The 144,179-nt window shown below is 41.9% G+C and overlaps 1 protein-coding gene and 1 non-coding gene across 7 annotated transcripts; both read left to right on the top strand.

Moving 5' to 3' along the window:
- Positions 1–78,849: 78,849 nt before the first annotated feature.
- TMTC4 (transmembrane O-mannosyltransferase targeting cadherins 4) lies at positions 78,850–143,850 on the top strand. 6 transcript variants are annotated; one of them, XM_055335932.1, is made up of 18 exons: positions 78,850–78,867; positions 85,189–85,404; positions 89,625–89,740; positions 90,862–91,078; positions 96,582–96,669; positions 114,895–114,995; positions 118,434–118,526; positions 118,755–118,919; positions 119,785–119,987; positions 121,361–121,532; positions 121,620–121,751; positions 129,275–129,354; positions 129,515–129,622; positions 129,734–129,875; positions 136,551–136,665; positions 137,766–137,878; positions 141,226–141,295; positions 142,499–143,850. In XM_055335932.1, exons 2-18 carry the CDS (start codon positions 85,243–85,245, stop codon positions 142,645–142,647), a joined length of 2,226 nt encoding a protein of 741 aa, XP_055191907.1. In that variant the 5' UTR covers positions 78,850–78,867; positions 85,189–85,242; the 3' UTR covers positions 142,648–143,850. The 6 variants fall into 6 exon arrangements, 5 of the variants coding, with proteins under 5 accessions (XP_055191907.1, XP_055191909.1, XP_055191905.1 ...); XR_008665765.1 differs by lacking the exons at positions 78,850–78,867; positions 142,499–143,850 and adding exons at positions 79,540–79,723; positions 140,682–140,893; XM_055335930.1 differs by lacking the exon at positions 78,850–78,867 and adding an exon at positions 79,541–79,723.
- On the top strand, positions 89,949–90,053 carry LOC129516718 (U6 spliceosomal RNA). Its single transcript, XR_008665849.1, has one exon. It is a non-coding gene; the product is annotated as a U6 spliceosomal RNA (small nuclear RNA).
- Positions 143,851–144,179: the final 329 nt, after the last annotated feature.

Raw genomic sequence — 144,179 nt, 5'->3', positions numbered from 1 at the left:
GTGGCACAGTGGTTGAGCATCTGGCTTCAGCTCAGGGCATGATTCCGGGGTCCTGGGATTGAGTTCTGCATCGGGCTCCCCATGAGGACCCTGCTTCTCCCTCTCCCTGTGTCTCTGCCTCTTCCTTCTCTGTGTCTTTCATGAATAAATAAATAAAATATTTAAAATGTAGCTTTAATTATTTCATATAACTGAGGCTAACAGATCAGGAGATGATTACCATTGAAGAGACAGTTTGTTATGCTCACGGAACCTGAGAGGAGGGGACACACCACACCATGCAAGACCACACAGGAAAGAAGTAAGGTGGATCAGGAGGTGAAGGATCAAGGGAAAAGGCAAGCAAGACCCTTATTGTGGTCTCTGGAGGAAGGAATGTATGAGGCAAGGTAAGCAGGTTTAGGATTGGCTAGTTTGAATAATTTCTGTGAGCTCTGGTGTGTAGACGCTGTCCCTAATTATCTGGTACTTGGCCCTGGGTGATGGGGGCAGGCAGACAGTGGCCTGTGGTGGAAAAGCTCAGTAGAAGAGGTGGTTTGGAGTCTGGACTTTGGATTGGTTGGTTTGCATGTGAAAGGCATATCCACAGGTGAATCATTTGCTTGCTGTCCCTAGGAATTAACCAACTCTGAAAGGGGCAATCCTTCTATGGTCAGCAAGTCCTCAAGACGTCAAAGCATCAAAAATACAGAAAATAAAAAGAAATGATTAATGCAAATATCTAATCCCATTTTCATGGGCCCTCAGGAATTTGGTTGGTTCAACTGAAAACAGAAGGGTAGGACCCTGAGTGGAAGGGTGAGAAGTCAGTTGGGGAAGGAGGAATGGTCCTGAATCTTAGGAAACCAGATCCATCAGCCTGATCCTAAGAACACTGTAGGGGTCAGAAAGAGCCAGAACCTGTGGATAAGGACTAGTGTGGGGGGCAGGGCAGGGAATCTTGTGGGTGACCAGAACCCATCCCAGCACCCTTACGAATGAAGAACAATGCCAAGACAATCAGGGTTGTTATCCTCCAAACTTTCAAATAACTCAGCACAATTGTAGAGGTGACCCGTTTACCCAGTCAACAATATGAATGCTATCAAGTCAAAAAGAGAGACTTGATTCACCACTCAATTCACCTAGACTCAATTCACTAGGTATAAGTAAAATTACACCTAGGTTACAAACATGATTTTTTCAGCATTGTAGACTTAGAAGGATGAGTCAGAGATATCACACATTGAAAAGTAAAGAATGGCCTATTTAATTAATTTTTAAGATTTTTTCCCCCTTCAATCTAAAATGTCCTTGTATTTAGAAATATTCTTTAGGGATCCCTGGGTGGCGCAGCGGTTTGGCGCTTGCCCTTGGCCCAGGGCGTGATCCTGGAGACCCGGGATCGAATCCCACGTCGGGCTCCCGGTGCATGGAACCTGCTTCTCCCTCTGCCTATGTCTCTGCCTCTCTCTATTACTCTGTGACTATCATAAATAAATAAAAATTTTTAAAAAAATTAAAAAAAAAGAAATATTCTTTACCTGTTGGATGCAAAGTCCTGGAGAATTGTCAGTGTCCTCAATGACATCAATGCTGTTACTCTCAAGATAATCAATCACTACAAAATAGTTATATACTCCAATAGGAGAGTTCACTCCATCCTTTCATCACTGGTCACTGCACTGTGAACTCCCACATGATATAAGGAACTTATGGAAAACACTGTGTTGACCAAACTTTAGCCCGGCTCCCACCTCTACTGTGCCACATCCAGGCAGTTTTTGCTCAAGAAAACACAGCGCTGCCAACCTGCAAAATGTCCATAGTCACCACCTACATTGCCAAACCATTTTCAGTAACTCTCTCCTTACTCTCCTTCTGTGATTTTCCATTTGCCCATGTCCTCCCTGGTCCCCTTTCTTGTTCCCCTTTCCTCAATTCCCCATGGCTTCCTTTCATTCCCTCTGTGTTCTCTCTTTAAAAACCTCAGTCATGGGGATCCCTCGATGGCCCAGCGGTTTAGCACCTGCCTTCGGCCCAGGGCGTGGTCCTGGAGTTCGAGGATCGAGTCCCAGATCGGGCTCCCTGCATGGAGCCTGCTTCCCCCTCTGCCTGTGTCTCTGCCTCTCTCTCTCTCTGTGTCTCTCATGAATAAATAAATAAATACATACATACATACAAACCGCAGTCATCATTGTTTTAGTTGGAGTTGAGCTCAGCTCATATATAAGTCTCTGGTACCTACTGCAGTCACCTGAAGAAAAGTTGTCTTGCTGCCGTTACCAAGAATCTGTGATGTCTTCTTTGACATCACTGTAATAAATTAACTAGAATTGTTCAGTAGTATTACAAAAAGTGGCTCCCTTTTTCCCTTATGCTAGAAGCTCCAGATCGGGAATTGAAGTTTCTGGAAGAAACACAAAAAGAATGAACAGGAGAGCACTGTTCCAGCTACTCATGACACCACCATAAAGTGACATCATGTCCTGTCAGACTGTCCCAAAGGACCAAGATAGAACTCCCTGGACTCCTATAGCTCAGAAGCAGGTGACTTTATGAAAGCTAGCTGCTGACTCAAGATCCAGAAGAACAGGAATCAACTGTGCAGGATTAAATGGAACTGAAAAGGGTAATTTAATTGTGGTAAATGTTCTTCTTTGGCTGTTGGGGGGAGAAATATCCTTTCTTTCATCTTGATCTATCTTTTCTTTCTAGAATTTAGCAGGCTAATCTGCAAGCAGCAAGAAAAAACACCTTGTTCCAAACCCCTCTTCAGAAGTCAGGGGAAATACTTTATGAGAAATCTAATATAAGTTATAAGCTAGGGATCCCTGGGTGGTGCAGCGGTTTAGCACCTGCCTTTGGCCCAGGGCGCAATCCTGGAGACCCGGGATCGAATCCCACGTCGGGCTCCCCGTGTATGGAGCCTGCTTCTCCCTCTGCCTATGTCTCTGCCTCTCTCTCTCTCTCTCTCTCTCTCTGTGTGACTATCATAAATAAATTTAAAAAAAAAAGAACTGTTGAAAAAAAAAGTTATAAGCTAGTGGGGGCACTTGGGTGGTTCAGCTAGAGAATTGACAAGGGAACTTTTTTTTTAAAAGATGTTATTTATTTATTCATAAGAGACACAGAGGAGAGGCGGAGACACAGGCAAAGGGAGAAGCAGACTCCCTGGAGGGAGTCCAAAGCAGGACTCCATGCCAAGATTCCAGGATTCCAGGATCCCAGGATCACACCCTGACCCAAAGGCAGATGCTCAACCACTGAGCCACTCAAGTATCCCTGACTAGGGAACTTAAGAACTATAGAAGACTGCAAAATTAATTCAAACCACCAAAGTGCCTTCACCAAAGGCCTTTATTTCTCCTGGCAATGTGACTATTTGCATCGGTTCAGTAGGAATCTGTAATGATATAATTGGATAAACCAAATTTGTTACCATTCCAGAAATGTCTTAATTAAATCCCACTTAATTGAGGATGATCAGCCCATTTATTAAGGAACAAGGACTGTACTTCCTAGGTGACAATAATGCCTACAAAATCTTCCAGGGAAACTGCCCTGATGCCTGATCCGTGGCTTATGAAGTCCCAGTCTTAAAGGAGGTCAAGGTTCACACTTCCTGGCAGGCTAAGACATGCAAACCTGCTGTTACAGACTACTGGTGTCTTCCTCAAATTCATATATTGAAATCCTAAACCCCAATGTGATCATATTAGTGGAGGGGAGTCTTTGTGAGAGCTTATAGGTCATGAGGGCTCCACCCTCATGAATGGGACTGGGACCCCGGAGAGCTCTCTTGTCCCTTCCACTGGGTGAGGACACTGCAAGACGATGGCAATATATGAACCATGAAGCAGGCTCTCACCAAACAATCTTCAGGCATTGTGAGCTTGAGTTTCTTAGCCTCTAGATTATAAGAAATTTCTGTTCTTTATAAGCTACCAAGGCCATCGTGTTTATTATGGCAGCCTGAATAGTCTATGACACATGGGGCATCACAGAGAAAGAAGAAAACCTTACAGATACAGGTACTCCAAGGAGAAATCTAGTAAGTATTCTTGGTTTCTGGAAAAAAGATAGGCAATATAGAATATATCTGGCATAATAAAAGTAATCCTGGGGCTTTGTAAGGGGGTCACAGACACGAACTCACTCTTTAACCCTAACATCTTATTACTAAGCTCAGAACAAGCAGGTCTTTACATAATATCATCACTTCTTCCTCTATGTTTGTTTGTTTGCTTGTTTTTTGTCAACAAAACCATCCAAATAGAACAGAACATCAAGTTAATTATGCTAAATCAGAAATTCTAGAATAGACATATTTGGTCCAAATCATGCCATCAGGGTAGAATTTGCTTACAAGAAGACTCAAAAAATAAAACCGACATTCTTATCCTTAGCTTAGCTCTGTCTCATATGGAAAGATGGCAACTATCACAGCTGAGAAAAGATTTACACTTTTAAAAGCCTTGTATTCCCGGAGATAAGCCTTGAATTACAGAGCCATTCTAAAGCCTTACAGCCAGAGATAAGCTGTGATCCTGTTTCCTATTATCAGAGACAGGCCTTTAAATCAAAACAGAACTGTCAACTGCTATATAATAATTTGAACTATAAATAGTCTTCTGTCTTTATTCTGAGAACCCAGTTGCTCTGAAACCTTGCTTTGGTCATGCATAACTCATCCAGGTGGTAAAAAATATATATATATATTTTTATGGGGAGAGAGAGGATAGATTTCTTTTGAAAAGAAACAATGAAAAATTGCATTGGGAGGAATAAAAAGATTTTTAAAAAGGTAACTTTCCAGCCATCATGAGCAACAACTAAAACATGACTTGCAGAGCCTTTATTGGGGTGGGTGAAGAAAACCAGGATGAGGGTAGTGGTAAAACAGTAAACAGATTTTAAGAACCATCAATAGGGGAAAAGAAACCTTAGTATAGAACTGGCTCAGTTCCTAAATAGAGCACAGAGGAACCAGGATTTATAGCCAAGGTAGAGGGTGGAGTCAGTGAAGGGACATGTGTTAGGGAGAAACATCAAGGATGGGGAGAGATCTGGTTAGATAGAGCTGGTGGGATTCTTGCTGAAGGCAGACCTGAGTGATCAGAGATCACCAGGGGATGGTGGAGGGTGAGGATATTTGATCAAATATCCAAGGGGACCAGATTTGGAGGGTGAGGTATTCTCACTAGACTGACTCAGCAAGATTCCTGCGACAACAGGGCTTTACATTACAGGTTCTAGGACAGTCTACTAGAAAAGGGGCTCAGAGTCTAAAGTTGGTCAAGAAGAGACTATCAGGGGATCCCTGGGTGGCTCAGCAGTTTAGCGCCTGCCTTCCGCCCAGGGCATGATCCTGGAGTCCCGGGATCGAGTCCCACATCGGACTCCCTGCATGGAGCCTGCTTTTCCCTCTACCTGTGTTTCTGCCTCTGTGTGTGTTTGTGTGTGTCTCATGAATAAATAAAAATAAATAAAATCTAAAAAAAAAAAAAAAAAGTAAGAGACGATCAGGGGCGCCTGGGTGGCTCAATCGGTTTAGTGTCTGCCTTCTGCTCAGGTCATGATCCCAGGGTCCTGGGATCGAACCCCATGTTGGGCTCCCTGCTCAGCTGGGAGTCTGCTTCTCCCTCTGCCTCTGCCCCTCCTCCTGCTAACCTCTTTCTCTCTCTTTCATTCTCTCTCTCTCAAATAAATAAATAATTTCAAAAAGAGAAGAGACTATCAGTTGTCAGGAACCTGGGCTGCCAATCGCCTCAAGGCTGTATAATCTACATACAAGTTATCCTGATAACAAAAATCTCCCCCCATTTGGGAATTTCTGCTGCCTTGAACATGAAAGGTCAGAAAGAAGTCTGTAATTCTTGGTGTCTCCCTTTGGTTCTGTAGTGTAGGCAGGTGTAGACAGGTATGCCACGTCAAGGGAAGCTGCTATTTGCTCAAGAGGGAGCCAGGACCAGGAGATGGAGAAAGGAAACAGTGAGGCACAGGGAGTTAAGCCATCAGGAGGGATGACGGGAGTCTGTGGATGCCCACTCACTCATTCACCTTCTCTCTATTAAAACAAACCCAGGGAATCCTTCAACTCCAAAGACCACCTTCTGCAGAGTAAGTTTCTTTCTTTTTTTTTTTTTTAAAGAATATATCGTTTATTTTATTTTTTTTATTTTTATTTATTTATGATAGTCACAGAGAGAGAGAGGCAGAGACACAGGCAGAGGGAGAAGCAGGCTCCATGCACCGGGAGCCCGATGTGGGATTCGATCCCGGGTCTCCAGGATCGCGCCCTGGGCCAAAGGCAGGCGCCAAACCGCTGTGCCACCCAAGGATCCCCAGAGTAAGTTTCTAAGCAGAATTCCCCTTCTTCTCCTTAATTCAGCAAAAACAATTCCAGGAAGAAGGAACACCCCAGGAAGCCAGACCACAGACTGCATCCTGACCCTGTTTCGATTTTGGGAGTCTGCTGGCCAGCACAAAAGCTTTGTCGCCTTGAACCTAGCAAGGTGTAGACTCACCGGTGGCTTGTACCCGCTTGACCCCTCAAAGTGGTGGCTTCCAACCTGCTGTGACTTACCATCAACACCCTGCAGAAATGGTGGATGGACCCATCCTGGACAGCACGTGCCACATGCACCCCTAAATCAGAACTAGAGGGAATCTCACGTTCTTCCCACACCAAGCAGACATCTGAATCCTCAGACACGAAAAAGTGAAACAATGAGAGTGTATCATTTCTTTTCTATTGCTTGGAAAACAAAATGCCACAGAGAAAGACGGGGCCTTTTGGAGAGGTACCCAGACATAAAGACTTAAACCATTAGCTATTTCTGAGTACGCCAGATACATCAGACAGAAGGCAGTCTGCCTGGGGCTGCCTGGCTTTCTCTCATTGAATCTTGATACTGGTTAAAACTGGTGAACTGATCAAAAAGACTATTCATCGTTACTAGCTAATGTTTATTAAGTGCTGTCAAAAGGAAAACTTTTGAGGACTCAGTGACAAGAGACTTCTGTTCAAAGGCTTATTGCGAGGAATGGAAAGGGACTATTGAGATGGGGGAGAAGGATTAGTGATCACAAGGTCTGTAACACCTCAAAACCAAACAGAAAAGGGGTTTTCTTTTATATGGTAAGAAGCAGGCAGAAATAAGCAGAATCTTTGAAGGGGAATCTGGGCAAGCAAAGAAAAATGACCAGTGGGGTCTGACTAGAAGAGGGTCTGGCTATAGCCAGTTGATTTCCAGGAGAAACTCATAAGAGGGACAGAGTTCACTGCTCCAAATTAGGCATAAGCAGTTTTCAGAGCCCGATAGAAAAGAGAGAGTTCTGGCCAAAATTTGGCAAAGACAAAGCAGAGGGTTAGAAATGAGCAATTGTGGGCACTTGGGTGACTCAGTGATTAAGCATCTGCCTTTGGCTTAGGGCATGATACCGGGATCCTGGGATCAAGTCACACATCGGGCTCCCTGCAAGGAACCTGCTTCTCCCTCTGCCTGTGTCTCTGCCTCTTTCTCTGTGTCTCTCATGAATAAATAAATAAAAATCTTTAAAAAAAAAAAAAAGAAATAGGCAATTGTGAGCACTATGCTAAAATCCCACATGAAGAAGTGCTTTGCTTTTTCCCTATTTTGTAGAGGCAAAATAGATTCTGAAAGTTCAAGCAATTTTCCCAGAGTCACACAGCTGGTAAAAATCCCTGGAACTCTTGTTACCCAAAGGGAAATAATCAGAAATATGATATGTAGATGGTGATATAGGGAAATTAGAACTTTTCTTTAACCTCACTCCCCAGATAATGTTCAACCCATGTTTGGGGGTGAATATAGTGACTATAGGAGGGGAGAGGGTATAGTTTATAAATCCACCCCACTTAATCTCATTGAGTCTTTTCATAACTGGTGCCATACAATTGATACTTTTGTTACCTTTTTAAATCTTAAACTAAGTAAGCTTTAGCTGAGCTTTTTCTTCCCAAGTTGTCTACTAAGCTGCATGGGGTCACCCCAGAACCATCATGGGCAGACAGGGCCAAGGGTATTGACCAACGTCTACACAGCTTTCTCAAGAGCTGTCCTGGGAAGTGGGGGAGGGGTAAAGAACTCCTCCTGACCAAGTCCACCCTCTAAAGGATTATGCACCCACAGAGAGGAGGCCTCGACTATGTAATCTCTGCCACAACAACTTCTACACTCTCCATGGGCATTTAAAAATTCACATGTGCCTGTCCTCATGCCCAGTCACCCACATCGCCGCCAATACCACAGGGAGCTCCTTAGACAGATAGCTCCTGGGGAACCTGGCATCTGCCAAGCAGATACCAGCAGTCTCTCAGCTGTCTAAAACCCCCTTAATTAATGACATTGAACTGAGTGCACTTCCACTCATCTAGGTGGAAAAGGTATAAACCTCTGTGCCTGGCTGGCCACAAAGAAATTCAATTAGAGGTCTATACAGATACAAAACCTCAACTCTCATCCTTGAAAGCCTCACACCCAGGGGGGTACAGTATCCTTAAGCCACTAAATCAGAATTATAAAGTCTTATTGCCGAGGCCCCCACCACCCTCTTCAAAAGTAATCCCACATTCTGAAAGGAGGGTTCTCCAATGACCTGCACACAGCTTCTAGCACTTTCTGAGCATCTCCTTGCATCAGTGCTCCATGGAGGCATCCTTGAGTTAAGGCTTGCTCCCCAGCCATCTCACCTCTATCAGAGGGGGGCAGTTGAATACGAATGAGGTCTCAGAGAGTCTGTGTTATAGACAGATACAAACGTACCTGAACTCTGGTAATAGGAATGTTAATTATACCTGTTCATACTGGACTATAAATTCCATGAGGTTGAGACCAGATCTACCTTATTCACTGTTGTATCAACAGTACTTTGTAATGTGCCTGGCACCCACTAGCAATTAATGTGATTTGTTGAATGAATAAAAGAATGAAGAAATGAAGGCATCCTGCCTCATTAGGTTTTTGTGAATATCAATTAAAATCACATATAATTTGTAAATGACACTTCTCTGCATATAAGAGCTAAAAATAAATTAGCTGTTATTGTTACTCTCAGAGGTCTCTACTGTAGGCATAGTTTATTACAAAAATTAAAATGAACCATATTTATTGTAGAGTTCATTCCCCAGATAGCACATTTTTCTCAAATTATAAAAATGGAAGAAATTCCTTATTTTGAAAGGCTCACTATTTAAGTCACTTGTATATGATAATAAATAAACACACTTTATATTAAAGACATAAATACCATGTGCAATGAATTACCATTGAAATTGAAGTATTTTCAATCCGTAGAATCAGTATGGAGAAATAAAAATAATCAAAGTCCTATAGAGAGGAGTCTGGCCATATTTCTTCTGTACTGAACAAACACATACACAAACACACCCACACACAAGTCAAAAAGAGAAATTCTGTAAGCCATTGTTAGAGGCTGCAAGCTGCAAAGCTAACTTGTTATTCTAGAATGGAGCAAGAAATTACTAGACGCAGGAAATGATGGCTAGAATTAGCCAACCAGTCAAACATTCCCAGAAACAAGCCATCCTAAGATGTGATGGGGAGAAAATTTACTGATGACTTGAAATGTCCAGAAGTAGGCATCATAACATGTAGCTAAGATAAATTAAGCTGTCCTCATAACCATGACACAGGGAGCAAGGGGCTCTAAAATGGTGAATTTCTCTAACTCATAAGAAATGTTATCATAAAAGGGAGTGTTGGGGCTCAGAATTTTTCAGCACTTATGCTGTGCAGTCCCAAGAAGGAAAACACCACCTAATGGTCATTAGGTATGTCACTCTATGAAAAGAGAGAGAGAGAGAGAGAATGGAGCGTCTGGGTGGCTCAGACAGTTAAGCACCCAACTCTTGATTTCAGCTCAGGTCATGATTTTGGGATCATGAGATCTGCTTAAGATTCTTTTTCCCTCTTCCCCTACCCCCTCCCTCACAAAAAAGAAAAAGAGAGAGAGACAGAAAGCCTCAAGCAACCAACAGAATTCTCCTTCTCAACTCATACTGATTCTGTGCTAAAAGCAAGCAACTCTGGAGAAGGATTTTCTTCACTAGGTGCCTCAGTACTGTGAGTGTTCCCTAGATTTTTTCTTCTTTCATGTTATCACGGGGCTTTTTCTAGGCCATATGCTTCACGTGTAAGAGAGGACATTATTGCATTTATGCTCTCCTCCCTGGACAGACCACATGGCCATGGCCTGGGAGCCAAAAAGCAGAGCCCGCCTACTGGCAGGCAGCCAGAGCCACTCAAGCTGCTCACTCCTCTTCCTTTACCTTCTGGAAGGAGACTGTCTCCTCTCCACAATTTGGCATGCCCCAGCTGGTCTAAGAAGTCAGATCCGGGGTTGTTCCCAGATTAAAGGGGTTGCTTGTTGTGGCCTTGGGATTGGGGGGACTTCTGCGATATTTGTTTTCCTCCATTCCTAGACATCTGCCAGGGTGCTGACAAATACAGCATTCAGCTGCCTTCTTCAGCAGATCATGGCCTGAGGAGAGCCTCTATTTAGAACAAAAGTAAATTGCTCTCTGCTAGATACTATGTGAGGGGTATTTTTCATTCATTACAATAATTTCTGATTTCCAGCATATATTTTTTTTAAACCACTGCAGTTGGCATTTTCAGCTTGTAGACAGATTGGGGTCTCAAAATCTGGGGGTCAGTTGTTTGATATTCCTCAGAGCAATTTAACATAAACCCGTAAATGGAAGGTACTTGGGGACAGAAACATCTTTATTAAAAAATATTTTCTTTATTGAGATGCCTGGGGGCTCAGTGGTTGAGCATCTGCTTTGGCTCAGGTCATGATCCTGGGGTCCTGGGATAGAGCCCCACATCAGGCTCCCCATGGGGAGCCTGCTTCTCCCTCTGCATATGTCTCCTCCTCCTCTCTTTGTCTCTCATGAATAAATAAGATCTTTTAAAAAAAATTATTTATTTATTTATTTGAGAGAAAGAGAGTGAATGAAAGGGAGAGAGAATCTGAAGCAGACTCCACACTGAGCACAGAGCCCAACATGGGGCTCTATCCCACAACCGCGAGATCATGACCTGAGCGGAAACCAAGAGTCAGATGCTTAACCAACTGAGCCACCCAGGCACCCCTTGCATCTTCTAACTTCAGAGTTGTTTCACCAGGGAATGCGCTGTTGTAAGAGATGATGGATTTCTTGTCAACAGAACAGGTCACTAGTCAGCAAGGTAAGCTCTCCAATTCCTTATAAAACGAATATATCACGAATACGTCTATGGATATTTTGTACACATATTTAGAATAAAAAATTAAAAGCTCATGTGGCAATTTTAGTCATCAAACAGACAAGTAAATGACCCCTAGTATTGAGAGGAAACAGTTCAGTTAAAGGCAGGAAGGTGAGCACAGCAACCTTTGTGGGACTTCCAGTGAGTCTTAGAGAACTATTCTGGGACTTTCCAGCACAAAAGCCTGGCCCTTTGTCACACGTTCCACTTCTGGCACAGTATAGATGTGTCCATATCCTGGTTTAGCATCATTACTGAGAGGTGCTGTAGCCCATAAGTGGAATAAAAAAGGAGACCAGTGTGGGTTTGTATTTACCAGAAGGATCTCTCTCTCTCTCTCTCTTTAAGATTCTATTTATTTATTCATGGAAGACACAGAGAGAGGGACAGAGACACAGGCAGAGGGAAAAGCAGACTCCATGCAGGGAGCCTGACATAGGACTCGATCCCAGGACTCCAGGATCACGCCCTGGGCCGAAGGCAGGTGCTAAACCTCTGAGCCACCCAGGAACTCCCTTACCAGAAGGATCTGAGCAAAGATGGAGAGGATGATCATTAAGAATAAGGATAAATAAAAAATAAAATAATAAATAAAAATAAAATAATAAATTTTAAAAAGAATAGGATATGGAGGTGTGCGCACATGAGAACTCTTGTCTGAGGTAGCATCAGGGGTACCGGAAGCAAGACAAGGCAGAGGCCACAAACCCATGGGGAAAGAAAATTTTCAGTCCATTTGTCCTGATTTCTAAAGAATTAGTATTTTTCCCCTCTCTCCTCTTTTAAGGAGGGTACCTACCTTCTTAAAACAAAAGGCAAACCTTTAAAGTTAGTACTCAGAAAAAAAAACTAAAGTCACCCTGATGAGGAGTAACTGACAGATGGGTTGGCCCTAATCCCTGAGTGCTCTTCCTCGATGGCTTTGACCCCCAGCAGGACATGCTGCTCCTCTGCAGGCTGCTCCCTGACTAAGGGTTCAGCTTGCTTTGGCTGCCTTCTACAAGCAGAGGCAGGCCGGGACAATCAAGGAGAATTCAGGAGGCATGGAACCCGCTACCAAGGGCAGGTTTCTTGTTCTCCCAGGTTTAGTCTCCCCCAGATCTCAGATCCTTTCCTATCCACCTGCTGAGTAAACTATCACCAACATAGCCCCGAAGAGGCAAAGAACACTCTAGCCTACTCCCCTCCCCTGCCAGGTGGCTATCAAGCCATGATCCTTGTATTAATCTCCTCCAGCTGCTGTAACAAAGCATTTTTTCCCACTAAATGGCCATGCCCTGGGGCACCTGGGTGGCTCAGGGGTTGAGCTTCTGCCTTTCACTCATGATTCCGGGATCCTGGGATCGAGTCCCACACCGGCTTCCCCTCAGGAAGCCTGCTTCCCCCTCTGCCTGTGTCTCTGTATCTCTCATGAATAAATAAAATCTTTTTTAAAAAATAAAATAATAAAATAAATGGCCATTCCCTATGCTCACGTCAGAGGACCTTACCCTGTATGGGCCAACAGCGCTGCCGCAGCCTTCCTAATACAAAGCCTGCATACAGAAGTCAGCAGGAAAATGAGGTCCTCTTTTCCCCCCAAATTACTGACTAACCACATAAGTCACATAAACACAAAACCCCTTCCAATTAAAAACAAGTAAGAACTAAGCATGTAATTCAATGATGCAAATCAAAAGCTGCGATGTGAATAGAATATTATCTTTAACACCCCACTTGTTGTGGAAAACCTTGGCTAGCCCAGTTATCGGGCTGGAAATTGTTGAGAGGAAGATATTGACCAAACAGACTGATCACAGGGTCACTGCCACAGAAAGCTCAGAAATCATCCTGCCCATGTCCCGCATTCATATCCCATCCCAATCAGTTGGTGCTTAATGCCACCTGTTGTTATTGTTATTGTGAGGTTGTTTTGAGGCTCATCTCTTCCCTGGAAAAAAAAAATCTTCATGTTCCTACTCCAGTTCAGCTTTCTCAGTCTGTCTGCTGTTTCTCTTGCTCCAAATCCCCAACTTGGGAAAGTTGAAATAATGGTTATATTCTGTTTTATTCCTTAGTGTTCAGATCATGGTTGATATCTGACCTATGGGTATCAAGTTACCTATTCCATGCAGCTTGATACAAAGCTAAATTATGACTATGTCACATCAGTCAGATGGAATTTGGCAAGAAATATTCACATAGATCCTATCACTTTGGCGATCCAGTAACAAGGGAGGAATAGAGTATCCGCATTCTGTCTTCTGAGAATTACATCATTGTAAATTAGGACTCAATGGCATAAAATATGCGTTGAAATCATGTCCTCCAAAGATCATTTTATTGAAATATTTCATTTAAATATGATCACCCAACCATAGTGAGAAGAGGTACCAGATAAAGTATAACCTAGAGGGCCATATCTTGCCAGTGGTCTGTTTCTGAACAGCCTGCAGGCTCAGAATGGTTTTTACATTTTTAACCAGTTATAAAATAGACAAGGAAAATGAAACATAGACCATATACAGACAGCAAAGCCTGAACTTTCTGGCCCTTGAGGGAAAAATTTTGCCAGCACCTTAACTACAGTATCATAGAATAAGGATGCGACCAAGAGTCCCTCTGCTATAAGTATTAGTCAATGCCATTCATATTTCCAAGTGAAAAACTGAAGCAACTCACCTAAACACATCAGTGAAGCAAGTAATAGGAGAGAGAGAAAGATAATCATTTATTGGCTATTGACCCTATTTGTTCTTGTCATATTGACAGTTGATAAGTTGCACATAAAAAAAGATGCTTTGGGGAGACGTGAGTGGCCCAGTGGTTGAGCGTCTGCCTTCAGCTCGGGTCATGATCCTGGGATCCTGGGATCAAGTCCCGCATCAGGCTTCCCGGAGGGAGCCTGCTTCTCCCTCTATCTGTGTCTCTGCCTCTCTCTCTCTCTCTCTCTCTCTGTGTGTGTCTCATGAATAAATAAATAAAATCGTTTTTTAAAAAAAGATGCTTTTCTGTTATAATAGAGGGAGGGGAGAATCTCCTCCACTGCATCCCACTAACAGCTGGCATATATTCCTCACTCATCCTGGAAGTAGCGGCACTGTGGTCACTACTACACTTTAGAGAAAGCACCCCCTGTCACCTGTCTGATGCCTTTACTACAAGTAAGCATCTCAGACAGAAGGAACAATGCCAGCTAGTGCTCCTGGGAAAGCCCCGGACTCCAGAGACTCTCCATGTACCATGAAAGGTAGATCTGTAGCCATTCGTCTACTTAATTACTCTGATCAGAAAAGCAAGGCACCTGGGTGGCTCAGTGGTTGAGCATCTGCCTTTGGCTCAGGTTGTGATCCTGGGGTCCTGGGATCAAGTCCTGCACTGGGCTCCCCACAGGGAGCCTGCTTCTCCCTCTGCCTATGTCTCTGCCTCTTTCTGTGTCTCTCACGAATAAACAGAATTTTTTAAAAAAGGAAAGTTAATAAATCTTTTACTTTCCCAAAGGCAAAATCATTACATCCTGGAATAGGTACCAAAGTTAGCTCCAAGGGTGTTGGGGAGACCGGAGCATCATCTTTCTGGACATAAAATGGAGTCACACAGGGCTACCTAGTTCCTGGGGGAATTTTATTTACGTACCAGAAGGATTATGAACAGCTGCCTCTTTTCCCCTTTACGAGCAAAGTTAAATCATTTATCCATCTCCCTCACCTATGGTATGTCCACTACTTAGATAGGAAAAAAACTCCCCTTTGGCTCTTATATGTCACCCAGAGGTAAGCAATGGTACAAGGGTTGACACATTGATATTTACTGAGCAATAATAAGAAATCTCTCTGAGCTTCCAGGTTAGTAAACTCATGGAGATTCAGAGAGAGTAGTGCCTGGAGAGGGCATGGAAACTCTGCACCCTTCCCCCACGCCTCACTCCATGCACCTCTTGCATCTGGCTCTTCCTGAGTTATGTATGTCCTTTCATAACAAACCACTGATCGGGAGTCACTAGTTCCTGAAAGTCAGGAGAAGGCATGAAGGCATGATGAGGAACGGAGTCAACCACACACACTACTGTGGCAGAGAAAAGCAACAAATTCTCGTTTTCTAGCCATGTTAAAGCTTTGACACTCAATGACAAGTGCAAGATAATGAGCACTTTAAAGGACACAGTTCTCAATGGAAATAAGCTTCACCTTGCATCATGGATTTAGTCAGGCAGATTCCTGGAGGGGCTGAACCTTGCCTTGGCATGGAGTGTAGAACTCCTTTGCCAATGGCCTTGAGTATGAGGCTCTGGGCGGAACACAAAGGGACACTGCTATTAAGCCTGTCTGGAGTGGCAGCATTCTGAAGGTGTGTGCCACAGCACTGAGGAAAGAGCAGAGGCCTAGGCTTGCTTTTGCCTGGATTTAGCACTGGACATTCAGGACTGCTGGTTGTGTGTGCTGCAGTGCAACCATTGCCCATGCATCAGATGAAGCAGTTCCTCTCCCACTTCGGAAGGAGTGGTGTCTTCTAGGAGGTAATCCTGGCCAGTCAACCCTACATTGGCTCCTGGTAGTCTCTCAAAGCTCTGTGCCTGTCCACGCAGTCTATTTTCTTTTTAATGGCTCCCAGTATTTGAGGGTATACCAAGACCTGTCGATGTCCCTAAGAGTCCATCTCAGCACCTAGCTTCTCGCTGGCCAGAACCCAGCCCCTCAAGCAGCAGCTTCTATGGTGTGCAAAAGATACAGTCCTATGGGTGGCATGGGTCAGTCCTGCCAGCATCCAGAGCCAGCCAGCCAGGAGCGGCCCTGGGCTCTAGTGGCAAAGTGTGCAGAGAGGAGCCCACCCTAAAACTGAGGCCCAGGTGTACACCGGATGCCACGTAAGACCTGGATCTGGATGTAACGGGGACCCAGACACAACTGAGGCCCAGATGTAAAACCAGACCCTCAGGAGCAAAACCCTAGCCCGGGTGCAAACCCGGCAGGCAGCAAGGGGCACAGGGCCCTGGAGAGGGGACAGCGCGAGGACCCCCGGGCGCCGGCCCAGCTGCCCAGCGCTGCAGGGGGAGTCTTCCCGGGGGCTGGAGGTGGGAGCTGGGGTTTGCAAGCTAAAGGGCTCGGGGCTTGTCCCTCAGGTCCCAGTCTTAAAAGCAGAGGTGCCAGGTGTGAGCTCAAAGCCCTGCCCCTCGGGCCCCAGTTCCCTCCCAGCGCAGCCGGAGGGCCTCATCCGAGGCACCTGGCAGTGCTCGCACCTGCGTCCCGACGCGGGGCTCAGCCAGGTGCGGGGCCCCAGAGCGCGCTGTTCCACGGTGAGGAGGCGTCTGTGTCCCCCCGCGTCGCCGTGTGCAGCCTCCCCGGCCCTCCGCCCGGCCCTCGAGTCACAGACTCAGGTCCGGGGGCCCTCACGCCCTGGGGGTGCCGATTGTCCCCGCTCTGTAGAGGAGTAAGGGGACCGAACAGGCGACTGAGGACAAGTGCTAAGACCGTGGCAGCCCTTGAGCTGCAGAAGCCAAGGGCTGCCTGGCTGGGCCCTTTTTACGGAGTCCTAAGGAAATAATCACCGAGAGAGGGCAAAGTCTCTGAAACGTTGATTGATGACATAATTATCACATCGTAGTTTTATGGAGCAAAACCTGTATCTTAAAATAGAAGATGATCTTATTATGAAAAAAAAAAAAAAAGAAAGGAAAAAAAATCACTGACCCGGAACACCTCATGTGTGCATTCGGAATAAAATTAACAAAGGTGAATATGAGAAACTCAACAGACACCATTTAATTGCGCCTATTTCAATCATTTTATTTCTGAGTTTTTAATAGAATGAGTCCAAAAATCAGCACGTTTCCACCCTTAGCACTAACTCAGATATTTATTTGGTAGGAGAACACAAAGCAAAGATGGTTATGCTGTGTTTTTCTATCCTGTTGTAAAGATGTTTTCCTACCCCACTGTAAACACTGCTTTTTTTTTTCCACCAGGTTTCCAAGGAGATTTTTAACATAATAATTAGTACAATATCAATAATCCTGACAGCAATAGGTATAAAAAATTGTTATGTCTTAAATATGCACACTATGGTATGTTCCAGGCCTTCACAGCCACCTGGGAAGGGTCAAAGCTATTGAGAGCTATAAAAACAGTGACATGGGAATCTGGAGGCTAAAGGTCCATTAGGAAAATATCCTCATCTATGGCTTTTTAAATGTCATTTGCTTTGTTTTATTTTTATATCAATGTTTTTCTTTCTTTAGGGAAATTAAAAATGAATAATAAATAAATAATTAATTACAGAAATATTGTCTAAATATGCTTTTTGTCCCTCCAAGGGAAAAAGAAAATCCTGTGAACACAAAGTGATGATTTTGGTTTTGGCAGGAGGGGTTCCTTTTTTTTTTTCTTCTTTCTTTTTTTGGGGGGTGGGGGTACTGTCGTGAAAGTAGCAGCAAAGGTTTTCATATGTTGTCTCAAACATGCTGTCTTTTGAGTCCCTGTTGGTTTTCTCAAGCCAAAGGCAGTCAGGAGCCAAAAAGTTCATAGTCCTTGGAGTGTGTTCAGACACCTCAAACCCCCCAAACAAAGCTGATAGATGAAAGCAGCTTCCTTGTTCCAAAGACAACTGAGGTCTTTCTGAAATGGAAATGAATTCTCAAATTCTCCCTTCCTACACCTTTCACAGTATTAGTAACTGCTATAACTTTTGGACAGCTAGCTCTGTGCCAGGCCTGGTTAACTATACTATTACTAATCTCCATAATTGGATGAGGTCATTATTATTATTCTTGTTTTATAGATGAGAAAGGCGGAGCATAAGTAATGTACACAAAGCCACCGATGAGTAAAATAATGAGCTAAGATTGGGACAAGTGGCATAATCCAAAGTCCAGGCTCCTTCTGTGTCTCTTGTTTGGAAGCCTCCCTGTCAAATACTATCTAGTGAAATCTGATGAGAGGAGGTTTATTGGTTTGGTTGGTATTGGTTTGTTTTTTAGGATGATTAATTGGTGAAGCATCAATAATACAGCCACTCAAAAGTTTTAGAGTTCTAACATATAAGGACTCTTACTTTATGACAAAGCAATGCAAAGCAATTTTAGTGTATAGATCAGTTAGATAGCCACATGGGGAAAAAAGGCATATCTAGTCCCTATACCTCATGCCCCATAGAAGAATCTTTCTAAAATAGATCTAAATGTGAGAAGTAAAATGGTAGTTTCAAAGATAAGATAGAAGAATATATCTATTGCCTTGATGTAGGAAAATTTTTCTTAAACAGAATACAGAATATATTAACCTTAACTTAAAAGCTGAATTGACAAAAACAAAAAAGTTGCAAAATACAAACTCTTCAAGAGTTGAATAGTTTTTTTACAAGAGAATATTCAAATGACCAATAAACATATTAAAAGGAGCTTAACTTCAGTAGTCACCAAAGAAAATGAAGTGTAATACCATTGTACCCCTGCCAGAAAAGCTGAAATTAAACAGAACTTAACAGAATTTTAATATAGTTGGCAAGAACATGGAGCCATTTAAACTCTCATATGCGCACGATGAGCTGAGCACTGGATGTTATATGTTGACAAATTGAATTTAAATAAAATAAAAAAATTAAAAGTAAACATATGTTGCTGGTAAGAGTGTAAATTGGTACAATCGCTTTGGAAAACTGTTAACGTTCATCAATGGTGAACCTTTGCCTATGACATAACAATTACACTCCTAAAATGTATCCCATGGAAATATATAAACAACGCTACAATAGACATGTACAAGAAGGTTCATAGTGGAGCTGTTCATAAGAACCCAAAACTCAAAACCATTCAAGTGTCCTCCAATAGTAGAATGGGGACATATATTTTGGTATTTTTATACAATGAAATATTGTATAGCAATGAAAATGAATGAACTACATACAACAATATGATTGAATTTCATAGATTTAATATTAAGCAAAAAACCCCATGGTTAATATTGTATAATGTCATTTATATAAAGTCTTAAAACAGGCAAAACTAATTTGTGGTATTACAGTTAAGATTTTGGTTACCTTTAGAGAAAAGGAAGGCAATAGATGAGAAGAGGTCTTCTAGAATACTAAGAATGTTGAATTTCTTGATTTGGGACAAGGGTATGGTCACTCTATGAAACTTCCCCAAGCTATAGACTTATAATATGTGCACTTTTCATAAGTATGTTACTCATCAAAAAAAATTTTAGGAACAAAAAGGGAGAAATGGCTAAGTATAAGTAGACACATTATAAATGGAAAGGGCTGGGCAGAGACCAACAAAGGCCAAGGGAGGAAAAAAAAAAAAAAGCATCGTGACCTTAGAGAAATTAGCCTTCTGAGGATGACAAAGTCAAGCGACAATGTCAGGAAGCCAAGAAAGGAGAAGAAAGTGAGGAAAGAGATGAGGTAGTGAAGACTGTTCAAGGAGAGAGTACAAAGCAGAAGGCTCAAGTAAAGATCATCTTTAAAAATGAAAACTGAGTGTGTCTGAAATCATAGAAGATAGAGGCTCAAAAACATCAGTGAGAGAAGTAAAGCAAAGAAACAAAGGGATGGATGAATAGAAGAATGAAATAATAGTTACTGAGGGCTTACCCTGTATCAGAAACTGCTAGCAGCAAATTTCAGATAAAAAACAAAAGGGAGGAAAAGTAGAAGAGAAGAAAAAAGAAGAGCAGTTTTGCTTTGCTAAAATCATCGTGCTATAAGCCAAAACTTCAAGTGTTCATACCATATAAACTTTACCTAGCATTTCAGGTAAAGTCACACATCAGGCAAAAACAATCTCATCTATAATAGAAGCACAAGACAGACCAGCTGCCTTAGAGGTAGCTTGGTGAAAACGACCTCTCAAGGTTTTGTATTAGTTAGTAGGGATTAGATAACAAAGTATCACAAAGTACATGATGTGAAAAAAACAGAAATATATTGTCATAGAGTTCTAGGGACTAGAAATCCAAAATCAAGGTGTCAGCAGGGCTGTGCTCCTTTTGATGGCTCTAGGGAAGAATCTTTCTTTGCCAGCAATCCTTGGCATTTCTTGGCTTGCCACTCCAACCACATGAACATCTCCTCCCTATGTGTCTTTACATCATCTTCTCTCCATTCATGTTTCATCACACGGCTGTCTCCTTATAAAGATGCTGGTCATAGTGGATTAGGGCCCCCCCCCATCTACTCCCATACCACCTCATCTTAATTAAATGTGCAACTACCCCATTTCCAAATAAGGTCATATTCTGAGGTACCTGGGATTAGGACTTCAACATCCCTTTTTTTTTGCAGACACAATTCAACCCCTAACGAGGGTACATTAGGATTGCCCCAAACCAATAATCATATCTTCTCTTAAGAGGAGTATAAATGGTAGGTCACCTGAGCACAATTATGTTCCTAAGCCATGCCACATTTCTCTTCTAGATCTCTTTAACCCAAACTACATTTCAGTATCTGAAGGGCTAGGACATCGCTTCTCGGCCTTTTGGCTAAGATCAAGTGAAGGGCTAGGACAGCAATGTGACCAAGAAGTCAATGAAGCAACCCATATGCTAATCCATATTGTGTATTTTTGTGTTCCAGTTGCTATGGCTATGTAACAGATGATCCGAAAACTTTGTACTGTCAAATAACCACCATTATGCTCACAGATTCTGTGGTCACAAATTCAGACAGGACACAGTGGGGACAGTTTATCACGGCTCACAATGTCTAGAGCTTCAGCTGGAAGAGCCAAAGGCTGAAGAATGGAATCACCTGAGGTCTTAATTTCCTTATAGGCCAAAATCTCAGCTGAGATTGTCAGCAGGAATAACAATTCATTGTTTCTCCATGTGTCCTAGGTTTCCTCTTAGAGAATGATGGCATATTTTAGAAATTAAGAAAAGTAGGTTAGCTGGAGAAATGGAGGCAGAAATAGTACTAGCTGATGCAAGCAGAGGCTGTGATCATCTGGGCTTCTGTAGACTATGCTAAGAATTTTGGACTTAGTTCTAAGGGCACCAGGACACTTTTGAAGTGTTTTAAGGAGGAGAGTAATACAATCAAGGTAACATTCTATAAAGATCACTTGAAGATGATGAATGCATTAGGCGGAAAGGGACGGGAGGGGATTCTGGAAGACGGATGGTTTCAGAGGATCAGATCAAGAAGGGAGACTGAGCACCTAATTTAGGAAAAATTTTAAAAGTAAATTCCTGAAAGATGAAATGCAAATAGAATACATTTCACAGGGAAAATCGGAGCCCACGAGAGATCAAGAGAAACTTCTGGCTCTGAGCCAAGGATCCGAACAGTGGGACGGGCCCTGGGTACCTTGCAGGGTGAAAGTAACAGAACTACAGCTACTCCTGCTGCCTCCGACCTTGGGTGGCTACAGCAGCAGTTTGATTCATTTTGTTCAATTGCTGGATCCTTCCAGCCTAGAAGAGCATCTGGCAAATAGTTGTTACTCCCTGTGTACTGATGAATGAATGAGCATGGCTCAGACTGGAAAGGCCGGGCAAGGTTCCTGCGTGGCTACAAGCTCTGAGGATGAACAGGGATCCCCAAAAGCAAAGAGCAAATTAATCAAATGATACCCCACCTCCACCACTACAGTCACCTGTGGTAAGCTAAGTTAAACAAAGCAGGTGGAAAAGTCTCAAAAAGAGTAACAGACAACCAGGAATCAAAGGACACGTTAGGGAAATCAAACCAGTGAAAAAGAGGACCCAAGCCTATGAAAAGGAAAAACATAATCATAAAGAGACAGAGTTAACAGAGCAAACAGAAGACTTTAATGTAAGTGTAATTTATAACCTCAAAGATTTTTGAGAGGAAATAATGGCCACCATCTGGGACAAGATGATGGAGGCCTGGTGTAAGGTGATGGCAATGATTAGCGAGGAAGACACTGGAAGATTTAAACAGTATCAGAGGCAGGTCTGATCAGACTTGAGAATTGATTGAAAGTGGAAGGTGACAAACAGGGAGAGGTAAAGACTAACTGGGTTCCTGCTGGAGGAATTTGGTAGAATTACTGATATGGGAAAATAAATGTTTCCCCCCCAAATTCATATGTTAACTAACTCCCAATGTGGTGATATTAGGAGGTGTGGCCTCTGGGAGGTGATTTGGTCATGACAGTGGAAACTTCATGTATGGGACAAGAGCCCTTATCAAAAGGACCCCAGAGAGCTCCCTCGCCCCTTCCACATGTGAGGACACAGTGAAAAGACAGTCATCCATGAACCAGGAAGCAGGCTCTCACCAGACACCCAATCTCCTGGTGTCTTGATGTTGGATTTCCAGCCTCCAGGACTGATAAATTTCTGTTGTTTACAAATCGCCTTGTCTGTGGTATTCTGTTATAGCGTCCCAAACAGACTAAGACAACTAGAAAAGCAGATTCTGGAAAGGGTCTCAGGAATTCAGTTTGGAGAGTGTTTGGCTGGTTGGCAATGCCCATTAGACATCTAATGGAGTAGTGAATGAGCTGTTGGCTATGTGTGTTTGGCACTTGGAACAGATGTATGAGCTAGCTATAGATTGGGGAATATCAATCTATATAAAGCATAACCAAAGCCATGAGCGTGAATGAAGTTGTCTGGGGTGTGAGCAAGGGTGAGACTAGCAGAAGTCATAGAACAAAAGTCCTGTTTCCAAGAAGACCATATGGGGAGAAAGAGTTTTGCAGAGAAAAAGCAGAAGCCTCCATGAAAAACCAAATTGCCTGTAAAACTTTTAGTTTTTCATTTTCAGTTGTTCTTTGTTGGGGGACGCTGCTTCATATAAAACAAACTGTAAAGTGGGGATCAGAGCATATTAGTCCCAGAGGCTTTGCTATGAAGATTAAATGAGATGATGTGCAGTGACCACTTAGCTCAGCAGTGGACATGGAGTAACTGGTCAGTTAATGAGTTACAGTATACTCAAACATAGTTGACGTAGCTAAAAAAAAAAAAAAAGTTCTCTCCCCAGGTTCTCCCAGAATGCATAATATACCTGAAAACTGCTTTCCTCAAAATTAGGTTCATTACTTTTAGGTTCATTAGGTTTTAAAAAATAAAAAAAGAACAATGCAGGGGGGTTTTGTTTGCTTAAATAGTGGAAATCTCGTATGTATATTTTGTATTGTGTAGCTTTTACTTTGAAAACACACAAAAAACTTTAAATTTATCTTGTATGAAAAATGAGAAACAGAATATCTGTCACAGTGAACATTCAATTACATGTCACAACAACAATAATTTGTACAAAGTGCATTTTACAATACCTCTCCTCACGAGCCTGTTTGATTCTAGATGCACACAGTCAACGCTTCTCTCACTAACTCAATCACAAAGCCTGTGTAATGAAACCAAAAGCAACTTGGATTTTTGTTAGTGTTCCCCAGAACTGTTTGGCAGAATTCTCTTGTATGTGTAGATGGTATGTTTTTATTTGCAACCAAGATATACAGAAAACTGAATCTGGAAGCAGACTGAGAACAAATCAGGATGATTTTTGCACCGCTATGAACAATCAGGCAATTTTTTTTCATGTCATTTCCATACCACATAGCCAACAGAACGCATTCAAAGGAAAATCAAGAATTAATTTCAAAGAATGCATGAACCTATACTGTTATTCTGTCTAACTCTGAATGAGAACCCTCATCTGCCAAAGCTTGTATCAGAATGAAAGTAAAGAGGAAATGGGAACCATTTCAGTGTCAGGGTCATCTTAGCTAAATTCAGAAGAACACAACCCAACTGAGAAAACCAAAAAGAAATAAGCAGCAAGAAGCAAATGATTTTCAAAAGAGAATTTCACTGGATTTTAACTTGTTTCAACAAGATATTTCTTCCCTTTTTTTTGCTGCTTTCTTTGGAGTGGCATAGCCCATCTTGGGCTTCCCTGCCTTCTGGTTTCTTCTCCTTTCTTCAGTTTGAAAACAGAACCGTATTCCTCATATTCCTCAAAGACTCCCTTCTTGTGGCTTTAATACTTCCCATTTGCTTTTTTAATAAAACTGAACTGTAAAATCAAGCCAAATTTCCCATTAATACATATGATGATGTTAATAAACCTAAAGCCTTGCCCGCTAAGCCACCAGCCCTTCACTGGCTGCCAGGGACTCTGGCAATTGCTGCTCTCTTCCGACTCTGGCAAAACAAACTCAGCCTATCAGTAGGACCACTTCTCTCACCCACCTCTGCCTCACCTCTATTTGATCATGTGTCCACCTTCCAAATGACTCATGTTATCCTCCCAGGACCTCACAGTACTGTTTTTGTTCAGTGAATAGCAAATCGAAGAGCATTATGTATACCATGATCCTGTTTATAATTTTTTTTAAATATGTAATCAGGGATGCATTAAAAAGTTGCAGGACTCTGCTCAACAGTATTGTAAGGGGTGATCATAGAGAAGACTTTCACTTTTACCTGTGATATATTTGTGATATTTAAACATTGTATATATTCATCCACCTGTCATCTTTAAACTAAAGACCAATTATTCCAAGACTACCTCTTCCTTGAAATTTTTTCAGATTACTCCTTAGCTCTACTTACTGCCCTCACTTCAGTAATGTTTTTGACAGCTGGATATTTTGTTCACTGTTTATATGTATATATTTGTGTTTGTGTGTGTGTGTATACATATATACACAACACAATATACATATATATTCCTTCTTTCTTTTCTTCTATGTGTTATTGTCCTGTGTTAAAAATCTCCTTAAGACTAAGGTAAGTTTTATATAAGAGAACAGACAAGACTGTGTACAATCAAAAGACACAGATGTCTATTTTAACATTGTCTAGCTCATGATAGACATTCTTGAATAACTAAGAGTGAGCATAGTAATGAATGAACCATATTAGCACATGGACCCGTATAAAACCTGCTTCAACATTCATTTGTTCTTCTTCAGCAATTGTATATTTTCTCTGAAATGTATATAAAAAGTATGAAATTATACTGGTCCTAATAATCCTGGAAAACCGCCTTTTCTTTGTTTGCAGCTGCCAACAAAGTTACAGAAGCCAGATTTTTTTTTACCAATAATTTCAGTCATTCCTGACAACTGGTTGAAAACCCAGGACCCATTTCAAAAGATCAAAAGATGTGGTGATTTAAGAATTGCCATGCTCAGTTGGGGTTAATAGTGACATCTCCCACTTAGCTTTCTCAGACTGGATGAAACAAGATTTTACAGCTCTTTATTAATGCCTGCTTTTCCAGCCTTGTATTTGTCTATCAACGGATAATTGTACTTCCAACGACTGGAGACAAACTATCTTTTCTTCTTTCCAAATGAGAATTTGTAGGGGTTTTCTGGTCCCATTTGCCACCAAGTGCACATCAGAAGATGAATATCCTAGCAGGAGGTCAATGATAGCTGAGGAAGAGAGAGGCCTGCTACCCGCCCAGTGACAGATCCAGCAGAAGGGCCTTCCCCAACTCAAGTTGCCATGACAAACTGTCTAATGAAAAATGCTTCCATCTGAATTCATCACTAGAGGGTGATTAGAATGTAAATAATGTTGAGATATGTAGGTGATAACATTTTTCTATTAAAAGAAACGTGATGAAAAGCACATCCTAGTTGGATAGCCACTTGCTATAGGTGTGGCTACTGTTTGTCACACACAAAAGCCCTGAAGCTTTTTACAAAACCTATTGTTTTCCATTGGATCTTTCTGTAAACTTTCAGTTTATTGCATAAAAACTAGGCACCAATTAAGGCTGTTTAAGATTTAAATGTATTTCGGGCGAGTAGAGGGAAGTCTGTCATTTTTCTTGCTGTATGGTGTGTGTAGTGGATGGGTTAGCATCTGCTCTCAGTAATTCCTCCAGTTCAGTTACAACACATTTGGAAATTGCAAATATATACAAGGCAGTATTTGAATCACAATTGTATTTATTTATTTGTCTATTTACTTAAGCTAAAATCAGGGTATAAATTCCTAACTCAACATAAGAATTTTATGTTTTTCATTCCCATCTATTAAATGCCCCCAGCATTGAAAACCATATGGAACCTTGCTGTAGCATAACTTTTGTTACAACTTTTGCCTCCTAGACTACCTGGACCCCTACCCCTACCGCAGGGACCTATATCTCCCATGTTGCGAAAAGTGATACTTGCATTCTTTTGAAATTAGGAGAGCAGAATGGATAAAGGCATCAGCACATTTAATATTCCAAAGAAAAAAAGATTGGTATCTTTTCATCACTCATTTATGTATTTGTGCATGTGTTCACTCAATTAGTATTGACTGAACTTCTGATATCAATGCCATCTCTACATAGACTATAACTGGGTATGTCAATGAAGCCTTATGTACGTGGCATAAAGATATGATGTTACTTTCTTAAAGTCTATCACCCTTGTCTTTGTTCAAGACCTCACAACAGATAATAAATCTCATGTAACTCTGCCTAAGCACCACAGTTGACACTGCAAAATAACTTTAGTTCTGTGATCTAATCATCCCAAGATTGCAGCAGTGAGTCATTGCTACTATTATGTCACATTTGTGAGAATTACAAAATGGCACCCTGTCAGTGAATAAATTACAAAAACAACCCCTCTCTTGGGATTTTAGCCCCTACCCACACCCTCTACCAGGCTCCTTTGAGCATGTGCTATCTGCATATCCAGTGCACCACAGGGAGATGCTTGTTCCCTCCCACTGCATCTCCCTGCACCACAGGGAGATGCTTGTTCCCTCCCACTGCCACCCACTAGTCCAGACCTGGTCCCATTTCACCCAGCAGGAGCCATTTCCTGCATATCCAGTATCTCGGTGGAATGATGCTGATTTGGACCAATCCAACTCCAGATGGCTCTCCCAAACAGGCTGAGTTAATCTCTAACTGCTTATGTCTGTCACACTCCCTTTTTGTTTCAAAAATGTACCTGGCTTCCCAGGTGTTTCCTGAAAGGTATCTTCATTGAGTCTTAAAACTTTTCTCAGTGGATTCCTCCTCCTTATTCAGAGACCCTCTAGACCCCAAAATGCCTTAAGATCTAATAATGCAAGTGACCTTAATTTATTACACAGATTTCAGGATGTCTGCCTCACCCCAATTCTATACTTCTAATTTTATTGATAGAAGGTAGAGCACTCCATCTCCACACCTGACAGAAGGTGTGATGCAAAACACATTCTCACAGAAATTATCCTATCAGAACACAATGCTTATTATGCTAAAAGGACACATCTGATAAAACTGGGGGAAGATCATGGTTTGATCTCCTCTCCACCTTAACACTCTGGAGCAAAAACACCAGCCAAGCTGGAAGAGTCTGGAGGGTGCATTAAGGCCATGATTTCTTCCAAGATCTCTAAAAGAGAGGGCAGTATGGATGTTCTTCTCACCAGTGTCCAGGGGGACATTGGCTAGGAAAGATTGTCACTGGCCTCCCTCTCAGGAAGACTTGGCAATGTTCCAGTTTACTCACTGTGGGCTGACCAGCTAGACACTGCTCAGGAGGTCTCAACATCCTGACCAGTATAAGGGCTGAAGGAACACCAAAGTGATCAGGTTAAAAATGTATAAACTTGCATTTAAGAGGACTCAGTAATCTGGGAAAGGGAGTGAAAGAAACAGGAAGGAAGGCCAGGCCATGAAATGTTTGGATAGGGGGCTCCCATTGGAGGAGAACTAAGACCCAGAAGGTAACATTTAACAGATGTCTAATAAGAACCCCCAAGAAGATTTAAATAAGATACCTAAAACATGTTCTGAAAGTTGAAGAAACGAAGAAAAAACTTTGATGCTATAGACTGAATTGCTTACCTCTCCCCAACCCCCAATTCATATGTTGAGGCCCTGATCCCTGAGTGATGGTATTTGGAGATGAGGTCTTTAGAAGGTAATTAGGTTAAGATAAGATCATAAGGATGGCACCCAGGCAATAGGATTAGTACTCTTATAATAGACACCAGAGAGCTTGTGCTTTCTCTCTCTCCTTCTCCTTCTGTCTCTCTCTCTGCCCCATCTGTGTGTGTGTGTGTGTGTGTGTGAGAGAGAGAGAGAGAGAGAGAGAGAGAGAGAGAGACTACCATGTGAAGACACAGAGAGAAGACAGATATCTACAAGCCAGGAAGAGAGCTCTCACCAGAAACTAACCATCCTGGCACCTTGATCTTGGACTTCTAGCATCCAGAAAAGTGAGAAAATAAATTCCTGTTGTTTAAGCTACCTAGTCTGTGGCATTTAGTTATGGCAGCCTGGACTAAGTCATTTGATATCTTTATTTAAATATGCAATGTGTGAACTGAGAAAGATGATGATCATAGCTGAGAACCAATTAAATGGTCCAAAAAATCAAGAGCTAGTAGCCCAAAGCAACAACACAATGAGATGAAAATCCCAAGGGAAAAGATAAGAGGTTTAGAAGAATCAGGCCAACATGTCCCTCAGCAATAAGGGCAGAAGGATTTCTTTTTTTTGTACTTGCAAGGATTCAGGACATAGACTATTAATGTTCCCTAGCTGAGGAAAATAGGAAGACTTAAGTAAATGTCCATTGACTGAGGTCCGACAACTCAAGAGAGAAAAAGATGAGGGGAGCAGGCACAATGATACTTTCAATCTATAGCTACACTAAATGGATAGGAGGGTGTCAGGGAATCTAGAATATGAATGATATAGAAGAATATTTCAAATAGAAGAGATTTACTTAATGAAAATACAGGGACAACGTTTTAAAAATGATAACGAGAAAAAAGATAACGAGATTATAATATACATCTTTCAGAATTTGACAGATCAAGTATAGAAAAATCAATAATGATATACAGGATTTAAATAATATAGTCCACAAGAACAATTTAAGAAGCACAGAGAACTATGTTTTCTATAAGCAGAGAATACAACTTTTCTTTTGTGTCCATGTGACAAAAAATGATTATGTGCTTAGCCATGAAGAAAACTTCCCTGAAGTAGAAATTGTGTAAGCCATATTCTTGGTTCATACTCTTACAAGGGAGAAAAGAGTGATGATAAAATGGTCCCAAAATGTGCATTATTAAAATTAAGGCACATTCCCTTAATTGAACCCTTTATCAAAAATATATCAAAATTTGTCTACAACCTACCTGAAATGCATCCTAAATCAAGCTGGATTGGTGAATAAACAGAGGAATGGGTAGTTCAATGTATATGTGATCTAATAAATACAGCAAAATGTTCATTGGAGAATTTGATGGTAATTGTTCTGTATGATTCTTTCACATTTGCTGTAAGTTTGAAATGTTTTATAATAAATATTGGAAGAAATATATCAAAATCAGAAACAATTATCAAAAAAGTATTGAACGGAAGGTTTCATACCAAAACTAATTATGTTTTCAAAAATAATATTATCCGGGGGTGTCTGGGTGGCTCAATTGGTTAGGTGTCCAACTCTTTTTTTTTTTTAGTTTTTTTAAAGATTTTTTATTTATTTATTCATAGAAATGCAGAGAGAGAGAGGCAGAGACACAGGCAGAGGGAGAAGCAGGCTCTATGCAGAGAGCCTGACATGGGACTCAATCCAGGGTCTCCAGGATCATGCCCCGGGCTGCAGGCAGCGCTAAACCGCTGCGCCACTGGGGCTTCCCAGGTGTCCAACTCTTGATTTCTGCCCAGATCATGACCTCAGGCCCATGTCGAGCTCCATGCTCAGTGCAGAGTCTACTTCAGATGCTCTCTTTCCCTCTCCCTTTGTCCATCCTTCCCCCACTCATACACTCTTGCTTTCTCTAAATAAATAAATAAAATACTTAAATAATAATAGTATTATCAGGACTTCCAGAGAAGATGGTGAAGTAGGAAGATCCCAAGCTCACCCCATTCCATGGATACAGCTAGGTAACAACCAATCAGTGTAAATAACCCAGAAAATGATCTGAAAACTGGCAGAACAGCCCCAACAGCTAAATGTGGAGAAGAGTCTACATTGAAGAGGATAGGAAGGGTTGAGACATGGTGGAGAGCTAGGGAGTCCCAAGGGACTGTCGGTGGGATGGAGGGATGCTGCAGGCATCACAACAAGCACCTCAAGCATGGGGAACCCACACAGGAAAGATGAATCCCCATGACATTTGGCTTTGAAAACCAGAAAGGCCTAGTTTTCTTATAATCAGCAGGGCTTAACACCTGGAACTTTAAAAATCAGCAGTTTGGCTTTGGGAAAACTGGGAGAGCAATAGGAAACTGAGTCCCCACCCTTAAAGAGCACAACAAAGAGCCACCTGGAGATACAGCATAGAAGCAGCAATTTGAAAAATACCTAAGGTATGTAGGGAAGAGATTTATTTACTAATCTCAGAGTATGTGCTAGAGGAGCAGGGACTTTTAGGAGACTTCTCCAGCAACAAAGGAGCTGGCAGGTGCCATTTTCCTCCCCAGCCCCCAGCCTAGACTCACAGACATCTATGGGAACCAGCAAAGCACCAACACTCTCCACCCAGCTTGCTAACAGCATGCCCTGCCACTGAGCTCTCCTGCAAACTTGTCCCCTCCAGCCTTTGGTGAGAATTTTCTGAAGTGGCTGCAGGTCTCTTCTCACAACAGATATGCACAAACCTTGCTAGCACCACATGCCCTGCCCTCATGTTCTGCAGACCTGCTCTGCCCAATAGGCCCTTGGCTGGAGCCCATTCAAAGCCACAAGCCCAGCAGAATGCAAACAGCCCAACAGGGCCAACACCACTCCAAATGACTCCTGCCCTGGGGACATAGGAAAATTACCACACGCACAAATCCATTTGCAGCCCCAGCAGTGGGCTGGGAGAAAACATCTGGCCTCACTGCAGGCCCTGCCCACCAACCAAAGCTTCTCAGGGGACAACACAGGGAAAGCACCCTGCAGTTCAGTGCAACCACAGCACTGACAAACACCTGATCTGACTCAACTCAAGCTCTAGGTGGCCATAATTGTCCCACTAACAACAGAGGCCAAACTTTGCCCGCAGTAAGCCAACTGCGGATGACTGGACTGAAAGCAAATCCAGCTCAGCCACAACAGTAGGGTGCCCACAACATACATAGGAGAAAACCCTGAAGTGCCAGGTCCTGGTGAACAGGGGGCATTGCCCTGCAGGGCACTACATGATCTCTTCTTCATAAGACTACTGCTTTCAGGATACATAGCTGTCATAGAAACAGACACAGAGAGTTAGAGAAAAATGAGAAGACAAAGGAATATGTCCCAGATGAAAGAACAGGACAAAATCACAGCAAGAAAGCTAAATGAAATGGAGATAAGTAATATGCATGATAGAGAATCTAAAGTAATGGTCATAAAGATACTCACTGGACTTGAGAAAAGAGTGGAGGACCTCAACAAAGAGATAGAAAATATTTCCTAAGAGCTTACATATATTAACTCATTTAATCTTCACAAGAATCCATTTTACAGGTAAGAAAACTTACCTGTAAGAGAGTTTAAGTAACTTATCCAACGTCAACCCAGGTACTAAGTGACAAAGTCAGGTCTTGAACCAAAGTAGCTAGTGTTCAGTTCATGAACTTAATCACTACCTTAGACTTCCCCCTAAGTTTTTCAGTTTAAGGAAACAATAAAATTTATCAAAAATAAAGGAAGAAAATTAATTTTAAAGATAAAAGCTGAAAATAATTAAATAGAAAAGATAAAAATTATGGAAAGAATGATAAAAACTAACACTTATTATTTGAAAAGATTCCTGAAATAGAAAATCCCTTGAAAGCATAATTCAAAAAAAAAAAAAAGAGAAAGCTAATACATAATTCATAGGAATGAATAAATAGATTTTACTATAGGTGTGAGATATATTAAATTTCAAAAAATAATAGGTGCACTTTATAATAATACATTTGAATACCTAAAAACAAATTAGTATTACAAAAAAGCAGTCCAAGGAGTTGAACACCTCAAAAGACCAATACCAAGAGATGAGATTGGAATATTAAAGGGCCAGTATTTAAAAAGACACATGGTCCATTTGGTTTTATTGCTGCTTTCAAACTTTTGGACAAGAGAAAATTCTTATTTCTTGGCCTTTCCTAGATCTTAGAAAAAAGTGGAAGACTTCCTTAGTATGACCTTCATATGAGTTATGGAGAACTATGCAAGTATGTTCCATTTGTATAGAAGTAAACAAAAATTTAAGCCTTAGATATGTGTATACAGGTTGTTCAAGCATAAAAGGAGTTGTGAAAGGTTATAAACTAGGTTGCTAGTGTTATTTATTTCAAGAGATTGAAAGTTGGAAGGGGTGGAGGCCTAAAAATGGGCTTCAGGTCAGACAAAGCCAAGTTCAGGTCCCAACTCTACTGTATCTTCCTTTTGTGACCTTGGGATTCTTAGGATACCTCTATCTTCATATGGGGTTATGATAACTAGCAGTGCATTTAAAATGCCTGGTGGTAAAGAAACACTGGCTATGACAACTAGGATTCCCTCTTCCTCCCAATGTGCTTTTTGTAGTTATAAGAAATGAGTCTCTGTGCATCCCACAGGCTCACTTCTCTAAATGTCAGCTGTATCCTGAAATTCCTATTCTGCATGTTTCAAGTGGGTATCATTAACTTGCAAATTTCCAAACTATGTCATAAAAAAAATCAGTTGGGGGAGGTGGGCTATTCAGCAAAGCAACTCCCCTTATAAAGGGGAGTTGTCTTTATACAGAATATACCAGTTTCCAGTTTTGCAAAAATTCAAGAATCCATCCCCCACAAATATGCAAAGATAAAATATCTAGTTAACTGCCACTTCCCACTGGTTTTAGAGATGTGGGCACAAGCCGTGGCCACCACAATCCCTGGCTCACTAACTCTAAGAGAGACCCAGTGCAGGGGTGGGAACACTGCAGGGAAAAGCAGGTATGTGGGTGTCTCGAGGGGAGAGTTGTTACTGGGTGTATCCTGTCTCCTAGCAATGATTATGCAAAATTAAACAAGAAGGTTGACCTCTCTGATGTCCCAGTCAATTGTGGCTCTCTCCAGGTGGACATGAAATTACCCAGAACTCACTCTTTACCTAAGAGTAGCAGGACTCAACCCAAATCCTCCCAGCCCAAGGATGAAAATGTTGTATGTAAAGGCTCCTGGAGCCCAGATATATTTTCTACACACTTGGTTCTGTTCAGCTCTTTTATCTCTTGTAGAAAAATTTCATCTACTCTATACAAAGCTAGCCTGATTGTTCTGTGTCACCTTTTTCTTTTCTAGGTTATCACAAATTGATTGTGCATTGACATATCCTAGTCACTTCCAAGTACAACAAGTAAAGGGAGCTGCTCTGTAATTACTGAACTTATCATTTGTCCTTTGAAAAGATGGACACAATTGCTGTCCTCCTCTGTATAGAGGACTTCCCACTCTTACCATGGATTACCATGATCAGTATCTTTTATAATTAAACCCATCACTTCCTTTAGATGAATTCCTTTGTCCTGGAAGAATAGATCCCTGATTATGTTGGCCAAAGATGACTAGAAACATGTGCAATGACAGATCAGGAAACCCCTTGAAAAATAAATGCACTGTGCATACCTAAGTGCCAATGGTGTGTGTTTGTGTTCAATGCAATCCAACACTTTTAGGGAGGTTTCACAATATTCCTGACATGTTACCATAGAGAAAACTGTCCTTCTGCCATAACATTCCCAGAATTGCTTAAACTCAAGCCAGCAAGAAAAGCATATTTCTGGTTCTAATAGTGGATATGAAACTCTGAAATTCACACACACACACACACACACACACACACACACACACACCACATGGATTGAGGACCTGTGTGGTGCAATTGGGACCACCATCCAGCTGTCAGTGGGCTGCCAAAAGGAAGAGAGAGAAAACTTTTTATTGTGGTTCCCATCCTCTGGGAAGGGGAAGAATGGGGGTTATGATTCTGACCCTCTTATTGTGTACATGACTGACTTCAAGCAACTCAGTTTCTAACCTAATAACTTGGTCATAAGCTCTATTTAGATATAATTCATCACCAACAACAGACTGAGTTTTGTTCACCCCCACCCAAAATTCACATGTTGAAAATCTGACCCTCAAGGTGATTGTATTATGACATGGAGCCTCCTGGAGGTGATTAGGTCATGAGAGCAGAGCCCCCGTGATGGGATTAGTGTCCTTTATAAAAGAGAATCCGGAGAGTCCTCTCATCTCTTCCAACATGTAAGGTTACAAAGAAAAGACAGTGTCTAGGAAGTAGACTCTCAGCAGACATCAAATATGCCAGTGCCTTGATCTCGGACTTCTTAGTGTCCAGAACTGTGAGAAATATGTTTGTTATTTATAAGCCACTGTCTACAGGTTTCTGTTACAGCATTCCCAGCAGACTGTGACACCTGCTAAAGATGATGCTTACATTGCCACCCCGATACCAAAAACTAACATCAAGGTTTTACAAACTGGACTTTCACAACTCTCACTGAGAAAAGCCAAATAGGAAGCACAGTATAATTTTTGGTAGAACACAAATGCCTTGTTTGAATCCGTATTTTTTTGTGCACAATATATCAGAACCAAGAAGTGTAAAAGAACTGGAGAGGGTAGGGAACAAGCTAAAGCCATATCTTTTGGGGGAAGTACCTCTAGAAATTGTTTTGTTCTGGAAATATGGGCCATATCTCCAAATGCCAAGTTAACTGAGGAGATTAGCTCTATAATTCAAGGTTCCCAATTACTTTCACTGGAAAGAAATATCCTGCTGATCATGCAAAACTGTTTTCTGTGAGTTGAATAATGTGGATAATTGCCTCAATTCTCAATTACATTTTGACTATATCACTGCCATCCAGTCAGCAATGTGTGAACTAACTAAAGCTTTAAGTATGTTGCCAATGTAAAGCTTGTCTTCTTCCCATATGAATCAACCCCACATTCTTCACAACTAGCTCATCTACTGCTGCCGGGCGCCCTGCAGTACTGAGAAACAGCCAGCCAGCTATCACAGATGCTCCAATAGGTCACAGTTCTCAGTGCAATGCATGTCCCACAAGCCCCTAACTTTGGGGACCTGCCATTCACCCCAGCACTGGCTGGCACATTGACAGTTCTGTCTAGGGAGGGGTCTTCACCAGCACTGTCTTCTTTGTCAGGGGTTCAGATGATGGGATTCTGCAGATACTCATCTTTTGATGAATACTTGAGGGCATATCATCTTGCCAAATGAGGAAGCCAGACAACCTTTGGGGTTCTCTCAGTGTCCAGTGCAGAAGAACACATGTACAGTCACCTTATGCAATTTCACCTGGCCTTCGGATAGCTGCTGTCGAGCAGCAGGAACAGCCTGAATGGCTGGCAAACTCCAGTACCAGTGGGTGCAGATCTCTTTATTTCTCATAGTTCTGAGGCTGGTAGGTGCCGGTAGAGGTGCCAGCCAGTTAGGGTCCTAGTGAGAGCCCTCCTCCTAGCTTGCAGATGGCCACCTTCTCACTGTATCCTCAGGAGAGGGAGAGAAAAAGAGTGAGGCAGGAGAAGGGGTAGGTACCTGAGATAAGAGCATGAGCCTTTTTACTTGGCGAACCTACCTCCCTCTGCAGTCTGTTTCTGGGACCATGTCTTCACGTCTTGGTTCTAAGACAAACATAGTCCCTTCTTTGATTTTCTTCTTATCACTAGCACCAGCAAAGAGCCTGGGCCAGCACTAACCAATGCTTGAATGGATGAATGAAGAGCCATAACTGAGTTTAAAGTTAAAGCTAAAGAACCTTGGGGAGAAGATACAGGTGGAAATAAGGAAAGGAGAAGGAATGAGGAGGGGGCACCAAGTCCAATCTAGCCACACAGACATCCTCGGGTGGTCAGGGCTCACTGAAACAGCTGAAATGGGGAGCTTCCTCCTGTTTTCCAGATGATATAGCAGGTGCCTCTTGTGTGCACCTCACCTTAGACTCCTGCTGCAGGTGTGGACAGCAGCCCCAAGGAGCTTTCGATCTATTGTCTGCCCAGGGACCTGCCCTTCACCCTGCACCTCTCAGAGAACAGGGAAGGAGCCTACTCCATCCACTTCCGTGCAGAGCTTGGGAGTGCTGGGAGCAGTCCCTATTCTCAGGGCAACCCGGGGTGGGAGCCACAGGACAGATGTTCCTCCAAGACCATCCCTGTCTATGGGATGAGTTTGAAAAATGAGTATGATTTTTTTTAAAGATTTTGTTTATTTATTAGAGATGAAGAGAGAGAGAGCGTGGCAGAGACACAGACAGAGAGAGAAGCAGGCTCCACACAGGGAGCCTGACGTGGGACTCTATCCTGGATCTTCAGGATCAGGCCTTGGGTGGAAAGCAACGCTAAACCACTAAGCCACCAGGCTGCCCAAAAAATGAGTATTATTAAGGAGGCAGAGAGAAGATAGTGCATTCTGAGCCGAAAGTAGAGTGGAAGCAAAAGGAAGGGAGGTTAGAAAGACAAAAGGAGGAGGGAGATCATCCTTTGCTGCAGTTACATCCATGATGGGCGTGATTCCGGGTGGAGCTTGTAGCCTGAGCAGGTGGACAGATCACGGATGAACACGCAAGTAACAGGCCCACCCTGGTTATCAAATGCTGTAAATGTGTCGGGAGGAGCTGGGCAGAGGGAGAGCGCAAAACAGCGGGTGTACATATGTGTGTGCAGCCACAGCCCTGGAGAGAAAGTCACCTACATGGGTGCCTCCTGTTTAATAACGTGAAGCGGCATTGCCAAAGCCATCCATCGAGAAGTCCTATCTCTCTAGCTTTCCAATCAGCTTAAATTGGCTTGATCAGTCCTAAACACGAGGACCGTTGTGCCACCTTCATGATGCATGAGCTAAGACATAAATATGTAACCAGTTCCATATTAGCGTTAATTAGCAGCAGTAGCCTGGAAAAGCTTAGCATAATGCTGGGAAGCACTAATGGAATTGTGTATCTTTCTCCTCCAGTATGAGCAGTCAAGAATCATGCATAATGTAAAAGCGTGGAGTGCAGCTGGTAGCAGCAGGCTGGATCACAGAAGATGATTTCAACTCGTTTTTATGATTGTGCAGAACTACCTTTCAATCAGGCCCCCAAAGCAAATACTATCTTACAGCCCCGGGGGTGTGGAGGGACGCAAAATCATACTACATAACAGTAAATAACAATCCCACTTCGAGACCCCAACGCTGGCTCTTTGTTGACATTCGATCCACATTTAGAGAGTCTAAGGGAGTGTGTGTGGCGGCAAAAGAAAGCAGATGCCACTCGACCTGCCACCTGACCATAGGCTGGTCGAAACTCAGGGCTTGAGCCCTTCTCTGCTGGGGCAGAGGGCTGGTCAGCCCTGGAAGCAGCCACTGGACATGCTGTCGTCTAATTTTGAAATTGTTCAGGCTCAAGACAGAAAGGCAGCAACAGAGGAAAGCCTGTTAGTCTCAGCTCCCCAGCGGGTCCTAACCCCCCCTCATTGGTGGGTTAGAGAGCAGAGGAAAATCAAGGAAAATCCCAGCAGACTCCTCAGTTTCACCTGTTCTCCCTGTCTTCCTTTTCTCAACCACTATGGGTTTTTGGAAGTTGTTTTTTTTTTTTTTTTTTTACAGCTTTTTTGGCATGTAATTTGCATACTGGATAACTCACTGATTTAAAGTGTTTAATTCAATGCATCTGGGTATATTATATTATTCATTTTTTGAAGTTGTGAAAATACATAACAAAGAAGCTTCCATTTAAACCGTTTCAGGTAGGATAATTTTTATTATGGTAAAATATACATAACATAAAACGTGCTGTTTTAACCATTTTTAAGTGCATGGGCCATTAAGTACATTCACACTGTACAACCATCACCAGGATCCATCTCTGGAACTCTTCATCACCCCAAATATAAACTGTCTGGTCATGAAGCAATAACTCTCCATTCTTTCCTCTTCTCTGCCAGGCCCAGGCTACCTCTAACCGATTTTCTGTCCCTCTGAATTTACTTATTCTAGATATTTCATGTGAGTGGAATATATAATATTTGTTCTTTTGCGTTTGGCTTATTCGACTCAGCATGATATCTTCAAGGTTCTTCCACGTGATAGCCTGTGTTAAGATTTAATTCCTTTTTATGGTTGAATAATATTCCATAATATGTATATACTGCATTTTGCTTATCCATTCATTTGTTGATGGATACTTCAGTTATTCTCACCTTTTAGCTATTGTGAATGATGCTGCTATGAACACTGGTCCCCAAGTATCTGTTTGAGTTTCTTTTCAGTTCTTTGGTATATACATCTAAAAGGGGGTCGTATGTTAATTTAACTTTTTGAGGAAGCACCAACCTGTTTTCCACAGTTGCACCATTTTACAGTCCCATCAGCAATGTATAAGAGTTCCGATACTCTTCTTATTTTCTGTTTAGGGTTGTTTGTTTTTAATCATAGCCACTAGAGTAGTAGTAGTATGATTAGTGAAGTGATATCTCATGATTTTGACTTGCAATTCCCTGCAGATTAGTAATATTCAGCGTCTGTGCATGTGCTTACTGGCTATTCGTATATCTTCTTTGGAGAAATGTAGTAGTTTGCTAAGGTTGCCATAACAAAGTACCATAGACTAGGTGACTTAAATCACAGAAATTTATTTTCTCACAGTTCTGGAAGCTGGAAGTCTGAGTTCAAGGTGTCAGCAGATTTAGTTTCTTTTGAGGCCTCTCTCTGTAGTTTGTACAGAGCTGTATTCTCTCTGGGCCTTCATGTGGTCTTTTTTCCATACCTATCTGTGTCCTAATCTCCTCTTTTTATAAGAACACCAGTCCTTCTGCATTAAGGCCCACACCAGTTACCTCATTTTACCTTAATTACCTCTTCAAAGACCCTATCTAATATTGTCACATTTTGAGATACTAGGGGTTAGCATGTCAACATATTAACTTGGGGGAGGGAGAGACACAATTCAGCCCATAACAAATGTCTATTTAAATCCTTTGCCTATTTTTTTTCAATTGGGTAGTAACTGCTGTCAGTTTTGATGTTGGCTATAAGGTTTTATTGTTTATAGAGGTAAAGGTAGGGATAGGAGAATAGGAGAGTGGAAGGTTATTACTAGGTTTTTCATCTTGAAATGTCTTATTTGATTAGACGTAAGCACCCTCACACTGTCCCAAAGGACGTCTTCCCATCCTTTTCCCTATAGAGTTCCAACCATACTATCTCTCATGAGAATAATGCGATAATATCCAACAGCAGCAAGCAAGAAATCACTACATCATGCCTGAATCATAGTAAATTACTTTTCAAGTGCCTACTAGACTATAACTTACTTGAAGGCAAGTGTCATTTCTTTCTCTTTTTTTTAAAATTTATTTATGATAGTCACACAGAGAGAGAGTGAGGCAGAGACATAGGCAGAGGGAGAAGCAGGCTCTATGCACCGGGAGCCCGACGTGGGATTCGATTCCGGGTCTCCAGGATCGCGCCCTGGGCCAAAGGCAGGCGCCAAACCACTGCGCCACCCAGGGATCCCGCAAGTGTCATTTCTTACTCAACTTTGAGTCTGCCTCAATATTTGAGTCCCAGGCCATGACAACATTTTCTCATGTGAGAAACATAATAATCTATGTAGTAGCTCTTACTATGCCCATGACACAGATGAGGAAACAGAGGCTCAGAAGGATCAAGGGGCTTGCTCAAAGTTACAGAATAAGCAGCAAAAGGACAGTATAGACCTGGACCTAGCCAACTCATCCTTCTATCCACTGTGATTCCTTTCCTGTAAGGGTGGAAATGGGGCATAAGTGCACTGTAAGCAAGCAGCATTGAATCCACTGAGATTTCTGAATGACCTGAGCTCATCTCCAAGTGGTAAATGCTTACCATTTAGAAGGTGGCACTGTCTGGGTTCATAATAGTTCCCCCCACTTCCTTACTTCTTAACTTCTTATTTTAAGTCTTGCTAAAATCAAGGGAGATTGCATCTCTAAGTTAGACTTTTCCTACCAAAAGATTTAACAAAATGATGGGTCCTGAATGAAGTTGTGCAATGTATTAAAGACTCTCCTGTCTTCAGCGGTACATAAAACAGCCTTGTAATCAGATCAATCTCTCAATAGCACTTCAATTTTACACATTCACTGATGAGAATCCTCTTGGTATTGTTAGCATAAGCTAAGCTTATTTTTTGAAGTGAGGTTTTCTAATATCAGTCATAAAGGAATAATATTTTAGTATCTCACAAATCAATTAAGTGGATATCATACTAACACAGGAAGTTCCGTCAATATGCTACATTCATGGTGACTGTAATAGAGACAAAGGATTTTTTTTTATTAAAAATGATGAGATGGGGCAAAAGGTTATTAGATGACAGTTTCAGTACACCAAAATATTGAAAGCTGTCAATGATAATTGTACTTTTTAAAAAGATTTTGTTTATTTATTTGGCAGAGAAAAGGAGCTAGAGAATACAAGCAGGGAGAGCAGCAGAGGGAGAGGGATAAGAAGGCTCCCGCTGAGCAGGGATCCTGACTCAGGGCTCCATTCCAGGACCCTGATATCATGACCTGAGCTAAAGGCAGATGCTTAACAGACTGAGCCACTCAGGTGCCCTGATTATTGTACTTTTAAAAAAATTCTCATAATAAGACAATGAAGGCAGCACGCACAAATTATCCACACTGGCTTTCAGCCCTCTGCTGGTAAGGTGAATTTTTCTTTCTGGCTTTTTTTTTTTTTTCCCCCCAAACAAATCTATCTGTTTTAAAGGATGTATATCACACAGTTTCCAAGTGGTAAAGTATACAATATTCTTCCTTGTAAATTTTAATTCTTTTTTTTAAATATTTTATTTATTTATTAATGAGAGGCACAGAGAGAGAAAGAGAGGCAGAGACACAGGCAGAGGGAGAAGCAGGCTCCTTACAGGGAGCCTGACATGGGACTCAATCCCAGGTCTCCAGGATCAGGCCCTGGGCTGAAGGCAGTGCTAAACTGCTGAGCCACCCAGGCTGCCCTCTTCCTTGTAAATTTTAGCCAATTTTTTTATAAATTTATTTTTTATTCGTGTTCAATTTACCAACATACAGAATAACACCCAGTGCTCATCCCGTCAAGTGCCCACCTCAGTGGCTGTCACCCAGTCACCCCCACCCCCTGCCACCTCCCCTTCTACCACCCCTAGTCATTTCCCAGAGTTAGGAGTCTTTCATGTTCTGTCTCCCTTTCTGATATTTCCCACTTATTTTTTCTCCTTTCCCCTTTATTCCCTTTCACTATTTTTTATATTCCCCAAATGAATGAGACCATATAATGTTTGTCCTTCTCCGATTGACTTATTTCACTCAGCATAATACCCTCCAGTTCCATCCATGTCGAAGCAAATGGTGGGTATTTGTCATTTCTAATGGCTGAGTAATATTCCATTGTGTACATAAACCACATCTTCTTTATCCATTCATCTTTCGATGGACACCGAGGCTCCTTCCACAGTTTGGCTATTGTGGACATTGCTGCTAGAAACATTGGGGTGCAGGTGTCCCGGCGTTTCACTGCATCTGTATCTTTGGGGTAAATTCCCAGCAGTGCAATTGCTGGGTCATGGGGCAGATCTATTTTTAACTCTTTGAGAACCTCCACACAGTTTTCCAGAGTGGCTGCACCAGTTCACATTCCCACCAACAGTGCAAGAGGGTTCCTCTTTCTCCGCATCCTCTCCAACATTTGTGGTTTCCTGCCTTGTTAATTTTCCCCATTCTCACTGGTGTGAGGTGGTATCTCATTGTGGGTTTGATTTGTATTTCCCTGATGGCCAGTGATGCAGAGCATTTTCTCATGTGCATGTTGGCCATGTCTATGTCTTCCTCTGTTAGATTTCTGTTCATATCTTTTGCCCATTTCATGATTGGATTGTTTGTTTCTTTGGTGTTGAGTTGAGTAAGTTCTTTATAGATCTTGGAAACTAGCCCTTTATCTGATATGTTATTTGCAAATATCTTCTCCCATTCTGTAGGTTGTCTTTTAGTTTTGTTGACTGTATCCTTTGCTGTGCAAAAGCTTCTTATCTTGATGAAGTCCCAATAGTTCATTTTTGCTTTTCTTTCTTTTGCTTTTGTGGATGTATCTTGCAAGAAGTTACTGTGGCTGAGTTCAAAAAGGGTGTTGCCTGTGTTCTCCTCTAGGATTTTGATGGAATCTTGTCTCACATTTAGATCTTTCATCCATTTTGAGTTTATCTTTGTGTATGGCGCAAGAGAGTGGTCTAGTTTCATTCTTCTGCATGTGGATGTCCAATTTTCCCAGCACCATTTATTGAAGAGACTGTCTTTCTTCCAGTGGATAGTCTTTCCTGCTTTGTCGAATATTAGTTCACCATAAAGTTGAGGGTCCACTTCTGGGTTCTCTATTCTGTTCCATTGATCTATGTGTCTGTTTTCGTGCCAGTACCACACTGTCTTGATGACCACAGCTTTGTAGTACAACCTGAAATCTGGCATTGTGATGCCCCCAGCTATGGTTTTCTTTTTTAAAATTCCCCTGGCTATTCGGGGTCTTTTCTGATTCCACACAAATCTTAAAATAATTTGTTCCAACCCTCTGAAGAAAGTCCATGGTGTTTTGATAGGGATTGCATTAAACGTGTAAATTGCCCTGGGTAACATATTTTAGCCAATTGATTTCAGCCAATTGATTTTAGCCAATTGATTCTCATAGAACACTTTCCTTGATCTTTTGCCAAACTCTTATGTTTACATAAACCCATGATTGCAACTGATAAGCAAATGTAGTTGTGACAAGAATGTCAGTTGATGTTTTTATTTACATTAACAAGTAGGATGAAACAATGAAGACATTCAAACTTTCACTTAATCATCATTGACATTATTGACTTCCTTGTTGAATCTGATAATTTTATAATGCAGGAAGAATACTTCCTCAAATTTTTGTGCCATTCACAATGTAATGACTACAGATGTGACCATCTTAAAGTTTAGTCTGTATTGTTAATATTTCCACTATCCCTTCTTATGTCTAGACAGTCATTAAACCAATAAATCAAGCCCAAACTTGTAGCAGTTGTCAACTCCCATGTCATTATTACTCCCACCATTGCAGACTTGAAGCTACCAAAGTAACATTGAGAGAGATGCACAGTAGCACACCATTATATACTATTGATACCATATAAATACTGTAGATATAAAAATCTCAAAAGATTAGACAGTAAACAGAAGGTGATGAATTTGTTTTTTAATATAACTGATTTAATTATAAGTGTATACAATCTAATTTTTAATAATGGCTGTGTTTAACAACTAGTTCTGAAAATTTCTGAATTTAACCATAAGTTCTTGAAAACAGGTAGGAGCCAAATTCAGCACACAACTGCATTGAACCCACAAAAGATTACATGACACTACCAATGTTAGGGAATGCTTTAAACTATAGGTAATTGTATCTGGCTAAGAAGGGCTAGAATTAGCTCTAGGATGTCAAGGATCTTTGTTCATTGAGATCTCTTAATGTACCTAAAACAGCTCCAAACACATTAGAGATGCTCCTTAAACATTGCTGAGTTTGTTGAAATAACAGAGGGATTTAGTTACTACACACAAAGAAGTCCAAGTGCAGGTAGTTTCCAGAGCCAATCCATCCAGGGCACTCCATCAACCACTCTGTAAGGTTCTGGCCTTCTTATGGCTGGCGAGGTAGCTACCACAGCCCCATTCATACCCTCACAGCACAACACTGAAAGGAGGAAGTACCACTAGCCATGCAATGAGGGACATGTCCTTAAGTGCTCTCCTGTTTTCTCAGGTAGGTCAAACACAATCAGTTGCAAGGAGGCTAAAAAAGCAGAAGCCCCCTTTTTGGACTCCGTGATGAGAAATAGGTAGAGAAAAGGAAGGTCGGGTATCAGTACACCATCTAACAATTTCCTTGGTTTCCTACTAGGCCAATTCAATGTTAGGAATCGAGTAGCATAAATATTTATTATGGTTCAAGTGTCATCTGAATATAATCATTGCTCTGGAATTCTCTTTGTATTGAGCTCCTTGAAGTATTGTTTTAATTTTTTTTATTTTTTTATTTATTTATGATAGTCACAGAGAGAGAGAGAGAGAGAGAGAGAGAGAGAGAGAGGCAGAGACACAGGCAGAGGGAGAAGCAGGCTCCATGCACCGGGAGCCCGACGTGGGATTCAATCCCGGGTCGCCAGGATCGCGCCCTGGGCAAAAAGGCAGGCGCTAAACCGCTGCACCACCCAGGGATCCCGAAGTATTGCTTTAAAATAAAATGTGTAATGGCTCTTCCTGATTACCAAATGATCAACCTTTTGAAGGAAATCTAGAAGGTCTAAGTACTTATGTACAATTTGATTAAAGGAGGTCTGTATCAGATTATCACAAATCAGATTTCTAATATAATAAACAGAACTACAAAGAAAAAATTCCTTGTAAAAATTCTCTAGCCCATAAAACATTCAAATAAAATAGAGCAAATACAGTAACATTCTGCAGAGAATTTGAACAGTTTTTACGAGTATATTTTCCTAGGCTTTTGATCTACGTTAGTATTACTAACAAAGAAAACAACTGAAAATTATTCACACACAAAATATTTACATTCAAGCAACCCTCAAATTATTTTGAGGAGCCTCCTTCCATGCAGTACTCAGAGAGCCCAAGGAAATAAATGCAGCTTACTTTGGGCTCCCAAGGCTGTGGGCAGAGATTCTGGTCACTGAAGAAGATTCTTTCCCATCTGTCACGATCCAGACACATCTGTGGCAGAAATAATCCCCGAGTTCAGGAAAAGGCAGAAAATAATTGTCAGAATTAGTACCATCTGGGGTTTACTCTTTTCAGACTCAGAAAACGATCATAGGACTTAGAACTACGATGGACTCTAGAGATCATCTTCTTCACTTACATTCAGAACTATGTTCTCCTTGCTCAGGTCATTCTAGAAAATGGTTTTATACAGAAGAAATTAGGGCTTTTTACTCTAGACTTCTTTCGTGTCCTGTAAATCTGAACAACTATAATACCTAGCTTTTCCAAACATGATGTAACCATGGAATGCCCACCCCCTTTCATTTTGAAATGGGGCACATATTTTTAATTTTTAAAAAATTATGGTAAAACATATAATAAGCCCCCTGGCTTCAATCAGATTACATGGTTATTTAGGGGCTTTTCTGGGGTTGCTAATAGCTTTGTCTTTTTTTCTAATGTCCCTAAGGCATTTCTGAAATTTCTAATATCTGCAGAGATGCTTACCCTTTTTACTTAGACAGCCTGTTTACTTTGGGCAGGTTTCAGGAGGAAGATGAGGACTTATGTAGTAGGCAAAGGCTCTTCTACTCAAGCCACCCCTTGATAATGCTGTGGAAGAGCTGATATGAGGATTCTTGAGCAAGGGGGGGAATATATATTATGTGTAGAAGGCATATGAATTGTTGTGCCAAAAGGTGTCCTCTGCCAGATTGTGTTTTCCAAACATTGCACCACAATAGGTCCTGTCCCACATGCTCTTCTTGTAATGTGACCTAGACACTCCTCCCATGGTAGGAGAGTCTCTACCTCCTTCTCATGAGTCTGAGTGCCACTTTGACTGCTTCACCAATATAGTAAGTGGAAGTGACTCTGTGACTTCCAAGGCTTAACAATGCCACACACACTTGCCTTGGGAAGCTGATGTTTGGAATTCAGCCAGGGTGCTATGAAGAAGCCCAAACTAGTTCGTGTGGAGAGATGCTGTGGGAAGGACACATATAGGTGTTTAAGCTAAGAATCTAGCTGAGAATCCAGTTGACAGCCAGCACCAAACACCAAACATGTAACTGAAGACTCTACCAAATGATTCTAGCTCCTAGCCTTGGGCTACTTTGTATCTTCCGGTCTTCCCAGCTGAGTATCTAGACATCATGGAACAAAGACAAGCCAGCCTTGTTTCTCCTGCCCAAATTCCTGATTCACAGAATCCATGAGCATAACAGAAGGGTTATTTTTTTAAGACTTATTTATCTATTCATGAGAGACAGAGAGAAAGAGACAGAGACATAGGCAGAGGGAGAAGCAGGCTCCCCACAAGGAGCCTGATGTGGGACTCGATCTGGATGCCGGGATCACACCCTGAGCCGAAGGCAGATGCTCAACTGCTGAGCCACCCAGGCGTCCCGGAAGGGTTATTTTATACTCCTGAATTCTGTGGTGGGTTATGAGACGATAGTAATGGAAATGAATAAGAACAAGAGCTATACATTTTATTTGCTGGATTTTTCTTTGCCCATTCCAGGAAAGCCTTTATGTTTCCTTTCCTTAAAAATAGACTTTTCTGGAACCCTATCTCTCTTTTGCAGGTTACATCCCAAAGATGGAAAGGAAGAAAATGATTGTGTGAGAGAGGGGGGAGGGGAATGGAAAGGCATGGAGAAGAAACGCAGCAAATAAAAAGAAATACAAATAAGGGAGGATCCCCTAAACTAGTATACTAGAGCAGGGTAGAGGCAGGAACTTACAGCTCACCACCAGGTCCCCCATGATGGCTACCAAAGGTAGCCTAACCACAGGAGAAAGGCTGATGTCATCCTAGAGAGACTGGATTCCAGGCACAGGGCACAGCACTGGCAAAGATTTCTGTATCAGTGGTGATACAGAAGTAGCAGGACAAGCAATTTGCTTTGGCAATGGGATTCTCAAGGGTAACCAGGGCAGACCACAGATCTGCTCCCAGGATAGCTACCTGCTAACTACCCCAGAGACTTATTATTTAATGAGGGTACCCCAAAGTGATTGAATGCATTTTTTTTTTTTGCCAAACAGATAAAATGGTGACTTGGACTTTAATTTGATATAAAAGAAATGAATGTCCCATGGCAGATAGTCAACCCCTTTTATATGAAACTCATAAAAATCATCACATAGAGACATTTTAAAAAGTACAAAAATGAATGAAAAGAAAGAAAACACTGGGACAACCAGAAACTGTAAAGACTCTCTTAAAATTACAAAGTAGGCAAGAATACATTAAAGAAGAAAAACTGCAGTCCAGGATGAAGATGGGAGAATTCTGCTAAAAGCTTCAAGGGCACACCAGACCAAGTGGGAGGGAATCCAGAAGGGGGCACCAGCTCAGAGCCACCAAGGCAAGAACAGCAAGCAGCCCCTGAGCATCCCGCCTCCTCCCCAGGCATGGCAGCAGGCAGCCACGGTACAGATTCCTACCTTTCACAAAGCAGTGGGCACAGGAACTCTGGAAGAAAGAGAGAGAGGGCAGGGACCTGGTGTCCCTTAAGGACATATCCTGACACATCACAGAAGCTCCTGCCATGCTCACTAAAAACATGAGTACAAGCCTGAATGGCAGTCCCCACACTCCCTCACCCAGTCTGCATAAATTGTAATAGCACATCTGTAACACAGAATCTTATCATTAAGGTACCTAAGCAAGAATCAAATATTTGAAGAGAGCCAAGACCATCAGATAGAAGGAAGGGCACTTGGGTGGCTCAGTGGTTGAGCATCTACCTTTGGCTCAGGGTTTGATCCCAGGGTCTTGTGATCGAGTCCCACATTGGGCTCCCTGTGAGGAGCCTCCTTCTCCCTCTGCCTATGTCTCTGCCTCTCTCTGTGTGTCTCTCATGAATAAATAAATAAAATCTTTAAAAAAAAAAAAAGAAGGGAGTGGGGAAATAAATGGAAAAAAGGAAATGTACAACTAAAGAAGCAGATTGAATAGTGCAATCATAGAAGGGGTTTTTTTTTTAAGACATGTAACTATAGCAAAGGTTTAAAGAAATAATGCAATCAAAAGAATAGATAGAACTAATAAAAGCTGTTGGGCATAAAATTATACTTGTTGAAAATGAAAGCTTAATATGATGTATAGAGAAGCAGAATGAGCACAGCTGAGGAGCAAATCAATTGGAAAATGAAGCTGTAAAATTTGCTCAAAAGACAGGAATTAAGATACTTCATAGAATAAATCTAATTCCGGCATCCGTTACAAAAAAAGAATTGCAAAAGAGTCTACAGAAAATGAAAACAAAATTTAAAGAAATAATTGATTAGAAAATTACAGAACTAAAGTAAAACATGAGGTCTCTGGAAGAACTCATCACTCAGTAGGATCATTTCTTAAATTATTCAGACACAATTGATATTAGAAAACAGTTGTGTCCACATGGCTTAGCTCTTGGGACCAAGAACCAAAACCACCTGTTTCAACATGACTTGTTTGTAGCAGGAAATCCTTGCCCAGAAAGATAAGGCTCTAAATCAATAAATACTTGCCTTTTTCCTCAGAAAACTCCTGAAAACCAATTTGTCTGGGCAAAGGGTGTATGCATCTGGGCAAACAGTTTTCTTCTCTCAACAATAGTGTTTACACCTGAGCAAACAGCTCATTTATCAACAACAGTATATATGTCAATATTTGTTTTGAGCTTCACTGTGTCCACCAAAACTAAGCTATTAGTGAGGAATTTTGCCCAATCCTAGTCAGTTCCCTGCCTTGAAAGGCCTGCCTTAAATCACATGAGCCCTGACTCCAGAACCCTATAAATATCTACGTTGGCTTTCCCCTTCTGAGGCCCTCCTAAGAGCCTCTCTTAGGTGAAGGTCTCCCTTTCTGCAGTAGGTTTAATAAGCTCAGCTTTGCTTATCAAAAAAGTTACTTCCAGTAGACATTTTGGGAGTGGGCTATTGAAAATCCATGGAGAAACTTCATTAAAGTAAAAAGAACATCCTAAACCCTCCAGAGAGGTATGTACTGGTTGTCTGCAAAGGAAGATGAACCTGGTTGATGTCAGGCTTTGTGGCAACGGCAGTGGATACAGAAAGACACCGAAGCAATCATCTTCAATATATAAAAGAGAATAACCTTTGAGCCTAAAATTCTATACCCAGACAAACTAACATTTAAAACAAAGGTCAGCAGGGACACCTGGGTGGCTCAGTGGTTGAGCATCTGCCTTGGGCTAAGGGAATGATCCCAGGGTCCTTGGATCGAGTCCTGCATTGGCCTCCCTGCAAGGAACCTGCTTCTCCCTCTGCCTATGTCTCTGCCTGTCTCTGTACCTCTAATGAATAAATAAATAAAATCTTTTAAAAATATAAAAAATTAAAAAAAAAATAAAACAGAGGTCAGCAAACTATGGCCAGTGGACCAGCCACCTGTTTTTATAAATAAAAATTTCTTGGAACACAGCATGCTCATTCACTTACCTATTGCCTTTATATATGTAGTCTGTGGCTGCTTTTGTACCACAATGGCAGAGTTGAGTGGCTGTAACTGAGACCATATGGCCTGCAAGCTTAAAATACTTATTATTTGTACCATTTAAAGAAGTTTCTGGGGGTTCCTGGCTGTCTCAGTTGGTAAAGCATGTGACTCTTGTTCTCAGGGCCATGAGTTCAAGTTTCATGTTAGGCGTAGAGCTTACATTAAAAAAAAAAAAAAGTTTCCTGACATCTGCTTTAACATAACGACACTTACAGACATAAGCTCTTATGAAGTTTACCATTCAATGACTCTTCTTGGAAGCATCATGATGAAAATTATGGAGGTAGGGAGAAGGGAGTTTCAGGATAAAGAGGGAAGATTTATAAAGGAACAAGTGACAATCACAGTGGTAAAAATTAATTGTTACATTAAAATAAGTATTAAAGGGGGCACCTGGGTGGCTCCATGGTTGAGTGTCTGCCTTTGGCTCAGGGTGTGATCCCAGGGTTCTGGGATCAAGCCCCACATCAGGCTCCCTGCAGGGAACCTGCTTCTGCCTCTGCCTATGTCTCTATCTCTCTCTGTGTGTCTCTCATGAATAAATAAATAAAATATTTTTTTAAAAGTATTAAATATTTAAGTTTTAAATAAGGTATCCAATGCAGGTGGAATTTCATGGAGACAAGTGAGATTGTGAATAGGTAGGGAAACTCTGAAAGGCAATAAAGTTCTTGCCTTTTTGTTGGAAGTGTGGATGATAGAAGATAAAACTAATTCCAGGCAAAGTCTATTACTTCCGGATTATTTCCAAGTAATTATGCATTCTAGACAATGTTTAGCATTTAAGGGTAAGCATTACAAGATTACATATAAGGGTAAGCATTACATGTCTACAAGGGTAAGCATTACAAGCTTACATTTTTAAACTTACGGAAGGAAAAAGCAGAAAACAAACAAAAAACCAGTTAACTCAGTTATACACAACTCAAAGGCATAGTAAGAGAAATGCAAATAAGACAGCAAGAATAAACCCAAACATGTCTATGAATTTGATCCATATGACTCAGGTTACTTTTAGTTCAACACTGTTTATCATGTGCATCCTTCGTGACTGGCATTCTTATAGGCTCTAGAGACAATTAACAGAAGCTTACATTCCAGTAAAGACACAGACACAAACCAATAGGTATGTAATATAATCTCACATAGAGGTGCTATTCAAAAACAAAAAAATCAGGAGTACTTGGGTGGCTTAGTCGGTTAAACATCCAGCACTTGGTTTTGGCTCAGGTCATGGTCTTGCGATCATGTGATGGAGCCCCGCTTCAGCCTCTGCATGCAGTGTGGAGTCTGCCTTAGATTCTCTCTCCCTCTCCCTCCTACTCTCTCTCAAATAAATAAATAAAATCTTAAAAAAAAAAAGCAGAGGAAAAGGCTGGAGAGCGATGTAAGTTGGTCACCTTGGAGGCTACTGTGTCAGTCCAAACAATATGTGATGGGGGCTCAGATTAGGGTGATATTTGTGGAAGCAATGGCAGTGATAGCATTTGGGGGAGATTGTAAAGAGAAAGATGACAGGATTTGCAGACAGAACCTATGAGAGGTAGGGAAGGGTCAGGTTACATTGACACACTACAAAGGAACATTCAGTTCTGTGTTAAAACATATGGACAGGGATCCCTGGGTGGTGCAGTGGTTTGGCACCTGCCTTTGGCCCAGGGCGCGATCCTGGAGACCTGGGATTGAATCCCATTTCGGGCTCCCTGCATAGAGCCTGCTTCTCCCTCTGCCTATGTCTCTGCCTATCTCTCTCTCTCTCTCTCTCTCTCTCTCTGTGTGTGTGTGTGTGTGTGTGTGTGTAACTATCATGAATAAATAAATAAAATCTTTAAAAAAAACACTGAAATTTAAAAAAATAAATAAATAAAACATATGGACAAGCGCATGATCAGCCCATATTATTTGTAATATTTGAAATTGCTATCCATCATGTATTGCAGGGTTCTTGCCTCACAGAGTCGAAGAATGAATCTCTTGGACAATAGGGTGAAGCAAAGTGAAAGTTTATTAAGTGAAGGTGAGAACAGAAAGGAAAGCTCTGTAGAGTGAGAGGGATCCTGAATAGGTCACCACTGAGGACTTTTATGGTCGGTCTTTTATAGAAAACTGACCAGGGAAGAGAGTTAATAAATATTCGAGCAGAACTCAATGAAATAGAGACCAGAAGAACTATGGAACAAAACCAAGAATTGGTTCTTTGAAAGAATTAGTAAGATAGATAAACCATTAGCCAGCCTTAATAAAAACAAGAGAGAAAAGACTCAAATTAATAAAATCACGAATGAAAAAGGAGAGATCACAACCAATATCAAGGAAATACAAATGATTTTATAAACATATTATGAGCAGCTACATGCCAATAAATTAGGCAATCTAGAAGAAATGGACACATTTCTGGAAAACCACAAACTACCAAACCTGGAACAGGAAGGAATAGAAAACCTGAACAGGCCAATAACCAGGAAGGAAATTGAAGCAGTCATCAAAAATCTCCCAAGACACAAAAGTCCAGGGTCAGATGGCTTCCCAAGGGAATTCTATCAAACATTTAAAGAAGAAACAATACCTATCTACTAAAGCTGTTCTGAAGGATAGAAAGGGACGGAAGACTTCCAAACTCGTTTTATGAGGCCAGTATCACCCTAATTCCAAAACCAAAGACCCCACCCACAAGGAGAATTATAGACCAATACCCCTGATGAACACAGATGCAAAAATTCTCAACAAGATACTAGCCAATGGGATCCAACAGTACATTAAGAAGATTATTCACCATGACCAAGGGGGATTTATCCCTGGGATGCAAGGCTGGTTCAACACTCGTTAAGCAATCAACGTGATAGATCATATCAACAAGAGGAAAAACAAGAACGATATGATCCTCTCAATAGATGCAGAGAAAGCATTTGACAAAATATAGCATCCGTCCTGATCAAAACTCTTCAGACTGCAGGGATAGAGGAAACATTCCTCAGCATCTTAAAAGCCATCTACGAAAAGCCCACAGCAAATATCATTCTCAGTGGGGAAACACTGGGAGCCTTTCCCCTAAGATCAGGAACACGACAGGGATGTCCACTCTCACCACTGCTATTCAACATAGCATTGGAAGTCCTAGCCTCAGCAATCAGACAACAAAAAACATTAAAGGCATTCAAATTGGCAAAGAAGAAGTCAAACTCTCCCTCTTCGCCGATGACATGATACTGTACATAAAACCCTAAAGACTCCACCCCAAGATTGCTAGAACTCATACAGCAATTTGGCAGTGTGGCAGGATACAAAATCAATGCCCAGAAATCAGTGGCATTTCTATACACTAACAATGAGACTGAAGAAAGAGAAAGTAAGGAGTCAATCCCATTTACAATTGCACCGAAAAGCATAAGATACCTAGGAATAAACCTAACCAAAGAGGTAAAGGATCTATACCCTCAAAACTACAGAACATTTCTGAAAGAAATGGAGGAAGACACAAAGAGATGGGAAAATATTCCATGCTCTTGGATTGGAAGAATTAATATTGTGAAAATGTCTATGCTACCCAGGGTAATTTACACATTTAATGCAATCCCTATCAAAATACCATGGACTTTCTTCAGAGAGTTGAAACAAATCATCTTAAGATTTGTGTGGAATCAGAAAAGACCGCAAATAGCCAGGGGAATATTGAAAAAGAATACCAGAGCCGCGGCATCACAATGCCGGATTTCAATTTGTACTACAAAGCTGTGATCATCAAGACTGTGTGGTACTGGCACAAAAACAGACACATAGATCAAGGGAACAAAAGAGAGAATCCAGAAATAGGCCCTCAATTCCATGGTCAACTAATTTGACAAAGCAGGAAAGACTATCCACTGGAAAAAAGACAGTCTCTTCAATAAATGAATGGTCCTGAGAAAATTGGACAGCCACGTGCAGAAGAATGAAACTAGACCATTCTCTTACACTATACACAAAGATAAATTCAAAATGGATGAAAGACCTAAATGTGAGACAAGCATCCATCAAAATCCTAGAGGAGAACACAGGCAACACCGTGTTTGAACTTGGCCACAGCAACTTCTTGTAAGATACATCTATGAAGGCAAGGGAAACAAAAGCAAAAACGAACTATTAGAACTTAATCAGGATAAAAAGTTTCTGCACAGCAAAAGAAACCATCAACAAAAATAACAGACAACCTACAGAATGGGAGAAGATACCTGCAAATGACATATCAGATAAAGGGCTAGTATCCAAGATCTGTAAAGAACTTATTAAACTCAACAGCAAAGAAACAAACAACCCAATCATGAAATGGGCAAAAAAACATGAACAGAAATTTCATCAAAGAAGACATAAACATGGCCAGAAGCACATGAGAAAATGCTCCACATCACTTACCATCAGGGAAGTATGAATCAAAACCACAATGAGATTCCACCTCACACCATTGAGAATGGAGAAAATTAATGAGACAGGAAAGAACAAATGTTGGAGAGGATGCGGAGAAAGGGGAACCCTCTTGCACTGTTGGTGGGAATGTGAACTGGTACAGCCACTCTGGAAAACTGTGTGGAGGCTCCTCAAAGAGTTAAAAATAGAGCTACCCTATTCCCAGCAATTCCACTGCTGGGGATTTACCCCAAAGATACTGATGCAGTGAAACGGCAGGACACCTGCACCCCAATGTTTACAGCAGCAATGTCCACAATAGCCAAACTGTGGAAGGAGCCTCGGTGCCCATCGAAAGATGAATGGATAAAGAAGATGTGGTCTATGTACACAATGGAATATTACTCAGCCATTAGAAATGACAAATACCCACCATTTGCTTCAATGTTGATACAACTGGAGGGTATTATGCTGAGTGAAGTAAGTCAATCGGAGAAGGACAAACATTATATGGTCTCATTCGTTCAGGGAATATAAAAAATAGTGAAAGGGATTATAGGGGAAAGGAGAGAAAATGTGTGGAAAATATCAGAGAGGGAGACAGAACATGAGAGACGTCTAACTCTGGGAAACGAACAAGGGGTAGTGGAAAGGGAGGTGGGCGGGGGTTTGGGGTGACTGGGTGACAGGCACTGAGGGGGGCACTTGACAGGTGCCCTCAGCACCAAGGGCCGAGCACCAGATGATATGCTATATGTTGGAAAATTGAACTCCAATAAAAAGAAAAGAAAAGGAAACTGACCAGGGGACTTGGTAAATATCTTGTCTGTAACATTGAAGACAACAAAATGGATTTGTATATATTATGGAAATATGTAGACTATATTTAGAACAAACAAAGTGGATTTGTTAATGTTCCCTTCTCTCTGGCTAATACCTTGTCCATAACATTTTTCCACATCTGGGATATCTGTGAGCCTCGTTACTTAGCCCCCTGAATGAGCCTGGTCACATGGCCCCTACCTGTCTCTCCCTACCTAGCCTTGCCTGTCCTTTATTCACATGGACAACAGAGACTTTAAAATGCCAGTAAAATCTTGAACATAGCATCTCACATCCTAAAGAGGGCTCAAACTTGCCAAGGAAGGAATATTCCCTCAGGACAATGGAGAGTTCTCAGAAGCTGTTCTAAGGACCGCCCTTGTTGGGCACTCTAGAGCAATTTCCTGTTCGAATTAATAGATTAGCTCTTGAGAGGTCGCGACCGTCGTTCTGCACAGGTGTGATTGATGAAAAGCTGCACAGTTGCTTGGGGAACACTGATTTATTCCACCTTTGAGGTGGAAGGAGTGGCCACCGCAGCTGCCTCACAGTCGCTGGGAAGCAAGGAAGGCTGCACTGGCGCTGTATTCGAAGCTAGGCATTTGATACGTCACGTCCACCAGCAATCTTTAACGTTTTTTCACTGGTTTTCCATCAAGCAGCCACTATAATTACAAACAGACCTTTGAATCGTAAATATTTCAAAGAGATATCACAAGAAATAAATGGAAGTTGATTTTAGGCTTTATCTTTTTGTTGTTGTTGCAACTTTCTTTCAGATGAAAACAATATAAATCTTAATACTTCCGCTTTTCTGACCAAATTTTCCAGCAGTTTTCACATGGAATAGAGAAAAGACATCTCTTATCTTCTAAAATGCTGTATTAAGGAAAGTAGATGGTGGCTGGAAAAACCCTTCCCTCCTCAGCCTGATGTTCTGTTTTACTAACAGGTTTCCTGGAAAAGAGTTAACAGATTGCAGGAGAATTAGACATGGGACAGTTAGGCTTGAGAATGGAGAGTAACCAAAATATAACTGATTCCAATGCCATCGGGTACAAATGCTATTTCTCTTTGCTAACTTGATTCACCTGCCCCCTACCAAGATCAAGTCAGTGGAGTTAAAAGTCCCTGACCATGTGGAGGATTCTGCTTTCCTGGGTTATTGTCCTCTCTTGCTTCTGTGTGTGTGTGTGTGTGTGTGTGTGTTTCCCTCTGGCACTAGCTCACAGATATTCCTTCCCAAAGATTCAGTCCCACACCCCAGAATTGCTCAAACCACCCCCACCATCAAGCTAGACTGGACCCATCGCTCTATGCTATGGAGTGAAATTGTCCCCCACAAAGTTCATGTGTTGAAGCCTAAACCCCCTATTGGCAATATTTGGAGGTGGGTCCTTTGAGTGGTAATTAGGTCTTGAGGATGGTCCCTAGGTTAGGAGGAGTGCAACAAGGAGATGAAGAGACCCAAGCTCGCTCTCTCTGCCATTGCAAGAACATAGCAACAAGGTTTGCCGATGGAGGATTCTCACCAGAACCCGACCATGCCAGCACCTTTGTCTCATAGTGCCAGACTCCAGAAGTGTGAGAAAAAAACTTTTGTTGTTTAAATCCCCCCCAACCTGTGGTATTTTTGTGATAGCAGCCTGAATTTACTAAGCTGGCCAATCCCCCTTTCTCTGTATTCATCTCCTGTTGCTACCATAACCAATTACTACAAACTTAGCAGCTTAAAACTATACAAAAATGCATATTTGCTCCTGGAATTCTGGGTGGGCTTAGCTGTTTCTGCTCTGCGTCTCATAGGCAGAATCAAGACGCTGGCCTGCCTGGGCTCTCTCTCATCTGGAGACCCTGGGGGGAATCTGCTTCCAAGCTTATTGATATTGTTGGCAGCATTCACAGCCTTGCAGCCAGCTATAGGACTGAGGTCTGTTTCTAGAAACCTGTCTGAACTAGTTAAGACCGCCTGAGTTCCTCATCTTGATTCCCCCTCCATCTTCAACTCAGTAATGGCACATGGAATTCTACTTACATCTGGAGTCTCTCTGACTTCTTCTGTCCTTTCTCTTGGACTCCATTCAGAGAGTGTTCTGCTTTAAGGACTCCTGACAGTGTGTGTTCCCCTCTCTCCTTCCCATCTTGATCCAGAATAGTCTCCCTATCTTCATGTCAATCAGCTATCAATTACAAATTTTTATCACATCTGCAAAATCCTTTTTGCCATGTAATGTCACGTATTCACAGGCTCTAAGAATTAGGGTGTGGACATCTTTGGGGGCCATTCTATCTCCCACCCACCCCCAAGTTTCCTTTGATGTCAAGCAGATCTAGAATCTATTGTGCCTAGAGCAAGCCCTCTACACCCAGGAAAGCCTCTGAGTGCTGCACCAAGCCCTGCAATCTACCTACCACCTTGATTCCTTAATCCCACCCACTGTCCTGCCAGGGACTCAGGTCTCCTTGGCATGACCTGAGCACCCATCTGAGAAACTGGTCCTCCTCTCGCCCCCCCGACCCCCCCAGGAGCTTCACCACAGGTTGGTGTTGTACTACAATTGTACAGCACTCCAGGAACTGCCTGACACCTCCAAAAATCTTTTATCGTGGTGAACTGGCCTCCAACATGCCATGTCCCCAGGATCCAGTACCACTACCAGTACTCCCAGAATCAGCCTCCATTTTCTTCCCACTATGGCCACCAAAGAGACTTTCCTCACTAAGGCTAGCAGCAGAAAAACAGGAACAATAATCCAATAAAGTCATGGATTACCTGAATAAAGCATAAATTAGGACCAGTTCGTTTTTTTGTTGGAAATCTAGTGAATCTTTCTAATGAAACTACATTTTGTAATCTAACAATGTAGGCGATATGTTCTAAATCTTGCTGGTTTTGAAACATTTCTCCCCTAAAAAAATATGTTCAAGCTCTCTTCTCTCTAAACCCAGATAATATAAACACACCAAGAATTTATATAATAGAGATTCAGTATTTCCCAACTTCCTTATCATTTCTACCCTGCTTTCAACTCCTACTCAGTGCATTTCTCTAAGGGAGTCTAACTTTTTACCTGATTCACAAACAAAATCCTGACACAAAGAACAGCCACAAAATCTGTAATAAGAAGGGAAGGGAATCTGCACACAAATGGAAACAAACATGCTCCTTGACACTAACCAGGGGTGGCTAGATAACTGATCTAACTCTCCTACTTGGTCTTTCATCCCCCAAGTCTTGAATGTTTCTCTACACACAGTCCACCCTGTGACCTCGAAGACACACAATGTGAGATAATTTAAGTATTTATTCTGTGGTCCTTTTCTTGGTGTTAATTTCATATAAGTATCCACAATGCACAATCCAGAAACTCAGGTGCAAAAAGCCCCCATCTCTTTATTTACATCAATCAGTCTGATTTCTGATTCAATTCCAATAATGCCAGTCTGGTAGAAAATGGAACCTCGATCACTTTCAGGGTTTCCCAATGGTTCCCTGGGGTGCTCCCATGGAAGTTTGTCACAGTTCTGTGATGAGTCCCCTGGACAAGGGTTATCAGGTTGTCATTTCTCCTTGCATGGCCGGGGAGGCTTGCTGAGGCTCTGCTGTTGCCATCCACATGTGGGAGCCTAGCTGGGTCAAGCTAGGACTTCTGGGAAGCCATAACCAAGACACTTTCCTCTAAGACCCTGAGACTTCCCTCTCCTTTGATCTAAATTCTTTCTAATCTGTGATGGAGAGTGGCCCAGATGGAGGGGGGAAAGCTCCATCACACCTCTCATTCCTCCAAGCAGATCTCCAAGCAGAAGAGTCTTATTGGGGCTTCCTGATCAGGGACCCACAGTCTTATCTCTTCAAAGGGTTGGGCTTGGAAACAAATCAGTCAGCTGCAAACCTTCTCTGAACAAGGAACATCATGGTCTACTATCTGTTTAAATAAGTGAGAGGAAGGGAGAAAACTGGACTGAAATACGAATATCTCAAAATGCTGCTTAGCCAATAATAATGAAATATGCAGCCTTTATACTCAAAACAGTTTATGCTCATGTTTGACAGAGAATGCCTGAAGTCTGGATGAGCCCCTGCCAGTTTTAGTGGGTTAAGTTTTTCTTCAAGTCCTGAGCTAAGAGGGGAGATCTAAGCTATATCTGCCCAAACTGTTATTTCCCTTTGAAGGTAAAACAGCATCTCTCCTTCTGTCAAAAGTCTACAAGTTATTTTACCACTAGTGTACAAAAATTTTAAAAAGAAATTATTTAGGAGAGTACCATAGGTGTTTTTCAGCTAGTTGCTGCAAGTTTGCACTCCCAACCTTCCCTGATAGAATGAATGGGTCTTTCCCTTATTCCCACACAGTGTGCAGTTTTTGAGGTATCTTTAGCACTTACTTCCTTCTGCCTTCTCTATGTGTCCATAAATGAAGACCACCCAACTAAGAGTGGGCAAAGGCTACTTATTTAGAGCTTGCCATGACAAGGGAGTGGACCACCACCACTTGTATTTCAGAGACTGCAAGGAGACAGCAGAGTGGAAGTGCTTTATAATAGAAGAAGGGAAGGCTCCAGGGGTGCCCTGATTGGCCTGGAGAAGCTGGAGCTAGGTCAACAGGGAGCCGGGAATCCTGAGCAATTGGTTTGGGGCACATATTTGGCTTACCGTGGTTGGTGCCAAGGTGGAAGCAGAGACAAAAAGAGAATTAGGGAACTGTAAGATATTAATCAAATCCTGGCCACTTGGGGCCAATCATTATAGAGGTTATTGTATGGCTTCCTGGGCTGGTTGCCAGAAATAGTGGTCTGACTTCCTACGAGTCTAACCTATAGAGAGTAGTCTGGTCTTCTGAGCTGCTTACTGTAGATAGTGGATTGTTTTTCCTGAGCTGGTTGCTGCAGATTTGAGGTCAGAATTTTATTTTTATAGTTTAATTTTCTTTTATTATAGGTCTGGCCATTGTCCATTTTATATTCTGTCTCTCATCTATTATAGTTGCCTATTTATGTTCATGATTATAAGCTCCTTGAGAACAGAGATCAACTCCTTGTGTTTGTGTTTCCAAGACCCAGAGTCTAAGATAATTATTTTGAGAATAAAACTGAATCCATCTCACATATGTTTTGGGAAGTAAGTTGACTATATTTCATTCTCCCTATTATGATCATTGGCTTTATTTTTCCCTTTAGCACAAAATTCTAAATGCATGATACTATACAGTCCAGCATTTGAAGCAAGCTCCCTCTGCTAACAATTCTCCAGATTCCACTTGTGGCTGATTTGACCTCAATTATATATCTGTCCTCTCATCATCTTTGTATATCTCCCCTTGCCTGGATTCGGTTGAAATTAAGATGACAGGTCACCAATGCGAGGCAAAATACCATCTCACTGGGCTCATGAATCAGTGTTTTATTGTTATGAAACTGAACTCTATCTACCTTTCCCAAGGTGGCTTAAAAACAAGATGCATTTGTATTGAACCGCTGTTTCCTTGTATGATTTCTTTCTGGAGCATGTTTTCATTGAACTATACATTTTTACAGCTATATTTTGATTGCCTGTATGGGACTAACATAACCCTCTCTAAGAAAATTAAGATCGGTGGTTTAGGGGATCGAAGAGATGCTTTCATGATTTTTTAAAATTGTTTTCTTTTTCTTTTTCCACATAGATATTCATGCCAGAAACCTGGGTGTAATCCTAGCTTCTCACCCCTCCCTCATTACCCACACTGAGGCATCACACTGCCATTATTACCTAAATATTTCAAACACCTCTTTTCTCTTTCTTCCCATTGCCACCACCTTGGTACAGCAGACACCCCTTACTCCCATCCTGGACAGCTATAAATGCATCTTGCCTGGTGTCCTGACTCCAGTCAATGCCCCACACTGGCAAAGAGGATTTTTCCACACTGAACATCTAGGCACATCACTACTCTGCTTATATCCTATGATGGGTTCCCTACCACTTGCCATATAAGTCAAAATTGTGACCATGATTTTAGTGATCTAAGAGCCATCTGATACTTCTTCAATCTCCACTCTGTCTCTCTAGAAGCAGCCAACTTCAGCCAGATGGGACTAAGTGCCAGTCTCTAAAAGGACCCAAATTCTCTTGCTCACTTGCTTTTGCACCAGAATCTCATTCTACTTCATGATTCACATAAGTGGCTAGTCTTCTCTGACCTTCTTTCCCCAAGACTGAGTTCTATTTGGTTTTCTTTTATTTATTTATTTATTTATTTATTTATTTATTTATGATAGTCACAGAGAGAGGGAGAGAGAGAGAGGCAGAGACACAGGCAGAGAGAGAAAGAGAAGCAGGCTCCATGCACCGGGAGCCCGATGTGGGATTCGATCCCGGGTCTCCAGGATCGCGCCCTGGGCCAAAGGCAGGCGCCAAACCGCTGTGCCACCCAGGGATCCCTCTATTTGGTTTTCATTCCTAGTACTTAGCAAAGTAACTAAGGCAGAATGGGCAGGCACTACCTACTGCTTTGATGCAATAAAGACATACACAACTTACATTACGTGCATATCATCTCCTAAACCAGGAGCTCATTAGACATTAAGCCCCTTAACATCCTGCTTCCCACCTAGTCATACCTGGAAACTATACTTTTTGGTTTGCCTCCAGACAATGGTGTGGTGAGCTTGTTTGGTAACCAGTTCTCTTACAGGACAAAGCCCTGATATGTAGGATCTGCCGATTTCTTCAGTGTAAACTCTGCCACGCAGGACCAGCTACATAATTTATGGGCCTGCCACAAAATGAATATGTAAGGTTGATTGTTAAAAAATTATTTAGACTGTCAAGCGACAAGAAAGCATTAAACCAAACATGAGTTCTTGTGCAAAGACACAGATTTCACATTCAAGGAGCACTCGCTTTGGCCAATGAACTCCAAGTTGGGGGGATTTGCACAATGAGCTTGTGCACAGGCAAGCCGTTTCCAGAATACCACTGCCTCCAGAGTACTTAGCATCACACAAAAGGCCTTCTCTTTCTACCTCTACAGCCTCAACTTCCAGTCCCTACCTCACTTTCCTCTACAGGAATTGCTTGTAGTTCCTCCAACTACATCATGTTTTTTATGCTATGCTATTTTGTTCATGCTGTTTCCTCTGACTGCATTTCCTTCATTCCACTCCTCCTTCCCAAAGTTATCATCTAAATGGCTTCAATTCATCCTTCAGTGCTCAGTGCAGACAGGAATTTTCTCCTCCGGAAAGTTTCCTCTGAAATCCCTTCGACCAGAAGATTCTTCTAGATTGAAGGAAGGGTAAAGAATGGAGAGCAAGAGGTCAGCCTGTTACACATTTCTCCCCTTGCAAAAGGAACAGTAAGAATCAGAATACCTTTGTTTATATTTCAAAGACTGAGTATATTTTGATGTAAAACGTGCCGTGAACTAAAGATAACTATGAAGAGATCCTTTTCTCCCCTATTAGTGGCTTTCCCAGGTGAGAGAATTCAGACTGCCTAATTGGTGCCCCTTTAGCTTTGGTCTGAACACAAATAACTAGGTCTCCCCTCTCCGACTCTCTTCTCTCTCTGTCTCTAATTGAGGTAAAAGTCACATAAATAAAATTCACCATTTTAAAGTGTACAATTCAGTAACATTTACGGTATACTCAAGGTTGTACAATATCACCTTTATCTAGTTCCAAGACATTTAAATTTTCATTACCCTAAAAGAAACTCCATGCCTATCCTCATTGTCCAAGGCAACCACAAATCTGTTTTCTGTCTCTGGATTAATCTCTTCTGGATATTTCATGTAAATGTCTGGAATGTCCTATCAATGACTGGCTTCTTTCACTTTGCATGTTTTCAAGAGTCATTCATATTGTAGCATGTGTCAGAAATTCATTCTTTTACAGTTGAATAATATTCTCTTACATGGATAGATCACATTTTGCCAATCCAATTCCTCAAGTAATGGACATCTGAATTGTTTCTACCCTGTAGCTATTGTGAATAATGTTGCAACATGTTTCTGTGTAGACATGTTTTCATTTCTCTTCTCTCTCTCCTATCTACCTAGGAGTGGAAATGCTGGATCAAAATTCCATATTTAACTTTTGGAGGAGTCACCTCGCTTTTTAAAGTGCCAGATGTAAGGAGTGTTCAATCTGTTTGAAACATGCTGCTGGCAATGGAGAACTGGAATGGGCTTTCTGTAACCTCCAGCAGTGTCTCTTCCTCTCTGCTGTGTGGTAAGACCTCTGTGTATCACACCACATCGTGCTGAAATTATCCATTTCCAATGGCAGTAATCCTGACTAGCCTGCAAGTCTTTGCACAGCAAGAGCCAGTGTCGTATTTAGCACTATGCCTAGCACATAGTAGGAGTTCAAAAACATTGGTGAGTCTAAAGGAACTCATGAATGATTAAACTAATTTAGGCATCATGTTTCAGTGTTTTGGTCTTCATTTACTAAATACAAAAATTTTCCCCAGGATCCCCACAGAGAGCTGCTGATAAGGCACAGCACCATCGTCTAACATGAGGGGCGTGTAAATCTGGAAAGCAATAAACCCCAGATACACTAATAACAATGACAACAACTCTGCTCCGGGGTGGTACATTTAACTTGTGATTAAACTAAAAGTGAAGCGCCCCTGAGTATTTCTCAGTTCTTAGTACAAGGGCTCATTATCTTAAGCCAAATACAATCTTAGATAACACTGACAATAAAGCTCAGTGTTGTGTCTGTAAGAAAAATTATTTCAGTGATACTCTGGTTGTATTATGTTTTTATCATTCAGAACGTTTGGCCTGTAAGTTCACCCCCACTCTGCTTCAGCAGAATAGTGAGTATATTGTAGGATCATGAAGAAGGACACAGTTAATTTTTTAAATGTGCAGTAAACTCAGGCCTACAGTTAAATGGAACAGTTTCACAGCTCAGTACTCCCAGCTGGCTGCTCAGTTGGCATTAGGTGTTATCTAAATGCAATGCATGCCATTCAAGAACCCATTGGAGGAGACAACACGCCACTCTGTGAAACTCCCTGTCATTGCAATGAGGAGACCTCTTTCTCCCCGCTGTAAACTCTCTGTTGATGTTGAAATGCCGAGGCTAAGAATGATCAAATACCAATTAAGCCACAGCAATCTAAGAATTATGCAAGATGATGACTAGGAAGGGACTGTCTGGTCCTGAGAGATAAATTGTGAAGCATGTAAGGGGAAGAAATATTAATTCTGGGTTAAAATGGGTGGTTTCAGTGAGGCAGAACACAGGTGGAGACCAAGTTCACCATTTCTTTCTAAATCCTCCTTCTTTCTGTGCATATGGTGCCCCCATGTCTCCACATGCCGAGACTCAGGACAAGGCATCAGCTTAGGTGCCTTTTCTCTCAGCTCTGGTGTGAGTTCCGTCCTGTGCCTATAAGTCCCCCTCACGTGTGTGCCATCCTTCACCCCCTGCTGCCGCGTCCTACAAACATTTTAAGCTCATGGTAATGGGGTTATTGAAAGAGCCTTCTAGCTGACTTACCACATCCAGATTCCCTACATTCTAACTTATTTATCAATCCCCTTCACACAGAGGCTAATTCACATTGAGAAACTGCTAATGAGGGCCTGCTCCCTCCAGAATAAAGTACTAATGCCTTGCTGGGCTGTCAAAGCCCTCCGTAACCTGGCCCCGACTTACCTTTCTCCACCACAGTTAAGTGAGCTATTTCTGTTCTCAACACACGTTCTTACTATTTCAGCGGGGCTTCCCCAGGGTCCTTGACATGATGATTAGTGTGCATGACTTATGGAGGCAGCTAGACACAGGAGGGAGAAAAAGCGAAGAAGGTGTGTCATTTCTGGTTGGGAACATAGACCTGATCCAGCATGGGGAAGCTGCAACTTTAAAGTCATCCTCAGAAACAAAGTTATTGGCCTTCTTACTCCTGTACCAGCAAGTCCTTGGCTAGGGGCTGGGCAGGGAAGGTGAGATGTAAACTCTAGGCATTTCTGGATCTCTGTGCAAGGAGACGAAACTGGCCCAAGTAGTCCAAAGGCAGTCCTCCAAGAGTCAAAGGTGCAGAGCTGTTGAAAGCAAAACATACCACAGTCCGTGTAGGGGGGGTGAAAGATGAAAAAAGGTAAAGGAACCTAGAGGGTTTGGGTGGAGTAGTAACAGTGCCTATCACATCTACCTGGTATCTTACTTCTACCTCATACTAGGAAAGAGCTTACTCCTGTAGCTAGGAAAGAGCTTTTCATCTCTACTTCCCCAGAGCCTGACCAGTTCCACAGCCCAGCTCGAAACTGTCAACACATCTTCCCTCACTGGCATACACATGCACACTCACATACACCAAATGTCTTTAAACAGATGAATGAATAAACAAAATGTGAGATATCCATGCAATGGATTATTATTTAACCTGAAACAGGAACAAAATTCTGGTACATGTTTACACATGGATGAAACTTTAAAATATCATGGTAATGTAAAATAAGCCAGACACAAAAGGGAAAATACTATATGTATGATTCCGCTTCTCTGAGGGGGGTAGAATTGGCCAATTTTGTAGAGACAACAAGTAGAATAGTGGTTGCCAGTGGCTGGAATGGGAGACAGGGTGTTATTGTAAATTTCCATTGGTGCTTATGAAAAGTTCTGAAGCTCACAATAATTTTTTAAGAGTGCAACAAGAACTTTTAAAAAATGCTCCTGATAAATAGAGGTGAGAGTTCTAAGGATTTCACTCATCTAAATATAAGGATATCTCAAAAAAAAAAATCTAAGTTTCAACTCATTCTTCTTTCCAAAGGTGGATGCTCTCCTCACCTAGCAGAACCCCTTAGGAGTCCGTCACACACCCACAACAGTGCCTCCTGGTAAGTGTCCAGTAAATATGGGTGGAATGATTCTTCTCAGTTCAAAAGAAGGCCCAGAACCCAGTCTGGGATCAGGATAGAGAGCTAAATTGCTATATATAATTCAGTAACATAAAATTTTTAGTCTTACCCAGGGGAGTTGGAAGAAAATTTTGGAGTGGATGTTAGGACAGGGCAGAAGCATGGGAAGTAGTTTAAGGGAGACAGGGTGAGAGAGGCAGCCAAGCAACACGGAAGAAAGCCAACCTTTATGAAAGTTGCCAAGTGAGCTATTCTCTGTGCTGAGCTTAGGCAAAGAACTTGAAGATGGAGATAATTAATACTGGAAATATGGAGCTAGAGATGAGCGCAAGATCAGAAACTCTAAGGAAATCCTCCAAAGTCTGTAGATAGGGTGCCTGATACTCTACTATACATGAAATGTGCACACACATACATATGTGTGTGTATTGACATATCTGTATGCACATATATATACATACCAGGATATACCTAGTCATACATATGTACATACATATATAATGTTGTATATATAGATACATATATAAAATCTCACTGGTGTTAGAATGGATGACTAGAAAAATTATGATCTTTGGTTTTACTGTGAAGAATTGCATGATGCATAAAATTCTCACATCCAATACACACTTGTGGCACTTCCCGCATTGGACTACAATAGTTGATAATCACTACAACTCTTTGTTAAATGCTTCGGTAATGGTCCATCTCTATCAGTCACAACATCAATAAAAGGATACGAGCTATGCACAATTCACCCACAGCAGCTTGCCCTCTCTCTGTGACTTTTAATTGAATAGCATGTCAAAATATTAAAAAATTAGAGAATAATCATTGACTTTGTAAAGTCAGCTATCACCAACTGACAGTGATACAGAGAACCCACAGTTCAGTGTTCCTTAGAATGACCTGGGCAGGTCTTCCTAGGCACCACCTTTAAGACATTCATATTTACAGTGCACTGGATGATGAGGGTAAAGACAGGAGAAGGAAATAAAGCCATGTTAAGAGTCATATACTGCTTCCAAAACCAACAGGTCTTGGCAAGCTCAGCTATTATGGACTGAATTGTGTCCCTCCCAAATTCACATGTTGAAGCCCTAACTCCCTCATAATGTGACAAATCTTGGTTCCTTTTTTTTTAATAAATTTATTTTTTATTGGTGTTCAATTTGTCCAAATTTTGGTTCTTTAAATGGGATCTCTAAAGAGGTGATTAAGTTAAAATGAGGCCTTTAGGGTGGGCTCTAATCCAATCATATTGGTGTCCTTATAAGACAAAGAACGTTGGACACAAAAAGAGACACCAGGGGTACACAGAGAAAAAAGATCACAGGAGGGACCCAGCAAGAAGATGGCCATCTGCAAGCCAAAGAGAGAGGTCTCAGAAGAAACCAAATTAACTAACACATCAATCTCAGACTTCCACCCCCAGAATTGTAAGAAAATACATAGCTTGGCCAAGCCACACAGTCTGGTATTTTGTTATGACAGCCCTAGCAAACTAATAAACCAGCCCTTCTTACCTGTTTCAGAGCTCACAGCCTGTAGGAGTTGGTTTGAAATGTGTCATCACAATATGGCTTTCTTCATTTCTGGGATGCCAGAATTTGGGGAGTGAAGGCTACAACTGTCTGTTTATTTGGGAAAGAGACACTGGAACACAGACTATCAACAATTGAGATAATACACTTGTGTCTGTTAAGATCTGACCACAAGCCCTCACTCTCATGTGATTGAGTGAAGGGAGTGGGCACCAGAGGCTTACTTCTTGATACCAGAAGCTAGATCAGCTTGATAAAGTGTATTCATCAGCATTTACATGAGCCAATGCTTTGTTGATTTGATTGAAATCACTCAAGTATTAGGCATCAATGACATGCTGTCCGATTGCAAACCCCACTTGTCAGTAAAGGCAGGACCCACTGGAGGAAATATAAAATGGGTAAATGGAGTTGATGGATTTATTAAAAGTTTTATTGCTGAAGTTAAGAGCTGTAATCCTTTCCTACTTATTTAGAAATCTACTGCTGTACTTTATCAAAATCTGACACCATTCTGGCAGGTATTATGAAAGTGGTTGAATAATACTTAATTAGATTAATTGCCTGCTATAATTATCTAGAGAATTTCTTCATCCTTATCTCCCTTCTTTTTTCTCGGCTCTTTCCTTCCAGGTTGTTTACCAATGGGTGGTATGTTCAAGATGGTAGGATATTGAGAGAGGGGGAGAGAGAAAGCAATTGCTAAGACGTTGTCATTTCTCTCCTTTATTCACCTCTGGGCCTCTGAACCACCTCCAATGGAGGCAACATCACCACCAGGAGAGACATAGGGTTTGGTTTACACTGGAAATGAAGAGGAGGCTGGTCTGGGGTGGAGGTGGATGAGAATGGAGAGTACAGATGTGTGGAGAAAAGGGAGAAGAGTTAATAGAATTGTGTTCTCTGCCAAAAAACAGGTTGAAGTTATATTCCCATACCTGTGAATATGACCTTTTGGGAGATAGGGTCTTTGCAGAATTAATCAAGTTAAGAAGAGGCCATATTAGAACAGACTGGGCTTTAATCCAACATGACTGGTGTTCTCATGAGAAAAAGAACATTCAGGTACAGACACAGGGGGAAGACAGCCATCTGAGGTCAGAGACAGAGGCTGGAGGGAAGCTGCCACAAACTAAGGAACACCTGGAGCCACCAGAAGATGGCTCACTCACAGGGCTAGCATGATGTGGGTACTGGCAGTTGGCTGGGAGCTCAGGTGGGCACATGTTGTGCAGAGCATCTCACATCATGGTGGCCAAGTTTTGAGGATAAGCATTCTAAGAGAGAGGAAGCAGAGACTACCAGTCCTCAAACTGACAATGGTTCATTTCTACTGCATTCTATTGGTTAAGTGGTCACCAGGGTGGCCCAGATTCAAAGGCATGGGAAATAAAGTCCATCTTCTAGTGGGAAAAATGACCAAGAACTGGTTGCCATCTTTAATTAACTACAGACAGCTAATGGAGCTTTTAAAAATGGGAATGTCTTCTATGCTCATTAAAATTGTTTGTTTTGCTTCAATTTAAACTTATCTCCAATCTCTCTGGGGAATGTATGTTGTTTATAAAAGCTTTGTATACATGGATTTTGGTTTGGGCTTTTTTTTTAAATCCAAACAAATATTGACTTTTACCTCTAGATTAATGCAGGATAAAATAGATACAGCAAAGGTATGGATGCAGAAAAGTAGAAAGGACCATGAGAACATGTGTCCTTGATAATTTAAAGGAAATCAATATGTTCTCTTACATTGATAAATACATAGAAATACAACAGAATTAAGTTACAGAAATAATCATTATGAATAATAAAAGTAGAAATATTTAAAATAGGGAATCTTTTTTTTAGATTTTATTTATTTATTTATGAGAGACACAAAGAGAGGTAGAGACACAGGCAGAGGGAGAAGCAGGCTCCTTGCAGGGAGTCCAATGCAGGACTCAGACCCCAGGACCCTGGGATTATTCCCTGAGCCAAAGGCAGAAGCTCAACCACTGAGCCACCCAGGTGTTCCAAAATAGAGAATCTTATAGAGTAGAATTAGACACCAAGGTGGTATAGAAAATACATGAATTTTAAATTTTTTAATATTTTATTTGTAATATTTTTGAAACAAAGGAAAACTTTGTCTCTCAGGTGGGCAAAGACTAAATATATTGACAAAACCTGTTTGGGCAAGGTACTGAGAAATTGGCTTTCATGAACTGTTGCACTAAACATGAATAGGTATAACCTTTTCAGAAATGTTTTTACAAAAATGTTTGCATATTATTACTAGCAATCTCATTTCTAGGAGTTTACCTTAAGATGATAATTTTTTGAAGATTTTCTGCTTTTTCTTTTAAAAAAAAGATTTATTTATTTGAGAGAGAGAGAGTAAGAGAGAGAGTGCAGGAAAGGGCAGAGGGAGAGACTCTTCAAGTAGACTTGCCTCTGAGCACAGAGTCAAATACAGGGCTCAATCTCATGTCCCATGAGATCATGACCCGCACCAAAACCAAGAGTCAGATACCTAATTGCCTGAGCCACCCAGGTGCCCCCACCTTAAGATGATAATTACCAAAAATGTCAAAAATGTAGGCACAAAGATGTTTAGCATTGTTTATAATGATGGACAATCAGAAGCAACCTAAATGACCTCCAATAGAGAACTAATTATGGTACAGACAATGTGATAACCCCCAATCATTATAAGTGATTTCTAGATCCACATTTATGAAGATGGAAAGGTGTCCATGACAAATTATTGTGTGATGTTGTTGGTTGCAAAATACCAATGTTTATATGAAGCTGTATACATATATTTACATGTGTCTCTATGCACCAACACAGTCATCGTTGTCAGGCAGAATTTCTAGTATCTTCTCTCATAATTTTTCTGCTTTACCTAAATATTTTATAATAAGTAACATTTTAATAAGATTTTCATTTTATTTAAAAATATTTTTATCTATTTGAGAGTGAGCAAGAGATAGCACGAGTGGGGCAGGGGGAGGAGCAGGGGAGAGTGGTAGAGGGAGAAGCAGACTCCCCACTGAGCAGGGAGCCTGATGTGGGGCTCAGTCCCTAGACTCTAGAATCACGACTTCAGCTAAAGGCAGACACTTAACCTACTCAGCTGACACACAGCTTACTGAGCGTCCCACAGTATACTCACTGTATACTTATTTTAAAATATAAAGCTAACTTTGAAAAGAGCTACAGAAAACAATAACAGCATTTGCAACAGTTCAAGATTATACCTAGGCCTTTTGTAATAACAACTACTTGGGGGACATGATAGCATTTTATAAAACAAATACCATAAAGAATACAAAGCATACTTTTTTGCAAATGCCATAAGCAAACAAACAGAATGTCTGTCATCATCTGTTTTGAATGACATCATTCTACCCACTTCTCTGGAATGTTCTTCCAGAAATAAAACAACACATTTCTAGTTAGAAACCCAGAGTTTTCATATGAAAGAGAAAAAGGAAAGATTCACTTACTTGGGGGTAACTTGCAGCAAGAAGAAAATCAGGCAAAATATTATTGAATTTCTTGTAACTAGTTGAGCCATCTTATCAACCTGGGAGAAAACCAAGGTAATTATTGCTTTTAATTTTCTAATTTCTTCCTTGAGCATTTACCTGCCCTATTTATCAGAAATTTCATTATCTTCTCCCAGAAAGCTTCCTTATACCTGCCATCTCAGTGCCAAGAATTCAAAGTTCAGTTGCCTATCCCCTAGGCCCAGGCAGAGGAAAATCTGAGTTTTGCAGATCAAGCTCAGCACCATCTCTCTGGGGCTGCCACTATGCCTGACAGATGCCCAGTTGGCAGTTATGGCTTCTTGGTTTCAGACACAGTTGTGTCCTGCACCTGGATCTTACAGTTATATCACCTTTACTTCAACCACATGGTTGGCTATTTTTTCCAGCATGACACTCTGCTAGAACAGATTTAGGAAGACCACGAATATTTAAGGCTTGTGCTGAGCCTAGTTCACCAGTCCAGATACATCCCCACCCAAATAGATAGATTAGATAGGTAGATAGCTAGGTAGCTAGGTGGGTAGGTAAGTGAATGGATAGATTTGAGTCCTAGGTGACCTTTTCCAGCAACTGACTTCATCTGGGTCAAAGCCATCTTGATTCATCAGAAAAAGCCTTAAGAACATGGAATCTCAGGAGTGAAAGGATAGATGAGCCTCACTCCTCTTCCTCCCAAATCTACCCACCTGCTAATTCAGTAACTGTCTCCACCAGCCAGGGGGTTTTGGTACAAAGTCCAGCAAAAAGACCAGAGTAATGAATCCCTAGTCAAATTACATTTGTATGACTCAGGGGCCCTTGAGGTGACTCTTTTCTCCAGCAACCCCAAAAAATTAACTCTAAAGACACTTGTTACAAAGGCTAACCTGGCTAAGTGCAGGATAGCTCCTCTGTTATAAAATACTAAATCCTGGCTAACTGGATATCTTATTAAGAAGCTTTCATTTAAACAAAACAAGAGGGCAGGGAAGCTGCCTGTATAACTTAAAATTTTCTCCTCTGTTCTTAATTTGTGTCAAGACTTACTCTCCTGAATCAGCCTTAATAATTCCAGGGACACATTACATACCCAAACAGCTCATAACAATGACATCTCCCAAAATGGTAACCAAGTGACCTGAGACCTGCACTAGAAGTATTAAAGCCTTTTGTATGATTATATTCAAGCATCCCTATGTGATCTAGACCTTACTTTTTTTAGACACATACTTAGTATCTTTCTTTTGTATCATGTCAATGTATATAGAGCTAGCCCCAGCTGGATGACTATGGTTGAAATGTATTAGACATCAGTGGAAAGACCGGCAAGTGACTGCTGCTATTCAGAAAAAGTCTTTAAAACTTGGAAATAAGGTCAAAAAAAAAAAAAAGTGGGTGGCATGTCCCATTACTCACTTAGGTTGATTACACACCACACACACACATATATACACACAGCAAATTCATGTCCCTCCCAGAACCTCAAAATGTGACCTTATTTGGAAATAGGGCTTTTTGCAGGTGTAATTAGTTAAGATGATGTCATACCAGGGTAGGGTGTGCCCTAAATCCAGTATAGCTGGTGTCCTTGGAAGAAAAGAAAGATAGAAAAATGGTCAGACACACAGGGAAGAGATGCCATGTGATGGCAGAGGCAGAGATTAGAGCGATGTGTCTCCAGGCTAAGGAACCCCAAGGATTGCCAAGCAACCATGAAAAGCTAAGAGAGAAACATAAGACAGATCCTCCCTCAGAGCTTCCAGATGGAACCAGCACTCAGGACAACTTGATCTCAGATGTCTGATCTCTTGAATAGTGAGAGAATTACATTTCTGTTGTTTTTGAGCTCCCCAATTTGTAGTGATTTGTTACAGCAGCTCTGGGAAGCTTAACACACCGAGGCATTGTTTAACAGGCTCATCCAAGTATTATTAAATTTGGGGGGATTGTCACTTTATTTGCTTTTTCTACTTAATAAGAGCTCTGTCTCTGTGTGGTTACTATTAACTTTAAGCCTTATCCAGGAGAGATGCAAATAATTTCCATCTAGTAAAAAGGATAATCCTAAAGGTAACAGTTGTATTGCCCTGTAGACATTAACCAGTTTTATTTCACACTCGGCAGTTATATCAGAATAAGTAACTCCTATTACTCTAATTCTTTTTTTAAAAATACTCATTTCACCATTTCTATGGTTATACCTACATTGCAAGTGTTTGCTACATTTATTCTCCAAACTGTTTCTTGCAGTGCATTTGCCTTATTTACTTTTTGTAAAATTTTTATTTAAAATTCAATTTGCCAACATATCTATTCCTCTAATTTTTATTGAACTGGTTTTACCACCTCTCTAGTTCTCTCATTAGAAAGCTGGATGAAGAAAAAAAAAGAAAGCTGGATGAAATCTTTAACACGTTTTTATTCTATACATGTATGGGAGGCATGTTTTCAACTTTTTTGAAAATTATACCTTAACAGCACCAGAATCATTAAGATCAAGATGTCCGTTAGAGGTCATCTGATTCAGTGTCCTTCTAAAGGCAGGAAAGAATTCCCTTCTCTGTACATAGGTTTGTTCACCCTATGCTTAGAGATGTTGCTTCTCTCTCTCCCTTTGTCCCTCTCCCCGCTCATGTGCGCTCTCTCTCTTTCTCTCTCAGATAAATAAACTTTTAAAATCTTTAAAGAAAAGAATAGAGGAAATGCTGAAGAAATAATGATGCAACTTTTGACAAGGAGTTTGTACAATTCTTGGTTGATGTGCACCCCAGGCCATGTAGGAGTGGAAGACAGAACTGGTTGAATCATGATCCTTGCCTGGCCAGACTGCCTGGCCCTAAACCCTAGCTCTACCCTATACAGCTGTTACTTCTCTGTGCCTCAGTGTCTACATCTATAAAATAGGGGACAATATTAGATCTACCTAATAAGGTGTTGTCTGGACCTAATGAATTAATACACCTAATGTGCTTAGGACAGTATGGCACAGAGAGAAAGCACACTTTTGTTCCCTCTTCTGGCATAATACTCTTTCACCAGCCACTTATAGGGCTTAAAGTTTAGATTCAAATATAACTATATTGGCTAGACAAACTTGTTTGCTTAAGGTATTATTATGCATCTAGTGTTGAAAATGCACATTAAAAATGAAAATGTATGGAAATACTATGTAAAATATGATGCTTTAAAATGAAGCAAATAAAACCACTTAGCATTTCTCTCCAGAGCATTTTTAGTGTTTATACCAAAAAATATCTACACTTCGCAAATATTGATTGACCTACAAAAGTTCTTACCAACTCTTATGAAATTTGGGAATTCTAAAAACAGAGATGATCATGGGCTTCTTGAAAAGAGAAAAATTTAGAAGAAATGAAAGAAAGGAGGTAGTTAATTTTTTTAAGATTTTATATATTTATTCATGAGATTTTATTCATATTTATTTATTTTTATATTTATTCATGAGATTTTATATATTTATTCACATTTATTCAATATATTCATTCAATATTTTATATTTTTATATATTTATTCATTTTTAAAATATTTATATATTTATTCATTTTTTAAGATTTTATATATTTATTCATTCAATATATATATTTATATATATATTTATTCATGCAAAGAGAGAGGCAGAGACATAGACAGAGGGAGAAGCAAGCTCCATGCAGGGAACCCTGTGATGCAGGATTCAATCCCAGGACCCCAGGATCAAAACCTGAGGCAGATGCTCAACCACTGAACCACCCAGGTGCCCCAAGGTGTTAATTTAAGGGTAGACAGCCAATTTGTTGACCTTGGATAAACAAATTGTTTCCCCCAAATTAGACAACACATGAATAGGAGGTTTATCTTATTTAGCATCATTAAATATTCCTTAGCTTAAGAGGAGAAAGGTATCTATTCCAACCTGTACCCTGGATTAGATTTTCTTCTTAGTTCCTCAGAGACCATAGTCCATATCATTTTCCCCCCTCCTTTCTCTTCAACCTCTCCTCTCCCTGGTTTTTACTTCTCAACATACAAATTCAACTCTTTCATGTGTTAATAGTAAAATTCTCCCTTGATGCTCTATCCCCTTCCAAATGCCACCTGGTAAAACATGCTAATGGTTACCTATCCAACATCCATTCCTCCCAACAGAAACTCCAAGTTGCCAGCCCAACAACTGCTCCCACCCCTCTGTGATTTAGGGAAACAAGACTGCATTACCCTTAAGTCCTGATCAGTCTATAGTGGTTCTCTTCCATTGCTGGTAGACGATCTGTGGGTGAACATGTGGCCAGTATCTCAGGTAGACAGTTTCTAGGAAAGATTTCTACCCTCCTAACAGTCAGACATCATTGGAGAAGGTTCCTTCCTGCTTTTAGATTTTGCCTTTCCAAATAAGACACCAGGAACTGGGAGGGCCATTTTATACCACGAAGGGAACTGAAATGCCACCCCAACATGGATGGCAGAACAAGAAGATGGAAAGAACCTGGGTCCTTGATGACTAAGCCAACCCTGGAGCAAACAACCTCTGTCCACCTTGACTCTGGCAAGACCATAAACGTAAGGGGACTCTAAGGTTCCCTTCTTGCTTGCCGCCCACCCCAGTTAGAAGTGCTATCAAGGTGCACTGAATAGCAGCACCAGCATTCAGGGTGTACCAATGAGAGGCAAAAGTGTGGCAGCTGGGCAAGGTGCCCCATAACACCTGTCCTCAAAAAATTACATAGGTGGGCAGCCCTGGTGGCGCAGCGGTTTAGCGCCGCCTGCAGCCCCAGGGTGTGATCCTGGAGCCCTAGGATCGAGTCCCACGTCAGGCTCCCTGCATGGAGCCTGCTTCTCCCTCTGCCTGTGTCTCTCACTCTCTCTGAATAAATAAATCTTAAAAAAAAAAATTACGTAGTTGCCCTTCAAATGGTTCACCTCCCTCTAACAACTTTTGACACCTGCTACTAAAAAAAGAAAAAGGGAAAATGTATGGGGGTGGAGGGGAAAGGAAGACAATACTTAACCATCTTCTCAGTTCTAGTTCTTTCCTGCCCTGAATATCAACCTCATTAGGTATTAGTGGTTGAGTGTCAATAGTTCTTTAAATCTCCAGCTACATCCCTCAGTCATACACTCAGTCTTGGCTCCACTAAGAAATGCTCTGGCTAAATTTGCAACAACAAGGATGGAACTAGAAGGGATAATGCTAAGCGAAATGAGTCAGTTCGAGTAAAACAAATACCACATGATTTCACTCATATGTGGAACTTAAGAAACAAAACAGATGAACATAGGGGAAGGGAAGGAAAAATAAAATAAGATGAAAATTGAGAGGGAGGCAAGCCATAAGAGATGCTGAACTCTAGGATACAAACTGGGGGCTGCTGGAGAGGAAGGGGGTAGAGGATAGGGTAGCTGGGGGATGGGCATCAAGGAGGGCCCTTGATAGTAATGAGCACTGGGTACTATTTGCAACTGACAAAGCACTAAATTCTACCTCTGAAACTAATAAAAAAAAAAAGAAGAAGAAGAAAGAAATGCACTGGTTAAAAGAAAGAAAAAGAAAGAAAGAAAGAAAAATGGACTGGCTATTTGCCTCTGGACCTCTATGCTTCTTTTTCCTCATCCATAGGCTAAGGATAATGATATTCACTTGTTAGAGTTTCTGTGAGGATCTTTAAAAATAGCATATGCAAACACGGTTTAGAACCATGCCTGGCACACACTAAGCACTCAACCAACCTGCTTTCTATGTGTGACAGTGACCCAAGAGGCTGGGGTCAAAGGGTGAGGGTCAGTGTATAGAGGTATTCTCTGCATCTCATACCTTTTTTTTTAAAGATTTATTTAGAGAAAGAGTGTGTGTGAGTGGGAGAGGGCTACAGAGAGAGGGAGAGGGAGAGAGGGAATCCTCAAGCAGACTCCCCAGTGAGCGTGGAGTCTGACTCAGATTTAATCCCAGGACCCTGAGATCAGGACCTGACCTGAAATCAAGATTTGGCCCATTGGCCACTTAACTAACTGTGCCAACCAGGTACCCCTGCATTTTTTATCTTATTTATTTATTTATTTATTTTAAATTTATTTTTTATTGGTGTTCAATTTGCCAACATACAGAATAACACCCAGTGCTCATCCTGCCCCTGCATTTTATACTTCTTAATAAACCACAGAACTGTGAAGGGTGGAATCAGCACTTTGTTCACTTTAATATTCACAGAGCCTGCCCCATCCTTGGCACATAATATGATAACACTTTAATCATGGCTGGCTCAGCAATTTATGGAATAGAATTCCATTGGATTAAGTCAGGAGATTCCAATTCTAACTCTAGCTTCGCCAATAACAATACAGTATGACTTTCAGAAATGTACTTCTTTTGGAGAGACATTGTCGAGTGCCTGCTCTGTGGGAGGCACAGCACCTGCAGTGGTACAGTATTTAAGACAGCCATGTCCCTTACCTCCATGGAATTCACAGTCTAATGATGGAGCTAGATTTTGTACAAGAATCACATGGATAGTTGTACTTGTGATAAGAACAATGAGAGCACAGGGACGCCTGGGTGGCTAAGTGGTCAACCATCTACCTTTGGCTCAGGTCATGGTCCTGGGGTCCTGAGATCAAGTTCCACATCAGGCTCCCCACAGGGCGCGTGCTTCTCCCTCTGTCTATGGCTCTGCCTCTCTCTGTGTGTCTCTCATGAATAAATAAATAAAATCTTGAAAGAGAGAGAGAGAGAGAGAGAGAGAGAACAACGAGAGCATATACAGAGGGACTTAAGGGTGTTTGGGGAGATAATTCAGGGAAGGCTTTTCTGAGAAATTGACATTTGAGCAGTGACCTGAAGGATGAATTAGTTAGCTGAATGTCAAGGAGAGCAGGAGAGAGTGCTGCAGAGTGTGTGACCAGCCCACGATGGAAAGGAACATAGCACACTGTAGGACTATAAAAACTCAATGGAGCTGAATTCAGGAAACAGGCGACAGGCACATGAGACAATTTGGGAGCAGTAGGCAAGGGGCCAGGTCATGCAGCATCACTGGGGCATTCTACAGAACGTGTTTGTTGATTTTTTGCTGAAAGCTTGTATCTGTATCCAACCGATGCTTGTAATTCAACTGTGATTTCACAAAAGGATTGTATCTCAATCTGCTCTTTTCTCAATAAAGTCATTATCACTAAATCTGATATGTGATCTGCTAAGCTGTTTTTTACCCTGTATAAATAAACCCATTAAACTACAATCTTTTAGCTTCAATACTAAGCACAGCACATTTTAAAGTTTAATCTGCATTATTAACAATTTTTTCCCATCACTTTCTCACGTCTAGAGACAATCAGCAAAACAACAAACTAAGCTCTGATTCATGGCATTTGCCAATTTCTGTGGTGTAGATACCGTCACCATGGCCGACAGCAATCTGCCGATGTGACATCACTGAAGGTAGGTTAGGCAGACCCATGCACAGCAGCATGCTATTTCCTTTTGGCAGTGGAAATGGAAAGAAGTGGACAGATTTGATAGACATTTAGCAAGTAAAATCTTGGTGATTTGTTAGATGCCAAGGGTTTGGGAAATACTGGGCAGGTGGTCGTATTACAATTACGTCACTTATTACAGGGAGACCTGAGGAGGAGAAAGCAGTGAGAGCACGCATTCCATTTGGGATGTCTTCCATCCTCGGTGCCAGTGACACAGCCAGGTGGAAGCCAGATAAATGGGTTTGAAGCTCAGATAAGGACTGGAGCTGTATCAATCTGGGATATATTGATTGAAATGTTGGCCGTGGATTAAATCATACAGGGAAAAATTGTAGCACGAAAAGACTGAGACCTTAAAAACATGTCCTTTGGAGGTCATCAAGCAGCAGATGAGCAAAGTAAGGAGACTGGGGAACACAAGGGAGCAGCACACCACTATCACCAAAAGAAGTGTGTTTGAGGAAGAATACTGCTGAGAGATCAAGTAAAATGCGGCAGGAGAGTGTCCTTTGGATTTAGTGATTGTGGGTGACTATAGGAAAAAGGCAGTTTCAGTGGAATGTGGAAACCAAGAAGTGGCTCCGAGCGGAAAGACTAGACAGGGAGGGGGGCATGGGGACCCGCAGGTCTTTTAACTTCAGTTATGGAGAGGAGGAGAGGGAACAGGGTGGCAGCTGGAAGGGTAGGGTGAGAGGCAGAGGAAGGCTTGGGACTGATTAAACGCTGATGACAGGGATCCAGTCAGTCAGGAGGGAGGGACTGATCTCAGACCGGATGGGACTGTGTCATACTGGGGGAGAGGGGGTGTTGGAAGCGGGGAATGAAGGGTGGAATCCGCGTTTTAAGGTTTGTACGTTTGGCGGTGGAGAGTGGAAAAGGCTCCTCTCTTTTTGTTGAGGCAGCAAAGCAATCTGCTGAGATGGGAGTTCCTGGCGGGTGGCCTGGCAATCCGGTTGGCAGTAAAAGTTTAGGACAAAGTGACTACTGGTGAAGGGACGCCTGAATGTCGGCTGCAGCCGGGTGAGGTGCCACAGCGGGGATCGTGCATCAGCAGGAGAACGAAGGCCCGAGCCGAGGAAGAGGATCCATGAAAAACAGCAGGCGGCAGGCAGGGCCTTGGATGGCGGAACGCAGCTCTCAGCTCTGTTCCGAGAGGCACCGAGCGGAGACCCACGGATCTGAAACAACTCCTGCCACACGGAAGAAGTCAGCAAGGCCGAACGTGGAGACACACCGATCTGAACCAACTCCTCCCCGACAGGAGGAGCCCTGACGGTCCTCACCCAGCTCCTTTCCCCGCAGGGTCGCTGCGGCCCCCGGCGGAGCAACCCCCACGGCGCCAGGGGCGCAGGCCGAGCGCGGGCAGGTCCGCGCGCGCGCGGGCGGCGGCGGGGGGGGGGGGGCGGGCGCGCCTCCGCGGCCTGAGCCCGCCCCCGGGGCCAGCAGGGGCCGCCTCTTCCCGCCGGGCCTCGCCGGGCCTCCGCGCCGGGAGCTCCGCTTCCTGCGCTCCCGCCGCCGCCGCCGCCGCCGCCGCCGCCGCCGCCTGGCCCTGCGCCTCTTTCGCCGCCGCCTAGCGCCCGGCGGTCCGACATCCCCGGCGCGGCCGCCAATGAGCTGAAGAGGAGCGGGCTGCGGCGTCAAAGTGACGGCAGGCGCAGCCAATGGCCGCGAGGAGAGGGCGGGCCGAGGCGGGAGTGTGAGAGTGAGCGCCCGCGCGCGTGGGGAGCCGCGGGCGGTGCGGGCGGCGCGCGGCGCGGGGGGGGGGGCGCGGCGGGGGGCGGGGGCGGGGGCGGGGGCGCGGCGCGGGCGGCCCCTCCCCTGCCCAGCTCCGGGCGGGCGCCGAGAGCGGCCGGAGTTTCCGCGCCCGGGAGGGAGATGCGGCCGCCGCTCGGGCTCCTTGCAGGTAACGCGCGGGGCGGCCCCTGCAGGGCGGAGCGGCCGAGCGTGCCGCGAGGCGAACGGAGTTGGGCGCGGAGTGGACGCGGGGTGCCCGCTGTCGCCGCGCTCCGAGCCCCGCGGGCCGGCCCGGGCCCGGCGGCGGTGCCGCTGGGAGTTGGCTCCAGGACCTGGGCTGCGGCCGGGGCCGGGGTCACGGGGGACGCGGTGCGCCCGGGCGTGAGCTGCCCGCGGGGCAGTGGGCGCGGCGTGGAGGGCGCGCACTCCGCCTGCCCTCGCCCCGGGCCGTGGTCTCCGCCGCCACCCCCGCCTGCTCCAACGGCGCGGGCGCCCCGTCGCCCCGGGGCGCACCAGGCGCCCGCAGCGCGTCCCCGAAGCGGCCACCTGGCCGCGGGGCCCCGCGCCTGGCCGCCAGCTGGCCGCGGCGCCGGCGATGGCTGGGCACAGCCGGGCCTCTTGGCCGCGCGCCCTGGGTTAAAGGCGGCTCCCCCGCAGTGCCGCGAGTGCCAGCTCCCCCGCGCTGGCGGCCGAGCGGAGCGGCGGGAGAGCCGCGTGCCGCCGGCCGGGGTGCCCGGGGCCACCGAGCTGCCGCTTCCCTGCGCGGGTTTGGAGTTTGGGGAAGCCGAGCAGGTGGCGCAGCCGCCCCTCACCTCCTGCGAACTCCGCGGGGCTTCTGGTCTTGTTGGTGTTTTGACTGTGGGCTCTGTGTGTGTGTTTCTTTCTTTCTTTCTTTCTTTCTTTTTTTCAACCACACACAAAAGAAGGGAGGAGTTAGAAAAAAGATCAAGCCAGCGCGTTGTGAGTCATCATCCCACGCTGTTATCTCTGCAAGAGCAGATGGACGCGCAGAATTCCTGGAGGAACAATTACCATAACGACTGGCTGGGTCCCTCTCGGTCCCCTCTCCCGCCGGGCCTGGCCATGCCTGGCACACCCCAGATGGACGTGGGGTAAAGTGATGCGTGCTGACTTAGCTGGGAAAATGGCTTCAAGCTAGCAAGCTGGAAACTTTCTGGGACAGTGTAACTGTGGATGTCGAACCACACGCAGTCATTCTTGCTCTAGGCAGGCGTGGCTCCCGCCTGTTACTGAATTAAAAAGAAGAAAGGCTATCACAGGAGGAAGATACATTGAGTAGCATTTGTTTTTCCAGCTCTGCGTGGGGGAGGGCGGTGGAGATGACCAGCTCCCATACCTTGAGGGCCCCAAGAGAGCAGCAGCCAGCTCAAGTCTTCAGATGCTGGGTCAGAAATGATGGTGTTCCTTAATCTGATTTCCAGAAGCACTGTCTCATCTCAGCCTGGTAGAGGGCAGCTTGGCATGGATGGATTGTTACTGATGAGGTAGAAAGGTCACCCGGAGGCCAGCGGGCCCTTCCATACATGTGGAAGAATATTCTGTAGTAGTTGGATGCTGCTTATAAGTCCAGGGTGAATCCTTGGGGTTTAGTCTCATCATTCCTATTTCCTGCCGTCCAAGGCAGCTGTGTCAGCTGTCACTGGGTCCCCAGGGTTCACAGCTCTGTGACATTTGTTTTGGGAGGTCGAGTCCTTGTATGATGAGATCTTTCTGACCATTGACGATTGATTCATTTGTTTCAACCTCCTGGCAATAGAGACTTCATGTTAGGAGTTTTGAGAAATCGAGACTAGAGCCTTTTGCTTTGTTCCAAATTCAATTACACCTGGGGCCAGTTAAATTCGGAACAGTGGGAAATGAGCACAGGAGTCAGGGGTCAGAGCAGAGCAACCTTACTGGTAGGCAAGCTGGCTGCAGCACCACTTGGGACTGAGCTTGTGGCCTACATGAGGCCCCCTCCTTTTCACTCCATATGGTGAATTTACTGTCCAGCCACTACCCAGAGCCAGGGCTTCCAGACAGGACACCTGGAGGAGAGAAACGAGACCGTGCAGCTGGGGACCTATCAAGAGAAAATCAGAATGTGTGCCTTCCCATTTCATGGCCTGCATAAACAGGTGGAGGGTACACCTGTCTGTATCCCCTCACTCTGGCAGGGCTTCTTTTACTTGAGCACCAAGTCCGGCTGGGATCATCACAGAACAAAGGCCATTTCCTTTTGGGGGAAGTGAGGTTGGGAGCAGGGTCACCATGATATACTGTGCAGTTTATGCAGGACATACAGACGCCAGCCAAGCACACAGTGCCCTGGACCCATCCAAAGAAGGGCACCTATTCTCAGTTATATCGGGACACTGGATGGGCTACTGCTGGCCTTGGTTGGTAAGCCCATCTACAGGAATGAAGAGTTGATGGCATCAGTGTTCCCAAGACAGGAGATCAGGAACCCGGCCCTGGGAACTAGTTTCTCCGAAATAGTAACCATAACAGGAATGAATTATTTCCGTACATTCTCTCCTCTAAGCCTATGACAACCTCCCAGAGTATGTAGTGGTACCCTGTTGGGCCTATGAGAAACTGATCCTCAAGGTCTCAAAGATAGCAAGTACAAGTCTGCTTGCCTCCAGAGCCTGAGTTCTTAACCCCTGGGTGACGCTCCGAGAACTTTGCATAGGTTCCTAACACACTATGGCTTTTATTGCATTGACTAATCTACAGTATTCTTTCAGCCATCCCAGTGTATACATTAATCATCATACCTTAAGTAAAAAGGGCATTTGTGAGTATTTACAGGGACAGCAGAGGAGTGAGAACCTCAGAGACTTGGGAGGAAGCTGCCATGAGGTGGCAGGAGCCCAGCAGAAAAGAATAAGCTGGAGGGTGAGGAATGGGGCAGACTCTAGGTTTGCTGATGTCCTTGCAGTAGAAGAGGGGGAGATCATTCCAAGATTGCCTCAGCTGTCCTGGGAGTGCTCCGGGAGTCCGGGCCTGGCCCACCAGGGCACTGCAGATCTTCGGGTCTATAGTCTGCCTTTCATATGTTTCGGCTGGTGCCTGACTACCAGAGTAATTCACCTGTATTACAAGTCATCTGAAATGAAAAGTGGGGCAGGACAGTGACTTCAGGAGCACAGATTATCTCTTGCTCTGGTATTCTTCCTGTATGGGTATTGGAACCTCACAACAGCCTTTTGTGAGATAATAATAATACTCAAATATTTGGGCCTAAAGCAGGTAACATCAAGACCAGCTCTGTGACCATGCATCAGCTTACAGCTCTATTGTGCACTTAAAACTCATGTATTTTAGGGCACCTGCATGGCTCAAACCATTAAGCATTCAACTTGTGATCTCAGGGTCATGAATTCAAGCCCCTCATTGGAGCTCAATGGCCAGCATAGAGCCCTACTTAAAAACAAAAACAAACAAACAAAAAACATGTATTTTCCTCCACATTAATTTTCCAAATCCAAGAACACTTTCCCTCCATGTTAAGTCGTGGTATCTTTCTAACTACATAGTCTTTGTGATTTGTTTTTTCACATTTTTGTCTGTTTTGCTTTTTTTTTTTTTTTTTTTTTTTTTTTGTAGCGATTTCTTTAGTTGAAATGCAGACACAGTAGTAGGGGCCTGCATGGTGACCTATATTGTATATGCAGCTGTAATTTGGATATCACCAATGGTTTAATCCTTTCAGTAGAAAAGAAAAAGGCAGCAGATAGTAAATGGACTATTTCCCGCCAGCATTTGCTGAGAGTGTGAGTTACATTAGGTGGAGAAGCTTTGAGGGACCTGCAGTGAGAGATGCAGAGCGTTTCCTCTCTGGAATTGTAAGTCTAGACCTCTTTCCAACACCCGGAAAGGGACAATGTTACCCGAGAATAACGTGTCCCATTGACTGTTGGATCTTTCTCCACATTTACTCAGATAAAAGCCTGTAGAAAAGATGCCTGTGACCTCAGATGGCCTATTTGGCTGATTTCTTATTGATTTTGTTATCCAGGGTATTCCCTTGGAGGCCTGGAAACAAATGCATCTAAACCGCCTTCCCAATCAACGACTCTGGGATTCTCTTCCATCTAGCATTAAAGGACTGGGGGCCAGGTCCCTTTACGACAGTAGACAATAAACCAAAACACTAAAGGGGATTTTAAGAAATAGTTCTTTCGCCTGTGCTTTTACCCTTCTTATAGAAAGTGTTTGTAATAATAGTTACCTCCCCTGAGCATTCATTAAAGCCAGACTAAAGTTCTAAGCACTTTAGGTGGGTATCTTGTTTAATGGCAATCACGTAAGGTAGAAGAATTATCCCCATTGTAGAGGCCAGGAGACTGAGGCCAGAGAGGTTAAGTAACTTGTCCAGAGTAACATAGGACTGGAACCTGAACAATTTGAGCCAAACATGATTCTGGTAAACCCAGAGAAAGCACCTCTTGAGGGTGTAGTGAGGATAGGGACAGATAGAATGTGATTTGCAGGATAGTTTGATATTTGGGCAAATTCCAGAGCAGGAAGCTCTCAGGCGGATCTCACCACTGGAAAGTCCTTATGCTTTGCTGAGTGGCTCAGGAAGTGGACTTTGAAAGGGCAGGTGACACACATGAGGCCACAGAACTAATAAATGGCAAGGCGGAGAGACAAACTCTTCTGGCTTTAACATTTTGCCTCTTAGAAAAAGTTAAAAAATAAGAGTGTATTTTTAACTTGACTCTTTCACCAACAGTGAAGGTCATATCCTTACTTGGAATAGCTTCCCCTCTTCTCTGTTAGGATTCAGTTCAGCCCTTTCTGGACTAAGGTAAACCAGTCACTATGGCGTTCTCTCCTTCCTCTGTCTGTGTGTGAACCTCTCACCTGGCCATCGATCGTGTGCTGTGCCTCATCATCTGTGTTAAAACTCTCTTCTCTCTCCCAGATCCTCATCTAACTGGAGTGCGTGTTTGAGTTGTAGAGAGACTGTCAGAATCAGGACCATGTTTTGTACCCTAATACGTAGACCTACACCACATGCTAAGACCCAACAAGGAATATTTATTGATTACTCTTGTTTGAATGAAGCAACATGGTGACTTTTTTTTTTTTAACTTTGGTGTAAACTAGTTCAAGGATTATAAAAACAATTTGTCTTAAGGGATTGATATATATACCCAGATTCTCTGAAATTAATGTTTCTCAGGATAATCCAGTATCAGAAACCCAAAGGCTTCAGTTTGCTAGGTTGCTGTTATGCCCAGGGAGAATTTACATGTGTTCCGGGTGACTCTTCTGCCCACAGAAAACCACGACTTGAAGTTTGTAACGACCACATCCACGAACTTGCAGCATAGATGGCTGCTAGGTACACGTGTCTGCTGCAGAAACATTCCTAACAGCGTGTTGATGACTGTCTGTGTCGTGTCACTTTTCTTGTAGATTTCTAACCAGCATAATGCTGGAGCGAGAGGCCGGCAGGCTGCAGTTTTCAAAATGACCGAGTTGGACGCCGATTTGGATCACATCATTCCATCTTCTGTCCTGCCCGCTTTCTGGGCTAAGTTAGTGGTGGGATTTGTTTCCCTCGTGTGTTTCGCCCGTAGCTACGATGGAGATTTTGTCTTTGATGACTCGGAAGCTATTATTAACAATAAGGTTCGTACCGTAACTCCTTTTTGGTAAACTTGTGTTAACCATTTGCCTGTTTCTCGTTAATAATCACAGTTTGTGTTGAATAATTCTGTGTTAAGCTTTGGTTAAGCATTCTAGATTTCCTACCTCTTTTAGGTTGCATCCCCTCAATTTGGGACCCCTTTAATTTATTGTCGGAAGCAATGACCTGACCTCAAGCTTTACCCTCACCTTTTTGAGGCTCCAGTCTACTCATGTGTCAGAGAGACTATTTCTCTCAGATTACGAGGCAAGGAAGGGTATTGCAAGGCATTGCAGACTAAGTATCTTAGGTTTTAGGACAAATTTCCAGAATCGTAGGCCACAGCTGTCCTCCCCCTCCCCACCCCAGCCCTGCCCCAATATGCATTTGCTGCAGCAATGGACCAGTCTAATGACCTACCAAGAGGTGCGTCCTCAGCAGCAGGCAGTGAGTTGGCTGTGCTTCTTTGTCCTTTGCTGATAACATCAGGACAGCCTGCTGGTAGCTGCTGGAGAGTGAGGACTGTGTTGTCCTGGAAGCTGCAGTTCCTGCTCATTTCTTGTGTGGAGACTCAGATTTGCTGAGTTTGCAAAATACCAGCCAGTTTTGCTCACCAGTGGGTGCTATATCGGTGCAGGATAAATGATACTGCTTTTCACTAGCTGGAGATAGAGAAGAATAATTAGGTTTGGAGGAAGGGAAGAACAAAATTTAAATGAGCTAAAAAAAAAAATCGAAACAAGAAACTGGGAAGTAAGGAGAGCCAGAGGAGAGGAGGAGAAAGAATGCAGAAATGGCATAGATTAGAATTTTTATGATGACCCAGTTACTCAACAGATAGAGTCTGTGTGTGCCTTAACCCAATGAAGAGAACCTGAAGGAATATATTAATCTCTCTCTAGTAGATGCAACTGTAGCAACTCTGCAACACTGTGGTTGAATGCTCTTAGCATTTCAAAATCATGGATTTTTCCCAAATAAGAAGAAAGTCATTTTCATATTGAAAATGTTGAGAAAACGTCTCTGCGACCAACATGTGTTCTGTGGGTGAGGGTGGGGAGAAGTAGGGGTGACTTGTGCAGGTGTTTTATTTGTAACATATTGTCTGTACCTGATTGCCTCTATTTTGATGACATAGACCACAGCCTCCTTGAAGTTTGTTTTTAATCTGGGTTCTTCATGTGTAATATTTCTCAGATTCACCAGGCAGTGGCTGCAGTGTTTTGTTTCTTTTTTCAGCTGTCCTTAAAATCAAAAGTAGTAAGTTTGTAGCTCCCAGCAACTGTGTCACATCGGTGGCTTGTGGCTGTAGAGTTGGCTTTTGAAACAAAGACAGAAGCAGATGACTTAATTTTAAAGCCCATTCTTCATTTCGTTGAGGGTTTCTTAACTCTTCCACTTTTCCAAAGTGGAAGATAGATACAGTATTAACTTAGGATGTATGTTGAAGACCTCTGGTGGACAAGGCAGGGGAAGGTGCACGCTCTGTTGTATGTGAGATGCCCTGGTATGAGGTTATAATTCTTCCTTCTGTGTGGGGTAAGGCAGATGAAGCCATTTTGTGGCTCTGCTGCACATTGTCTTGGCAGTGTTTTCTAGAGCATCACACTGTGCCCCTTTGTTAACTTCTTAGCCTTCCTTTTTTCCTTTCCTGTTTAATGAAAGGCTCTGCTCTGTTCGTTGGCACTGTGCCCACCATAATGTGAAACAGGCTGTTCCTGGGTTTTATTGGTGTTAAAGACTGTTTTCCAGATGCTTCCTTGTAGGGTTGAGTTGCCTTTTTTCATTGAGATGGTGATTTTCTTTGAGACAGTGGAGTTAGCAGGAATTTCAGACACACGTCTTTTCCATAAATCATTAGGAGGAAAATTGACCTTTCTTCCTGTAGTGCGCCCTGCTGTGTGTAGGCTACACCTAATCAAATATTTAGAGCTTCGTTGGTGTTCATTTTCTACTCAAACGGAGGGAAAGAGCCTACGTCCAGCTCCTGCACAAGTGAACAGGTACTTCTGGGAGAATGCAAAAGAAGATGGACTTCCAGTTTTATAACCGAGCAAGCCAAATTAGTGGGTAGTTTCCAAGATCTTCCTGAAATGTCAAACTGACTCGTAGAAGAGGGGAGAGTATGCTCCAGGGTGGTGAAACCGGTATGCAACAGAAGTGAAATTCACCATCAAAGTGGGTATGGGGTGGTCAGCTTTGCCTCTGTCACCCATCCCCAACCTTGCCCTTTGAACCCATGAGCACTGAAGTCATAAATACTTACTGAACTCCACCATGTGCCATAGACACTGGGTGCTTTCCTGGGCCAGCCATGATCTGACATTCCTGCTTGAGGCTTTCCCCACCTTGGCTGGTCAAAGCTGCAGAGACTGCCTTGGTTGGGTGCAGACTTGGGTGCAGGCTCTCCTCTCAGGTGCACCCACCTGTTGGAGTCAGGAGCTAGCCACACAAAGAGGACAGGGCCTGGAAGTGGCTGGGCAGCCTCAGCAAGGTGTCTGGTGGTGTGATTTGTGGGTGTGCATCTGGCCACAGAGCCCCAAATCTGGGAGCCCACCTGGGAATGGAGAGCCTTGCCATCTTCCCTAATGCATTTCTTTTGTGCTTGTTAATCAGAGTTGATTTTAGTTCCTGCAATGAAGACTCTTGATTGATACACTGTATGTGCTTAGCATGTCATAATTGCTAGTCCCTGAAATATTCCTGTTTAGTTATGCTTTAAAGAGAGAATTGATATTCACTTGTGTCACTTACTCTGTAGTGCCTTATCTGCCTCTCTTCTTGTTAGATACAGTTTAAGCCATCTAGTGTTACGTTTATTTTTTAAGATTTTATTTACATATTTATTTTAAAGAGCAAGTGCACATTACTGAGGGAGGAACAGAGGGAGAGAGACAAGCAGACTCTGCGCTGAGCACAGAGGCCGACACAGGGCTCGATCTGACAACCCTGAGATCATGACCTGAGCGAAAATGAAGAATCAGACACTTAGCCAACTGAGCCACCCAGGCGCCCCTGGTATTATGATTAAATGTTTTTTTAAAAGGTGCATTTTTGGGTCACCTGGGTGGCTCAGTGGTTGAGCATCTGCCTTTGGCTCAGGCATGATCCTGGGGTCTTGGGATCTAGTCCCACATCGGGCTCTCCACAGGGAGCCTGCTTCTCTCTGCCTGTGTCTCTGTCTCTCTGTGTGTGTCTTGCATGAGTAAATAAATAAAACCTTTTAAAAATACAAAAAGTAAATTAAAAGATATATTTTTAAGCATCTGTAGTATAGGATGAAATTAAATGACCTTAATAGAAAGATAAGTATAGTTTTTTAATATTTAGTAATTTTTTTATCTTTAAAAATTATGTAGAAGTTGGTTTTTTCTTCAATTTTCTGTTTAGCTCATGATATAAAATAAACATATGCTTCTCCACTCATGTTTTAACCGGGATATTGTAGGGAAATTAACTTATGTATTGAATATGAAAAAGCTATATGATCCATTAGTTCATTCAACATGGATTAAGCACCTACTGTATACTGTATACTCCCCCGCCACAGATGTGACCTGGGTCTCCTTGACCCTCAGTCCTGTGGGGCAGACAGATGGTAGTTAGAGATGATAAACCACCAGTGTGCCAGCTGCTGTGAGGCTGGGTACGAGATGCCCTGTGACCCATGGAAGGGGAATTGCATCAGCTGAGGAAGGTCACAGCTCACTGGTTGGGATATGAATGGTGGGATGTGCTGGGCTGTGAAGAGCTGAGGGATAACTGGTGGACACCTATGTGTGCAAAGCCTTTGGGGTAGTTGGCAGCAGGTGCTGAGTGGGTAGGACAAAGGTCAGGGTCTGAGTGAGAGGAGAGATGCAGGTAGAGCTCGGCAGGAGCCAGAGCACCCTGTGGCCTGTGACATCCACATCAGGATGTAGGCTTTGTCCTGGGGGAGGAATGGAGCTATCGCAGTGTTTTAAGCGGGGTAGGGTGGGTGCCCAAATCTGTATTTTGGAGAGGTCAACCTGGAGAACGTGTCACAGGGCATAGTGGACCCGCTGGGAGGCCTGGCTGTATCCTAGATGAGAGATGATGGTGGCCTGGCCCAGGACTGGTCGGAGAGGTGGAGCCTAGGGCAATGAGCAGCTCCAAGGAAGAGCTCAGGGTGAGGGCTTAGACACGAGATGAGGGTGAAGTCCTGACTCCTTTGTCCAGAATGCCCTCTGCTGTGTTCCTGCAGGACCTCCAAGCAGACACCCCCCTTGGGGACCTCTGGCATCATGACTTCTGGGGCAGTAGGCTAAGCAGCAACACCAGCCACAAGTCCTATCGCCCTCTGACTGTCCTGACTTTCAGGTAAGATATGATAGCGTGGGCTGCATGCGATGCTGTACCAGGTTCTGTGTGATAAGGCTCCCAGTGTGGGGTAGTCAAGCCAGTGGATCCTAGGGAAGAATAAACCACTTATTCATATGGGTCTCCAAAAAGTATGTGCCAATTCCAACTGCTAGGAATAGGTCACAGGAAGATGGAGAGAATGTACATGAGGAAACATGACTCCAGGGCTGGCTCTGCCAGTACAGATACTAGAAGTGGAAGGATACAGAGAAGATGAGCATTGGCCCCTTGCAAGGATGACACACAAGTTAGTGAAATGTTCCATATTTTGCACATTTCTTGGAGGTTGGACCTTTGTTGGTGTTAACCAGAGAAACAATGTGAGTCAAGGCAACATGTGGCATCTAATGAAATTGTGAGGTTTTTTTCCATTACAAAAATAAGGTAAAAATCTTCCTAGTGTTACCAAGCCAATAGGCAAAAAAACAAAATAAAGCTAAAAACACCTCTCACTCACCTCCCCATTTGCATTAAGTAGATTTATTCACCTCACCAAAATTCCCATTCATAGCTATATCTCAGGTGCATTAAACACTTGTGTACAATCTCTCAGAAGCACAGAAATGATGAATTAGAACTGGTGGTAATTGAGAAGCAGTCAGTAATAAGAATCCATGACAGTGAGAATGTTTGTTGGATGGAAGGCTGATGGATGAACTATCAAGGAATGCTTCCTGTCTTTTGGATAAGCAAGTCACATGACTGTCTTAAATTTGGGTCCCTGTGGGGTAGCCAGGAGGAATGTGGGCTATGTTATATCATCTTGGCATGCAGTCTTGCCTTTTTAGCACTTAAAAATTTGTCCAGCTCTCCTCTTGCTTTTCCTCTCCACATATTATCTGCCTCATTCCTCTGACATGCTCTTCTCTTCCATTTTTGCCATCTGCACTTAATTATGCTCTTACCCTTTCTTCAACCTTCCAAGCTTGATAGACATTATTCATCTTGATGTCACTTTCACCAGAACTTTCTCTTCCCCCTTTCATGCTATTACTCACCAACCTTTTCCTCCAGGTGGTTTGCATTTTACTATGCATGCTTCTGTGCATCTGGTATGAACAAATACCCTTCACTTACAGGATTAACTACTATTTATCTGGAGGCTTCCACCCCATGAGTTTCCATGTGATCAACATCCTACTTCACGGTGGCATCTCTGTCCTCATGGTAGATGTCTTCTCTGTGCTGTTTGGTGGCCTGCAGTACACCAGTAAAGGGCGGAGGTTGAACCTGGCCCCCAGATCGTCCCTGCTGGCCGCTCTGCTATTCGCCGTGCATCCGGTACACACCGAGTGTGTAAGTAGCGTCTGTCCGCGGCATCCGTGCTCGTGTGAGGACAAGGAGCCTTTCATCTGTTGGCTCATTCCCTAAAACAGGCTCCCCTTGAAGAGCCTTATTGCAGTACCAAGTGTACGGTGCTACCCCCTGCCAGACACCCGAGCCAGTTATTTGTAGATCCCACAGATCTCTCTTAGGAAAAATGCAGAGTCCCAAGATGGGCAAAGACCTTATAATACTGATACGATGTGATATCTGGTCACGCAGACATCATGCTTCCCTTGCGTGACCACACCATAAAGGGTAAATCGTGAATATTGCCAGGTTTGGAAGTCTAAAGGCCAGAAGCTAGGAGCTTATCTTCAGCAAAGGGTCCAATGAAATTTTTTTTTTTACCTCCACTGAGAGCAGTCTGGGGGCAGAACTTAAATTCTGGTGTCTGAGGCCCATGCTGGGGAGATGCCGGCACTGGGAAGGTGTGGTTTCCACACCATGCTAGGGACTGGTCTGGAGCTCTCCCACCTTCCTTCTCTTCTTCTCTGCTGCCTGGATGGTTCTCCTTCCCTTGAAAGACTCCGCCCAGGTGGCCCAGCTGACATGGCAGCTCCTGACAGGGCCCTCACCTGCTGTCCTGCGGGCCACACCTTTATTCCATTGAGTTGCCACTGAATGTATTTGGTACAAACTGTTTTGGGATTTAACCATATGTGTGGGGATTTCAAGAACCATCCTATTCCCCTGCCACCATGGAACCCTTTAAAAATGAAAGTCTGCATATTTGCTGAGGTAAAAGATGTGATTTTAGCCATTTTTTCTGTGAGCTTGAAGCACCTGGTATAAAATATTATATGTTTCTTATTACTTATCCACAACAGATTTTTTTGCATTTCATGTGTGTTTAAATCCCCACATTTAACCAAATGTATTGAGCATCTTGAAGTGAGTTTCACTATATTGAACCGAATTCCTGCCTTTAGAATCTGCTTTTGTTAGACTCTATTCTCGGTATTAAGAGGATTGTAGAGTTGTTATCAGACCCTTCTCTTAGTATCTTATCACTATAAAGCTTTTTAAAAAAAAATTCTCATAATGTTTTACTTTAGCAAATTCAGAGGACTGACAACCTGGAAACTGTTACAAAAGATTTGTTATAGACTATTTATATATAACTGTGACCAAATTAGAATTTGCTTCCATGTGAGTTCTCATTATGGCTTAAATGTTCGTTGGGACCCAGAAATAGTGTATGCGTTAATCAGAAATAGGGGAATTTCTGGCAAAAGTACTGATTTACAGTTTAATTTAGTGTGATCTTAAAGCAAAATGTAATATTTGAATTATTAACCAAAGAAATTTTCCTAAAATTCTGAATTTAAATGTTGAGAAGTTAGTTTATAGAAAAGTTTCAAGTGCTAGCAAGTATAGCTAGATACACACACACACAAACACACACACCCATGCCCCAGTAAATGCCATCTGGGATCATATTAATCCTAAAATTCTACATTTGAAGTATTTAAAAAGAAGCCAAGGAAGGTCTAGCTATAGGAGAAAAGAAATATTTGAGAAAAATCTCTTCATCTCTCTCAACCTCCATTCCGTCAAAGTCATTCAAACTCAAATTGCAAGAAAAAATTATGGGTCATTGAAAATCAGCATTCTTTTTCTGAGATTTTATTTATTTGAAAGAAAGAGAGAGAGAGAGAGAGAGAGAGAGAGAGAGAGAGAGAACACCAGCAGTGGGGAGAGGGCAAGAGAGAGCAGACTCCCCACTGAGTGGGGAGCCAACACAGGATCCAGGATCCTGACCTGAGCCAAAGTCAGACGCTTAACTGACAGAGCCACCCAAGTACCCCAAAATTAGCATTCTTAAATAATTTGTATGTTCATCTTTCATTGTTCTGGCAAATAGGGAGTATTCAGTTTCCTCCTATCTACACCCCCTCATTATACCCCACTCTACATTTAACCCAGCTTTAAAAATAAGCCAGAAGCAGGACCCAAGGAGTTAGGAGGAAGGAGAGCCCTTTGAAGCCCCCAGTACAGTGCTGGGGAAGCAGCCCTGGGCTATGGACTCCAGATGAAGACCTATGTGACAGCCCTTGGCACAGTGCCCCCAAACTGACCAGCAAGCTAGGATGAGGTCTGGGGGTTGGGGAGTTATTGTGCTTCTGATTACATTTGTGAAGAGAAAGCACTGGCAATGTGGGTCCCTCCAGGTTTTAGTAATATAAATTTCTTTGTATTAGCATTTATGTGTTTGTGTCTTTATACTTTCTTGATATTAGCATTGAGGATGTTTTTGTCTGCTGCAAATAAGAATCTGAATTTCCCAGTCTTACAGGGTGACTAGCCATCCACTTTGCCCATTATTAAGGAGGTTCTGGGACATGGGACTTTCTATTTTAAAACTGGGACAGTCCCAGGCAAACCCCAGGGTGAGTTCATCACCCTACAGTTTTCCCACCTCCCAGGCCCTGATTGGTAATGAATAATTTTTTTTAAAGATTTATTTATTCATTCATTCATTCATTCATTCATTCATTTATTTATTATAGACATAGAGAGAGAGAGAGAGAGGCAGAGACACAGGAGGAGGGAGAAGCAGGCTCCATGCCGGGAGCCCGATGTGGGACTCGATCCTGGGACTCCAGGATCGTGCCCTGGGCCAAAGGCAGGCACTAAACCGCTGAGCCACCCAGGGATCCACGGTAATGAATAATTTTAATGAGTGTTATTTGCTCTTCAACTGACAGGAATGTCTCTCGTTTTCAAGGATACCACTCCAAATCAGTCTGGGGTGTTTGTAGGCCTATAAGGCCAGTCATTATGGGAGGGAGTTGAGCTAAGGGAGATGGTTGTCGAACCCCTCATCTGTGGCTGTCAGTATGGAGGCCCCAGCAAACACCAGTGCCACCATAGGGTTTCCTTTTCCTCAGAGTATTGGTAAGGATTTCAAGTATTGTCTGGATTTGGTATCAAAGAGGGAAACTCGGACTTCTGTAGGAATTCTGTCTGTACAAACCCCAAACCCAAAGTTCAATACTCAGGCATTAGGGGGAATCATTCTCCCCTTCCCTTCCTCTAGTTCCTTCTGACAAACCCATGCACATTGTTCCCACTGGGGAAACAACATGACCTGCTCTGTGGATTTGAGGGAATTGCAAACCCTGATATGAGTGTTTCGGGTTATCTCTGTAGGGGTGGAAACATTTCCCTCTCTTCCCTCCTAGGTTTCCCGTCTGGCCTAATGATTACATTGGCCTAAGACAGATTAACAAGAGAAAAACAAATTTGATTCCTGGAACCCCATAAAATGTACTGGAGCCCTGTAAAAATAGGAGATTTCAAAGAAGTGACCAAAGCAGGAAAGTTTTCCAAACTTGTGAAGAAGCATTGGCAGGACAAAGGGGTTTGGGCTTGGGGTCGTGAATTAGTGAAGTAACAGGCTTGTTTATTCAGCCTTCTGGGGATGAGGGTGCCTTCTACCCTCCTGACAGAGGGAGGGTGCTTTTAATAGGAGAGATTTATTTCCTGCTTTCAGGGGGACAAAAGATGGTTAGATCATCCTTCTTGTCCTGTTTCTCAAGTACCTTTAATTCGGAATACTCAGTATGCCAAAGTGGCATATCTGAGGATAGCAGAGCCTGCTCCCTTTCCTTTGTATGAAAAAAAAAAAAAAATAGGGACGCCTGAGTGGCTCAGCAGTTGAGTGCCTGCCTTTGGCTCTGGGGCGTGATCCTGGGATCTGGGATCTGGTCCCGCATCGGGCTCCCTGCGTGGAGCCTGCTTCTCCCTCTGCCTGTGTCTCTGCCTCTCTATCTCTCTGTGTCTTTCACGAATAAATAAATAAAATCTTTAAAAAAAATAGCCTGCAAAGGCTATTATAAAGACCTTTGCCTGAAAATATATATAATGAAGATATTAGGAAAGAAAAATAAAGCCTCTCCACACTCTTGCTCATGTCCCCAAACAATTGGACACAGTGCTTCCTTAGATAGCCCTTAAAAACTTTTTTCTGTGAAATCTGTCTTTAATCACGATGTCAAAAGTTCTTTGTAAGGACTAAAAACTCTTTGTACTTCAAAACGCCTGCTGTACTTTTTAAAATTTGTTTTTCTTTATGTTGGATAATATCACGTACATTGCTTAAAGACTTGGGGGTATTTTCACCAGTGAGCCAAAGAATGTTTGTTTTAAAAATAAGCTTATCACGGGAGCGCCTGCGTGGCTCGGCTGAGCATCTGATTCCTGGTTTCAGCTCAGGTCGTGATCTCAGGGCCATGAGATTGAGCCCCGCATGGGGCTCTGCACTCAGCTCGGAGTCTGCTTGGGATTCTCTCTCTTCCTTCTTAGGAGGTTTTTTTCCCTGTGGGTGGCATTCACAAGTTGGATTCATCAGCTCCTCCAGTCTTAATGATCGTGTGACACCTTGCACTGCCACGTGCGCTGCCATCAGGAGTTAATGATCAGAATGGATAATCACCTCCGATGTTTTATATCTAGCCTTGGTAGCAGGAAACTGTTGTCAAAAAGCAAAAGTCATTGCTTGTCCACACAGTTGGGAATCATACATAAATAGAGTAATTTTCATGTTCACTGTATATTCTCTTTACCTCCATTTATAGCTTACTTAGTCTTTATTCTGTCCCACATATCATGGAACTGTTGGAGAGGCCTGAGGGAAGGGTACCATGATATGTGTGCCATTGGAGAGATACCTAGAGAATCCCAGTAAGGCTTTGGTATGTGTCATATCTGAGTGCTGGTTAGCAAAGCATGCCGCATAAACCAGACCCACAATCCTGGGTGGAATTCTGTGTCTTTCTCTGCCAGGAGATTTTGGAGAACAATTACTGGATGTGATGTGAGAAAGCAAGGGAGGAAAGGGCATTTGTGGGGAAAGAAATGGTAGACATTTTATTCTGTTTTCATCTTTCTTCTCAATCACTTTTAAAGCATTCTGATTTCCAGGTCAACCCACTGAATTGATTTTGATCTTGAAGGGAGGAGGAGTGGCAGGGGCAACTTTGAATGATTGTTCCCATACCTTTTTCTATTTTCCTGATGACTTTTCACATTTATTTCCCACCTTTCCTCCATGTTTCCAATCAAATTTTCTTTACTAAATGTTATGCCCTTTGAGCCGATGGTTTTTTCCATTGACAATCCACATTGTGGACATCAGTGGTATGGGTGTCTGGGCTCCAGGCTGCAGTGTGCAGGGATGGGGCTCTCACAGCTCATGCAGGACTGTGTCCTGCTCCCAAAACAGCCATCAGTACAATCCTTGCCGCCTGGCTCTCATGGAAGCAACTAACTCAAATCTTAGACCAAAGAGGGAAAAGAAAAACCAATTGTAAGATAAGACCACAGGGCTGTTGCACAGTTATTTTAACAGATGGCAAAATCTTGTAAGGTTTTTGCCTTGCCTTTCTAAGAATCTTTTTATGTTTCCTAAGTTTAGGATTTTTTAAATGTTTTTTTTACATAAATCTTTTTTTCTTCTCCTTCTTTTAAGGTTGCTGGTGTTGTCGGCCGTGCAGACCTCCTGGGTGCCCTGTTCTTTCTGTTATCTTTCCTTGGCTACTGTAAAGCATTTAGAGAAAGTAAGGATGATGTTTTCCTTCTTAATTTTAAGCTGGGAAATTGTCCATTTATTTAATTTTTATCACTTTGCAAGAATGTGGACCAAAAGATCTCTCTTTAGATACGTGTTTACTCTGTTGCTTTTTTAATAATACAAAGTTCATACATTAGCATTCACGGGAGCCTTCTATTGGGTGCTCTTTACTAAAGCAGTTGTGATGGGTGTTTATCATTTTATTTGCAGCAAAATTGTAGGGGAAAAACACTTTTGTTTATTCTTTATTAAAACTTCTCAGTGAGAAAAATAGAAAAAATCTAAAATGAATAGCTATGGATGTGGACCTGGATTATGAAATTCTTGGTTTTGTCATTGGAAGAATATTAATACTTACAAAGAAAAGCATTATTTCTGGAGTTGAAATGGCTCACTGAGTGTGTGTGTCGGGGAGGGAGGCATGGAGGAATGGTTTGCAGCAGCACAGCAGGTGCATTAACTGAGATGCAACAGAATCCCTGTATGGCTCAATGATCCCCAAGTCAAGTCCTACCTTCCCAATTGCTTTATTGTAGACATTGGATGGGATGAATTCAGCTTATGTACCTGTCATGCCTGCTAGCTCCAGCGATGCATGTACATTCAGTTTCTGTATCTGAAGAAGTGAGAAGTGTATGGACTGTAGAACTCTTCTTGTATATCATAATCAATGATTTATATTTGGGGGGAGGGGAAAAGAGGGAAGGTGAGTGGGATGATTTCCTCTGGAATGTTGGAGTAGAGCAATTTAAGCAGGAGCACGTGTATCTTGGCATGTTGAGGCTTTTTCCATAGAGTTTCTCAAAGCTCAGGTGTGGTCCAGAGCTGCCAGGGCTTTCATATTGTGGTCATGTACTGATTCTTGTACTTTGGTTTCTCCTGTGAATTAATCTCTTACTAATAATGAAGAGCAGACTGCTCATTGAGAATTTTGTGTGTTGGGGCTGGTGAAATGGAAATTTCAGGGTTAGTAAACAAAGGGACCCAAGGCCAAAGCCAGCCCACTACCCCATAAACTTTCTCATGTGGCCCATAAACTAAGAATGATTTTTTTCCAAATACATGTTGAGCCACTACTATCTAATTTAATGACCACTGTGGCAAATTTTAATAATGACTTTTACATATTTTTGTTACCATTACAAAAATGATTCCGTTTTTTTTCCATAATTAAATTTCCACAACACCGCACAACTATTACAAAAGAAAACTTAAAAAAAAATAATGTTTTACAGATCTTAAACTCATCTTTAGCATTTAGCTCAAAGGTCTCACCATCCTCAAAAAATAGTTCACCTGGGGTACCTGGGTGGCTCAGTGTTGAGTGTCTGCCTTCAGTTCAGGTGGTGATCCCAGGGTTCTGGGATCAAGTCCTGCATCAGGCTCCCAAAAGGGAGCCTGCTTCTCCCTCTACCTATGCCTCTGCCTCTCTCATGAATAAATAAATAAAATCTTTAAAAAGAAAAAATAGTTCTCCTGCTAATCTCCTGCTAATCAGCTTAAAGTTCTATCTCAGTAGTGAGAAGATGGTCTTCACTAGCCCATGGTAATTCTTTTCTCATTTTTCCTAGCCAGTTAGGGTTGAACAGCAGGGTAAGGCTCAGATTGGCAGGTAAGGGAGGAGGGACACAAGGACGAGTTTTCCCCAGAACAAGATGGCTTCTGAAGCTGATGGGAGAACAGAACTGTTGGAGAGGCCTGAGGGAAGGGTCCAGGCCCTGTATTCAGTCAGAGTCTCTGCTGGAAGAGCAGAAGGAGGAATGCTTGTCATGCTCATGGTGTTTATGCATCTTTTTATGAACTTTCTTCATTTTCTTCCACATCTTCTTGTCCATCACCATTCCTCGTGCTACCATGCCCTGTGCCCAGGGATTCACGGGAGGGGTGCCAGGAGCAGGTGGTGAGTGAGGACTGAGAGTTTGGCATCCTGGATACCCTAGTTGTGGTACAAGATGAGGGAGTGCATCTGGGGGGAAAGCTAGATTCCCCTGGGGAGCTGCCAGGGGAGTTGGAGAGAGTCCTGGAGGATAGGCAAGATTGACAGGCAGTGGATGGGCAGGATGGGCATCTCTGGGGATTTGGCCCTGGCTGCTCAGCATTGGGATTCCACACGTTCCAGAGCTCCCTCCAGCCTTTATGCCACCGCTTGGGCTTGACTCATCCTCAGCGCTCTGATTTTGACATGTTTAAATGGTTAGGAAATAAGGAACAATAATAACATTTCATGACATATAAAAAGTTACATGAAATTCAGATTTCAGTGTCCATATATAAAGTTTTATTAAAACAGGCACACCCATTTATTTTCATTTTGTCTGTGGCCGCTTTTGCCCTTCGATGGCAGAGTTTCACGGTGTTGGTACTGGCCATCTGGCCTGAAAGCCTAAGACACTTAACTGTCTAGTTCTTTGCAAAGTTTGCCAGGCTCCAAGACAGATGATTCCCAGTGTAGCTGTCACCATCTGAGTGGTTCCAAAATTTGTTTTAGTAATGATTAATAGGGGTTTCCAGCAGAAGGTTTTTACTTTGGAACGTAGATGACTTTGCTGTTAATATAATAGCTGCCATTTTTTGACTGTCTACTGGCACATGTGTATTTGTGTGTGTGTGTGTGTGTGTATATATATATTTGTATATATATATTTTTTTCTTCTTTTAACTATGTAACAATCTTTAAAATAGGTAGAATTACTTTCCCATTTCTCCAGATGTAGGACTTAAAGTTTAAGTAACTTTTTCAGGGTCACACACTATTTATGGCAAAACTGGGTTCACACTGGAGTCTAACTTATTATAGTCTAACTCACATCAAAGCCAACACCAACTGCCTTGTGCTCTTCTGCTTCCTTATATTTATTGGATCAATAAGGCAAAGCTTATCAAAACCATCATTAAAAATAACGGGGGGGGGGGGATCCCTGGGTGGCGCAGTGGTTTGGCGCCTGCCTTTGGCCCAGGGCGCGATCCTGGAGACCCGGGATCAAATCCCACATCAGGCTCCCTGCATGGAGCCTGCTTCTCCCTCTGCCTGTGTCTCTGCCTCTCTCTCTCTCTCTCTCTCTCTCTCTCTCTCTCTCTCTCTGTCTGTGACTATCATAAATAAATAAATTTAAAAAAAATAAAAAGAATTGGCTTTTTTTAAAAAAATAAATAACTGGGGGAAGGAGGTGGGACACCTGGGTGGCTCAGTGGTTGAGTGCCTACCTTTGGCTCAGGGTGTGATCCTGGTGTCTGGGATCAAGTCCTACATCATTGGGCACCCTGCAGGCAGTCTGCTTCTACCTTTGCGTGTGTCTGTGCCTCTGTGTCTCTCATGAATAAATAAAAAATCTTAAAAAAAAACAGAGCAGGGTCACCTGGGTGGCTCAGTCGGTTGAGTGTCTGACTCTTGATTTTGGCTCAGATCTTGGAATTGTGAATTTGAGCCCCATGCCAGGCTCCACACTAGCAGGGAGTCTGCTTCAGATTCTCTCTCCTCTCCCTCTGCCCCTCCCCACCCCCCACTTGCACTCTCTCTATTGGTCTCTTTAAATTAGTTAATTAGCCAGGAGACACATTCAATTCTGCTAATGGATTATTAAGATACGAGGCATGATAATGGCATCACAGGTATGTTTTAAAAAAATCCTTTACTTTTAGAGACACATGCTGAAATACAGATGAAATGGAATAATGTCTGAGATTGGCTTCAAAATAATCTGAGAGGAGGCAGGAAGAATGTAGTCAGATTAGCCAGAAGTTGATAATTATTTAAGCTAAGTTAGAAGATGTAAAAATCACTGTAGCCATATCTATACTTTTGTATGTTTTTTGTTTTTTAAAATAGTTGTTTTTTTTTTTTTTAATGCCAGGTGAGTCACCAGATTAAGAATCAACAGATTTTGATGACATGCTCTTTTCATCTTTAAAACATTGTGTTTATCTCAGACAACTGGACGATATATTCTTTAGGAGTTTTTTTTTTCCTCCCTACATTACATGAAACAAGTGCATAGTTAATGACTTTTTATTATGGAATCAGGAGAGAAATTTTAAAACCAAAATGTAATAATATAATTTAGCAATTAAGCGTGAAAAACAAAATATGAGAAAGGCAACTAGAATACATTTGTAAAATATTTGAGACACAAGAATGCAGTTGATATATAAGTAGTAAGCCAGAATTCATTTCTGTAACTCATAACCGTGAACTCATTTCCCAACTTTTAAAAAAGGCACCTTTTCAAAATTAAAACAGTTTAAAGACTTTGCTTCTTCCCCTCTCCCCCACCACCTCGTCTCCAGCCCTTTGGCCGCGTCTCCATCCCTGAGTCCTGGGGCTCTGCCTCTCCCGAGGTCTCTGTGGGTTTGGAAGACAACCACTTAGAAGGTTGAAGAGTCATCTCCCTATGACTCCCAGGTGGTGTCCATCTGCACAGTAAATGTAGGCGAGGCTACTTAACCTTATTATTTGCTCTCAGGATTCTGAAGAGTTTCTAATACAGTCTGCCTTCCAAGAAATGCTGTCCTAAGTTGAAAATGGCACAAAGACTAGATTCTTCTCGTGATTTTTTTAATGTTCTGTGTACTAGTGAGAGTTCCCGAGCAGACACAAAAAGAATTAGTTCTATTATTTAAATCCCAGTAGACTTTTCCCTCTTATTTTTCTTGTGGTAAAATATACATAACATAAAAGGGACCATTTTTAAATGGTTAAAGCTTATTAAATACACTTATTAAACACAGTTGAGCTTATTAAATACACTCCCATTGTTCTGTAACCATCACCACCGTCCATGTCTAGAACTTGTTCATCTTGCAAAACTGACACTCTACACCAATTAAGCAGTAACTCCCCATTCCCCCTTCCCTAACCCCTGGCGACCACCATTCTGCTTTCTGGCCATGAATTTAACTGTTCTGGGGCCTTGTATAAGTAGAATTGTACAATATTTGTCCTTTTCTGTCTGCCTTATTTCACTGAGCATTACATCCTCAAGGTAATTCTATTCTGTGTGTCAGAATTTCAAAGTTGAATAATTCCATTGAACGTATATACCATATCTTGTTTATCTGTATATCTGTCAGTAGACATCTGGGTTGTTTCTACCATTTGGCTACTATGAATAATGCTGCTCTGCACATTGGTGTACCCAATGGACTGTTTTAAAGAAAGAACAATAGATTTCCTTTTAACCTTTTTTTTTCCTACAAAAAGATTTAGGCAGGGTTATAAACTCTTCTAGCACTGCCCCTCCTCCATCCCATCCTTTACAGGCTTAACATGGGGCAGATTGTGTCTTGGAGCATCTGTTCTTTCAAACCTACAGCTCTGCTCAGATGTAGCAGACAGGTGACCCCAGTGACCCTAGGCTGTACAATGCTCACTCAGAGCTTGATGACATACAACAACTCTGTACCCCCCTTGTTACCATTATTTTATCATACCGATATAAGACCACCAGTTTTTTTGTGACTCGCCATGTTTCTGATACAGCAGAGAGGTTGGGGACAGCTGAATAGAACAGCTTCAAGTACAGAGAATATTGGTGGTAACTTTTCTTCCTGAGACTGAAAGTTAACAATGAGGCATGTCCTGCTCTTCCTGGGGTTGAGATCTCCCTACCCATCATGAGCATACGGTTCCTAAGATACATATGGCCCCAGGGACCTGGTGGGGGAGCAGGGGGGTGTATACCTCATAGGTGCCTAGCATCGTAGGGCATTCAGCACCGTTGTGTGACTTTCCCATAAGACTGGCTCAGCACGGGAGTGGGAGAGCAGGAGGGGGTCCATTCACTTCTTACTCTTACACATTATAGATGGTGGTAAATCATGTATCATGTATCAGTTGGCAAATCTGAATTTCCAGTTACAGAGGATAATCATTTACCAGGCATATTTTTCCTAAAGAAAATGAAAACTTAAATCTTTTGGCCTTTCTCAAAGATGGCTAAAGTTTCATGAAGAATCATTTTATTAATTTTAACATAAAGAATCTATTCCTTATTCTGAATGCTTGTCTTTCTCAAAGACATCAGAAGGGGTTTTTGAAGAAAATTCTAAATGTTGATAGATTGAACATGTGGGGGATGCCTGGGTGGCTCAGCGGTTGAGCATCTGCCTTTGGCTCAGGGCATGATCCTGGAGTCCTGGGATCGAGTCCCACATCGGGCTCCCTGCATGGAGCCTGCTTCTCTCTCTGCCTATGTCTCTGCCTCTCTCTCTCTCTGTGTGTCTCTTGTGGTTAAATAAAATCTAATACATTTATTAGCCTCTTTTAATGTGGAATATTCTCAGAGAAAGGTACAAAACTAAAGACATCTTACATTCTCCTTTTGGTTTCTTTAACGTTACCTTTTTTTTTTTTTGAAGGTTATTCGTTTGAGAGATAGCAAGCGAGCGAGCATGAGCAGGGGGGAGGGTCAGAGGGAGAGGGAGAAGCAGACTCCCCACTAAGCAGAGAGCCAGACACAGGGCTCCATCCCAATACCCTGAGATCATGACCTGAGCCAACGGCAGATGCCTAACCAACTGAGCCACCCAGGCACCCCTCCTACTGATCTTTTTATTTCACAATGTACATATTCTGATATATACATCTGTTTTAAATTCATTTGTAAATTACAAAATTATTTCTGAAAAGATAAATTTTTTAATAAATCCTTCGGAAACTAATACCAAAGGTAAAAGTGCTCCAACATGTGATGGCTTTTCAACTACTACGTTGATTCTTGAGAAATTTACAAAGTCTGTTCCAGTCCTAATGGAACTATGTTGATTGTAGTAGCAATATGACCTTTCTTCTTTGGTCCAGTGGCATTCTTTTGACATTTATGTATTTGCTTTAAAATTGGAAAGAGCTGGTTGGGCCTTTAATGTTACATTTGTTAATGTTTTCAAGAAAGTTAACCTGGAAATGTTGAATGTTTGCACACAGATAGCAGTGGTAGATGTGGCTTCTGCAGAGAGCCTTTTAAGAATATGAATAGATTTTCATGAGGTTGAAGTTACTTAGAATGGAAGACAAATGCATCAATTAGGAAGTCTTTGAAGAAGTGTTGACCTCTTATCTACAGCACCTGCCTCCCATGCCTTCCCAGGGTCTGTTCTCCTGTTCACTTGAACTCTCCTTCAGGAAGAGGAAAGAGTAGATAAAAAGGAAGCCTGTGGCCCTGCTTCCAGACTGGAATGGTCTTTTACAGTCCCTGGCAGCTTATTTAGTCATTAGAAAATGTAAAGCTATGAGCTTGCTTCTCTCCATGCATCCAGCCTCAGGGTCTTGACCCTGAAAGTTATTATTGGCTGTGGTCTTTTGTGTCCTTTTTGTCCTTTCTTATATCCACCTGTCCAGATATGCTTTGAGTTACAGCTCATGATTGTTTGTTCCTTGTGAGTTTAAAGTAGGTGGTTGAAGACACCCATCCCTCAATCTGCACTCTCCATCATTTTGAGTTGGTTTTCACTGCTCTTTTCACTTCCCACTCATTGTTTCACGTCACAGAGTTTGGAGGGCATGATTGAATTCTGCAGGTCTGGAGGCCCAGACAACCTGGATACGAAAGAGAATGGCTTACACTCGGCTGCTGGCTGCTGGCTGCTTGGGGGAAGCCCCGTGTCTGAAACAGATGGCAGGTCTCTTATCCCTCTGCACAAGGCTGTGTGCTATGAGCCCCCACCTGCTGTACCTTGGGAGCAAGCAGAGCAGGGCAGGACATGGTGACTGGGTGCCCCACCTTGTCCCCTGCTTGCTCTGCTTACATCAGACAGCTGCCCTCACTGTGCCAGCCACCCCTTCCCTCCCCTCTCCCAAATACCCCTTTGTTTCATTACTTCCCCACCCCCCACCCCAAACTGGTGCCCATGACATCTGCTAGAGTCTTTCCTAGTCTCTGTGGATGAAAGCACTATGTTTTCAGCCACTTTTCTGTGTTTCAGATTTTACTATACTCCTCTTTAACCATACTAAGAATAGAAACTACTTCTTTGTTTATAACTCTCTGGAATAATCTCTACACATCGTGTTTAATGTTTGACTTCCTCCCTATGGTGGCTAAGATTTTTTTTTTTTTTTAAGATTTTATTTATTTATTCTTGAGAGAGACAGAGAGGCAGAGACACAGACAGAGGGAGAAGCAGGCTCCATGCAGGGAGCGTGATGTGGGACTCGATCCCAGGTCTCTAGGAACACGCGCTGGGCCAAAGGGGGCGATAAACCACTGAGCCACCCAGGCTGCCCTAAGAGTCTTTTTAAAGAGGAGCAAGACTTTCAGAAACTAATAATACCTTCACAGAGAAGTAGTATTAAGAATCCCATATGCAAAAATAATTCTGGGGACACCTGGGTGTCTCAGTGGTTGAGTGCCTGCCTTTGGCTCAGGGCTTGATCCTGGGTCCAGGAATTGAGTCCCACATTGGGCTCCCTACAAGGAGCTTCCTTCTGTCTCTGCCTCTCTCTATGTGTCTCTCATGAATAAATAAATATTTTTTTTTAAGTAATTCTGGGGACACCTGGGTGGCTCAGCAGTTGAGCACCTGCCCCTGGCTCAGGGTGTGATCCGCTGTCTCAGGATCGAATCCCACATCGGGCTCCCTGCCTGGAGCCTACTTCTCCCTCTGCCTACATCTCTGCCTTTCTCTCTCTGTGTCTTTCATGAATAAATAAATAAAATCTTTTTTTAAAAAAAGTAATTCTGGTAAGGGCATCCATAATAAGACAATTTTTCTGTTCTAAAATAGAGTAGAGGCTTCTCAATTTTGGTCATTTATTCTTCAGCAATAATTAACCAAACATTAATGGTGTCCTTATGTAACACGTGGTACTATGTCCTATGCCCTGTTTTGGAGATACAAAAACTAGAAAAATACATCTGTGCCTCAAAGGGTTTACAGTCGAATGTGTTTTGGTTAAAATAAAGCTGTCAGTATTGAGAATGCTCAAGGAGTAGAATGTTCTGGTTTTTCATACCTCCTTGTTAATTTTTTCCTGTACGCCCTTGCAATGGGCACTCAATAAGTATTCTCTTCTTATCATGGTGCATTAATGCAGAATTGATAACTATGGCCTTTGTGCTGTTAATTTCTTTGTTTGCCTTGGAATGTGCATTGTTTTTATTCTTTGAGATATAATTGACATATAAATTTTGTTGGTTTTAGATGTACAAAATATTGAGTCAATATTTTTACATATTGTGAAACCTCTCATCCATCACCATATATAGTTATAGGGGTTTTTTTTCTTGTGATGGGAACTTTTAAGATCTACTCTCTTAGCAACTTTCAAGTATGTAACAGTGTTGTTAACTATGAAACTATAGTCACCATGCCATATGTTACATCCTCAGGATTTGTAACTAAAAATTTTTACCTTTTGGCCACCCTTATCCACTTTGCCCACCTCCACCCTCTTCCGGCAACCACCAATCAATCCAGTCTGTCTATGAGTTTGTTTTTTAATTCTACATGTAAGTGAGATCATGCAGTATTTTTCTCTGAGTTATTTTACATAGCATTATGCCTTCAGGGTCCAAACGTGTTGTTGCAAATGGAAGGATTTTTTTCTTTTTTATGTTTGAGTAATATTCTATTTTGTTTATACTGTGTATGAATATATATTTGCACAGTATATATTTTATATATATACTATATGTTTTATAGTATATTTATTCTGTATATCTTTTGAATAATACTATACTATAGTATTACATACTGTAGTGTAATATGCTGCACTATAATATGTTATGGTATTATATAGTAATATACCACAGTATATAGTATATGTGTATATATATACATATGTAGTATATAGTAATATACCATGAAATTACATAGTATTATGGTATATATATATATAGTACACACAGAGTATTTTATATATAGAGAGAGTGTGTGTGTGTGTGTGTGTGTGTGTGTGTAACAATATTTCTTTATTCCATTCATTCACCAATGGACATTTAGGTGTGTCCATGTCTTGGCTTTTGTAAATAATGCAGTGAACATGGAAGTACAATATCTTTTTGAGATAGTGAGTTCATCCATTGGATAAATACCCAGAATTGGAATTGCTGGATCATATGGTAGTATGGTAGTTTTGCTTATGCTGCTAATTTCTTTCATCTCTATTAAATTTCCTTCAGTCCAACAGAGCAGAGCGGCTGTTATTTGTGGACATTCAGGTGTATATTTCTTCATCTGGCCTTTCAGATATGTTAAGAAACACTCACTTTTTGTTTTCTCCCATCTTGTCAGTATGGATTATACAAAAAGCCAAGTAGTAAACACGTGTGGTAAACACGTTGTCTTGGCCATGATGATTCCTTGTGCCAGTTGCTCCTCTTAGCCACATATTTATAAGCGCTCCACTGAGAATCAAAGCTCCTTTGTGGTAGACGTTCAGACCAGTATTTATTGGATAAAAATAAGAATGCTATTTTTTGTTTAAACATAAGGTTTAAAGTGACCTGGGCTTTGTTCTTTTTGGATCTGAGCATAAATTCAAAGGTCTAGCATCAGTTACACAGAAACTTGTACTTCAAGAAAGGTTTTTAACAATTTTTATAACGGAATGAAACATTGGGTACTCCGAAATTAGTGGTTTAACTAGTTAAAGAGCTCTTTCAAAGGATACCTTTCTTTTTGATAACCTCATTAGCTTTCTTTATAGATGCAATGTCTGTATTTTAAACCTCAGGACAACTTTTAACTGCCTGAGTTTATTAAAAAGCAAATCTGTGCTAACCTCTAGAATCCCTGCATTTTCAGAAAATGGAAAAAAATCTACTCATGTAACATTTGTCTACTTTTTTTTTTTTTTTTGGTAGTGGTAATGAGGTATGGGGTACTTAAATAGAATATCTCCATGCAAGATATTTTGCAACAGAATCCTCTTTTAAAAAATAAGCGTCCTAGGATGCCTAGGTGGCTCAATCAGTTAAGCATCTGCCTTCAGCTCAGGTCCTGGGGTCCTGGGATCAAGTCCCAAGTCAGGCTCCATGCTCAGCTGGGAGTTTGCTTTTCCCTCTCCCTTTGGTCTCCCACTCCTGCCCTCTCTCTCTCTCTCTCTCTCTCTCTCTCTCAAATAAATAAACAAAAATCCTTATTTAAAAAAAGTAAATATCCTTATAAGGGAAACCATACTTTTTCTTCGAAAAAAGAAAAACACAAAGTCAGATAAAGTTGATGGTGTGCTGGTCATTGTTTCCAAATGCCCAAAACAAAAAGAATTCCTCTTGTGATGAGATATCTTGTCAACATTTACATCTCTTTGAAAGCCTGGTGTTTTGGGTTGGAAGCAGATAATTTCTCTGCACAGTAAACATGGTAGAGTAGCCAAAACAATTTCTCTTCTAAACAAATAACATAATACTTGTTTCATAGGAGTTAAGACTAATGGGGAATTTAATTAGTTCATTTATGGTGAGCAGGAGAGAACTTTTTGTTTTGTTTTGTTTAGGAGAGAACCTTTTAAGAGGAGAATGAATTGGCTACTTCCTAGAACAACCATTTAAAAAAAAATTATTTATTTATTCATGAGAGACCCAGAGAGAGAGGCAGAGACACAGGCAGAGGGAGAAGCAGACTCTTCACAAGGAGCCCAATTGCAGGACTTGATCCCCAGACTGAGGATCACGCCAAGCCTAAGGCAAACGCTCAACCACTAAGCCACCCAGGCATCCCTAGAACAACCATTTTAAATTTCAAATGATTATAAAAGACAAGCTCCCAAATATGAGTCATTGCAAGCTCTTAAACTTTGTTTGCTCTATTGCTCTCCTTGCAGGAGTTCAGGCAGCTAAAATAGGATAATTCTTACTCTTGGGGTATCATGTCCTCATATTTGCATTCTGACTTAAGACATCTATTTTTCTTTGACTTAGAATCATGTGGCTCTAAAAAAAATAGGGCAATTGTGTAACTCACATAGCATGGGACTCTTGTTTTTAGATTTGGGGTCATTGCCGACTGAATTCTGATGGTGGGATTCATGTGGATTTTCTTTTCTCTGCCTTCATGTTTCTTTGGTTCCTGCATTGCTTGATTTTGCCCAAACAGGCTGGTGTTTTAGAATGACAATGTCTGACTTCTTTCATTCTGCGCGTGGAAGCACTGCCTGGTTGGCTCCAACATTTGGAACGGGAATCTGACGCTCATTGTGTCGCTCTGGCAGAGGGAGTAGGGGCCACCTGTCGGGGTGGCGTGGTTCCCATACACAACAGGACGTGCCAGTTTCAAGGCAGCAAAGATGCCAGGCATTGAGCGGTGAAGAGGGTAGCTCGTACAATGCTTTTTCTGAAAGAAGATCTTCCCACCAGAAAGTAGTGCCAAATCCAAGGCACATGGTTCATTAAATTGATCACATCTGTTGGCACTTATGAGTGTTAGCACTGACAAGTGTCTTTCTGTTAGTGCATCTTAGGAGTGAGTTTTTTTTTTTTTTCCTGGGCTCCCTCCACTCCATTAACCTTTGCCTCCACTTATCTAAGTGGTTGTATTCTCTTAGATACTGCAGACATATACGGAAACAAGGAAAATGTTTTCTAGGCTAGTTTATTAAGTTCTGTATCATGAACTATTGAAGTTCACTAATGCTGCATAATTATCCTAGAGCAGGTGGTCTTCTTATGTGATGAGAGATGTCACATGGTGTAAGGGTGATTTTCTTCTTCTCCTGGGTCATTGGTGATTACAGTTTTGCAGACTGGATGGAGATGAGACAGAGAACTCTGGGTACATGCAACATCCCGAGATGCTTGCATGTAGCTACATACTACTTAGAATTCCCTATTTAGGGAAGATTTTTTTGAATTAAAATATTCATAAATGCAGTTACACTGGAAATAACATCTGGCTCTCAGGATTTATTTTTACTGTTTTTAACAACTCTAAATTTAAAATTAATATAATTGATTTTGCTGTGCTTTTTTATTATTCCTTATGGAATTTTTAAAAATTTTAATTCCAATATAGTTGACATACAGTGTGACCATTATTAGGCTTATGTAATTTTTTAAAACATTTTTTTAAAGATTATATTTATTCATGAGAGACAGAGAGAGGCAGAGACATAGGCAGAGGGAGAAGCAGTCTCCCTACGGGGAGCCTGATGCAGGACTCAATCCCAGGACCCTGGGGATCACAACCTCAGCCAAAGGCAGATGCTCAACCACTGAGCCACCCAGGTTTAAAGACATTAAATTAATGTCATATAAGATGTGACTTCTGGCTATATGTGTTCACATTGAGCAAATTATTAGCTTTTTGGTATTATTACATATCATAATTGCATAAGAAATATGGGAATATAGTAAGACTTCCGGTAGACGTAGAAATAAATGAAAGTATTGATTCCCCAAATATTTGTTGAGTGCCAACTATATTGGAGGTGGCCTATCATTATCAGTTTCAGCTGTCCTATTAAAATAGCTTGCATTAGTTACTAAATCAGAGCATACTCCCAAAATTGTAAAGTCTAGATTCATCTAGGTATGTTGTATCTTAGCAGCTATTAGCATTGGTCACTTGACAAATCAACTCAAGAAAAATTTACCCGGGTAAAACTGTGCTGCTGCAGGTCATATTACCAGAAGTCCACTAGGCCGGGCTCAGAGCCAGTTTCCCAATTGATATTTAATTTTTATAAAGCCTTTCTTGAGCACCCCCATAATAGAAATACTGTCAATGCACATTAGTCTTCACTTATCATGAGCGTGTGTACCACACCTTTATAAAGAGTACCCCTTTGATTTATATGAAATCATTTAAAAACATTAGTGAAATTAAGCTTTCCTGTTTGAATTCTGGAAAAACTGAAGTGTTTGTGCATGCTTCATCTTATGACTCCCAATAATGTCAAGTGGCCAATCTGGTTAGGAGAATTGCAGGAGAAAGAGAGCTAAATAGGCAAACTCACTTCATAGTTTCTGAGTTTTCGAAGACAGACTTGTAATACAAAGCCATGTGCAGATCATTTCCTCTGTGAACTGGGTCTCTGAGGACATAATATAGATAGTACTGTGCAGTAGAAATATAGTATGAGCCATGCATGTAATTTTTAAATTTCTAATAGCCACATTATAAAGAGACCCTTGTTAGATGAAATTTAACCTCATTTTTTAGCCCAATATATCAAAAATATTATAATTTCAATATGTAATAATCAGTATAAAAATTATGAAATATTTTACATTTTTTTCCATACTGAGTCTTCCAAATCAGGTGTGTATTTTATGCTTACGATACATCCCACTAGGGACTGGATAGATTTCAGATGTTCAACAGCTGTAGTGCTGACTCTTCTGGACAGTGGCAGTCTCAAATTTGATTTTCTGAATGTGAAGCCATCTCTGGGTTTGTAACCAATGACTGAAATTTTGCCTTTGATCAGAAATTGCCACTGTTAAGCAGTGGCATAATATTTAATAATCACTGTAACTGAAGACATTTCTTCAGCAAAAAAAATTGTCTTTTATATGTCTTTTACCGGACATGTCTGCACAATATCAAAAGTATGAGAGATAATTAGAGAGTGGGACTCTTCCAAAAGAATTGTGATAGAGGATTTGAGAGGTGTGGGGTGTCCAGGTCCTTGCAAAAATCTGGGGTTTGAGAAGTGTGGTGAAATTATGGGGTGAGATTAGGGAGAAGGTTATCAGTAAATCTAAATACTGTGTTTTCTATAGAAGTTATTTTTCTGTATTCAGTGAAATCTTTGATTTAGCCATCTAAGGAAAAAAACCGTTTTAAATTCCAGACAAGTGGAACATGAGCTCATTACTTTCACATCTCTCTACTAATTTAACATTGTGTTAATGGAGTGCATCAAAGCTGTCCTTTGGGTGTTTTAATGGAGGAACTGGGAATTTTTTCTTATCCAAAGCCACTGGTCCATGGTGGGGGGGGGGGACTTCATCCAGGTTACACAGTCAAGTAAAATACAAGCTCGTTTAGTTTTTCTAGGAAGGAATATAAAATGGCCAAGGGACCTTCCTTCTTAATTTTTTTTAAAGTAAATTCTACACCCAATGTGAGGCTTGAACTTACAATGCCAAGATCAAGAGTTGGATGCTCTACCAACTGAGCCAGCCAGGCGCCCACAAGGGACCTTGTGTAAATGTTAAGAACAGTAGCATTAAATTGGGAAGTCCTGTTACATTTCATGAAGAGTTACAAACACAGATTGTTTGAATGAGGAAGCTTAGAAAAACCCAATTCAGGCAGTGGAGGAGAGGTCCATTTGGTTCCTAGTGAACCACCAAACCTAATGCTTAGTGGATGTGGAAGCAACTGGCCAAGGCCAGGGCCCACAACACATCTCTCACACTGGCCTGGAGCAGGCCTTGTCCTGAGCAGCCTCCCTGGGGGCACATGAGCCAAGGGTCATTTACTCTCTTTATCTGTGGAGGAGACCCCCTGGTAATACATGAGTTCTTTAATAATTAAAGGCAGCTGTCAACTGCTAATACGAGAAAACCCTGAGAGTGCTTTGACACAGATGCAGGAAAATGTATGGTGGGAAAAAAGTGCAATGGACCCATACATCCACCAGCATGGAGAGAACAAGCCTTAAGGGTGTCATCTGCCTCTCCCATCTCCATCATATGTCAGAAGCATGGTGCATTGTAAACTCTGAGCACCCCTGGGCTGTGTTTCCCCAACTTGTGAGGTCTTTCATAAAATCATAATTTAAAAGGAGCTAACCAGTGTGTTAGCTTTAGGGTTATTTCAGCCAAGATTTTATGTAAAAGCTTTGGGTCTATGATAGTGTCTGCTTTGATGTTGTTTGCTGATGATCACCAGCAAATCCCCTCCCCCCCAAATAGTAAGTTCCAATAAATATGTAAACACTCAGATACAATCATTGGTTTAATGGGGTTTGCTCATAATTGTGATCTTTCAGTTTCACATCCATGGAATGTTATTAATTTCTGCAAGTGAAATGACCATGGGTTGGATTGATGGGGCTCTGTATAGCAATATAGAATGGTTTTCAGTAATGAGAAATTAGCTTTCAAGCACTGTGCTTCCTGAAGAGTTGGAAAGGTGTTAGAGCAGAGCATAGCCAAACCCTGACATCTAGGGAAGCAGGTCTGGGCTCACCCTGAGAAAGAACATTCCAACAGCCCAGAGTTTAAGGACCAAAATGGGTCCTTGCAGAAAGAGAATACCCATCCCTGAAGTTATTGAAGTCAAGACCACGTGGCCCCCTGCTGGAAGCGTCTTAGATTCCAGCACTTCCATCCCTGGTGCAAGGGAGGTTATCTGCACAGCCTCTAAGAAGCACTGCCATTATTCCTGCATTGTGGTTCTAGGATTTGTTGACGTCTTGCCCCTTTTTGGTAGACTAAGACAGTAATTTCATTCACCAACCACGTGTTGCCTTTCCAGTGTCAGTCAGGTGTTGTGGATTCCTACAACAAAAGTTTGAGTTGCTCCTACGAGCCAGGCATGGTACCAGGGATGCAGCTGGGAGCAAGCTTCCTATCTAGGGTGATGCTCTCCAACCTATAGCAAGCAGCAGAAGCATCTGGAAGCCTGGTTAAAAGGCCAGATGCTAGGCTCCACCCTCACATTTCTGATTGCACAGGTTTGGCTGGGGCCTGAGACTCTGCATTACTAACATCATCCAAGGGCAGATGCACAGACCACCCGTTGTCAGTACCACTGGTTCACAGCAGTGGTCCCAATTGCAGGTGATTTCTGCCCCCCTCCTCCCAGGGATATTTAGCAAAACCTGTGATGTTTTTGGTTGTCAAAACTGAGGCCCAGGGGTGCTGCTGGCATCTAATGGGTAGAAGCTAAAGATGCTGCCAAACATGCACGTGGTTAAAGAAAATGTGAAAGATACGTGACTTTCTTTTTTTTTTTTTTAAGATTTTATGTATTTATTCATGAGGGACAGAGAGAGAAGCAGAGACAGGGAGAGAGGGAGAAACGGGCTCATCACAGGGAACCTGATGTGGGACTCGATCCCCAAACCCAAGGACACTCCCTGAGCCAAAGGCAATGCTCAACCGCTGAGCCACCCAGGCATCCCGATACATGACTTTCTTCCTTCCACTGTCCAAAATTTTCTTCTTAGAACTGTTCAGAAACTACTGTGGTTGGTTTTGTGCATGTTTTCCCGATACGTTTTGCATTTACAAGAATGTTTATGTAATTTTTAACACAAATGGCCAGGTATTCTATGTAACTTCTCCCCTCTCAAATGTATCAGTAGGTAGGTAATGTTGCTCCCATTTTATAGATGAGTCATTGAGACTGTGAGTGTCAATTTGCTCAGGGTCACATAGTAAACAGCAGAGCTAGAATTTGGACCAAGAGTTGTGGTTTTAATCAGAACGGAACCAGGATGCATAGGCAGCCCAGGCAAGCTAATGGTTTTGCTCTCTAAGCAGGTTCACTTTGCCCTACTTCATACCTGTCTTTCTGGAATGTTTGTTTACCATCCACATGGGTGAGGAGGTGAAGTCTTTACAAAGGAAGAATGGAGATGGACACCACATGTGGCCTTTCCTCCTTTTAAGCAGTTCAGCTCTGGCCCCCAAATTGCAAATATCCCCCACCAAACAGCATGGAGCCAGACCCTCCTTTTCCAGAAGTCGGTTCCAGGACTTTCCGTGATTCCTTGAGCTCATTCCCACCTCAGTCTCCTTACTCCGGGGTTCACACTCCGAGTGATGTTTTGGCTTGAGTCTCCATTGAGGTCAGCAGCCCAGCCTGACCTGTGCAGTTCCCTGGACTCATGTGCAGTTGTCGGGTTTCTCAGGGCCCCTCAGCCATTGCCCTCACCGCTGTGCTGACAACAGCAGTCACTGCTATGGTCAGCCTATGACCAGATGGAGTGCCTACACTCTCAGGGGAGTGTGCAATACAACTTGCCAGAGTGGCCTGTTAGGTGACTGTCAGGTCGGGCAGAAGGAACTTGGCCCAAGGGAACCTTCGATGAGCTATCTCTGTGGCCAGAGCTTTGCTGGAATGCCTCCCAGAGGCCGGGGGCACCTGCTAGGGTCTGCCTGAAGAGTGGGTGTGTATAGCATTTTGAGGGTGCTGTCTAACTAGAAATGCAGAATGTAATATACTTGCCTACAGAGAAATGCTACCAGAAGACCAAACTCTTTTCTATGCAAGGGAGGTTGTGGCTATTTTACGGTACATGCTTAGAATTTTAGTTCTTGATGCTAACAAGTCTGAGCTGTATTGCATGACTTTTATGTTTCTCACTTCTCTTAATCAGCAGGTAACAAGGAGGGAACACATTCTACATCCTGGGTGTTGCTGAGTATCCTTCTGGGAGCAGTGGCCATGCTATGCAAAGAGCAAGGGATCACCGTATTGGTAAGAGCCGAGATGCAGTCAGGGCCTGCCCTTCTTCCCCTGTGGTAGAGACGTCTTGGGCTAGCCCTGCCTCTACTTCTTCACTCCATTGATCTTTCTGCCAGTTATTTGTGCATTTAGTACATCTGATATTTCATGGAAATGGGCTGTCTCAGTTGAAGATCATTAGCAAACAGTGGGAAATGGGAAGTGGGAAGGACTTCAAGACAATGATCGGCTCCTGGGGTACCTGGGTGGCTCAGTCAGTTGTGTTGTACTTATGGTTTCAGCTCAGGATGTGATCTTGGGGTCATAAGATCAACCCCTGTGGGGATCCCTGGGTGGCTCAGCCTTTGGCCCAGCGCGTGATCTTGGAATCCTAGGATGGAGTCCCACATCGGGCTCCCAGCATGGAGCCTGCTTCTCCCTCTGCCTATGTCTCTGCCTCTCTCTCTCTCTTTCTCTCTCTCTCTCTCTCTCTCTCTGTGTGTGTGTGTGTGTGTGTCTATCATGAATAAATAAATAAATAAATCTTTAAAAAAAAAGAAAAAAAGATCGACCCCTGTGAGGCTCCACACTCAGCATGGAGTCTGCTTGAGGAGTCTCTCTCCCTTTCCCTCTGTTCTTCCCACTCGTGCACACACTCTCTTACTCTCTCTCTCTCTCCAATAAGTAAATCTTAAAAAAAAAAAAAAAGACCATGATTAGCTCTCACAGAGGTATACTGTAGAAAAAGAGAAAAGAGGAACAGAATGCCTGGGTGGCTCAGTGGTTGAGTGTCTGCCTTTGGCTCAGGTCATGATCCTGGGGTCCTGGGATTGAGTCCCACATCAGGTTCCCCGCAGGGAGCCTGCTTCTCCCTCTGCCTATGTCTCTGCCTCTTTCTGTATCTCTCATGAATAAATAAATCTTAAAAAAAAAAAGAGAGAGAAAAAAATAATTTAAGTTTTCTAGGGTGCTCTCCTATTTTAGCAGTTCTGAATACAACAGTGGGCTGACCCCATCAATGCTTCCAGTCCCGATTAGAGAAGTATTGAGTGTATGTTGTGCTCAGCTTCAACTGGAAATATCAAAAGGAAAGGAGGAGCCTCTGAAGAGTACAGATGTACACCTCTTATGTCTGATTAGAATTGAAGCTCCAGGGAGAGAGAGGCATTGAAATTCATTTTCTTTTTTTTCCATTCTAGCCAATTTTATGCTTGACATTATTAGAGGAAAATGTAGAAATTAGGGATGTGATCACAGGTAGAGAAATGGAAAACAAAGATATGGGATTTGAATCACCCATATAGGAATAGCTTGGGAAAGAAAGAGCAGGTAAAAGCTGTATGGGATTTGATGTAAGTCAAAGCAAAGACCCATGGTTTTATTAGGCTCAATCTATATTTTTATTTTTTTAAGTTATTTTTTTAAGTTGGTTCTAAGGCAGTGTTTCTCAGTCTTGGCATTATTGATACTTTGGGCTGGATCATTCTTTCTTATGGGAGGGCTGTGCTGCACATTATACCACAGTAAGCGACATCCCTGGCCTCTACCCCCTAAACGTCAGGGGGACTCCCTCGGGTGTGACAACTTAAAATGTCTCTAGACATGTCAAGTATCCTTCAGGTGGCAAAATCATCCACTACTCTAAACCCTTGCTTCTCAAAGACCAGCAGCATCAACACCATCGGGCACTTACTAGAAATTTAGGATCTCCAACCCCACTTTAGACCTGCTAGGTCAAAATCTCCATTTAACAAGATACAAAGTGGCTCCTGTTAATGTTCGAAAAGCACTAAAGGATTAAGTTGAATTTATGTGACTAAAGATATGGTAAAATTTAGCTATTTCCAAAAATTTAATTAGAATGTGGAACTTAAAAAAAAAGAATGTGGAACTTTTGATGATGCATTTATAAATGGCAAGTTGGAGAGTATGAAACAGAAGTGACGACAGGTCCCCTCACCCCTTGGTGATTGTCCTATAGCACATAGGGAGAAAAACAAATGGTATAAGACAACAGCAGCTCAACAGGGAGCTTCTGCCTTCTAGAAAATGGTTTTATACCCAGGCAGAAATGGTCCGCTGTGACCCACTAAAATCCTGTATCACATGAGTGGATAAAATCAGAATTCTTTGACATGATTAACCCAGCACTAGCCTATGTATTAGATAATTAATGGCTTCCAGCATTTATGGGAGAGTGTTAAGTAGGGGTGTCATCCTTGCTCTGGAAGCCACAAATTACCACTGGCTTCTGATGATTTATGAACTTTTCCACCACAAGGCTCCATATTAAAAAGGCCAAAGTCATTTAGGGGGAACTTTAACCATATACGCCACATGTATTGTGACCACCTTATCTAGATTGGGCAGGGAGTTCCAGAAGATGACAATGCCTGCAGCGATGGCATCTATAGAAAGTCTCCTACAGAGTAGAGAAGGGAATCCAAGGCTCATCTAGCCTCCAGTCTATAATTGTAGGTATAGTAGTTCCAAAAGCAAACCTCACCTACTAGAAAGAAACTATTTTAGTGCTACCGGAAGCTGTCAGCAGAGGTGGAACTATAGTATCACGTCCTAAAATCCAGTGGCTTCAGATAATGGAAGTTATTTATCGTTCACCCTAGTGGCTATGGGCAGAGGTGGCTGTTGTCCATATAGTGGACCCAAGCTCGTGGAGGCTCTGCCATCTTGAGAATGTAGTTTCCAAAGTTGACCCAATGGTGTCCATCCCAGCCAGCGGGAAGAGGAAACCAAGTGGCAGAGTGTGCCCAGGTTATAACCAAACCTCCAAAATGAGCTTTATGGCTTCTACCCATGTTCTGGAGGCTGGAACTCAGTTATGTGACCACATGTAACTGCTGGATTGGCTGGGAAGTGCAGTCTGGCTGTGTGCCCAGTGAGAACTGAAAACCAGCAGACAGCTAGGAGTCTGAACCTGAGAGATCTCCAAAGCCCTATCAGAGATTATTATGTATGGTGTACCCCTGCTACTACTCCACATGCTGAAATCAGTGAGCACTTGGTGTTCTGGAGGTGCAATTAATTACTTATGTGCCTTGATTTTCGAGGTTGATGGCTGCCTTTATTTTTTGAGGCATAATTACAGTGCAGGGAACCCCTCCATTATATCAACTAAGAGTCTTTTATAGTGAAAGAAAAACAAGGACCTCTGCAGAACTTCTCCTGGGAACCCCAAAATTCCAGCTATCCTGAATCTTAAAAGACTCATACATGTAGGCTGTGAAATTATGACCAATAGGGATATCTTTGATAATAAATTTGATATATCACCATGAGCTGGTTTTATAGGAACAATAGTAGAGTGTCTGTTTTAGAGCTGAAGACACCTTCCGTGATTATCTTATCCACTGCAGTTTTTGTTGGGATTCAGTAATAAAATTATGAAGTATAATTGCTGCCTAATCAGAGCTAGGCTCTCCCATCACTGATTGCCTTGCTTTGCTTCCTCAGGGTTTGAATGCAGTCTTTGACATCTTGGTGATAGGCAAATTAAATGTTCTGGAAATGGTCCAGAAGGTACTACATAAAGACAAATCATTAGAGGTAAGTATATACTTTTGTCTCCAACCCAGACTTGGAAAATGTCAAGTACCAGCTGATTTAGAAATGCCATTTTCAAAATATTTCTTGTGGTTCTGATTTTTAAAATAACTAGCCGTTTTAAGCACAGTGTCACTGTGGTTCAGTCAGTATGCTGCATGTTTGCACCTAGCTTGGCTGCACTTACGTTTGAAAATCTGCACCATCAGGGGCTTTGTATTGTCCTTTCAGAAAACTGGTATACTCAGGAATGGGGGCCTCCTCTTCAGAATGACCCTTCTGGCCTTGGGGGGCGCAGGGGTGCTCTACATGCGCTGGAAAATCATGGGTACAGGCCCCCCGGCGTTCACAGAGGTAGACAACCCCGCTTCCTTCGCCGATGGCATGTTGGTCAGGGTGAGTGGTGAGCCTGCCCCCCCACCCCCGATGGATTGCCCACCAAATCTCAGAAAATTTGTCCTCCTCTTCTCACTTCCCAACACATCCACAAAACCCCTAATAAGTGGAACACCTCCACATTTGTTTGCTCTCACTAAGGATACTCTAGGATGAAACCAGAGTTTTATTAGGAGATTGAGAGGGTATAAGCCCTTTGTATTTCCATTCTAATCAAAATTAAAGAGAAATGATTCTTTCAAATATCAGGTTTCCTGCCAGCCTCACTAAAGTGTCCCCTGACCCCCATTACTTTTGTCATAAAGAAAATTGATATAGCAGGATTAAGACAAAATAGAAGCACATTGGTTATATCTTTAAACATCCAGCAGTATCAAGACTCTTTATTGTAAAGGTTTGCTTTTTCTGAAGGCAAGAGTGTCAAGCCACAAATTCTTAGCTGTGCATTTCATAGAGATAGAAATCAAAAGAAGGAAAAACCCTGTTCTTATATTGTCAGGCACATAGGTGACCCCTGGGCCTCAGATTTCCTGGGTCACAGACTTTGGGCATCACTAAGTAAATGGGACATACTTTGACCAGAAATATAACAGATGTACAACAGAGTCTGATGGCTTTGCTGTATTTTTGTCTGTTGTAATCCGAACACATTTAATAAATGGCAAACCACGGCCTCATGTCCAATGTAGAAACTGGCAGTATTTTATTTTCTACAATTGCTCTCCTTGAATAGAATGGATGCCTCAAAAATGAAGTTACAAGATGTGTATGTGTATGTGTGTGTGTGTGTGTGTGTGTGTGTATACATATGTATGTATTGGAAGTTCTGTATCAAATAAATGTTTGTTTTCCTTTTGACTGATAGGCCATAAACTATAATTACTACTATTCACTGAATGCCTGGCTGCTGCTATGCCCCTGGTGGCTGTGTTTTGATTGGTCAATGGGCTGCATACCCCTCATTAAGTCGGCCGGGGACTGGAGGGTAACTGCACCAGTGGCCCTCTGGTTGTGCCTAATTGGCCTAATATGCCAAGCCCTGTGCTCTGAAGACAGCCACAGAAGAAGGTAAGAGGCAGCACTGAATTTTAACTTCCACACTGGGTTAAGTCTGAGCATTTTGCTAAATCCAGCACCGATCATGTTCACAGTTTTGTCATGTCTAAGGACATTTATTTCCAATACATCCTTCCAGCCAGGATGAGTGCCGTCCCTTTGGAGTCCATTGCTGCTTTCAGCTGTTGGGGAGTGGACATGGAAGAGGGGGGATGGCTGACTACCCTCCCTTCTCCTTCCACAATCCCCTTGAAGTAGCATCTTGAGATCCCACTCACTGTAGGTGGTAGAGAGTAATTTATGGTCAGAATGGAGAGTGTAATTGATGTGTGCCATGCCCATTATTTCACAATTCTCCTTCAGAAAGCCCTGATGGATGCTCTAGTGTGATTCCTTCTGTTGTTGTTTAGTAGAAAAATAAACTGCTGCCCCAAAGAAACTATTCTTTCTTGCCAAAAGAGAGAGAAAGAAAGAGAGAGAGAGAGAGAAAGGTTATTGAGAAAATAATTGAGGAGGGAAGCAAACACGTTTCATGATAATGAAAACTATTTAAGGTGATTGATTCCCTTTAAGCATAAGTGTTTATGGAATTAGATTAGTAATATCTCAAAATAAAATAAGTTTTAAGTTTATTAAATTGTTTCATAATTCTAAAGAACAACTAACTTTAGTCCCAGCTTACTTATACATGTGCAATAGTATTTTTTTTCAGTCCTGGGGGCACAAGTTCCAGGAAAGAGCCACCAAATTTGACTTGACTTCTTAATTTAGTCTCTTGCATCACATGGGACACTGGGAATGTTGCCTGGTTCCAGAAGTGTCTTCTTGTTCCACTTTCTTTTTGCTTGATTAACATTTGTGGTAATGTACCACCCAAAAAATGATTTCACTGATTTCAGATTTTTATAAAGTGTAAACTAGTAAAGTATTACTATTCCTCATAAGATTGAGGGGGGATTTTTTTTTCCCCATGAAAGCTCTATTGGACTAATTGGGACCAGTATTTCCTCTGATCTATTCAATGCTACATGGTTTGAGGTGAGGCTAAGGGTAGGTGAATTAATGAGGCCTCACACAATGTGATCATACTAATCTTACTCAGATGGATTGGGCAACTTACAAGTCCTATTCCAGTGTTTGATGCTAGGTGCATTAATAATGAGATTTTTTTTTTTTTTTTTTTTTTTTTTTACTTATCCCTAATCTTGCCAGGCTAAGCCCTGGGCCCTACTGATGACATTTCTTTGCTACTGCTGATACCTTTTCTCAATTGATGGCATGAAAACAAAACAAAACAAAAAGAGGCTTTTATGACTATTTTAATGTTGACAGGATTTTTTTTAAAGGTCTGAAAATAGCCATTTCAAGTACTTCTCATTTTCCAGGATCCTTACACTGGGCCTGGGATTTCTCATTATCCCATTTCTTCCTGCAAGTAACTTGTTCTTCCGAGTGGGCTTTGTGGTTGCAGAGAGAGTCCTCTACCTCCCCAGTGCTGGGTACTGCATGCTGCTGACTTTCGGATTTGGAGCTCTCAGTAAACACACTAAGAAAAAGGTATTGGGCCCAGAGTGGCGCCATTCATAACCAAGACGATTGGACAGATCTTCCTTATGACATTTACTGTCTCTCTCTCTTCCTAAGAAATTGGTTGCTGCTGTTGTACTGGGAATTTTATTCATAAACATGCTAAGGTGCATGATTCGCAGTGGCGAATGGCGGAATGAAGAACAGCTTTTTAGAAGTGCCCTGTCTGTGTGTCCTCTCAATGCCAAGGTATGTTGGCTGCCATGTTTCTTTAGAAAGACTTCATTAGGATAGGCTTTAAGTTCAACTTATCAAGAGGAATGTTTACCTTCACACAGAATCTAGCATAAGACCATGACCAAATACTTGTTTTTTTCTTCAGTTTTGTTAATGATTTTGATAAAACTTATTACAATTCCACTTGACCAAAATAATTCAGAAGAAATCATTACAACCAATGTCAGTGAAACTGTAATGAAGTTTTGCTCATCTTCCAGTTAGTCCAGTCAATCACCCTTTGAAATGGTGGCAGAGAAGTAACCACACACATCTAGACTGTGGCTGGGAGAAGGACAGAGTAGGAATTTGTTTCACTTGTATTTTTGATGAATCCAGTCTCTTCATTTAACCAGCTATGCCTTTTTGGGCAAAATAAACTGTTTTGAACTTTCAGTGCCCTTATCTATAGAGGGGAGATAATGTCTGTCTCCCAGGTTTGTTGGGAGGCCTTAATGAAATATGGCATCCAAAGAGCCCTAACATGGTAGTTAGAACATAGTAGGTACTCAAGAAATATTAGCTTTCTGGGGTTCATTTTGGTTTTGGGTTGTGTCATTAAATGACAAGAAGAGAATGCTAGTTTCCCAAAATAGGAGAAATGGGTTTGGTTAGAATAATTTTCTATCGGTATATGGATTATTAATAAATAATGATATATTCTCTCTCAGGTCATCAGAATAGGAGTTCCTAGGATGCTTAAATGTGATCCTCTAGGGGGAGAAAAAGAGCTCTCTAGAGTTCTTTCTCATTTCCATATTCTATATTTAAGAGAAAGCAGTGATTTCAGACAAAATTATATGAATAAATCTAATGAAGAATTAACATCTTATTGTGATCCTGAATAAAGAATAGTATAAAAGGTGCTAACTCCTTGTTGTCTTTTTATTGAAAAAAAAAAGCTTGTTCATGTTTTATAGTTAAGAGACTTAGATAAGAGTGAATTACTTCAAGCTTTTCTCCTTAATTTGATTTGCTGATCTATCCATTTATTTTATGCTACTAAAAATAAATTGCCTGTGATTGAATTTCATAAATGTTAATAGATATGCTTTATTTTTGCTTTTCTGTTTGAATAGTAATAATTATCCCTTCTATTTATATAGTTCTTTCCCACAAGGAACTCTGATATCTTTGTAGAGGCTCTATAATTAATCTCTATTATCCTCCCTCTAAGATTTTTATAGATAGGGTTTTCTTTTCCTTACTTTCCAAATGGAAGAAACTGAGGCATAGAATGATGGAACTGATACTATCTAGATGACTAATTTAGGTGGTAGATAGAGACATGGTATGATATACTGCCCAGGTTATGCAAGTAAGTGAAGGGGAGGGGTGACGTACGTGATGTTTGAGCCTAAATGTCTGCCCTAGTAAGTGATTTCATATGTCATAATAGGTGATTTCCTATGTTAAAGGTATGCACACATGGGCAGACAATCATGTCTGCATGTGTAGGGTTTTTTTAATAAATTTAAGACATACATGTGGTGCCTGGGTGGCTCAGCTGGTTAAGCGTCCAAGCTGGTTAACCATGACCTGGTTTCAGCTCAGGTCATGATCTCAGGGTCATGGGATTAAGCTTTGCTCTGCACTCAGCATGGAGTCTGCTTCAGATTCCCTCTCCCTCTCTCTCCCACTCTCTCTCTCTCTTTCTCACATAAATAAAAGAAATCTTTTTAAAAATTTAAGACATAGATACAAAACCTCATCCTCAAAATGGACCCAGTGGTGAAAGTCCTTCCTAAGAACCTTTCTCAATGTTACCATTCAGTATAAGCAAGATAGCAATTTGGGGGGTTTCTTTATCTGTGTATTTGTTTCTCTTTCCACTATAAATTGCCATGTAATAAAATTATGTTTCCCTTTTTTTTCTTTTTGGAAAAAAGCTAGGCTGATTTCAGGGAAAAGACTGCATTTAGAAAGATGCTGTTTTCATTCAGCTCTGTTGCAGGAAATACATTTTCTATATTGGTTTCCACTTTATATTCATTGCATACTAAGTAAGTGTTTGGCACTTGGCTCTAGACTAGGCCCAGATTTACAAGCTGAGACTCATCTTTTCCAAATATTGTAATATCCATGTAGCTAAGGCCAGTGCCTGGTCTACAGTTAAATTACCCACACTGCCTTGCATGTGGTAGGCACTCAATATTAGTGATGGAATTGATTAACATGCAAATTAAACATCCTTAGCCTACAACAGATGCAATATCAAGGATTTAATTATACTTAGTCATTTTTCATTTTTAAGCTTTAAAACTGTGCCACTTTGTATCAATTCAGATACAATTCCAAATTCTTTTAACAATGAAAAGGATCATACGCCATGATGAGGTTATTTCCTTAAGGATGAGCCAGGATAGTTTATAGGACTTTTAATGTGTTTAAAACATTTTAGCATCAAGTGTGAGCAGAAAATTTGAAGCAAACTGGCCATAGCTCTGGTGTTAATGTGCCTTCCATTGTTGGTTCACCTGTCATGGGGCTAGGGTGGTGGGTTTTTTATTTGCAGTTTCTGTGCTGGTTTGATGCCTCAGCACATGAATCACAAAGGCTAGAGGCAAAGTTCAAGAACAAACAGGGTTTTTCAGTCTTTTACATTGTATGGAAACAAAACTCACTCATTCTTTAAACGCTGTTAGAAGTTTAGGAGGGTTCGGGTGTTTATCCTTTTACAATGGGTTATCTAGACAGCTGTTTTCCATATAGATACTTCCCTCCATATAACCCATAGGATGAGGCTGGCTTCTGGGCCAGCCTGTTTATATCAGTTCTTAATTATGGACAGCTTGCCTTCTAGGTCTGTGTCAGATTTTTTAAGTAGTTCCATGGAAATAACTAGAGTTTGAATTTCCAGAGCACTCCATCTTTCTCCCCTGATCTCCTGGCTGCTGTCATTCTGGGTGCCTAACAGAACACAATGTGTACTGCAGAGGGCAGTTGAACTCTTTGAGCTTTTTATTGAGAAAACAGAATTTCCCCGTAACAAAGAAAAGCAGAGGAGCCCAGGGGCGGAATGGGCCAGAGTCCTGTGAAAGTCTGAGTAGAAGCTGAATTTGTATTCTAGGGACCACACACCCACATTGCTCACCGGTTGGATTCTCCAGATTTGGCTGCTTTGTGCATGGGATGGGAGGTGAGGTAGCACATCGAGGCTGGGGCCAGGGCAGGGATAAGGTGAAACCATCTAGAGCCCACTTTTCAAAGCATGTGCTACAGCCATAGCATTAGCTACAATTTGAAGACGCTAATACCTATGAATGGACAATAATATGGGTCAAGAAGTTTAAATTATACCATATGCTGTGCAGTCCTGTACATTTCTATCACCTGTGACTTCCCTGCTTGTGATTCCTTTTTTCGGATTAGATAAAAGTAAATGTATAGGCTTTAAAATTGGCAGTTAAAAAACGAATCCCTGGTATGTATGTGCTTAAAAGAACATCGCACTGTGCCATACCCTTCCAGAAATACTACTATTTTTGAAGACAAGCTGTAACTGTAGGTTAAGATTGATACGGAAGGATGTGGTTATATTTCCAGAAGGGTTTTTGAAATATTCAATGTGATGCTACTTGAAATGCGCTTAAACCATTACCGTATTTCATGATATATTAATTGGCAGTTTAAATAAGAGACATTTATTTTCTCACAGTTCTGGAGGCCAGAAGTCCAAGATCAAGGTGTTGGCAGGGTTGTTTTTTCCTGAGGCCTCTACTCTCTTGATGTCCTCATGCGGTCTGTCCTCTATGTGTCCTTGATATCTCTCTGTGTCCCGATCTCTTCTTCTTACAAGGACAGAGGTTAGATTGGATCAAGGCCACCCCAATGGCCTCAAGTCAACTTAATTTTCTCTTTAAAAGTCTTGTCTCCAAATACAGTAACATTCTGAGGTACTGGGGGTCGGGACTTCAGCAGGCGAATATAAGGTGGGAGTGGGATACAATTCAGCTGTTAACATGCAACAAGAAACATGATTTACTTTAAGAAAAATAACAGATGGCATGAATGAGTGGGTCAAGAAATCATTTCAAGCAGCTGGCCCCATCCTCACCCAGTGCCCTCATAGGTAGGTGTGATATAGTGAGAAAAGCACAGGTTTGGGAGCCTGGCTTCAGACTCAGCACCACATCCCTTGGGTGAGATGCTTGATGATGCCACAGCAGTCCCCAACTCAGAAGGATAGCCATGTGGCAGGGCTGCCATGCAGAGAAGTCACATATGTATATGGTGCCAGCCTGGCACTGGGCTTGTGGTAACCCTCAATATGTGCCAGCTTCCAGAATTACTGTTGTCATGAGCCACACTGAACACATCTGATTTGAATGAATTTCTCTGGCATCATCTCGTCTGAGATTGCTATTGGCCTATGCATCATAAGTCTCTAAGAGGAGTGTCCATAAATACTTCTGACAATAGTCCTTGTGAGTCTGTGATTCTGCTGCCCCAGCATCATTTTGGGTCCCAGCCCCTTTCCTTGTAATTTCTTCTGAGCCAATGTACAGTTGAGAAAAATGCCCATCGGTTGGCCTCCCAGGAGCCCTCAAGTTAAGCTGACCTGAGAATTTCTGGTAGCTTTGCAACTCTGAGTCCAGTTTCTTCTAGTTAACTTTACCACCCTCTTCAATCATTTAAAAATTATCTCCTTATTCTCCCTTCCTTTACATTGAGGCAAAATTCTCATAAAGTTGACCATTTTAGTTCTTCAAAAAATTAAAAATATAATCAACCATATGATCCAGCAATTCCACTCCTGTGTAGATACCCAAAAGGAAAGTAGGATCTCAAAGAGATGTATGAACACGCATGTTTTTAGCAGCATAGTTCAGTAGCCAAAAGGTAGAAGCAACCCAAGGGTCTGTCTGTCAGCAGATGAATGGATGAACAAAATGTAGTATGTGCATGCAATGGGATATTACTCAGCCTTGAAAAGGAAGGAAACTCTGGCACCTACTACAATGTAAATGAATCTTGAGAACATTACACTAGGTGAAACAAGCCAGACACAAAAAGACAAATACTGTATGCTTACACTTCTGGAAGTTATCTAGCATAGTCAAATTCATAGAAACAAAGTAGAATGGTGGCTGCCAGGTGCTAGGGAGAGGGGGAAACAGAGTTAACTGTGTAATGCGTGCAGACTTTCAAATATGTAAGATGAGGAGAGTTCTGGAGATGGGTTGCACAATAGTGGGAATGCACTCAACCCTACTGAACTATACACCCAAAACTAATGAAACATTGTGTGCTAACTACACTCAAATAAAACTACACTCTTTCTAGTGGTTAAGATGGTAACCTTAAAGTTATGTTTATTTAAAATTAATTTTAATTAAAAATTAAAAAAAAACTTCCCATGTGTTTTTTAGAATAAGATGGTCACTATTAAATACCTTTTTAAGTTAGCCATTTCAAAGAGAACATAGTGACATGTAGAGTGTCATGATGTGGTGGGACCCACACTTCTCTCTAGTTCTGGAACATTTCATCACTTCATTCTCCTGCTGCTGCTATATTATCCCCAGTTCGCAGTTTGATTAGAGAGGAAACAGGGAAGTCTTATGGGATCTCTTCCTCTCCTGGCTGGCTTGCTCCACATGATCACAGGACCTGTGGCTGTACCACCTCAGCCTCCTTGCCACATTGGTGTCCCCAGCCTGCTCCTCTCCTGAGCTCAGGTGGCCACCTTGGTCTCTCTACTTGAGTTCTCCAGGGATTTCAAAATCAGCCTGATTCCTATCCCCCCAAGCAAGCCTAGCCACCTCTCCTATCTCCCTGCAAAGCCATCATATCATTCACGTTGTGCAAGTTAGAAACCTCGAGTTCATTCTTTACATGCTTTCCCCACTCTTCTTAATCCATCACCAGTTTCTCTGTCCTTTGCTCCCACAGTGTTCTTGAAATTCCTATGCTCTTTCACCACCACCCTGTTCAATCAGCTGTCCTCCCTTCCCTGGGCCTGCTGCCTTGGGCTCTCCCTGGACCCCTGCTACCTGCTGCTTCCCCACTCACGTGTCTCCCACAGCATGACTGATTTGTTATAAACCTAACTCTGATTATGACCTGCCACCCTCCTACACCTGGCTGCGGTTATGGGTTGAATTGTGCCCCCCGAAAAAAGATATGTTCAAATCTCACGCCTGGTACCTATGAATGGGGGCCTTGGCAGGTGTCATCAAGATGTAGGATGAGTTCTTAGTGGTACAGGGAGGGCCCTTAATCCAATATGACTGGAATCCTTATAAAGAAACACAGACACACGGGGAGAAGACCGCGTGAAGACAGGCAGAGATTGTAGCGACACAGCTGCTAGCCAAGGCACACCAAGGATTGCCAGCGATCCTTAGAAGCCAGGAGCCAAGGACGGAATACCTTTTCCCTCAGAGCCTCTGGTAGAAATCAACCTTGCTGCCACTAATCTGCCTCCAGAATGATGAGGGAATACACTGCTGTCTGTTGTCTTAGCATCCCCAGGCCCCAGATTTTGGTATTTTGTTTGGCAGCCCTCAGAAACTCACACACCTACAGACCTTGTGCTGGTCTTTTACTGCTTCTGGGCAAAGACTAAACCAGACCCAACACTGCTTGGGGTTCCCTGTGCAGCCTATTCCCCCATGCCCTCCTGCCTGCTCTCCCTTGCCCTCTGCACTCCAGCGACACTGGGCTTCTTGTAATTACCCAGATGAACACACTGGCTTCCTCCCTGCCCATTGCCTGCTCTGCCCTGCACACTCATTCCAGCCCCTCACCTGGTGACCCCCTGCAGATCTCCGCTGGAGGGAAGGCCCTGTGGCAGGACAGCCTTCTCCCGCCCAAACCAGGTGCCACCCTGGGAACTCCCCTTCCTCCACAGCCCCAGGCGCCTTCTAGTGACACACCTTCCAGGAGGGTCATTTCACCCACAGCTGGGGCTCCAAGAGGCAGGGATCTGATGGGTTTGCTCGCCCCTGTGTCTCTAATTGCCAGAAGTGCCTGGGCAGTCACCACAGGCATCACCCGAAGGAACAAGGGTGTTAGAATTTCATTAGCATAAACTAGGATGTTTGCAATGTTACAGAAGAAAGGTGTCCTACAAGAAAGGGCTGTAGTTAAAATGCAGAATCCTTGTTTTTTCCTCTCACAGCTATGTGTGGTTGGATTTTGCATCTCAGTCCTCATGGAGGATGATGGGCATCTGGGAGGAGGGGGACTGAGGGTTTAGCAGTAAGACCAGCCCTGCTTTGTAATTTTTGAGTTTTCTTAAGTTAAATATCCTTCTGTCCTATCTGAGTGATATCATCTGCTTGTTGCACCCTGTCCTTCTTTTTTCTTTTTTTACAGGGTGGCCTGCCCTCTGTAGGGTTTTAGCCAAAGCTCTGGTGGGATTTTGTTCGTTGTTTTTTTTTTTTTTTTAACCTTTAGTTTTTCTTTTCAGTTAGAAGCCATAATAGGTATCCCTGCTCTGAACAAAGAAGCCTATCAGCTGATGGCCAAGTTTTTATCTGTATTTTCAGGTTCACTACAATGTTGGCAAGAACCTGGCTGACAAGGGCAATCAAACAGCCGCCATCAGATATTACCGGGAAGCTGTGAGGTACTGCAAGCTACTTGTCTCATTTATACCCATGTCTTGCTTTAACTGTCTAGGATTTAAAAAGACCCCAACTTTAAATTTCTTTGCCAATTCCTGACAATTTAGTGAAGACTAACTACTGAGCATTTATAGACAGCTCGGTTTCTCTCTCTGCTTTCAGATTAAATCCTAAGTACGTACATGCCATGAATAATCTTGGAAACATCTTAAAAGAAAGGAATGAGCTGCAGGAAGCGGAAGAGCTGCTCTCTTTGGCTGTACAAATACAGTAAGCATTGGTTTTTATAATTACGCTAACGGCAAAGAGATGGACTCCTGCATTCTGGGGTCTAAGCCTTTCTTTTCTTTCTCTTTTCATTTAAAAAAAATGCTCTTCTAGACCAGACTTTGCTGCCGCATGGATGAATTTAGGCATAGTTCAGAACAGCCTGAAACGGTTTGAAGCCGCCGAGCAGAGTTACCGGACTGCAATCAAACACAGAAGGAAGTACCCAGATTGTTACTACAACCTTGGGCGTCTGGTAAGTGTTAGGTGTCCTATGGCTGCAGAAGAAAGGCTTGGTTTTTCCTTTTTATAATAAAATGATAGAAGCAACATTCAATGCTAGCACCCTACATCTTATAAAGTGATATGCCTATCACTTGAAGGTAACTATTTGATTTCCTTGTCTGTAACTTCTTAAGCTCTAATTAGAGAGCAATTCAGCTTGACTTAGCCAAGTTTAAGTTATCTGAAAGGCAACAGGTTATACCAAAGAATAAATTAGAATTTTTTCAGGTCCCTTGTGCCCTGTAAAACAGTACTCTGAGGGTCACTTCCTGATAAACATCAGTTTCTTTGTTTTTAAAACATGAATAAAAGCAGAGATTAAAAAAACAAACCCATAATGTGGTTTCTGAGTTTCCATCTTCTCCTTCTTCCAAGGACAGCTCCCCACATCCCTAGACATTCATACTAACTGTTCTTCCTGTAAAAGAAAGCTCAGAGGGATTTATTTGAAAGGGCCTCCAGATTCTCCAAAGGAAACAGGAAAGAATGTGTTCCATAATGACTTCCTTTTTTTAGTTACTGCTAAAGATCTGATTGCTCCTGATTGTCTTTTCTTATACTTTATTTCTTTATTCAAATAAATATTACAACAATAGCTAAAACAATAAGTTCAGTAATCCTAAAATCTGAAAACATGCATTGGTAAATGATGTGGATCCAGTTATTGCTTCTGAAAAACCTCCATGAGGATGCACAGCTTAATCCTTAGAGCTCTGGATTTTCTTAATGAAGAACCGTACACACAATGATGTGAGGTGATGGAGGTGGTATAACTAGCCTTATTGTGGTGATCATTTCACAATATACACATTTATCACATCATTACATTGTACACTTTAAATTTATGTAGGTTCTATGCCAATTATATCTCTGTATGGCTGGAGAAAAAAGACCCACAAACAGCAAAATTCCTTAAATAAGAATGGTTATATTCTCCCTTCAGTTAAGCCTTTAATTTTATTTTAAGAAACTAACTGCATATGTTCCTAATATATTCAGTTTGATTAAACGAAATTGTTTTTTTAAAAGATTTTATTTATTTATTCATAGACACAGAGAAAGAGGCAGAGACACAGGCAGAGGGAGAAGCAGGCTCCATGCAGGGAGCCCGACGCGGGACTCGATCCGGGGTCTCCAGGATCATACCCCGGGCTGCAGGCAGTGCCAAACCGCTGCACCACGGGGGCTGCCCGATTAAATGAAATTGTTAAGGGAAAAAGGGTTTGCTCATTTTAGCCAAACTGGAATACATATATAATGATGTAACTTTTAAAAGAAGTTTAGAGGGGTGGCTGGGTGGTTCAGTCAGTTAATCATCTGCCTTTAGCTCAGATCATGATCCCAGGGTCCTGGGATCAAGCCCCATGTCTGGCTCTCTGCTCAGCAGGGAGCCTGCTTCTCCCTCTTCATCTGCCTGCTGCTCCACCTACCTGTGTGTTCACGTGTGCACATGCTTTGCTCTCTCTGTCAAATAAATAAGATCTTTTTAAAAGAAAGAAAAGAAGTTTAGACATAATTTTCCAGATTTCATCCAGACTTGCCTCACAGGTAGGATTACATCAAAATTGTTTTAAAGAGATACCTGTTTATCCTCACTTTAAGGGTCCTGAAACTTCTTGGTTTTATGGAGTCCTTGTGTTAGCAAAACCAGTGGTTTCTAAAACTGGTTGAATACTAAGTCCTTCTGCCCCATCTCAGATTTATGGAATCAGAGGCTCCATGGATGATCCACATTTACAAAGCAAACCAACAAAATTCTCCAGTCATTCCAATACCATATTGTTGGCCCTATATTTGGGAAGATCTATCTGAGCCCTGAGAAGACAGACCAACCAGCTCAGAGCAGAAGAGACTGTTTGGGGAGGGCAACTTGGAAATCATGAATTGCTTGAAGATTGTTGAAAATCCAGGGTTCAGTTCTTAGCATGATGGGAATGTATGTGGTCTAAACTGCTGTTTATGGATCAGGTAGCCATGATTGTGGGTGTCATGGAGGCAGAATTTTATGAAGGGAGGAAACTAAGTGGTAGGAACGTGTGGCTAATGATGGTGAAGTTTTACCTCTCCTACTATGTATACGTCACTTTAAATGGACAGGTACTGTACGTGTTATACATTTTAAAGTGAAGTGGCTTGTGTGTTTATTATTTAAAGAATAAAAAACATGTTTCAGTTAGTATATACCCTGGGAAGATACCATCTCTATATAGATGCTCTAGTGTGGAAAAGAGGAATTGTTTCTTCCTGTGCTCAGAGGAAGGTGGCAGTAATGTGACTGAATCCATGCACCAGCAAGGTGTTTAAACAAGGAAAATTGATGGCAGGTGATTCCTGTTGTCCCACATAACTTTCTTCAGAGCCTTTCAACCTTTCCCACATTTCTATTTTCCTTTTACATTTTAAAAATCTGTGCTTTATGATCTAGTTACATACATTGATGTTGAAATAGTTTTCTCTATGAAACCTAAGATTTGAGGAAAGCTGAAATTATTCTAGTGAGAAGCTGTTGAAGGACAATAAAAAACTTTCCTCTACCCTCTTATGTTCTTTCTTTGGGGCCCTACAAACTAGACTGACTACAGACAGATTAACAAGAGAAAAAAAAACAATTTTTTAACACATACATTGTGCATACACATGGGAAAAACAGTGATGAGTAACTCAAAGGGGTGGTTAGAACGTGGGCTTCTATAGCATCTTAACAAAGAACAATACATTTGTAAATAAGTGACAAGAGAAAGGAAGAGATTTTAGGTTTCCAAGGGTGGCAAACTGTCAGAAGGTAAATACATATGGAAACTAAGGTTTGTGTGGGTCCTTCTTCATGGCCATAAAATGCCCCCAGGAGAAGGGGGCATATGGCAGCCCTTATGTCTCTGTTTCTGCTTTTAGTCAGATAAGGGAAGCTCCATGAAGGCTTCTTTCTGCATCTGTCGAATCTCAAATGTCTTTAATGCAATAATCCTTATGTCAGACCAGTATATTTGGGATGGCATATTTTGATCCTGTACATTGTTCTCTCTGGGGCAGAGGGTAGGGAGACAGTAAAACTTCACCACAGTGATACAAGTAGAGACCAAAAACTTCAACCACATGCAAGGCAGGGTGGATCCTTCCAAAGTCAATGAAGTAAGAATGAGGGATGGGAGCAGGTTGGGTATTATCTGAACACTTGCAGGGATTACTGTTTCTATTGACTGTGCCTATTACACTAGGACTTGCATGACATTATATTTGATATCCATATGAGTTCTTTCATTTTTTTTCTTCTGTTTCGGAGGTAACTTTCTAGGTTATTGTTTGCAAAGTGAGTGTATCTGCCTCAGTCTTCTAGGTCACACTTAAGGCTCTAATGCTTGGCAGTCTGTTTCCTTCCCCTAGTAACGGCCTGTCACTGCAATTCTGTGGGGTTTGGAAAATAGAGAATTTATGCTAAGTACGCCCTCTAACAGGTCCTAAGAAAGGGAAACAGAATATAAAAGTCAGGATTTTATCCATGGGCTCTAGTCCTTGGAAAGTCCTTCCCACTTTCATGTAGAATATCATCTGTAGTATTAAGTATATTAGACCTGGTACCACTCTCTCTGTATATTGTTTACTAATTATGCTACTGTGAAATGATCTTCCTGTGTTCCCTTCTGCCAACTGTTCTTGCTTATTTAAAGATTTTGCTCTCCATTGTTGTTTAATTATACAGCTTTTGCCTGCTTGACAGCTTAAAAGCATTAAGAGCTTAATCTTTAACAGCTCAACCAACACATTTATATATTGATGAATAAGATGAACCTAATAACTTAAAATTTTCTTTTTAAAAATCCTCCTTAGTCACTCTTTAGTAACAAGAGGCAGAAACATGCTTTGATTTCTGCACTGAATGAGGAGATGTAATGCAGTTTCCTTGTAAAATAGAAAATTGAGAAAAAGTGGCTTATTTGGGACATGTTACTATTAGAGAATTTCAGTAATAGTGACTGGAGATATTATTAGAGGTGATTCATTATGCAAGGACTGATTGTATCAATCAGGAGCCATTCAGGAAAACAGAAACTGCTAAGTATTGTATCTTATTTTTATTTTATTTAGTTTGTTTGTTTGTTTATTTAAATAATCTCTACACCCAATGTGGGGCTCAAACTCACAATCTCAAGATCAGGAGCTGCATGTTTTCCAACTGAGTCATCCAGGTGCCCCTATGCTAAGTATTTTAACTTAGGGAACTCCTTCCATTTCTGCTCTTCTAGCCTTCTCACAATTGTCTAGCCATGATGTTAACTGTGAGAGTATAAGGAAACCCTGTAGGAAACAAACAGGAGGAAGTGGTGCCACCAAAACATAGGGCTCAGAGAAGGGAGCCCCTGTAATCCCAGGAGCTGATATCATGAAGGAGGACCACTGCTTCCAGCCTGGAACTGTGAAGTTGGGGTGAGGGGGACATAGCTCCTTCAGATGCACTAAGAAGGGAAAGAAGGGACAGTGTGAGAGTGAGGGAAAGGATATCTCTTCCAACCATCTGATGTCATCTGTGACTCCTGTGGCAGAAAGCTAGCAAGGAGCAAAGTGGCAAAGGACCCTGAGAAATGCATTTTGCAAAGTATAGAAGGATGGGCATGAGGCTAATATGTAAATAATGTGTGCATTACCTGTCTGCTTTCTGCATGGGTAGTTCTGGCCAAATCACTGTTTTTCTCTATATTTCCCTGAAATATAGATGCTACAGAAGGGGAAGTTTGAAACAATATAAAAGTAAAGTAAATTTTACCTGATTTAGTCTGTTGTTGTTCTTCAGGAAATAGTAATAATAAGAAGAAAGAATAAAATATGTGAAGAATTTTGTTGTTGTTGTGTACATGTTGTGTACATGTTGGCTTGCCCCTGTGTGTTAGAAAGAATGTCGCCACAGATTTTGTCCCAACTGATTCAGATGCATGTTACTTGCAAGAGAGAATGGACCAAGAAATCAGTGGAAAGTCAAATATAAGCAACTAATTGTTGGTATAACTAGCACCCTAAATTATTTTACTTTTTGAACTTTTCACATCTTCTCCTCACTTATGGGGTGAAATATCATGATTTGAGTTTCTGAGTCTCATGGAAAATCTGACAACATCATTAGCAAATGGATATCCATAAGGTTTCCATAATTGAACCTTTCTTTAAAAAATTTTTTTAAGATTTTATTTATTTATTCATGAGAGACACAGAGAGAGAGGCAGAGACATAGGCAGAGGGAGAAGCAGACTCCCTGTGGGGAGTCCATGCAGGACTCGACCCCAGAATCCTGGGATCACAATCTAAGCCAAAGGCTGACACTCGGCCACTGAGCCACCAAGGTGCTCCCATAATTAAACCTTTCTTTTCCTTACCTAATATGCCACCTGTTTGCTGTGTGAGTCAGAGCGAAAGTCAGGATGTTTCTGTTGTCTAATAAAAAGACTTGCCAGTAAGGAAGGAAATTGCCTTCAAGTCCAATAAATTGTTATCATTTCTAGTTTTTGCAGACAGAGGCAAAGGAACTAAGTTCATTCAAATGGGATGGGCATTTGAACTGAGTGAAAGACTGCAAGAAGTTCACCTGCTAAAAAAAATCTATCACTTCCTCACTTGGAGTGCTTTTATTAACTGCAAAGTGAGAGCCACCATTTTGTGTTGTCATCAGTGTTAAACAATGTACCCTCTCAAAAGAAAGCAACAGATAGGAGCACCTGGGTGGCTCAGTGGTTGAGCGTCTGCCATTGGCTCAGGTCGTGATCCCAGGGTCCTGGGATTGAGCCCCACATCAGGCTCTCCACAGAGAGTCTGCTCCTCCCTCTGCCTCTGTCTCTGCCTCTCTGTATGTCTCATGAATAAATAAATAAAATCTTTGGGGGGAAAAAAAAGAAAGCAACAGATAATTCTCTCCTTCCTAAAGGAGGCAAACAGGCTTCGAATTGCCAATGCAGGGGTGCCTAGCTGGCTCAGTCTATAGAGCATGTGACTTTTGATCTCAGGGTTGTGAGTTCAAGCTCTGCATTGGGTGTGCAGATTACTTAAAAATAAACTTTTTAAAAAAATTGCCAAGGGGTTTCGTATTCCAAGGAATTTACTAAAAGTATGTCTAACACACTCATTTTGGATGTTGCTTAGATGTAGGCAGGAAGAGCCTACCCAGAGCATCATCACAAGATGAATTTGACACATGTAACTGTTAATCACATTAAATATTTTCTTTACCCCTTTAAATAATACCTTATCAAAGGTAAACTATGTGGTCTTTCTAGAAAAAGTAATGATTAGATTTTTAATTTCTCTCTCCAGGAATCTCAAATATTATTTGACACCTAGAATCAATAAATTATGAATTACAGTTAAGAGGTTGTAGGCTCAGGAACTAGACTACCTGGTGCTCAATCCATCTTTCCCATTTCTAGATGTGTAACTTTGAGCAAATGACTTAATTTCTCTGTGCCTCAGTTGCTTCATCTGTAAAATGGGGCTAGTTATCTACTTCAGTGAGATATTTTGAGGATCAAATGAGTTAATATGAAAACTTAGAAGCTCAGTAAGCACAAGTTAGGCTTTGTTTAGTTTGGGGTTTGGTTTTGGTTATGTCTTAGAGGAAGCAATGACATTGAAATACTGATATTTAAGGGCCGTGCTTTATTTTCAGTATGCAGATCTAAATCGCCATGTGGATGCACTGAACGCGTGGAGAAATGCAACCGTGCTGAAGCCAGAACACAGTTTGGCTTGGAACAACATGATCATACTTCTCGATAACACAGGTACAGAAAGGCCCCTTGCATAATTCAGAGGACACTGTGCCACAGTGCCATTGGATAATCAGCAGATTAAATGTACATTCTTTCTCTAGTGTGTATGAGTTAAAAAGAATTAACATGGGATAATATTTTACATGACAAAAATTATTCTTCTAGAAAACAGAGTTTCCTTTGACAAATATGTATGTGTGGGGAAATGGTGCACTTAGAATTAGTGCTGAGCCATGGGGGAAGGTGGGTGCTAGGATCTCATTTCTCCTGGAGCCTGTCATCTAGCATTGTCCATCATCTAGGGTGCTGGAGGTACCCAAAAGTGATCAATAATGGCTTTTGGGTTAATAAATGCGAGGTCCATGCTCTAAAGTTCACAGACTATTTTTAAAGGAGATGCCCTCAAACCTACACTGAGAGTCATGGATTCCTATTTTAGATCTAATGCTAACAGATTTGATGTGGTTTCTCAGCCAGGATCTTAGCTCTGTGGACTGAAAGTTACTCTACTCCCCTTCTTTTGAAAATCCAAGTATTCGGTAAGAAATGACAGTTTTAATTTGGCGGAATTTCAAGCCAGTGAGCCATCTAAGCAGTGTGGAGAAAAGATACACACTTGTTTCTAATGGAGGTATAAAATGTGTACTTCAACATGATAAATACTCAGTTATTAAAGTGTTACTATGGTTACTTTTATTCTACAGACTTGTTTTCTCATTTAGGAATAACTGGTATCTGGGGAAAAATTAAAACTAGGTTTTATATGCTTTTATAGCATTTAATCAAAGGCTGTTTATATATTATGTCAGAATTGGGCTGGACTGCAGTGGTTTTGCAACTGATCTTATCGTGTGTGTGTTGTGTGTATGTATATGTGTTGTGTATAGTGCATATGTGTGTGTTGTGTGTTTGTGTGTTGTGTATGTGTTGTATATATGTCTGTTGTATATATATTGTATGTGTACATGTGTTATGCATTCTTCATTGATTTTCTTAAGGAATTATTCATAATCATTGTGTACAATGCACATAAGCACTGTTTAAGAAACAGAATGAACTACCAGTAGAATGTTAACATGTTTTTTTTAAGTTTTTCTATGGTTTCCTCACAGGTAATTTAGCCCAAGCTGAAGCAGTTGGAAGAGAGGCACTGGAATTAATACCTAACGATCACTCTCTGATGTTCTCGCTGGCAAATGTGCTGGGGAAGTCCCAGAAATACAAGGTGTGTAAACTGCAGGCTGAGATTTCTTGCAATTAATGCCAGCATCTGACAGAAGCCATAAATGTTACTTCTGCCCAGTTAAATTCCAAATCAGGCCAAAAGAGCAAGGGCAGGGCACCAGTGTGGCTTGGTCAATTTGCTTCCTAGAGAAGTTGCCCAAAAGATGGATTTGCAGGGTCAGACTTCATGTCTTTTCTCATCAGAGTTCATTACCATTGCTCTAACATGGGGAGGGGAGGAGAAGACCACAGAAGAGACAGTGACAGCTCCTCCTAGCAGATGCCCCAGCCCCCACTCTGGCACAAAGCCCTTTGATGCTCTCCCTTGCTGTCAGGCTGGAGCCCTGGTTTATTTGTTGATGCCGTCTTCTGCAGTAAAAGAATTACAGCCCATGGGGAATACAGGACTAGTTCTTGCTGCTTCCAGGTTTTTCCTCATCTATAGTTACGTTGTAGGTCATTCTCAAGGCCCTGGAAGTGTCTGACCAAGGGAACCACAAGATACAAGATCAGGGCTCATTCTGACCAGGCTTCCAGGACTGGCCAGGAGTGACTGTGAATCAGAAGGGGCCGATGCCTGTGCCTCTAAAGGGACTCAGTAACACCCATGATCACAAACTTTATGTATCAGAACCAGTGAGGGAGTGTGTTTGATGCAGTTGCCCAGATTCCTCCCCACAAGAGATTCTATCTCAGTTGGTGGGGTACAGGGGCTAGGACTTTTAACTAGGATCCTGGGTTTCTAAACACAGATGTTACAGAAAACACAGTTCCAGAAGCAGTGCCTTAATCCCTTGTGACAGAAGGATTTTCTTTTGGAATCTGGAGCTGTATCTGATTCTGATCACACTAGATCTAAAGAAGGTGATTAATTCATATTTATTCCATGTTATTTAGTTCTCCTCTGTTCATCAGATATCATTATCAGCACAGTTTTCCATAACAACAGTAAGATATTTCATGCACGTCTCTCATTTTTAAATATCAGAGAGGGTATCCCTGGGTGGCTCAGAGGTTTGGCGCCCGCCTTCAGCCCAGGGCATGATCTGGGGTCCCGGGATCAAGTTCCACATCACACTCCCTGCGTGGAGCCTGCTTCTCCCTCTGCCTGTGTCTCTGCCTCTCTCTCTCTCTCTCTCTCTCTCTCTCTCTCTCTCTCACTTTCACTCACTCTCTCTCTCTCTGGGTCTCTCATGAATAAATAAATTTCTTTAAATAAAAATCTTTAAAAAATATATCAGAGAGTTTAATAGCTTCATATTAATGTTTCTAGATTTTGCTCCAGAGAAGCCTTTTTTTAAAGATTTTTATTTATTTGGGAGGGAGAGAGAGAGAGAGAGAGAGAATGCGAGAACACGAACATGAGCAGGGGGTGGGGGGAAGGAAGAAGCAGGCTCTCCAATGAGCAGAGAACCCAACTTGGGACTTGATCTCAGGATCCCAGGATCATGACCTGAGCTGAAGGAAGACACTTAACGACTGAGCCACCCAGGTGCCCCTAGAGAAGCTTTTTGAAGGGGTTAATTTTTGTTTTTTATGGGTTTACCTGTGTAGAGCTGGGGGAAGAAGGTAAGGTTTATGGTTTTCCCTTCCATTGACCTTTCCAGCCATCTTTGTCAACCTAAGATGGCTCAGAAGTGTCCAGCCACCAGCTACAGCCAGTCATTTTCAAGATACAGCTTATGTAACCATTGTATTGATTTCTTTCTATCATCCCACAGTCTATAAACTAGAATCCTAATAAAGTGACCGAAATTTGGCTTCTAGTTCACTTGTTCATTTTTTTCTAGATAAAGTAGACAATACTACATAGAGCAGAATGGAGAAATGGGTTTCCTACTTTTTCTATACATTTTGCATCCTAATTGTCTAGGCCAGGATGCTGAGCCTAAGATAAGGAAAGAAAATAAGTTTTAAAGTCGATTTAGATTCCCTGGCCTTCCTATTTCTCAGATTTTAGGTTAAATGATAATGGACAATCAGCAGAAAGAATAGCTACTTAGAGCATAGCTACAAATCTCTACAATCCTTAATTTTTTTTCCAGCATACCTAACATGGCAAGAGAACCTTACACTGCCTCAAAGGAGTTTCAGCTATTCTAACTTGGACCATAGTCATTGGCTGAGTTCTGGTAGTGATATTTGCTGACATCTTGTATGTTAGCCTGAGATCTTCATTCATTCAGTCCTTTCTGGATGACATTCCCAAAATACAAATTTTTCTTTGCCAGCTTTCTCTAAAAGATTGTGGTTTCAAAGATGTTTTCCCAAGGGTCCAGCCTGCTTCTCAGGAGTTCCCGAGGCCATCTCTGGGCAAGGAATTCAGTCTTTCTATGCCTTATAAGATGCGTGATCCTAGATGTGGAAGCTCCCCCTGGAAATTCACAGAAGGTGCAGCTCGAAAGAGTAAACTCATCCCTGAACCACCAACTTTAGTTGATTTAGATTAGGGTTTGATACTCACTAACACATACGTGGCCCTTTAGGAACACAAATGTAGATGGTGTGAATAGCTACCCCAGCAGGTGTCAACAAAGAACAGTTAGGCATCTTTATTCCTCAGTATTATGGTAGAATGGGACTATCCAGGCAGCCATGTTCCCATAATGATCAGGTAAGAAGACACTTGGCCATGCCCCATAGCAACCCAATTGAAAATGAGCGCTGTTTGGAGGAAATGCAAGTCTATAGAAGAATCGGTTCGCGCCCATCAGGGGCATTTGGTCATGGTCACATGCAGTACTGTGACTGCTTAGATGACAGATGGCTGTCCAACCGTCATTCTCTCTGCTTATTTTTTCCAGCTGAATGGGCTACTTATGGATTGCTGAGAAGGTTGTGAGTTCTTGGGGGAGATTAAATTGGCCCCAAGCTCCTACCTTAAGAAACCTGGAAATGAGTTTATTGATGCTAACTGAAAATGATACTTTTGTGGGTGTCCTTAGCAGCCCAGCCCTTTCCTGATCATTTGACTTTGGCTCATCCTCCACTGCACCCTGGGATCTTGCTACTTGAAGTAAGTAGCAAAATCCCACCCTCCTCAGGGAGGCAAGTGGCAGAGCTCATTTGCATATCCATCCTCTCTCTATAGCTACCACTGCTTCCCACTGCCCATCTTCCCCTCACTGCTGCCCTGTCACCTTTGTCCTGCTGCACAGTGCCCTGCCTGCCCTTCCAAACATCTGCACAGGGTGTGACCCTCCTAGTCTTCCCAAATGTTTCTGGGAAAAGGATGCAGTGGTACACAAGGAGAACATTAAGAAATCTGAAAACCATACACAGCAAAACTGTGTTGCTTTTGCATCGTCCAATACCTTAATACCTTATTTTTTTAATATCATTCTTCAGGAATCTGAAGCTTTATTTCTCAAAGCAATTAAAGCTCATCCAAATGCTGCAAGTTACCATGGCAATTTGGGTAAGGAAGTGTTTCAGTTTGAATCGTATTGAAGTCCTGTGGAAGTTTAAAAAAATGTGTGCATTTCTGTAAAATCAATGTTGGGAGAATGGTTTTTTCAAATCTAGCCTGTATTGGCCTTTATAATCTGGTTCTAAGATGTGTGTGTGTGTGTGTGTGTGTATGTATGTTTTAAGAAATTAACACATTAAAAAGGTATCTAAGTAAGTCATATTTACAAGTCATAATTGTATGACTAGACCAACTCCAATAATCCCCCACTCAGTGTATCCCCTTTTTATTGATAAACTTTGATTTTCTTCCTTTGTGTGAAAGATCCTAGAATGTTAAACTAAGAAGTACTTTGGAAGTTTCTGATCTAACTTATGTCCTCTCCCTTCTTCCCTAGTGGACCTCCCATTGTAGCCTGGTCTCCTCTGTGTTCTTATGTGTTCTCTTATCTTGGCTAAAAGTGCGTTTACAGTGATTTATTCCTTAAAATTGCTTTCTTCCATTTTTACATCTCAATAATTAAGATTTTTAGAGCATAACAATGTCAATGTTTAGAATGGTTCACGTGTGAATACATTTTTACCAAATCTGTTCCCTACAGACTCTGTAGCTTCTCATCATGAAAGTCGTGAAACGGCAACAGTTACCCTTCTGCCCATGTCAAAAGTTGGTTTTACTCACAAAATCACAATAATAATCAGACATTTTATCATTCTAATAATTAGATTCTAGTTATCATTTTATGGTCAGATCTTAATGTTAGAGCCCTTATTTCCAGCTAGCAACAAACAAGCTATTATTTTGACAAAAGATATAGGGGAATCTTTATTCAGATGCTGGGCTTCTGCGTGGTCAGGGCTCTGAGCAGTGGTGGACTCCAGCCCTATCCAGCCTTACTTCCTGGAAATTTCATGGCAGCCTTCGTGTACTCTTCCTTTTACTTCTTTATGTAATAATGTTGCTTTAGGTAGATGGGTCATGTCTAGTGATATGCAGAACCCCAGGAGTAACAGGAGGTGGTTAAACAGACAATCACCAGAGAATGTGGTTGTAATAAATAAAGTTTGTGGTACAGACAATATTATTTTAAACAACAATTTCTGAAAACTGTTTGCAGAGGTGCTGTGATTTTTTTTTTTTTTTACAAGTGGTTAGGAATACCTCAAGGTATTCAGAAGCATTTCCAATGAAATCCATCTCTTGCTATTTCAGCTGTACTTTATCATCGTTGGGGACATCTAGACTTGGCCAAAAAACACTATGAAATCTCTCTGCAGCTTGACCCCACTGCATTAGGAACTAAGGAGAATTATGGCCTGTTAAGAAGAAAGCTGGAACAAATGCAAAAGAAAAACGTCTGATCCTTTATCCTACATTTTTGTTTGTGTGCATGAAGCATATCATTAATATTATGTGGTTATGTTTAACCATTTGGAAGTTTTAAGTGTTGTTTACTTTATTCTGGGTTTTTTTTTTCTATGAAAACAAAGACATGCAAAAAGATTACAGCACCAGCAATATACTCTTAAATGCTTGATGTGGTTTTTGCATTGAAATTGTATTTTTTCAGACAACTCAAATGTAAATTCTAAAATTCCAAGAATAAAATCTTTTTTAATTAAAAAGAAAAAAGAAAAAAAATTATCTGGAGCGACTCGCAGTGGAATTAAACCTGCATTTGGGGTGTGAGCCATGTTGTACAGAGACTAGTACTATTACATGTCAGTCCTGAACAAGAAATGACAAACTGACTCTTAACAATTTATATAAATATCAAATGTGTCTGTATATTAGAATTTTTATTTAATGACAAAGAATAAATTGAGATTTTTGTTTTTTAATCATTTTTTTAACAGTACACCATAAACTTCATTTGTAAGGAAATATATTTATTTGTATTTTTATGTTTTGAACAGGGCAAATAATTGCACGAAGAATGAAGTTTTAACATCTAATATATTTATATACTTTTTCCCCCATTGGAAGACACTCACTCCTGCAATAATTTTTGGATTCTCCCAATTTGTGCAGCTTCATAGCATAGGAAGTTATTATATAGTATTCATATTCTACTTAAGCTGTTACTGTTAATAGAAAATTCAAGCCATGCTTTAGGCAAAAGCAGGCAGTCTGAAGTCTTTGTTTTTGTTATATCCGGTATTAAGAGGGCTACGTATCTATGTAAGTTGCTTTTTCATGTTTTTAGCTGTAAAGCAGTTTTCCATTTGGCTTAATGGAACTGCAGTCATTACTGTATCCAGAAAATGCAAGAGGTAAATTTTCTCTTAAAAGGAGTCATACTTGGGGTGTTTGTGGTATTTTTAAGACTTGAAATTTTTCCTCTTACTTGATCAGAATAATCATGTTTGCTTTATTTTGCTCTTCTATATATACTGTTGAGCTAATGATTTATGCAATCTCTGTAATTTCTTATGCAGTAAAATTATTACACAAACTGGTATAAAAATGTTGTACTGCCGTCTTAATAGATCATTTTCAAAGTAGTGAACTTTGTCTTCCTTTCCCTTTAAAATGAAATCAAAGTGACCAGTTCGTCCTTTCTAGTATGTGGCTTCTCTTTGGTGTCAAGGACCACGTAATAGGATTGCAGTCTGGAATATCCAGGTTTAGAGAACAGGATGAACAGATCCACAAGGAAATGAATTTAATTCTCTACACTCACATTTGGATGGGAGGGCAGGTCTGCATCAAATTGTAATTTAGAAATCGTAACTTATGATGGTTTGAGGTACTTCAGGAAAGAAAGTGCTAGTGTTTGACATACATCAGAAAAGAAAGTGCTATTTCAAACATTTCTTAAAAGGTCCCAAAATAACAGTAACAATTTATAGATCTCTCAGGAGCAAGAGCTGTCATATTCTTATTTATGTTC

This window comes from Nyctereutes procyonoides, unplaced genomic scaffold (genome assembly GCF_905146905.1).
Source record: "Nyctereutes procyonoides isolate TBG_1078 unplaced genomic scaffold, NYPRO_anot_genome, whole genome shotgun sequence".
Taxonomy (NCBI): domain Eukaryota; kingdom Metazoa; phylum Chordata; class Mammalia; order Carnivora; family Canidae; genus Nyctereutes; species Nyctereutes procyonoides.
Note: the sequence above shows the minus strand (reverse complement) of the source record. Positions and strands in the feature narration are given on the sequence as shown.

What these genes read in the sequence shown, in the direction of transcription:
- TMTC4 (XM_055335932.1), top strand. Translation starts at nt 85,243, where the DNA reads ATGACCGAGTTGGACGCCGATTTGGATCACATCATTCCATCTTCTGTC. An exon ending in CCGATGGCATGTTGGTCAGG is followed by an intron (nt 118,920 to 119,784) that starts GTGAGTGGTGAG and finishes TTTGACTGATAG; the next exon opens with GCCATAAACTATAATTACTA. An exon ending in GTAAACACACTAAGAAAAAG is followed by an intron (nt 121,533 to 121,619) that starts GTATTGGGCCCA and finishes TCTCTTCCTAAG; the next exon opens with AAATTGGTTGCTGCTGTTGT.